The sequence below is a fragment of the Lacerta agilis genome, chromosome 12 (genome assembly GCF_009819535.1).
Source record: "Lacerta agilis isolate rLacAgi1 chromosome 12, rLacAgi1.pri, whole genome shotgun sequence".
In the NCBI taxonomy this organism is placed as follows: Eukaryota; Metazoa; Chordata; class Lepidosauria; order Squamata; family Lacertidae; genus Lacerta; species Lacerta agilis.
In genome coordinates this window covers 12,389,746-12,519,186 of record NC_046323.1, presented here as the reverse complement: position 1 = coordinate 12,519,186, position 129,441 = coordinate 12,389,746, and the positions used below count along the sequence as shown (strand labels likewise).

At 42.8% G+C, this 129,441-nt stretch overlaps 2 protein-coding genes across 3 annotated transcripts; one reads left to right on the top strand and one right to left on the bottom strand.

Moving 5' to 3' along the window:
* Positions 1-34,785: 34,785 nt before the first annotated feature.
* LOC117055954 (collagen alpha-6(VI) chain-like) lies at positions 34,786-90,453 on the top strand. Its single transcript, XM_033165922.1, has 38 exons — positions 34,786-34,842; positions 38,827-38,926; positions 40,518-41,147; positions 45,213-45,815; positions 46,295-46,858; positions 47,809-48,366; positions 50,117-50,692; positions 52,392-52,955; positions 55,667-56,016; positions 56,941-57,019; positions 59,408-59,553; positions 60,113-60,205; positions 61,303-61,356; positions 61,437-61,508; positions 61,614-61,640; positions 62,181-62,225; positions 62,305-62,358; positions 64,239-64,301; positions 64,828-64,893; positions 65,861-65,914; positions 67,178-67,213; positions 69,231-69,293; positions 70,230-70,292; positions 71,998-72,060; positions 74,234-74,296; positions 74,665-74,715; positions 75,506-75,541; positions 75,783-75,845; positions 77,334-77,396; positions 78,724-78,759; positions 80,290-80,326; positions 81,766-81,777; positions 82,706-83,199; positions 84,274-84,370; positions 84,480-85,151; positions 87,550-87,640; positions 88,430-88,556; positions 89,420-90,453. Exons 1-38 carry the CDS (start codon positions 34,786-34,788, stop codon positions 89,432-89,434), a joined length of 6,837 nt encoding a protein of 2,278 aa, XP_033021813.1. The 3' UTR covers positions 89,435-90,453.
* Positions 90,454-92,705: 2,252 nt separating this feature from the next.
* Positions 92,706-120,099, bottom strand: PIK3R4 (phosphoinositide-3-kinase regulatory subunit 4). Of its 2 annotated transcripts, none has more exons than XM_033164886.1 (20): positions 119,942-120,099; positions 117,191-117,952; positions 114,433-114,566; positions 113,744-114,326; positions 112,869-113,003; positions 110,417-110,638; positions 108,695-108,868; positions 107,475-107,620; positions 106,197-106,400; positions 105,223-105,424; positions 103,560-103,759; positions 101,954-102,164; positions 99,161-99,326; positions 97,378-97,542; positions 96,639-96,850; positions 96,008-96,139; positions 95,542-95,642; positions 94,181-94,269; positions 93,599-93,707; positions 92,706-93,311 (listed from the first exon to the last, which is right to left on the bottom strand). In XM_033164886.1, exons 2-20 carry the CDS (start codon positions 117,918-117,920, stop codon positions 93,141-93,143), a joined length of 4,086 nt encoding a protein of 1,361 aa, XP_033020777.1. In that variant the 5' UTR covers positions 117,921-117,952; positions 119,942-120,099; the 3' UTR covers positions 92,706-93,140. The 2 variants fall into 2 exon arrangements, with proteins under 2 accessions (XP_033020777.1, XP_033020778.1); XM_033164887.1 differs by having other exon boundaries at positions 119,859-119,946.
* Between the last annotated feature and the right edge of the window lie 9,342 nt (positions 120,100-129,441).

Below are 129,441 nucleotides of genomic sequence, written 5' to 3'. Positions count from 1 at the left end.
ACTTAAGCATACTCTTAGGGAAGAGGCTAGAGTTGTCGATCCATTTCATGGGAGGAGGAAGAATCCAATCATTCAGATCTGAACTGTTTATAGCTAATGGTTGTGACATTATGGCTGGGATGCAGGTGGCACTGTGGTCTAAACCCCTGAGCCTCTTGGGCTTGCCGATTGGAAGGTCGGTGGTTCAAATCCCCACAAAGGGGTGAGCTCCTGTTTCATCTCTCCCCATCCCAGGGCTTCCCTTCTCATGCCTAGGAAGGGAAAGCCATGTGGCTTTCTGCAACATCTAAGGTCACATGATCTACCTGTGGTCTTCCATTCGTACTCTCCCTTCCGCCATCCCTTTTGCCATATGATGTTGCATGTACCCCAGTTTCCAAACTCTAGGACATTCCCAGAGTACCAGTGCTTAGCTCAGATCTGGTTTCCTTAGAAGGAAAGGTCACTTGGGACTGTGGTGTTTTGTGGTTTAATTTAAAACCTGAGCATAAGATGGAAGGGCTCACAGCATTAATTCTCCAATAGATATTGGTTCCCCGTTAAGTTTCCAGGGAGGCCACCAAAGACACCAGCTTTGGAGACAGTACTAAGTCTTGGCTAACTTTTCTCACTTCAAGGATGATGTGGCCTCCAGTCACATGAGAGGTGAAAGACTAACTTCTCCCTCTGGAGATATCATTTGTTGTTGTTTTTGTGGCAAGAAGGCCAACTCTTTAGTCACATAAAAAGGATGCTTAGCAGGCTTAGCTAAGCCCAGGGGTTCCCAAACTAAGGCCCGTGGGCCGGATAAGGCCCGAGGGACTTGTTTATCCGGCCCGTGGCAACCCCCGCTGCCTGCTGCTGCTGCCCGCTCTTACCGGCGCTGTGCTGCTTGGCTGCCCACTTCCGGGTCGGAGGAGCACCGGAAATAGCTTGTGTGCATGCACAAGCGTTATTTCCGGTGCACATCTGTGTCGGAGGAGGCCCGTGCACATGCGCACAAGCTATTTCCAGTGCTCCTCCAACCCGGAAGTGCGCCGGAAATAGCGTGTGCGCACGTGTATGGGCGCGCACTCCCCCGCCCTCCAGCCCTCTGCACAATCGGTGCTGGAGACACCGGCCCGAGGTACAGTAAGTTTGCTGACCCTGGCTAAGCCCATTAACTCAACAAAGGGACTGGTTTGACCACTGCAGCAGTTCCTTCTGCAACAGACTCCCATCTTACAGATACAAAGCCGCAGGCTTGGACAGGATCCAAAAACACCATCCAAACCAAAGGCTATCCAGTTCATTTTCCCGTAATGTCTGATTTCGATATTTTTCAGATGACTGAAAGAGGACAACCTGGCATTGAAAAGAAAACAGACTTCTCATTAATCAGCTGCCATCAATTGTGATGAGTTTGGGTTTTTTGTTGCTAAATGGCTGTGTTTTCTGTAAACCAGATGTGGTGTATGAAGTTCGTGGAATGGATTCTCTTTCTCTTCTTCATATTTTTTAATATGTGGTCTTTCGTTTCCAAAGATTTAGCAAGGCCATATCTTCTGACGGACAGAACGCCTTGAAAGTTCCACTCAACTTAAAGCAGTTTTGCACACACTTTAAACGTTTTATCATTCCATGAAAAGTATAAATAACCTCCATTTTTTCCAAACACTTTGATATTTGCACTGATTCATGCCATTTTGTGCCTCTTGCGTTTTATCCTAATGCTGAAACCCATCTTCTCCTTCAGTTCCTTACTTTTATTTGCCCAGTCTCCATCTCCAGTCAGCCATTCCTCCTCCAACCTGACCCTTTCAAACCTTTATTCACCGAATATTTTCTTATTGCCCTTATTCCACACCTTGCCTGTCTCTAGTTGTCTCTTGCTCCCCCATTGCTTCATTCTTCCCACCCCACCCCCCAGCAAAGTATCTCTTCTCCTGTACTTGCCCTCCTGATGGCAATGAATGGAATGAAATCATTAAACTCAAATTTGTTGCTGGTTTGGACTTCTCTGTAGCGTCTCTTTATTCACGTAGCTGTTTCGCGCTTACTCTGGTTTGTTGCTGGCTTTCAAGCCTGAGTTACTCGAGAGGAACAAACCAGAGTCCAGACATCACTCTAAGCAATTCCGATTTTTACCCACTCATGCAAAGGGATAAGTGAAGCAACAACAAACAGGTTGAAATGTGCCAGCACACTGATCATTCACACTGTGGTTCCAGTAAGATAGGATAAGCTAGGAATCCTGGCTTATTGTTTACCTGTACTGTGGTTTGCTGCAGGCTCATGATAATAGCTTGCTTCGGAGCAACAAAGCAGAATCCATCACACTAAGCAATGTCAATTTGTTTTACCCAGCACACTGTATATTATCGTTCAAGCAGAGATGGAGATGGGATTCCTTTCAATATGCATTTAAAGCCGAACGATCAAATTCCGAAGCAATAATGAGAACCGAAACACAGTCATCTTTCAAAATTTGCCCTTAACCAAAATTTGTGGTGTAGTTCTGCAACCGTTGTTTACAGAATTTCATATATTAGAGGGAAATGTGCCTTAAAATGAATGTATTAGTTAAAAGAGGGAAGGAGGCATTGCAAGGAGTTCCTCACAACCCCCTTTTTGTTTTAACCACTCTGAATAATTTTAGTATCATCAGCAAACTTGGCTACCCAATGGCTCAAATGGGATCATTTGGGAACAAGTTAAAACAAAAACATGTCCCCCAGCTTACTGATCTGTAAGTAGTAGTAGTAGTAATAGTAATAAACAACTTATTGTCTATGTTAGCAGGCAAAAGGGTTTGCAACTTGTAACTGGTTGATTAACTACTTGTGGCTTGGCCCTCACTCTAGGGTTGCCATATTTTAAAAAAGTGAAAATCTGGTGGTAGGACAACGATGAGTGGTCGGAGGGAAAAGAGGGAGAAGAGTGGGCAGACAAGGTGTTGGAAGCTGAAGAGGTAACAGGGCTGAGTGTGCTGGGAGTGTCTGTGGCAGAAAGGGGTCTAGAATCAGAGGCAGAAGCAGGAGAGGAAGGAGGCCAAGAGGCAGAGATGAGTTTGGCTGGTGAAGAGGCACAAATGTCTCCCCTTCCTGCTGCAACAGGCTCCCCTCCCTCCATGTCTCCCAGAACTAGGAAAGGCATGAAAAGGAGCGGAGGAGAGGTTGGCTTCATGCAGGCTCAGCCTCTGATTGCTTGGAGAAAGCCCTGGAGAGAAGGGGTCTGATGCATGGGGTAAGACAGGCATCTGCAAACTCGACTACAATTCCCAACATCCCTGACCACTGGTCCTGTTAGCTAGGGATGATGGGAGTTGTAGTCCCAAAACATCTGGAGGGCCGAGTTTGGGGGTGCCTGGGGTAAGACCTACCGGAAATGAGCTGCTTTGCTCATTAGGCCTGACACTCAACCAAGTCAAGACTGTGTTTTTGCTAATAAAAAGTTAACTCCAGCTTTGAACTGTGTGATTTACTATCGGCTCTTTGGCAATACACATGAAAGAGCTGGTGGAAGAGCTGTTTGCACTAGGGAGGCAAAATTAAATTTATAGATGTCTTCTTCATGCTTTCTGTAGAGGCACACATATAGGTTCTACAACCATGTAGACATCATTCAGGCTAATATCTGCTGTTCTCCGGATGTTGCTGGATTACAATTATCACCGGTCCTAGGCAGGAAAGATTTTGGGAGTTGTAGTTCCAACAATATCCAGAGGGTTTCAGAGCGGCTCTGCCTGTGCTAGACTATTGCACAAGAAAAGTAGAGTTCAAGCCATAGAGCTTCAACACCAAAGAGGAAAATGGTTATAAAACTATAGAACCTGTTGAAAAATGCTTTTACAACCTTGAATAAATTCTTCTGTTAAGCTCTTGTGCAAGCGTTTCTGCAGCCAGTGGAAGGAACCATTTCTCTTCCATTCACTGTTTTTTTGGAATTGTGTTGCGATAAAGCTGCCTTGTTAAGCTATAACACATGGCACTGAGGATATGGCTGCTGAGCAAATGACAAGAAAACTGTAGGAGACAGATGTCTATAAGTGAATAAGGGACTAGTTAGGGCACTCAGTCAGTTTGATGAGAGCCAGCTGTTAAATACAGTCATGCAGTATTCAAAAGCTATCATAGTTCCAGTTACAGGGAGGGAAATAGCACAGAGCAAAGAACCTTGTGCTGAAAATCTATCAATTTTCAGTTTTCACAGTGGCTCTCTCTCCCCCCCCCCTTCTTTTAGGCTCAGTTCTCCACATTTCCACATCCATTTGTAATTACTTTTTAAAAATGTGCTCATTTTATTGCAAATCAACACATTTTCAAAATGTTTTTTCAAGCCCTTTGTATGTGTCATTTTTTAAACACACACTTTACCTAGGATATGCATTTTTGTGCACTGGAAAACTGCAAAATTCGGAGTTAGGACAAATTTTGAAGGGGAATTCAATTTTGGTTCTCATATTGTTTCAGAATTGTGAATCGGGTAGGTTTGCCTTTAAAAGAGAATGGAATCAAGTTTATCTCTTCTTTGACGGAGCCGAGTAAGATTGTCTTCCATGAACATGGTCTTAACAGTGAGTCCATAAGTGACTGTGGGGGCCAATTCTGGATCCACACATCCTTCCATAATGGGGGTACAGGTTCCCAGGAGGGAGTTGATCACGGGGAGGGTTTGCCAAACGTGCCTTCCTCATAGCACGTTTCTCCCTTTCGTCCTGAGTTCGAGCATCTTCAAAGTCCACGACAACTTTGGTAAAAGCTGTTCTCCAATTGGAGCGCTCGCAAGCCAGTGTTTCCCAGTTGTCAGTGTTTATACTACATTATTTTAGATTTGCCTTAAGAGAGTCTTTAAACCTCTTTTGTTGACCACCAGCATGACGCTTTCCCTTTTTAAGTTTGGAATAGAGCAGTTGGTTTGGAAGATGATCATCAGGCATCCAAACAACATGACCAGTCCAACGAAGCTGATTTTGAAGAATCATTGCTTCGACACTGGTGATCTTTGCTCCTTCCAGTACACTGGCATTAGTTTGCCTGTCTTCCCAAGTGATGTGTACATTTTTTTTGGAGACACTATTGATGGAATCTTTTGAGGAGTTGGAGATGGCGTTTATAAGTGGTCCATGTTTCACAAGCGTACAGTAAGGTTGGCAGTACAATAGGAGCGGGTGATGCTGTGGTCTAAACCACCGAGCCTCTTGAGCTTGCTGATCAGAAGCTTGGCGGTTCAAATCCCCATGACGGGGTGAGCTCCCGTTGCTCTGTCCCAGCTCCTGCCAACGTAGCAGTTCAAAAGCATGCCAGTGCAAGTAGCTAAATAGGGACCGCTGCAGCAGGAAGTTAAATGGCATTTCTGTGTGCTCTGGCTTCCATCACGGTGTCCCGTTGCACCAGAAGCGGTTTAGTACTGCTTGCCACCTTTGCCTGGATTTAACAGTCCAGAGATCCTCTACCTTTTCCCCTTTTACAATAGCTCTGTAAACAAGCAATTCAATTTCCCTGCAGACATAGAGGAGGATCAATAGCTAAATAACTAAGCACAAAATATGGGAAACTGGGGAGAGCCAGCGTGGTGTAGTGGTTAAGAGCGGTAGACTCGTAATATGGTGAACCGGGTTCGCGTCTCCACTCCTCCACATGCAGCTGCTGGGTGACCTTGGGCTAGTCACACTTCTTTGAGGTCTCTCAGCCCCACTCACCTCACAGAGTGTTTGTTGTGGGGGAGGAAAGGAAAGGAGAATGTTAGCCACTTTGAGACTCCTTCGGGTAGTGATAAAGTGGGATATCAAATCCAAACTCTTTTTCTTCTTATACGGACCCTCACAGCAGTGTGAGTTACAGTGCAGGATAAGTGGTGGTTGGTCATCATTGGAACTAGTGGAATGGAAGGCAGAAAGGCCTACAATAGGTGCTGCTGAAGGATTCATCCTAGTTGGCAGAGAAACTTAGGGAGAGTCACGGTTGGGGAAGTATCGAAGGGTGAGGGAATAGGATCCCTCACATGGGGCTCCGGTGTTTTCGGGTTAGGAGTGACCGCAACCACGCTGCGGGCTCCGTTAAAACCTCAGGAGGAGTGTCCTGAGGACCTGGGATCCAGCGGTTACTAGACGTGCTGTCCTTGCTCTTGAGTAGACCTAGTAAGGTCTGCTCAAGCGAGCGGGGCTCTGGTGCAGTACTGAGGATCAACCACTTTCCCGACTACACGAAGCAGCGGCTGCTGGCGGCTTATGAGCATTTTGCTTTTCCTCGATTTGGATTAAAAAGAAGGACTCTGTAAGTACTGAGTGCAATTTGTTTTTAAAATTTACTGGAATTTGGCTTACGGAGAGAGATCAAAAGAGGACGCCCGTCTCTCTCTGACAGCGGCAAGATCAAAGTAACAAGTAAAAGCGGCAGCCGCGAAGACTTGCTTTTAAGTGGATCGCTGATTTTGCAAACCTTTTAAAGCAGCCTTTCTCAACTTTGGATCCCCAAGTGTTGCTGGACTACAACTCCCATCATCCCAAACTAGCAGGACCAGTGGTCAGAGATAGGAATAGGAATAGGAATAATTTATTATTGGCCAAGTACATTTCCCAACATACTTGGAATTTGTTTCAGCTACATTGCAATGTAAACATACGGACACTGTTCCTCTCACAGTACAAAGAAGCAAAGAAACCCCACCCATAATTTACCTTCCCTTCAGCTATACAACTATGAATATAACAATTTAATGGCACAAGGGGGAAAACTATTCTTGTGCCTGGCCAATTTTGTATATGAAGTCCTGTAGCGACTTCCAGATGGAAGTAAATCAAGCAGTTGATGACCAGGATGTAAAGGATCTGCTACAATTCTCTCTGTTCTCTTCCTAACTCGGATAGCATAAATTGTCTCTATTTGATGATGGAACTAGTAGTCCCAAGGTTGAGAAAGACTGCTTTATATTATCATAATCTCCTTTCTTTCCCTTTTCTCACTATTGGTGCCTCCAGACAAAGACTTAATATTATAATCGGGCCACTCAGACATCACAAATGGACCACTGGGCTGCATTGTCGTTTGTTTTTTATTTTCCCGGATCAGGTGCATCCAGATTAAATGACAGGAGGAAATATGGGCTGGTGTTCTGACGACAGTGTAAGGACACTGGGGGGAAACCAACTGTATGTGCATGAGGAGCACCAAATTGTACAATAAGTACTTGTCTGGAAGCACCTTGTTTTCTACTGCTGCAAGAAATGTAGTTTTGAGTGACTACCCTCATGTAGCCTGGCTCCGTATGTGTTCCAGTCACAACACAGAGGTAAAAATTCTAGATAGCCTGAAGTTTCTAGATATCCTTCATCTTTATGGTCTAGGGCATCAGGGACTTAGGCAAATACGAAACGTAAAATGTAAGAGAAGTCAGCTGGAACACGCCATTGGCTCATCTAGTCCAACATCCCGTTCTCACAGTGGCCAATTTATGTGAAACCCGCAGGCAGGATTTGAGCACAAGAGCCCCCACCCCTGCTCTGGTTTCCAGCAACTGGAATTACTGCAAGCGTTTGTGGCTCCAACTGTGGAAGCAGAGCATAGCCATCTCCTTCATGAATTTGCCTACTCCTCTTTAAAACCATCTAGGTTTCCTGTGGGAGCAGGTTCCATAGTTTAACTAATGTTTAATATAGTTTTTAAAAAGCTTTAGCTGAGATGTGGGAGGTGAAGAAACCACCCACTCACATAATAATTGCTCCCTATGGGATGCGGGTGGCGCTGTGGTCTAAACCACAGAGTCTAGGGCTTGCCGAGCAGAAGGTCGGTGGTTCGAATCCCCGCAACAGGGTGAGCTCCCATTGTTCAGTCCCAGCTCTCTGCCCACCTAGCAGTTCAAAAGCACATCAAAGTGCAAGTAGATAAATAGGTACAGCTCAGGCGGGAAGGTAAACGGCATTTCCGTGCGCTGCTCTGGTTCAGCAGAAGCGGCTTAGTCATGCTAGCCACATGACCCGGAAGCTGTATGCTGGCTCCCTCGGCCAGTAATGCGAGATGAGCACCGCAACCCCAGAGTCGTTCACGACTGGACCTAACGGTCAGGGGTCCCTTTACCTTTACCCTTGTGTACAAAGGAAATGGTCGCATTCATTACTCTGCACACTTTTGCCTCCGGCTCTTCCTTCTACTGGCATATGGATGCCAAGATGCCAAGAAAAGGAATTGACCTGGCAGCCGAGAAAGATCCCCCACCCCTGGCTTATCAATTAACAGTTGCCAGCATTTTCTCTGGATGCAAAGCCCGATGTAGGAAATCAATTGAATACATTTTACTGTACTGGTCTTTCCTGTCACTGTCTATTAAGAGTATCACAAACGACAAGAATCTAAACAAAGATGAGGTCATTAGGGCAGGAGAGTGAATATTTCAACAATATTGTTTGTTGATTGCCATTATAAAGGACTAGAAATGCAGTAAAAGCACATCTGTGTTATCAATTTATTTGAGGGTTTTAAAGGAGGCACCTATAACTGTTTCATCCCTTTAATAGTGTCTTTTGTAAGTGGGGTGCGGGGGGCAGGGGTTATTGCAACCTCGGTCCTGCCAGTGGATTCCAGTTGTCCCCAAGTAACACAGCCACATGCGAAAATATTGCTATTCTAGAAAGTAGACGACTAGATCCATGTCACACCAGCATCAGGCCAAACATGTGGGCGATTTACATAGTACCAAATAAAAAGAATATTTGCAGTGCAGACACCAGATTAACAGGCGTACGTACTGTTTCTTGTAAACAAGGAACAGAGAAGCCCTGACACTGGATTCAACAGCAACATTTCATTTCAGATTTTGTTTTCGTCTTCCTTTTAATGCCTTCCAGGTGATAAATGAAGTCCAGAACACTTAGGAGAAGAAGCAAGTAGACTCTTAAGCTGCAGCTATTGCCATTTCTAGTCTAAACAAGAGTCTTTCAGAACTCTGGCCATGTTTTAAAGATGTTCACAGAATTTGCCCTCTTGGGACCTGGTCACTCTCGTGTGACGGTGTCACATGAGTTCCTGTTGATGAGATTTACTTTAATCTTGAGAAAGCCATCACTTTTCCTATTTTCTGCCAGATATATGGAAATGCAGTTAGTGGGTGGGGGTGGGTGGGTGCGTAAAAGAGAAATAGAGGGAGACAACACAAGAGAGAGCATTAATATAATGTCTGGCTCTCCCTCCTGCAGTTTTTAGGATTTTGTGGAACCCTCAAATGTTCTTTACCGGTTTTAGCACATCATTTATTTAAAAAAAACAACACCAAAATATGTTGCTTTCAGGGGTGCCAACTTGAATAAAATATTGGAGAGGGCTCAGGTAAGCCCTGCCTTGCATAATTGGTCACATGATGGGGCCCAGACACACCATTTTGAATGGCAATGCCATTTACTGGGAGGAACCCCACAAATATTTTATTTTGGGGGCTGAAGAGGCCCCTAGAAGTTGGGTCCTATATTGCTACTGTTAGACAGCCGAAAGGCAGGATATAAATGAAGTGAATTAATTTAATAATCTGCTGTAACCACATGGATGGCTTTTGCAGAGGTTCCCTGGAACCTCCTTGAAAATTTTTGGGGAGGCCTTGTTCCCCTGGCCCCCCAACAGATGGCACCCTTGGCACCTTGCCAGGTAACTGTGAGCCTGAGGGTGAGCATGAGAAGTTGGCACGGTCTCCCAAGGTGCATACATTGACAGTGGGTTCTCTGCCCACCAGCTCTTTCCCTGGCACTGGAAGAACTAGAACGGGTCATTCCTTGACCCAATAACTGCGCCACACTTTCAGGAATTCCTCATAAGCGGCCAAGTCTACATTATGGCACTTGTCTCTCCACTTTAAGCCAGCCTTCGCTGTGCTGGCTAGAGCTGTTGGCAGTTGTCGTTCAGAACATCTGGAGAGCCTCCGTTAACCTATCATAGCAAGAGTCTGTTCGCCGTACGGCTTGCATCGCTCCTTAAGCATCAATGTGGTTTTGATTTTATCATATATAAAAAGTTATGTGTAGGCTGAAGGAACTGTCAGCACCTCGAAATATTATTATGGCCTTAGCAAAGCTAAGATGACATCATTGCTCAGCACCCTCCCACTCCCAAAAAAGGACAGATTATGCCATAGTTGCAAATATGAACTTTAAATAAATATCTTGGACATATTGGGTGGTAGTTTTATGTCACATCCCAAGGAGTTTGATCACTAGCTGTGGTAGGGAGCTTTCAAACTGCTAGGTTGGCAGGTGCTGGGACAGAGCAACAGGAACTCACCCTGTTGCGGGGATTCGAACCGCTGACCTTCCGATCGGCAAGCGCAAGAGGCTCAGTGGTTTAGAGCAGTCTTTTTCAACCTTTTTTGGGCAAAGGTACACTTGTTTCATGAAAAAAATCACGAGGCACACCACCATTAGAAAATGTTAAAAAAATTAACTCTGTGCCTATATTGACTATATATAAAGTAATTGTTCAATTTTTCCCACGGCACACCAGGCAACAGCTCGCGGCACATTAGTGTGCCGCGGAACAGTGGTTGAAAAACACTGGTTTAGAGCACAGTGCCACCCGGGTGCCTTTATCTTAACCTTAAGGATTGTCTGAGGACCCCCTTTAGTTGGTGATGTGTATTATTTCAAATGGTCCTATGGGATTGTGCATTATGACTAGTATATGTAATACTTCACCTCTTTTGAAATGTGGTAAGCTAGCTCGGCTGTGTTTGCAGGGCCCTCCTGCTTATTCTGCTGAGTGGGCCCTGGAATTCCACCCTAAAGTCCTGTCCGAACATCATCTTTGATGTATGTACATAAGGGATGGAGAACCTGCAGTCCTCCAGGTGTTGTTGGACTACAGCTGCCATCAGTATGGCCAGCTGGCAGGAATGATGGAAGTTGGAGTCCAGCAATATCCAGAGTCTCAGTTTTTCCACTCCTCATGTAGTGAATCCCACCTCTACTGAGGTTTTGGCAGCCTCCTTAAAACTCACATATTCACCCGGGCATTTGCTAGCTGTTAACTCCCAGTTTGGAAGACAATGTATATTTTTGTCACAGTGGGTGGAGTTTTACTGTTGCTTTAATATTTGGATTTTTCTATGACACTTATATATTGTGAACCGCTCTGGGACCATCCAAACCAAGAGTGGAATAGAAACATTTTAACTGAATTGAAAGTACACCATGATCTGCTTATCGTTTGCTCTTTATTACATTCTTCTGTGAAGTTAAAATGTCTCTGGAGTTCAGTATAATGTTTTGGGGGCAGGAGCTGGTGTCCTTTTAAAAGGAGGATGTTTCTCAGGAAATCCATGACTCACACAAAGCCAATTCAAGGAGAAATTTTAAGGATCAACCAGGGAAATGCCTTTTTGCCAACTTCTTTCTGACAAAAAGCACCTCTTCAGAGACTATATGGCAAAATAGCTAAAGTGACCACATGTTTCATAGGAAGAGGTGACAATGGGGAGTAATCGGTGAAGTTAGTAAGAAAAGTGGCAGCAATATTTGGCTCAAGAAAGTATTTTAATCAGAAGTGATTTTCTGTAGAAGATTCCTGAACTTGGCCTGAGTACTGTTGACTTAATTTGAGCCTGGTGCAAGATTTATGATCACTGCTCCTGCACTTATCATGAGCCAGCCTCTGTTTATGAAGGAGTCAGTCCTGCTCAGGAACACGGCACTGTTGCCCTATTTAAGGGCATTAGGGGTGAACCTGGCAGCATCTGAAACAGAGATGGGTATCATACCCCCCCAACTGCCCCGATTCTGCTGAGATGGTAAAGCCTTCGTGGCTTCTGACTTCAAATCAAGGTGTCTCCCGCTCACAGCACTTCCCCAGCAACAGATCCTGGACTCAGCTACACAGCGGCAAATAAAATGTTTTTAATGTGAGAGCTGGGCCATAAAGAAGGCTCATCGCCGAAGAATTGATGCTTTTGAATTATGGTGCTGGATGAGACTCTTGAGAGTCCCATGGACTGCAAGGAGATCAAACCTATCCATTCTGAAGGAAATCAGCCCTGAGCGCTCACTAGAAGGACAGATCCTGAAGCTGAGGCTCCAGCACTTTGGCCACTCCCTGGAAAAATACCCTGATGTTGGGAAAGATGGGGGGCACAAGTAGAAGGGGACGACAGAGGACAAGATAGTTGGACAGTGTTCTCAAAGCTACCAACATGAGTCTGACCAAACTGTGGGAGGCAGTGGAAGACAGGAGTGCCTGTCGTGCTCTGGTCCATGGGGTCATGAAGAGTCAGACACGACTAAACGACTAAACAACAACAACGTGTTGCAAAGTGCAATATACGGTACCCTATATACCCTATACCCAATATATGTGACCCTAGATGGCAACAGTGAGCTATGCAAAATTCAATTATTTTTCAAAATATTTTTTTAAAGAAAACATTTTCACAGCATTGTTTTTTTATGTGTGTAAATTCCACCCCTGCTTCTCTGCCCCTGGCAACATGGTGGCTGGTTCTGAGCTTGGCAGCATGGCTTGGTGTCATTCGCCAGGGTGCCACTGGGAGCCAGAAGCAGAGAGACCGGGGGGGGGGCATGGGCTTAAAAGGGCCATGGTGCAGATCCTGAGTGGCTAGAAGGATGGGGGACAGAGAGTGGAAAAGGGAAGGAGGGCTTGTGCCCAGTGCTAGGGTCCCATCTGGTAATGTGCAAGGTAAGGAAGAAGAAGAAGAAGAAAGAAGAAGAGGAGGAGGAGTTTGGATTTGATATCCCACCTTTCAGTCCCCTTATGGAGTCTCAAAGCGGCTAACATTCTCCTTTCCCTTCCTCCCCCACAACAAACATTCTGTGAGGTGAATGGGGCTGAGAGACTTCAGAGAAGTGTGACTAGCCCAAGATCACCCAGCAGCTGCACGTGGAGGAGCGGGGAAGCGAACCCGGTTCACCAGATTACGAGTCCACCACTCTTAACCACTACACCACATTGGCAGTAGCATCTCTGAGCATGTACAGAATGCACACACGTCCGCCCTTCTCCTCGGCTAGAAACACCTTGCATTTATAATCCACCTTTCCTCCGAGGGTTTCCCTGGACTGAATAAACACACAACAGCAAGTGCAAAGCTACTGGAGTGACATGTTGGGGTTTGGTGGTATTTTCCAGGAGAAAGTCTTCGCAAAAGCCTGCTCTTGGATGTACTGTATTAATTATTTTTTTGCAGTGGGGAGAATGAGTTTAATTGAGGAGGGTATTTTAAGAGCATCTGAAGTGGTTATCTCATAATTGCCAGAGAGATATATGTGTTCTTGATGAAAAATAATCACATGTCGACAGGACGGCGGGACAATCGCCCCCTCTCCGTGGCGCCCATACAAAGCAAATGTTGCCTTTCGTTCCATCAGACGTTGAGCGCGCTCCAGAATGCAATGTTTCTGTGCTCTCAGCTTTCTATGATTCTTTCTGCAAGATTAGAGATGAAAGGGGACGAATCACTGGAAAGATATCTAAAGGAACGCTAAAGCCTTGCAACACCTATTTCCAAATTTTGCACATTTTGTTTCTAAAACAGCAGATGTGGGTCCACACCGATACCATAGCTGTCAAGTTCCACTGGCAGAACGTGAAACAAATTTTTACCGGATCGGCTCTCAACAAACCTACACACATTTCAAATGCTGCGCTGAACTCTGCTCTCTGATTTCTTTGAAGTTTCATTTCCCTGTGAAAGGGGCTTCCCTATTTTTCTGCCTCATTGTCAGGGAACTTCAGATTTTCTTTTGAATTTCTGTGTGGACAGGGTTTTGAATACTCATGTGCATTTTAAGGCAGCAGAGTGTGCTGAATCTCCCCCGTTTTCCAGGAAACATTTCTTCCATACTCTGTAGGCTCCCCGGCTGCCCAAATTGTAAAACCTCATGATGTCTCCCCCCCCCCCAAATCCCTCATTTTTAGTGGTAAAGGTACCCAGAAAAGCAGCAGGTGCAGACCACTTGGAAGAGGTTTTGTCGAATGAAAGAGAGGACACCAGCAGACACACCTCAGCTACCTCAAAACTAAGGTGAGGAGAGAACATTTCGTTTCATTTTCATTTCACTTTTAATTTGTATACCGCCTTTTAATATTTATTTATTTATTCATTCATTCATTCATTCATTCATTCATTCCCTGTCCATCTGGCTGGGTTTACCCATCCACTCTGGGTGGCTTCCAACAAAATATTTTAAAAAACAATAAAACATCAAACATTAAAAACTTCCCTAAACAGGGCTGCCTTCAGATGCCTTCTAAAAGTCAGATAGTTGTATATTTCCTTGACATCTGGTGGGAGGGTGTTCCACAGGGTGGGCGCCACTACCGAGAAGGCCCTCTGCCTGGTTCCCTGTAACTAAGCTTCTCGCAGTGAGGGAACCGCCAGAAGGCCCTCGGAGTTGGACCTCAGTGTCCGGGCTGAACGATGGGGGGTGGAGACGCTCTCTCAGGTATACTATATTGCTATGTACAAGGTGCTATACAGCAACAAAATACACAACCTTATAATCATAACACATCCCTTATAATAATCTGATCCAATACAATACAGTACAGCTGGTTTAAATTGGTTCTCTTACCTCTTCTGTCAAGGTCATGCTGACTATAAAAGTAAGAACAGAAGGTGCCTGGGTTTCACTTTCTCTTTCTATCTCTCTTCCTTCTGGTGAAGTGTTCTGTACATAGTATGCTTAGTGTTACGGTTTAGACTTACTATAAATTATTTTAAGTTTAAGTTAAGTCTGCTGCAATTGGATTTCTTATGGACAGTGCCAATCCTGAGTGTATTGGATTTGTAACCATTGTGCTCATTTGCCTTCAGTAGCAGTAAAGCTCTGCTGGATGAAATTCAATTGCCTCTGGTCTGTTTTGGAGGAATCCTGCAATGTGTTTAAGTTTTTACTCTGCTAAATATATGTCGGAGTTCTGCTCTGGATCATATTGAGTAGAATCTCAGTGACAAACAGAACAACTCTTCTTTTGTTATCTCCGTGGATGTGATCTCCTGGGTGACATGGATGCCATGAGGTAATTGAATGTGCATGCGTACTCTGTCCGTTTCCCTCCCACCCTCCTACCTTTGTGTCACCCTGGGCACTGGCAACCCATGCTATGCCACTGCCTGCCAGTGTAGTAGCCAATTCTGAGCTAGCTAGACCAATGGTCTTACATGGTATAAGGCAGCTTTCTATGTTCCTAACATGCATTTATAGCACACCACTTGCACCTCAGAATCCTGGGAACTACAGTTTACCCTCCACAAAGCTACAATTCACAGCACCCTTAACAAGCCACGGTATCCATGATTTCTGAAGGGAGCGATGTGATTTTAATGTTATGGTGCAGTAGTTGTGACCAGAGATGATAGAAGCCTTCAAGCATGCTTTTCCTTCATTTGAACCTTAAATCTCTGCAGCCTGTTACTAGTCTGCTGATTTTATTTTTGTGAAGCTTGCAATAAAACTGTAGGATTTGGCAGGCATAAATACAGCAGTTTGAAGAGCTTCAGGATTAATTGGGTACTAAAAGTTGTTGACACAGTAGGGCTGTTGCTTTCATGCACAGAACACTTTAGAAATCTGCTGCAAAGTAAGAAATGAATCAAATCTGCAATGTGGATTTTAAATATCCAGTGACATTAAACCTTGAAGGTTTAGAAGTGGTGTAACTATTTTTTAAAATAACCCTGACAGTTACAGCTTTCCATTTTGAAAAGAGTTGATAAAAGGGGGTTGGGTTTTTTAAAATGTTATTATAATCTATCATTAGTCACATAATACATACTTGCAAATTGCATATTACAAATCAATACATCTTATACTAGTGGCGAGTGCTTAGCACTTCCTGAGAAGTTGAAGTAACCAAAAAATATTGAGATTTTTAGATGGGTATTATAATTTGTGATTTAGGACAGATGCAAGGCTGAGCGCATCTGATAGCATCCAAACTTAAGTGAAAACCACGTCCTCTGCCTCAGGAAACCACATTTGTAACTGTCACAAGAAATGGGAAAAAGTCGTACCAAAGTCATGATTTGGTCTGCCATCTTGTTTCAAAATGGCCCCTGGTTTCCCAACATAGATGAAGACTGTCACCTCCCACTCGAGAACTCTCACTGCCAAGTTGGGCAATGATATTTCCAGAGGCATCCAAATTCACACTGGTTGGACGCGTCAGGCCAAACTGGGCAAAATCTGGTGAAGTTATGCCAATGGCATGTTTCAGTCTGCCATCTTAATTCAAAATGGAAGCCAGTGTCCCAGCATCAATGGAGACCGCCACCCTATCTTGGGAAATCTTGTGCCCAGTTTGGTGGTCTTGAGGGGCATCTGAATGCTTAGAGAACAGAACTGAACAGAACAGCCGGCAGACAGAGAAACCTTCCAAATTATATAACAGATTATCTTGTAATTTTTGAATTTCATTTTGTTCACAGCAGCAGTTGATTTCATCATATATTTAATATTTCCAGTTCTCTTTTAGTATGTGTTATTGAACGTGACCAATTAATCGCTTTCTTTGATTAGGTTGCCAGATCATTGCAGTTACCGGTAATTATTTCCAATTGCTCCTAGATTTTCCTAACGACTTCCAATTTCTTTGGCTTTCTGTACTCTTTTCATGTTTTGGTACAGAGTATACTGTCTATGGTCATTATGTATAAAAGTTGGAGTCCCAGTAAAGGAAGAATGGATACAAAAACTTATGGAATATGCAGAAATGGTGAAACTTACTGAAAGAATAAGAAATCAAGATAACATTTTTAAAAATAAAAGAATGGAAATGGTTTGTTGAATATTTACAGATAAATTATAAACAGATTAAAAACATTGGCAGGGTTATTGTAACAACCTGCAGTTTTATAAGAGTATATATTTAAAGAAGATGAATAAATGAGTAAATTGAGTTAATTTGGATATGCAGAAGATATTAAAAACAAATTTAAGGAACCGCAGAAAGAGGGGGAAGGAAGTTGAGTTTTGAAAGGTCATCTGTGCCCCAATTCCCCCCCCCCCTTTGGCTACCTCGGACTTATTTCTATTTGTAGATTCAATATAAATCGGTTTAATCAGATCCTAATGCTGCGACAAACAACTCATCACGGTATTGAGATAAGTGATCTCCTTCTTTGAGCTGAAAAGGGTACTAAATATGGAAACTTGCATGCAGCTATTCTTTACCTATGCAGAAACCATTAAACATCTGCCACAGATAAATTATGCCATAGTGATATGGGGGTGGGGGGAGTCACTCAGTCTGGAAATATACAAGTTGTTTTGTGTCATCAGTTTTTTATGACTCTGAAATATAAACCAAGCAATGTGCAGTTGTACCCTCCTGTTCCCAGTTTAATTGTTTCATATGTTGTGCTAAATGCAATAATAACCAAAGTCTACAAGGTTTTGTTAACATCTGTCGCAGCATGTTAAAAACCAAAAGTTTCTCTATGATCCTTCCAAATTATTCTGAAAGCACCACAGTTTATACAAAACTGTTTGTAATTAATTCTGGCCAGCCCCAGCTAAACTTTCCCATAACTTCATGAGCCCAAAAGTTTAATAGCAACTCATCTTCCCTCTTAACTGGGTGCTGTAGCTTCTTTCCAACATATTGGCTGCCCAGGGGCATACCCAGGATCAAAACGGGGGGGGGGGGGGGAGCCATGGTCGTTCAGGTTCAAAAACAAAAACAGCTTCAAAAAACAAAAACAGCTTCGGAATACAGAAAAACTCCCCCCCCCCAAACAGAAAGCCCCAAATGGCTGAAACTCGGTTTCCCAGGATCCTCAGTCCTCGCAAAGGAACTACGCACCATGCAAGGGAACTCAGTTTGCCAAGCTCCCTTGCAACGATGAATCCTGGCAACGATGAATTCGCCCCCTGACTCAGCCTGCAACCCCATTTGACCAAGCAGGGTGCAGGCTAGGATCCGGTCTCTGATAGGCACGCCAGCTCTTTGTCGGCATGAGGGAGGGGGAAACAGCCAGCGCAACACACAGACACACACACAGACACACACACAAACACACACACACACACACAGGCCAACTGCCTCCGCAAGAGTGGAAGAGCTCAATTGTTGAGATTTTGGGAGGGGGAGAAAGGCCAGTCTTGAGCTTTTTTTTTTCCTTTTAGGCTGCCGATAACCATTTAATTTTTTTTTGCTTTGGGGGGAGCAGCTTCCCCCTGGCCCCCCCGGGTACGCCCATGTGCTGCCCGTAATAAATGCAGGTCTTACTCAATCCTCATCGTAAGATTGCAGAAATGAAAATCCATCTTTAACAAATAAGATTTGTAGAATCTCCCCCCAAATATTCTCCATTTGTATATACCCCTACCAAGAATGTAAGCTTAGCTTCACTGCCATCTCAAGATTCCGCCCCTTTTGGTTTTCAAAAATGTTTCATTCAATCTCCACGAAGATAAGAAAACATCGATCGGATTTTATAACAAGCCTGTTTTGCAATTGTGCATAGAGGAAGAAAACAAGACACACACCCCAGCCCTCTCAGTCATTGGTGGTTAAGCTGTGTACCTCTAGATGTTGTTGGTCTCTCATTCCCATCAGCAGAGGCCAGCATGACCAATGGTCAGGGATGACAGAGACTGTAGTCAGACATAATTTGAAGCACCATAGGTTACTCACACCTGTTCCAGAGCTTTTGTCAGATAATACTGGGGAATTCATTAGAAAACTTCCTTCCACTGTTTAATATACATAATTTGTTTCTTTTCAATTTCAAGAATAATATTTTAATAATAATAATAATTTTATAGGTTGCTGAAATTTTCCCTGTTTCACCAATTTTGCAATCTATTTCTCAAGACTTTTGCACAAGACTTCACAGCCACTTGTGACTTACATGACTAGATAACCGCATGGCTGGCATCAAAATATGACTTTATTTGGAGAGATCACATATTTTATTTATTTTGTATAATGCATGATCTCTGTTATGTGATCGCTAACCATACGCCATGAGCACCTCCTTCTCTCTACCTGAAAATATCTTCTTTTATATCTGGATGCTTGGCTAGAGAAACAGAAATATTATAGTTTTCCCAATTTAATCCAGGACTTCAGAGCAACTGGCGTTGAAATCTTCATCAGCTGTTTCAGGGAACTGTTTCAGAAATGCTGTGCTGCCTGGTGTGACCAGAGCAGGGACTCAGCTACATTGGTCAAGAAAAAGCGGTTACATTTTTTAAATTAAATATTCCAAAAGATTACAAAGGTAATTTCTGGATTATTTCAAATAAATATAGAAGTGAATAGGGATTTACTATTTTCGGGAATACTGGGAAATAACAAAGTAAAAAGTAATATGCAAGAGCTGTATAAGATTATGATTCTAGCCGGAATGGCAGTTATTGCACTGGGATGGAAAGAAAAGGCTAAATGGGAAATGGGAAAATGGAATGATTATGTTTTTGAATACGTACAATCTGAAATATTTGCACAGATAGCGGCAGAGGATAGTTGGGAAAATAAATGCCAAAGAATTACAAATAAATGGGCAATTTATAGGAATTGGATAGAAAGGGGTGAAGCCAACCCAAACATACAAGCTCGAATGAACAGACTGTGTACATGGATAAAGATCAGAAGAACGAAGGTCTGTCCAGAGGGGAGGGTGGGAGGGGAGGGGGAGGGGAAAAAAAGGTCTATTGGAGATGCTTGAGAGTGCTACCTTGTTTAGTGGCTGTTTTAAATGACGCATTCGAAATGTATTAATTGTATTCTGAACTTTGTGCATATCTTATTGTACGATGATTCTTTTTTCTGTAAATCAGCTGCAGATTTTTGTTAAGAGGTATTTATATCTTCTGAATAAATAGTTCATTTAAAAAAAAACATTTTTTAAATTAAATTTTCAATTTTGCATCTTAAAATAACCCTTTTACACACCGTTAAATACCCAGTGACTTCCCTCCTTCTCTTTCCTTGGTTCATTTTGTTAATCTTTCATTCCTGCATATTTTCCTATAACCATATTAGTTCTCCACTTTTACATCACTCAGACATTAATTACACTGTTGATTTTATCTTAGTGCTGCCAGCATTTTCAGCTGTGTACAGTTATTTTCCATATACCCAATAAATATTTCCCACTCTTCTTTGAATGTGTGTTCTTCTTGCTCTCTTATACTATATGTTAAACCTGAAAGCTCTGCATATTCTACCACCTTATGTTACCAGTCCTCTTGGCCTGGGACCCCTCTCTCGATTTCCATTTTTGGACTAACAAAACTCGGGCCACCGCTGTTGCATACATAAACAAATTTTGTTGACACTTGGAGATTTCAGTCTGGATTATTCCCAACAGAAAGGTCTCCGGTCTTTTTGGGAAAGTTATTTTAAACATTTTTTTCAACTCATTATAGATCATTTCCCCATATTCTTTTACCTTTTTACATGTCCACCACATATGAAAATAGTTCCCTTCATTTCTTTACATTTCCAACACATATCTGATTCTGCTTTATACAGTGATACCTCAGTTCTCGAATGCAGTGCTTTATTCCTGGAGGTATGCAGGGGTACGCACACCCCTAAACATTTTGTGAATCTAAGTTTGGCCTCATTGAGGGACAGCATTTCAATATGAGTAGGAAATTGAGAGTACCCCTAAACATTTTTTAGAAGAAAAAGCACTGCTCAAATGTATAATAATAATAATAATAATAATAATAATAATAATAATAATAATAATCCGTTCCAGAAGACAGTTCGACGTCTGAGGTGCGTTCGAAATCGGAAGCATTTACTTCTGGGTTTTTGGTGTTCAGGTTCCGAAACGTTCGTCAATGGAGACATTCGAGAACTGAGGGACCACTGTAAATCTTAGCCAACCTACTCAGAATCAAATACCATCTGTGAATCAATTTCATGTAATTCTCTTTCGGTGAGTAACATGCAGTAAATTTCAAATTATTCTTCCCAAGTTTCTCTCAGAGCTTTAAATCTATGTTGTGTCCTATATCCATTGCCCAGTGTGTCACTGAAGCTTTGGCTAGCTCATCTTTTGTTTCCCATTCTAATAAAAAGTTATACATTTTGGACAATAGCTTGTCCTTATTCTGTAATATTTGTCTTTCAAATTGTGAGCTTTTCCCCTTCCGTCCTCTCCTGCCCTTCGTAAAAGACACTGCCTCTATTAATAGCAGCATGACTGTAGCGTAGCACCCGCCATCTTTCTCTCTGAATTATAGTAGCAGAGGAATGCTGTTATAATTTAAGGGTCATTTGGGGAAAGGAAACATGTCAGAGACTGCAGGAGATCTGCTCTGGCCACCCACTGCTGGTGCAGTTTGTAGTTTATATACAGTAATAAAAAGAAGGGAGGTGCTGCTGACATTATCTATTTTGCCAAACCTTTACTAGGCCTTTCAAATATAGACCATCATAAAACATCTATATATAAAATTTAAAAAACATATACAAATAAACAGCCATGTAAAAATATGTATTAATGAGGATTTTCATTGGAGTTTCGCCACTCTGAGAGAAACTATTGATAAAAACTCAGCCTCCCTTGCAGTTACTTCCGGGTTAATGTCAGACAGATGGAATCTGATATTTTCATTTTGCCGTGGTGTTAGACTACCCCCCCCCCAAAAAAGGGGATAGCACATGTTTACATAGCTGGTTGTACAACGGACAGTAGAAAAGGATATGTTCTACGGTGTCCAGCACATTCAAAAAACATCCACAATGTCTATCGTTTCTGGAGATGTTTAAATATTTGCCCTTGACAAAAGCTGAGGGAGAAACGTTCAGTTGGGCTAACATAAAGTCTGGGATTATTAGTTTTGAAATATAAGCGCCCCTGTTGTGTGTTGCATTTAAACCAATTAACTTGGGGGAGCAGATTTTAACCACAGCTGACTCGATGTTTTGTTTTTCAATGACCCTTAATCTGATTTGAATATTGCAATAAATATAATTGCTCACTTGAATTATACTAGAGTTCCAAGTCAATACCCATAGAGTCCCATGGACTGCAAGAAGATCAAACCTATCCATTCTCAAGGAAATCGGCCCTGAGTGCTCACTAGAAGGACAGATCCTGAAGTTGAGGCTCCAGTACTTTGGCCACCTCATGAGAAGAGAAGACTCCCTGGAAAAGACCCTGATGTTGGGAAAGATGGAGGGCACAAGGAGAAGGGGACGACAGAGGATGAGATGGTTGGACAGTGTTCTCGAAGCTACTAACATGAGTTTGGCCAAACTGCGGGAGGCAGTGAAGGATAGGCGTGCCTGGCGTGCTCTGGTCCATGGGGTCACGAAGAGTCGGACACGACTGAACGACTGAACAACAACAACCCAGAGATCTGATTTTGCTATGTAAGAGTTGAAACCGTTTGAATTTATAAGAGTCCTTTAAAAAGGCTGGCATTATCACCATAGTAAGTGATGGTTTTAAGGGGGGGGACAGGGAGCCACCACCACTATTGCCACCAGAAACTGCCCCTATGTCCCAAACAGTTTGTAATGGAAGCTCTGGGAGAGTGTTTCTCAGCTGGCAAATAGCCTATGGCGTCCTGTGGGAGCAATATTTTATCCCCAACTCCCTCAAATAACTATATGAAGCTTTCAGACCTACTGCATACATCTAGGACTGCCTTTTACCACCTTCGGCAACAGTTCCTGAATCAGGATAGCTTGACCTCAGGAGTCTAGGCAATGTTAACTTAAAAAGTAGATTACCTCCATGCACTCTGTGTGCTGCAGCACTATTGCTAACAGGCATAAACAATGGAACCGTAAAGTTAGGGCTCCCATATGTCCAGAATTTCCCGGACATGGGCAGGATTCATCCATCAAAATGGCATCTGGGCCGAATTCTTGAAAAGAGGTTAAAATGTTCGGGGAACCCGAAATGTTGTTTTTCTGGTGATTTCCCAAAAAATAGGTTTTTTAAAAAAAGCTCAATAACTTTTGTGTCCAGAAATATGAAATATGGCAATCCTAGTCAAGGGTGGGGTGAATCTTAAAGAGGAATACTATCATATATTATTGAATCAACCAAATTCGCTGATAGAGCTGACGGACTGTGTTCTTCCTTATTGTCATATGTAATTGTCAGGCTTCGGGGAATCGGCTTCCTCCCCCTGTGGCAGTAGATAAGCAGAGCAAAGGAAAAGGAGTCTTCCTACCAGTTAGAAACTTAAATAATCACAGCAAGAGAACAAAGAACCCATCTCCTAGAATGGCGTTGCTCCCAATTAAGGATTCCACCCCCTTATATCCCTATGAGTCCATGTCACTCCTATGTTTTGTGGCACAGCTTGTCCCCTCTGTGCTTTGTGTGCTTTCCTGTTCTGCCACTTTCTGAGCTCTTCTTGACCTTGGGCTGAGCGGAAAAATGCTGTCCAGAGACTGTGAATCTGTTAACCCTCTCTCTTCCAGTACTTCTTCTCCTAGCTGTTCCCCATCAAGTATTTCCCAGCTTCTGGCTTCTGAACTATGCCCCTCTGCAAACCACTGTTCCAAATCTATGCTGTCCTCCTGCTCCTGGAAAGATTCAGGATCAGGGTCAGGGGGAGGGGGTGGCTTCCACCATTCTTCCTCAGTGCAGCCCTCCTCAGCACAGTCCCTGACAGTAATCTCTGCAAACCTATCTTTTTTACATTGCCTCCACAAGGGTTTTTAATTCAATTAGGCACACCCTCCTTCTGACAATGCAAGCTTAATGTTAAAAGGCAGGGACTTACAAAGCCCAGGTGCTGCCCAGGGATGTAGCGGGAGGGGGAGGACATGCTGGGGCAAAGGCCCCAAGTAAAGTTTTTGGGGTGCCGCTGCTCATTCCGCCCTTCCAGCATTGCACAGCCCTGCATCCTTCAATTCCAGCCTCACCCTCGCTTTGAACCATCAAGACACTCTTGGTGGCTGGCACGCTACCCAATTGACTCCTCCCAAGCTCCACCGATCAAAGCAGTCCAAGAAGAACATATGAGACAAAGAGGCCCTTCAAGTAAACTGGTCCCAATGAAGAGTGTTATATTAATAGTAAAACCTTCAACTTGGCCCAGTTAAAAACCAGTAGCCAGTGCAGACCCATTGAGTGGATTCTAGTGCTGCTAGGATCTCTGATTCGAGCCCTACACTGGGCAAAAGATTCCTGTATGGAACGGGGTTGAGATGGACAACCCTGGAGGTCCCTTCCAACTCTCCTAGAGTTGCCATATTTATAACAGATGTCCTTTCTGTATCCTGGACAGGAACGGCCAACATCTTTTTATTTTGCGTTGATAGGGACTTCCAAACTGTTCAGGAAGTGATTTCTTTTTCTTTGGTTCAGATTTACGGAGGAAAAATATAAAACAACACCAACTCTGACAATGTTTCATCATGCATATCACTCCTTCTGCCTGGAGGGATAGTTCTAGATTTCTCTTTGTGAGAAATCCGTTAAGGTAAAAAAAAAAAAATCCTCTGGCTTTTCCAAAAATAACAAAGCTTGCTCGATTTTAAAAGCCTCGTGTATAGGTGTGTTCTAAACATTACACACTCTTTCCAAAGTTTATCTTGCTTTATCTCTTGGACGTTTCTTAAGCTTTCCTCTTTTCCATTTCCATGTTTTTATATATATGCAGACAAGCTTATGAAGTAACTCCTTAATACTGTTTTTCCTGTGTCCAGTGTTGTATCAAGATCCAGACAGCTTGACTCAACTTATAATTGTTTCCTGAGACAGATGGATGCCAACAATAATTGAAAGTCTCTTGTGATCTTGTTTCAGTGCCTGCATGTTGTCCTGATAGTTCATTTGTTCCCCCACCCCCTTTACATTAATTTACATTGAATTCATGAAAGTAATTCAACACAGTGTGAAATGTCACTCAGACCAACATCTTATCTTCTCAATCATTTGAGGCAAAGTGGAGTCATAGCCTGCAAAACTGAGTTGTGGAGGAATGAGTAAACCAGGATTTTAAAACACCTCGAATCCCACAACAAATATTTTGGATAGCAATGAAGAATCTCTGTGGGGCATACATAGTAAAATTCGCAACAGCATCAAAACATTTACCTATTAGAACCGGGGTCAGCAAACTTTTTCAGCAGGGGGGTGGTCCACTGTCCCTCAGACCTTGTGGGGGGCCGGACTATATTTTGAGAAAAAAGTATGAACAAATTCCTATGCCCCACAAATAACCCAGAAATTCATTTTATACAAAAGGGCACATTCTACTCATGTAAAAACACGCTGGTTCCCGGACCGTCCGCGTGCCAGGTTTAGAAGGTGATTGGGCCGGATCAGGCCCCCAGGCCTGTTTGCCTACCCATGTATTAGATTTTCATGCAGTAGAAAATCCTTAGTGTACTCCTGAAAAAGAATCAGAGTTTAATTAAGCGTATGTAACCCAAGGTACCACTGTACATACACTTCAGGTTACAGACTCCGCTAACCCAGAAATAACGCTTCAGGTTAAGAACTTTGCTTCAGGATAAGAACAGAAATCGTGCTCTGGCGGCGCAGCGGCAGCGGGAGGTCCCATTAGCTAAAGTGGTGCTTCAGGTTAAGAACAGTTTCAGGTTAAGAACGGTCCTCCGGAACGAATTAAGTACTTAACCCGAGGTACCACTGTATAGATATTGGGTGGTATCCGGTATAAGGTGGAATATAAGTACAATTAATAATAATAATGATGATGATGATGATGTAAAAACAAAGTACCCCTGGACGGTTAAGTCCTGTCAAAGGCGACTCTGGTGTTGCAGCGCTCATCTCGCTTTTCAGGCCAGGGATCCGGTGTTTGTCCACAGGGAGCTTTCCAGTTCATGTGGCCAGCATGACTAAACCACTTCTGGTGCAATGGGACACTGCGTCGGAAACCAGAGCTCATGGAAATGGTGTTTAAAGGTAAAGGGACCCTAGTCGTGGACGACTCTGGGGTTGCGGCGCTCATCTCGCTTTACTGGCCGAGGGAGCCGTTGTACGGATTCCGGGTCATTTGGCCAGCATGACTAAGCCGCTTCTGGCGAACCAGAGCAGCGCACGGAAACGCTGTTTACCTTCCCACCAGAGCGGTACCTATTTATCTACTTGCACTTTGACGTGCTTTCGAACTGCTAGGTGGGCAGGAGCTGGGACCGAGCAACGGGAGCTTACCCCGTCACAGGGATTTGAACCGCCGACCTTGTGATCGGAAAGCCCTAGGCTCAGTGGTTTAACCCACAGTGCTACCCGCATCGGAAACCAGAGCTCACACACGGAAACGCCATTTATCTACTTGCACTGGCATGCTTTCGAACTGCTAGCTTGACAAGTCGTAATCAACAATATGCCGTTCCCTCGACAGAAGCACAGCTTCGGGGCAAGCTGTGCAGGCTCTGTCCATCGGAGAAAGTCACGCGCAAATGAACTGCACAGAAAGGTTCTCCGTTCTGTGTCCATGTCTCCTGAAATGCTACCCAACAATGTTTTGACTTGGGGCTTTTCTTTTGGCTGCCGCCTTATTTAATATGGTGGGCTGCCAGATACTCCTCTGGAAATAACCACTGCCAGTAGTTTTGCTGTCTTATTTGGCTAGCAAAGTTGAGCTTGTGATAAGAGGTGGGGGGGGGAGACTAACGTATGTGAGAGAGGGGGAACGAAAGAGAGGGGACTTCAGCATTCTGACCAGCATCTTTTAAATAAAAAAAATTCACAAGGAACCAAGTTCTTTTCTATCCAGCAATTTGCAGTCCAGTTGCACAGGGTGGAAGAGAGGAAATCCCCTCTGAAAATGCGGCTGCGGCCTTTGACTGTGAATTCAGAGTTAATGATGCAGTGACCAATATCAAGGGTGGGTGGTGCTGGTCACTTTTCCAGGGAATTTTTTTCCAATTTGCTGCCTTGGGAGAGGATTTATGGGATGTTGCTGACAATGCTGCTCATAAAAGGGGCCAGTCTTTCCTGAGCAACTTTTCAGTTGACGAAGTTATGCAGTTACCTTGTTAATTGGTAAGTGTCTTCATTCATTGCTTATCAGAGGTTGCTGTAAAATGTTCTTAGAAGCTCTGGATGTTTTTAATTGTTCTTATAATTATTTATTCAGTTTATATCCTGTCGTTCCTCCCCAAGGAGCCCAGGGTGTTTTACAATTTTTAAAATAAGTTTGAATTGTGTTTAAAATTATACTGTCTAAATGTTTTGATGTCGTCTCTCCCCCCACTCCAGGCTCCTTAGAAAAGAAAAATGGAAATTTAATACTCTCTCTTTCTCTCTCAAAACTTAAGCTATCGCATTCTGATATTGGAAACCTTTGTTTTAAGTACGCATAACTATCTCTTCGGGATGCGGGTGGCACTGTGGGTTAAACCACAGAGCCTAGGGCTTGCCCATCAGAAGGTCGGCGGTTCAAATCCCCGCGACAGGGTGAGCTCCCGTTGCTCGGTCCCTGCTCCTGCCAACCTAGCAGTTTTGAAAGCACATCAAAGTGCAAGTAGATAAATAGGTACCGCTCTGGTGGGAAGGTAAACGGCATTTCCGTGCGCTGCTCTGGTTCACCAGAAGCAGCTTTGTCATGCTGGCCACATGACCCAGAAGCTGTATGCTGGCTCCCTCGGCCAGTAACGCGAGATGAGTGCCGCAACCCCAGAGTCGGACATGACTGGACCTAATGGTCAGGGGTCCCTTTACCTTTTAACTACAGTATCTCTTGTGCCCTAAACCTGCATTCAGTATTTCACTCTGATTTTAAACAACAACAAAAAATGTGCATAGTGTACGCTTTTGAATTTGAATCTTAACTCTTAGTTTGTGATGCTGGCAATATTTGCTTTGTGGATAAATACACCCTTCTTTTCCAAGTGTAGCATCATTCTGATACCATGCTCTATCCATTCCTTTTCTTCCTGCACAGTTCTTGAATATTTCACTGGCTTTCAGAATTGCAGGGAAAAAGGATAAAGAAAATATATATCCCCCATGGATGCAATCCATCTACCACTAAGCACTTTTTAAAGTCCTACTGATTTCCTAGGAGATTTAAGCACCTGTTTAATTTTCCCTGAATGACTCTGCTCAATGCAACACTAACCGCTGCTTTGTGATTCTTTTATTCTGCAAAATCTTGAGGAGGGGGGAAATGAGGTTATTGTTGGAACACAATATGGCTGCTGACATCCATGGTTTGTTTCGGTACGAATTTTCTTCTAGTACTGAGCATTTCATTACAGATTTGTCCATCGGTTGGTGCATACTGTCGATTTTCCTCCTTATAACATTGCAATTCTGTGTGCGTCTACTCAAAATTAAGTCCCACTGAGCTTATTAGGAGCTACTCCCAAGCAGAGGATGCAATTCTGTGCCTCCTTAACCTGAACTAGCCCCACTGAAATCAGTGGGACTTCTGCGTAGATTGTGCTGCTAGCGCAATTTCTTTTTAAGTAAAAAGCGAGCAAACTAAGCGCACAGCAAAACTTCTTCAACGGCACATTTCCCCCACTCATTCTGAAAGTTTGTTTGGACAAGGTATTCCAACAAAATTCACAATTAAAAATACAGATTCCGGACATATAAGGAATAATGCAGTAGGAAGCAGTATCTGGGAGAAAACCACAAACAATGTCCATGAAAATCCGGACATAGGGCAACCCATCTCTGCAATGCCGTTTTTGGCGATTTTCCTTAAAAAGCTTTATTTTGTGTGTGTGAAATTACCCCAAAATTGGCAACCCTAATTTAGTAGATCACATCACAATTCATTTCTCTCCCCCCCCCCCCGTGCAATGATTGCTGTCACTGTGTAATAGAAGCAGAACTTTCAAATACATGCAAGAGGGAGAGAATATTTCCTCCACATCATGTACAATTTCATAAATCGTTATCATGTCATCCTTTTTAAAATTAAAAAAAAAATCCCCAGACCCTTGTTTGAAGGGAATGTGCTAAACCTGTTTGATTTTTTTTAAAAGTATTATTATTTCCTGCATGTTTTCCAGCTCTGTGATGTGCTTTTGGAGTTGGGGTGACCCAAAATATACAGGTAAGTCTCCCTCTTCCAGCTGTTTTCTAGCTCTATGAAATCATTGATGGGGTGGAATAACGAGTAATATATAGGCACCTCTTCTTCATCATTATCTGATGCTTCGTTTGGAAATTGGGTCGAATTTTTCTGTTTAAGACTCCTACTTTATTTATTTAAAGTAATAAATATACCCTGCAGCCAGATGTTGCAGCCAGATGTTCTACCTCTACTACCTCCCAGGTTTCCCTCTCTTTTTTCCCAACTGATATTTAACATGTTCAGTGTTTGTTGGGCTGCTTGGTTATTGGGCTTAGTTCTGTCCTTATTGAACTGGGTTTTTTGCGGGGGTGTAGATAAAATAATAATGAGGGAAATGTGTTTGAGTGGAGAACTTCAGGAGATTCATGCCTTGTGTCACTGAAGCCTCCTTTGCAAGGAGAGACTTTGCCCTCCCGTTTCAAGTGGCTGCCTGCCATCACTAACGAAAAATAAATGTACTTGCAAGTAGTCACACATGTCTACTGTCAAAAGCCTGGCTCGGTGCCTAACTGCGGGCAGACGTTCTAGGTGAGCCAAGACAGTGTTTATTGGGATGTAGCCCAGGCAATATCCAGGAGGACAAGGCGTGAACTTCTGTAACAAAGTTCTGGCTCTGCAGTACGAAGCCCAGAGGATATAGCTTGATCAGGTATATCTCCAGCTGTCTAAAGCCCTCCTTGGGGAAGTTGCCTCATGAGGAGAGGCAGAGATCATGAGGGCACTAGCTGTGATGTGTCTCCATCCCTATGCTTGTCACCTAACACGTGGAAGGTGATTGCCTTGAGGAGCCTCTATGAAGGCTCCTCATCATCTTTAGAACTTTATTATTATTATTAATACCCCACCCATCTGGCTGGGTTTCCCCAGCCACTCTGGCTTGGCTCCCTACAGAATATTAGTAATAATAATTAAAAAGCAATAAAACATCAAACATTAAAAACTTCCCTAAACAGGGCTGCCTTCAGGTGACTTCTAAAAGTCAGATAGTTGTTTATTTCCTTGACTTCTGATGGGAGGGCATTCCACAGGGCGGGCGCCACTACCAAGAAGGCCCTCTGCCTGGTTCCCTGTAACCTCACTTCTTGCAGTGAGGGAACCGCCAGAAGGCCCTCGGAGCTGGACCTCAGTGTCCGGTCTGAACGAAGGGGGTGGAGATGCTCCTTCAGGTATACTGGGCTGAAGCCGTTTAGGGCTTGAAATGTCAGCACCAAGACTTTGAATTGTGCTTGGAAATGTACTGGGAGCCAATGTAGGCTTTTCAGGAACGGTGTTATATGGTCTCGGTGGCCGCTCCCAGTCACCAATCTAGCTGCCACATTCTGGATGACTTGTAGTTTCCGGGTCACCTTCAAAGGTAGCCCCACGTAGAGTGCTTTGCAGTAGTCCAAGTGGGAGACAACCAGAGCATGCACCACTCTGGTGAGACAGTCCGCGGGCAGGTAGGGTCTCAGCCTGCGTACCAGATGGAGCTGGTAGCCACCTGCCCTGGACACAGAATAGTCCAGCATCTCCATGGACAGCTGTGAGTTCAGAATGACTTGGATTTCCCAGGGTTCCAGAATGGACAGGGAACCTCATTGGAGGCTGAAGACCCCTGCTGGAGACAGACACTTCCCATTAGTTGGAAGGTGATGGAAATGGGAGCAGAGAGAGGCGAGAGCTAGTCCTCTCCTCCCCATTACCTCCTCCCAGATGGTAGTTTCCCCTGCTACGCAATTCCTGACAAGGGCTTAAGTGATCTGACTGTTGGCTTCAGGATATGATACAGTGCCAAACACTATGGGTAATATTCCTTGGGAAAACAGCCAACGCAGATGTAAACTTAACACCACGATTCTTAAACCCACAGGGGAAGGTTGAGACAATGGGATGTGCGTGCATGCACAGGCCGGTAATTTGCAGCAGTCTTTTCCCCCAGTTTGCTGCTGGTTATAAGGATTTTCAGTCCCCTCCTGTTTTGCTCAAAGGGAGTTGCAACAAAAGCAGTGCTGCAATTAGTAGACCCTTGTCTTACCTCACCCCCTGTTAGATGGCAAATACACTGTGATAATTCAGTCTGGTTGCCTTGGGGAAGACGAATGTTCATTCTGCTGAGTGGGTGTCATGGACCCCAATGTCCTACTCTGATGGCACCACTGAATGGAATATTTATACATACATACATACATACATACATACATACATACATACATACATACCCCATCCATCTGGCTGGGTTTCCCCTGCCACTCTGGGCAGCTCCCAACAGAATACTAAAAACACGTTAAAACATCAAACATTAAAGACTTTCCTACACAGGGCTGCCTTCAAATGTCTTCTAAAAGTCAGATAGTTGTTTATTTCCTTGACATCTGGTGGGAGGGCATTCCACAGAGTGGGCACCACTGCTGAGAAGGCCCTCTGCCTGGTTCCCTGTAACCTCACTTCTTGCAATGAGGGAACCACCAGAAGGCCCTTGGAGCTGGACCTCAGTGTCCGGGCTGAACGATGGAGGTGGAGACACTCCTTCGGGTATACTGGGCTGAGGCCATTTAGGGCTTGAAAGGTCAGCACCAAGACTTTGAATTGTGCTTGGAAATGTACTGGGAGCCAATGTAGGTTTTTCAGGAACAGTGTTATGTGGTCTCGGCGGCCACTTCCACTCTCCAGTCTAGCAGATGCAGCTATTAGCACAATTCCAGGCAGGCTGTTTATTCACGCAAAAGTTTCTTGTTATCCATCACCTTCTGCAGTTGTCCCATCACTTTCCTGACCTCGGAAAGTCAGGCAAGAGAAATTCGTGGGAGACAACCACGAATAGCTGGCAGCGCTGCATAATCTCAGCGTGAGCTTATTGGGATGAACGACCGATAAACAGAGAACATCGTATAAACCCCTTGCAAGTTCAGTACGAACGTGTTAGCTATAAATGCTAAAAAATAAATAAAAACTGGTCTGCACGCTCCTTTAGGTAGCAGCTGCATGACTTTTCACAGGAGGTCTTCATTCTCTCCTGCCAACTTTGCAAACAGCCTATATATCAGTGCCACAGGCCCTTAGAAATTGGAAGAAAGCTGAGGTTCTCCCCCCCCTCCCCGGGTCTTTGCCTCTCCTTTTCCTGCTAACTCTTGTGACACGGTCACTGGCTTCTGGCCAGCTAGTCAGTCCTTCACAGGGTTCAGGGGTGAGTTGGACTTGGGATGAGTGCAAAAATAATAAGAAGAAAAGTAAGGGAAAGGACAGAGCACATCCAATTTAATATCCCCTTTCCAGTCTACAGATTCTCATGTATAGCACAGTGACTTCCTTGAGCACGGCTGCCCCCCTAGGATCTTTGCAATTAAATGGCTTGAGATGGGTTAATGGGGCACTGAAAGACGGAGGAAGTTTAAAAGAAAGGCTGGGTTTATAAAGATTCGGAAATTCAGAAGGGCAGTATATTTGCATGCAAAAGTGCCCAGGTCATCCCTGGCATCTCCAGATAGGGCCGAAAACCTGGAGACACTGCCAGTCAGTGTAGACAATATGGAGCTAGATGGATGCAATGGTTGGACTCATCACAATTAGTGTATACAAGTTACTAGAACCTATAATGAAAAGTATGCATCTGTGGGAACATTTGCTTGTTCTGCAGAGGACTGAGAATTGGCTCTCGCTTGTGGCTTTTGGTTTCAAAGAAATCTAATTACCATTTGGCAAAGGACATGATCCCTCACATCTGATAAAACTCCATATTTCAAAACGGATGGACAAATAACTGCACGGAATGAAATGTTTGTGGATGGATTTCAAATGGGGGGGGGTGTATGAAACAGCCGTTGGATTTTGAAGGGCGGGGGGAAGAGTGGGACTGATTAGCCACACCAGAAGAATGTTAGAGTAAATAAAGATCAAGTCTAACAAGGGTGAATAAAATAGAGGGCAAGTTTCAATGTGCCGAATTGTGAGAGGAACTCTTGTTTCTTCCATCCTGCCCTAATGACCTCATCTTTGTTTAGATTCTTGTCTTTTGTGATACTCTTAATAGACAGTGACGGGAAAGACCAGTACAGTAAAATGTATTCGATTGATTTCCTACATCGGGCTTTGCATCCAGAGAAAATGCTGGCAACTGTTAACTGATAAGCCAGGGTTGGGGGAACTTCCTCGGCTGCCAGGTCAATTCCTTTTCTTGGCATCTTGGCGTCCACATGCCAGTAGAAGGAAGAGCCGGAGGCAAAAGTGTGCAGAGTAATGAATGCGACCATTTCCTTTGTACACAAGGGTAAAGGTAAAGGGACCCCTGACCATTAGGTCCAGTCGCAGACGACTCTGGGGTTGCGGTGCTCATCTCGCTTTATTGGCCGAGGGAGCTGGCGTACAGCATCCAGGTCATGTGGCCAGCATGACTACGCCACTTCTGGCAAACCAGAGCAGCGCACAGAAACACTGTTTACCTTCCCACTGCAGCAGTACCTATTTATCTACTTGCACTTTGAGGTGCTTTCAAACTGCTAGGTGGGCAGGGTACACGAGGGTAGTTTCTACATAATCAAATGCCACATTTTCAGTCCTCTACCCAGGCAAGCCAGAAGCATTATCTGAATTCAAAGACACACTCAGTGACAGCCCGAGATGTTCTGGCACCTGAGGGGGAAAGTCCTGCTGCCACCCCAGTGGTGAGGGTGGGGAGGGGAGTGAGGCTCGGCAAGGGCTGTTAAGGATAATGGTTTAATTCCCTGAAATGGGAATGTTTGCTTATGTTGAATTGCTGTGTACAGTGGTACCTCGGGTTACATACGCTTCAGGTTACAGACGCTTCAGGTTACATACTCCGCTAACCCAGTAATAACGCTTCAGGTTAAGAACTTTGCTTCAGGATAAGAACAGAAATCGTGCTCTGGTGGTGCAGCGCCAGTGGGAGTTCTCATTAGCTAAAGTGGTGCTTCAGGTTAAGAACAGTTTCAAGTTAAGAATGGACCACTGGAACGAATTAAGTATGTAACCAGTGGTACCACTGTATTTTTAGCATGGAGTTTTTCCTTTGGCAGTAGCTCTCTCATGTGATTGGCTGACTGTGAGTCACATGAGAGAGGCATTCCATTCTGTTGTGATTGTTATTCAAGTAACTGTTGTTTTTAACTGTTTTCTGTTCTTCTGTCTCTCTGTTTGTGTGTGAGAGAGAGGTGGTATCTAGACACATGAAAAAGAAATGTCGTGAAAAGGCTTTTTGAAAAAACATTTTGAAAAATATATATTGAATTTGCTGTAGCTCACCATCGCCATCTAGTGTCATATTTGTATAATGAACTTTACAACACACTTAAAACATTTTATTTGCAGCTATATAGCTGAGTCCAGAGAGAGAATGGCTGCTGAGAGAGGTTTCTCTGGATGCTGCTGAGGACAGTGTATGTCGGTGTGGTCGGTTTGGGTTGAAGCAGACAGAGGGAGACCCCTAAATGTTAATAGAGAGAAACCTGTGCTCTCAATAAGGAACAAAGTGAATAAGCATGAGATTGTAGATATGTTCTTCTCAGTTATATATGTTTATGAAAGTCAAGTTCTTTTGAATATAAAGGGTCTGGACATTGCACATCATCAAAATTCATTTACACACACACACACACACACACAGGCTTTCCCTCAAGACCTTGCAAAACCTCAAGAAGGAGCCATTCTCATACCCACCAACGTTCTTACCTATTTATCCGGGGACATCAAAGGGGTGGAAGCCACAGAGAGAAAGAACATCTCTCCTCCACTGGTCTACGGCGCACCAGAGAGCTGTGGGGGCTGCTTCCTCAGTACTGACCCAGCAATGCCAGGCTGGAGAAGAGGAGCAATGGCGACATCATCACTGCACCTCTCCTACGCTGGGCTCCAGCATGCGAGGGTGGCAAGGACAGCCCCTGTGGGGAGATGATCCCCGCAGCGTCAGCAATGTCAGTGACTCCTGCAGCAGGAGGGCCAGATCTGCTGGTTCCAGCACGTCTTTGGGGACTGGGCTTTTGGGGTGGCAACCTCTCCTCTTCTGCCTGCTCTCCAGCTGCCACTACAAGCTGCAAAAATGGAGGAGGCCGGCAGCAGCAGCATCCCTGGAAACGTTTGGCTAGCTCACCTTCCTCCTCCCAGAGCTCAGTGGCAGTTCTGGAAGGGGAAAGGGGAACATTCCCAGATTCAAACGGAAGTCGGGAATGCTTCTGTGAATCCAGGATTTCCCAATAAAATTGGGGCGGTTGTGGGGGTCTGCATTCTGTAGAGGCTTTGCCACTGGTCTCTCTCTCTCTGCCCCATAGTTAAACTCTTGGACCCAGCTGGCCACAGATGCTAAACCTTGAGAAGGAAGTTTTCTCTGATTGCCACCATCATATCCTCAACTTTCATCCTTCTCATCAGTCAGTTGGAAAAAAAAAATAGGTTCATTGCGCGGTCAGGCGAAGTCCCCCCGCACCCCGGGGCAGCCCCTGAGGGAAATAAAGACTCATGACAACGTTCTATGGGATTAAATTGGCCACAACTTTATTAATATTTCAGATGTAGGAAGACCTTGGCTCAGGCATTGGGCGTTTATCCTTCCCAGCCCCCCAGCCGGGGTTCTGGGTACCTTCAGGGTTATCCAGCATGATTGGGAAGTGGGCTAGTCTGGAGAACATATGTTCAAGCAGATAGCCCACCCCCTTATGTTCGCTGCCGCTGGAAGGGGAGGGCATTGACGACCCTGGGCGTTTGGTCAATGCCTCCCCCTGAGACCCCTTTAACGGGAACCCTGTTATCGCCGCCACAGTGGGGGCTGGGGTCACTGCCCCACGCCCCCCCAATCCTGTAAATGACTAAAGGATTCCGCCCAAGGCCTGCAACCGCCAAAGTTGTGACGAATTGCTACGGGAAAGGCGAAACCTGCCAATGCAGGAAAATTCCTTTCCGGCCCTTCAACAGCGACCTTGTCATAGCAGCGCCTGCGTGCCTGTGTGGCTGTGGAAAAAAGGTGGTTAAACCTGCAAAGTAAGCATCAGTTGAGGGAGTGGGGGGTGGGGAAGCTCTGATTCCAACGGCTGCTTCCCAGGTATGACTCAAAATCTATTGTGTGTAGTGCATAATCCCTCCCTCTACCTGGCCAATCCCCCTTTGGCAACACCTCCCAGCCGGGATTGGGCGGCTGCTAGCATAGGTGGAGTCCACAGGTATCCCAACCTGGGAAGGTGAAGCCAATCCAACTGCCAGGAGCTGCCTCCGTGATTCAAAGGGACCCCTCGCAACCCCGCAACAGGCGCACCCCGTTTTGATGTGGGGAACGCTCATTCTGCCTTTCCTTTCATGAATGCAATGAAGAAATTGCAGGTTGTATGTAATTGGACTCCTGAATTGCAGAGGATTAGACCAGATGACCCTCAGGGTCCCTTCCAACTCCATGATTCTGTGACTCCGCTGGGCTTTTTATTGTTTCTTTTTCTCTGCCTGATTTAGTTCATAAAGCCAGAGAGCGAAACAGAGAGGTTAAAAAAGGCCAGATATTTCTCTGGATCAACGAGTTCTTCTCATGTTTCTCAGCCCATGCCATATGGCAGATTGCTTTTGAATCAGAGGGGAGCTTCAGAAACAGCTTCTGATATGCATGGAGGACTAATGTTCGGAGGAAACATTTTTTAAGAAATCCCTCTGGTCAAGCTCACGCCCCTTAGACTGCCTAAAGTTGCTCTTTGGATCTCAGTTATGACGCCTGAGTCACATTAATGGGAACTGGCTTGCATGCTTGGATGTGTATATTTTTAGTTCCCGAGTTCTCATAAAAATTTTTTGTGGCTGAAGGCAGCTCATCCCGTTGAATAGGGGGTGGGATGCTAAAAGCACCCCATCCTCATTTCAGAGGGAGGCCCAGGTACTGTATGTGCCCTCTTTTGCTTTGAAGGTGTTTGAGTTGACAGCCGGATGCTACCCGGGGCAGTGAGCTGGAGTCAACTGGTTTTCTAAGGCAAGAGAACAAATTGTATTTTAATGCATAAAAGTGGTACCATTGAGCCAGCATGTGGTGTAATGGTTGTAGAAGAAGAAAAAGAGTTTAGATTTCATATCCCGCTTTATCACTAGCCTAAGGAGTCCCAAAGTGGCTAACGTTTTCCTTTCCCTTCCTTCCCCACAACAAACACTCTGTGAGGTGAGTGGGGCTGAGAGACTTCAAAGAAGTGTGACTAGCCCAAGGTCACCCAGCAGCTGCATGTGGAGGAGCGGAGACACGAACCCAGTGCGACGAACGTCCACTTCAGACTCTCCCCTCGTTACTAAGTGAATTTTTAATCAGGTGTTCTGGGTCAAATTACAAGGCACCCCACCTGTCCCTCTGAGGTCCGCCTGTTATTTCACTTCCCTGTTATTAATAATCTGGGAATTTCTTAGTAACGGGAGTTTTCCTGTCCAGCGGCCGTGGCCGGTTATATCTAATAAAGAGAGACCCCGAACTGTAGGCAAAGGAGAGGTTAACCCCTGAAGCCCAGAGCAGGGGCTTCAGGGGTTAACCTCTCCTTTGCCTACAGTTCGGGGTCTCTCTTTATTAGATCCCCTCACTATATCAGTTAGCTAAGCCCTCTTAGCAACTCTGTGGCAATACCAGGGTTTCTGCCCGCTAGCCCCTCCTGAGGGAACTCCAAGACACAAACTATCACCCTTCAGTTTAGTTTTGTCCTTTCCCTGAGTTCACCTCCTCAAGAGCCTATATAACTCACTGGACCAAATGAACGACAATATTTTCTTAGCTCAACTATAAGAGGTCTTTATTTCTTATAGAACATAGCGGTTTCAGTGATGGTTCATAAGCTTCGTTTCATAACAGTGTAAACTCTTTCTTTCAGCAACATAAACACATCTTCAACGATCCTAACCTAACCTAACCTAAACCTAACCTGGCCCCACACCCTCCTTCTTCCAGTCACCACTCTCCCCTCACTAACGGCTCCTCCCTCCTTTTAAAGAGCAGAATGTCCCGCCTCCCAAGGGGTATCTGCCACTCAAACTGGGGTGCCCATTAACTCCTAAAACACCGTGGTTTCTGAACATCCCCTAACTTAGATCTGATTCATTACACCCGGTTCACCAGATTGTGAGTCCACTTCTCTTAACCACTACACCACACTGGCTCTTGTAGTGTTGGACTTTGACCTGGGAGATCAAGGTTCGAATCCCCACTCTGCCACAAAACTGCCTGGTTGTTACGAGGTAGCTGACAGGCGAACACCTGAGAGAAACCAGGCACGCAGTGAGTTTCTTAATCGGTCCATTTATTAGTATAAAACATAAACACACAGAGATCCATAAAGTGTACTCCCACAAGGCTTGAGCTGTTGCACAGGGTGCCCGCTCCTTCCCCCGCCAATGCATTTTGTATGTGCCAGACCCCCTCCTGCTGCCAAGGGACTCTTTCTGTCTCTGGTTTTTTGCTCTGTGACATGGATGAAACGACTGGCTTTAGGGGAATGAAGGGGATCTTGCAGGCTCTTAAGTGACATGCTATTGACTGTCTCCGGTACTGTCTCTATCACACCAGGAGCACCTGCTGGCTTTATCCTGTTCCTCACCCTCCAATTTTTCCTAGCTCTTTTCTTCTTCTTCTTCTTCTTGTCAGGGACTGGACTGAAGAGGGGAAGAATGGTGGAGATCACCCCCCCCCCGCCACCACCCTTCTCCCAAAAGCTCAAGCCTTGTGTGGGAGTCCTTTAAAATTGTCTCTGCAGGGAATCTACAGATGGAGAATGAATGATGGTTTGTTGAGGAACCAGCAGATGATAAACAAGGCACCTTTGCAGGATTGTTGTGAGGATGCAGTGAGGAGGAGGAGAACCATGTACAACACCTAGAACACCTTGAAGAAAAAAATTGGTATCAATGAAATGAAATGAATGTGATTTTTTCCCCCTGGCTTTTTTCAGATTTTTCAGTGGTTTTTTTTTCCTGGCTCGTTTGTGCACAGAATGAAGATGTTTCTAATTTTGCTTCTGGTTACTCTTGGAGCACAGACTTCTGCAGTACAGAGACCTGGTAATTCAGTATCCTTTTAGAAACGTAGCATGTCATATTTCGTGTTAAGTTCTTTGTTTCTAAAATAAACACAATTTTCACAATTTTCCATTGTGTTTATTTAAAGACGCTGGAAGAATTGAGATAAATTCAACAGTGTAAATAAGTTTTGATGGGTGTAACAGTGGATTATTGAATGGTTTAGTTCATGTAAAATATGCAGGGATGTATGGTTTGCAAAATGAACCACGGAAAGAGAAGAATGGAAGTAATTGATTTAAGGTTGTCTAAATGGATATTCTGAAATGTAATTTAGATAGATAGATAGATATAAATGTATATAGATATATAATTTTCAGTGGTTCTTACAGTCTGGTGGCAATTTAGATCATAAGCTCCTTTCAAATAGACATTTGGTAGTAGGTTTGCAGCGGCGAGGGGGGGGGGAGAGAGAGAGACGGAGTTCAGGGCCAGTTCACCCATGTGGCAAGGTGAGGTGGCTCAGGCGGCAGGATTCGAAGGGGCAGCAGCAGATCTGGCCTCCAAGAAATGCATCGTCCGCTGCTGCTGCCACCATGGCGGCAATGGCCAGATCGTTTGTCTCCTTGGCAGCCCTCCCTCGATGCCCTCTCTACAATAAGAGAGGATGCTGGTCTCCTCACACTCTTAGGGAGGAAACGATCGGGTCTGTTGTTCCCTGGGCACTGCACCCGCCTTTTTGTTTGTTTGCCTCGGGTGCCAAAATATATTGGGCCAGATTTGGGATAGATGCATGTGAAACTTTAAAAAACTGCACATGAATAGATGGCATTATCATTGTTATCCTTAATATTAAATTGTTTTTAATGAGACAAGGTTTCAGGGGCAGACAACAGCAAGCCAGTTTTGTTTGCGCGTTGTGTAAATTAGGAGGATAGAGTGTGGCCGCAGGGAAATGTGATACATGTTATAACATTTGATGCACTTATTTCCTCAGGATATTTTTACATTGCCCTTCAATCATTTCTCTAGAGCAATTTACAACAAAGACGAAAGCAATTTCCATGTAAATACAAAATACAATAAATTGAGGATGCAAGTTCACAAGAGCAATAGATATATTAGTATATTTCTGACATCAGAGGATATTAACAAATAAAAGAGAATTCATAATAAACTGTATAATGTTCACATATTTGGGTTCCACTTCTTTTTATTTTTTTTTATTCATTCATTCATACCCTGCAAGTGTCCCAGAAAAACCAGGACATCCTATTTTTTCTCACGAGAGAAAAAAATGGTGGCCATTTTGGGCGCCAGGATCTCACACAATTTTATGCTGTGATTTCCCACAAGAAAAGCACTTTGGGGGCCACGATGCGTGGTGCCCCAAAAGGCATGTTTTGGGGCACTATGTCCCCCCAAAATTTCCGTGTAAATACAAAGTACTTGGGGGGGGGAGTCATGAGAGATCACGGCACCCAAAATGGTCTCCATCCTCTCACAAGAAAGAAAAAATGAGAAGATGGGGTCCTCGAAGATGGGGACCCATTTTTTAACCTTCAGTTTGTTGGAGGGTATGTTTATTGCCTGATAAGCTTATGCAATGAGTTTTTATTTTCTGCTTTCTCAGCCCCTGAATCTGCAGATATCGTCCTTTTGATCGACAGCTCTGACGCCCTTGGGAGAAGGGCTTTTCCAGTTGTGAAATCCTTCGTTAACAGAATCATCAACAGTCTCCCAATTGGCCCAAACAGGTATCGAATTGCGCTTGTGCAATACAGCGATGACGTGAAGGTTGAATTCCACCTGGATGACTATAAAGCAAAGAACCCCATGCTGAACCAACTCAAAAAGGTTTCGTTCAAAGGTGGACCTTTAAGGACCGGGAATGCCATACGAAGGGTCCACGAGACTTTTTTCAGAAGCCCGAGAAAAGACAGGAGCCAGATTCTGGTGGTCACGACTTCAGCGGCGTCGGTTGATCCCGTGGAAGAAGCAGCAAGCCGATTGAGATGGGAAGGGGTAAAAATAATAGCGTTAGGAATCCAGGAGGCGGTGCCTCAAGAGCTGCAGTCAGTAGCTACCCCTCCGTTCCACTATAAGTTTGATACACCGAGGGATCTCCTAGCGTTTTCTCAAAACATGCCTGAAGTTATTGGAAAGGCTGTACAAATTGAGATTCTCACGGTCACGCTAACGCCTGCACCTCCAATTGTGACAGGAAATGTAACAGGAACCGTTGGTCCTGTATCTCCAGAAGGTAAAGAAAACAATGCAGCAGAATTTCAGAAACATGAAAATCCCAAACTTGGACCACATTCGCATCAAACTTAGGAAGCACTATGATACCACTGTAAACGGCCGTGGCTTCTCCCCCAAAGAATTATGGGAGCGGTAGTTTGCTAAGGGCGCTGAGAGTTGTTGGGCGACCCCTGTTCTCCTCACAAAGTCAAAAGTCCCAGGAATTGTAGCTCTGTGGTGGAGAATAAGCGTCACCTAACGACTCTCTGCACCTTAACAAACCACACTTCCCAGAGTTCTTGGAGGCGGGGGAACCATGACTGTTGAAAGTGGTGTCATAGTGCTTGAAATGTATGATGTGAATGTTTCCTAGATGATACATTAACTTCATGTACATATCTAATGTGTCATGTTAGTATTTTAAAAAATGACACTGGGGCTGCAGTGTGTGGGGAGGAGGGATTAACTATTTCTCCCAGTACCATGTTCACCATGAAAATTGCCCCCAAGCTGTTTCCCCTGGGAGAAAAACTGTCATTATCACCAATGGAAACTTGTCTCCTGAGGTGAATGTAGCAGCTCTGCTTAAGCCTGTGGTTTGGGCGCATAGCTGTCAACTTTCCCCTTTTCTTGCGAGGAATCCTATTCGGAATAAGGGAATTTCCCTTAAAAAAGGGGGAAAGTTGACAGCTATGGGTTGGGGTGGGTGGGTAAATGAAACACCTCCTCCCAAAATGATATTCATGCATTTATTTAACTTTCATCTAGTTTCGTTGTCACATCTGTCCAATCTGCGGTTGGTGGTTTATTTATTTTATTTTATTTTATTTTATTTTATTTTATTTTATTTTATTTTATTTTATTTTATTTTATTTTATTTTATTTTGTTAGGGCGGTTTATTATTTTATCTCAGGGCGGTTCACAGAATAAAATCAAAATATAAAACTGCAAAATACAGAATCAAAATAAAAACAGCAACCCAATAATGCCCCCCCCAAAATACCCTCACCTTTTAAAAGAGCATATGGATGTCAGTCAATCAAATCAATAAGGTTGCCAACCTTACTGGACCCGTGGCCACGTTCAGAATTTTTGTCAGTGAGTGTTGTGGGCACTAGTCACAAAATGGCTGCCCTGGGAGCACGACAGATAGCTGCTGCGGGGGACGTGGCACGGCACAAAATGGCTGCCATTGGCACGTGGCATAAGGCTGCCGCATCTAAAACAGCAGGAGACCAGACAGAGCCATGCCATTTGTGTGGGCAAGTCCCACATCAGCACCAGCCACTGCCATGTTGGCTCAAAGAGATGCTCTTTGCACCTCTCCTTTGTCCAGAACAGGTGAGAGGGTGGCATCCAAAGAACTGGGGACGTATTTGAAGGGGTGTCTCAATGTAGGATAGTTTGAGCCCATGCCTACGGGAACAGAACAGGGAAAAGGAAACAGTAGGACAGGCCCTGTGGTTTTCTGAAGGGATGTTTACTGAGACTTTTCACAAGCACCATAGATGTTACTGCACTGATGGGTACATTGGCACCTGCAGATGCCACACCGGCACCCTCTGCATTACAATGTGTGATAGTGTACATGTGTCTGTTGAGTGCATGGCAATAGTAGGCAGCTGGTAGATTTGGTCAAATTATTGGCAACCCTGTTGTGAACTGAATGTGGAAAAGTTAACATACTCTTTTGTCTGTGGGAAACCAGAGATGTTATCCGACTGCATTTTACTCAGAGTACAGTGGTACCTTGGTTCTCAAACTTAATCCGTTCCGCAAGTCCGTTCCAAAACCAAAGCGTTCTAAAACCAAGGCGCGCTTTCCCATAGAAAGCAATGCAAAACAAATTAAGCCGTTCCGGGCTTTTAAAAACAACCCCTAAAACAGCAATTTAAAATGAATCTTACTATCTAACGAGACTGTTGATCCATAAAATGAAAACAATAATCAAGGTACTTGTGCTATAAAATAAATAAGACAGTATTGTAGATGATAAAAATAATAAATAAGAAATAATTTCTTATCTGCACTGATGGGTCACAAAAACAAATGAACCAAAAAAGCCTCAAAAACAAAAATGCACAATAAATAGCAAAAACAAAAGCGATCAGCTTAATCCATTCCGGAAGTCCGTTTGACTTCCAAAATGTTCGAAGACCAAGGCACAGCTTCTGGTTGGTGCAGGCGCCCCGGAAACAATAGCTGACAGCCGCATCGGATGTTCGGCTTCCCAAAAGTGTTCAAAAACCAGAACACTTATTTCTGGGTTTTCAGCGTTTGAGAACCAAGGTACCACTGTAGTTCCATTTCAATAAATGAGCATAGCTAAGTTAGGTCCATTCATTTCGATGGGTCTGCTCTTGATTGAAATTCAGCTGGATATCACCCCAGATGGAAACTCAACAACTATTTACTCAAAGCTACAGGGCAGAGATCTCTGGCTTCTAAGAAGAGCAGAAAGAAAGCTTGGAGGAATAACGTCCCGATTGCTGATTGTCTTGGCTTGAATCGCCGGGACTTTTTGCCAGCACAGCATATCTAACCCTCCTCTCTCAGATTTTGCATCCAACAGTGAAAACATTTTCTTCTGCATCCTCTCACACTTCCCTTAACATTTGTCCCTTAAAGAGGCAGTGCACAACTCCCCTGGCTCTTTCTGAAACATAGCTGTCAACTTTTTCCCTTTTCTTGCGAAGAATCCTATTCGGAATAAGGGAATTTCCCTTTAAAAAAAAAAAAGGAAAATAGTCTTTCTTAGGAGACCAGAAATGATACTGGCCTCCCTGATAACAAACATGAAAGGTAACTCGGGGGGATTTGAACCTTTCAGACATATGGTGAAAAGCAGATTCACAATTCTCCTATTAGCTTGAAAAACAGTGTGCAACTGTTTGTTGCCATCAGAATGCTAGCAGAGGTGGTGGGCAGCGGTGGGGGGGTGGAAGCAGAGGCTGGGCACCCACAGCTAAATTTTTTGTGGGTCCCTGAGTCCCCAGGACCCCCTGGTGCCAGTGGGGCTGGCTACCCATTTTCTGATATCTTGCTGACCCCTTTCCCCCCAAGGGAGAGCAACTCGATTCTCTTCCTGGTGGAGGGAGGGGGGGTTCAGCAAGTCTCTCCCCACTGATGGCAGGAATGGCTTTGCTAAGCAAATTCCCAAAGCGGTTCAGGAGACGGTGAGGAGTGCCTAGGACTGCAGAGCATTCCTTGTGCACTTAAAAAACTTTGCGCGGCAATGTCCCGACCCCCCCGTTGATAAAATAATGACACAAAACACAATATATCAGGTTAACAGGCAGAAAAAGGCCACAACTTTACTGGTTACAGATGATGAGCGTTATTGGCTTAGGCATTGGACCTAACCGACTATATCTGACTCCAGCCCATCCGCTGGGAGTCCGGGAAGGGTTAACCACCAGTAGGGGGAGTCCTGCCAATGCGCATCAACTAGGAGCTCCCCTTGGGGTCCCCGATAGGGGACCTGCCTTAGGCCCTAACCTCCCTAGGCTTTGGACAGAGCCACGCCCCCCGGAATCATTTAATGGAATACCCTTCAATATGTGGGGCTGGTGATGGCGCTACCTCCCCTCTTCACTTCTACAGAAATATTCCAATGGCTAACCGCCAAAACCAAGAGTTGTGACGAATTGCTATGAGGTAGGTGAAAAACAAATGGCTGGTGCCAATTTGCCAAGTGGAAAAATTCCTACCAGGCCCCTCAACGGCGACCAACCGAAGTCCATAGCAAGGTCAAGGAAAAAAAAAACCTTGAAGGGTGGGTGGGCAGGAAAACAGGAGCAGCTGGAAGCCGGGAACAGAAATATCTCCCGGTTGCGCCCTGCCTTTAAGGGGCATGCCACATCCCTAGGCCGGCCAGATTGGTCGGCCTGGCGAGTGACGCACCCGGGATACCCCCTTTTGCGCAAGGGCTGGGCACCCACCCACCCCCACCCCCGCACGTGGGGAGATTGTGAGCGCCCACAGCACCACCTACTCCTTAAGGCGGAAGTGGCTTTAGCAGACAAACTGTGTGGTGGGGAGCTGGATTACTAATGCTGTGCTATTCCCCCCCCCCTCCCCCAGCTCTGACGTGCCGTGAGGACTCGGTTGCAGACATCGCATTTATTGTGGATGAGGCTGTTTCACAGGCGGATGCTGGACATATCAGAGAATTCTTGCAGAACACAGTAAACTCTCTCGACGTGAAAGAAGCCTGCATAAGGATGGGCATCGTGGCGTACAGCACGGAGGCCAAAGTATTAACTTCTCTGAGAGACGAAACGAAGAAAACGGACATTCTTCAGAAAATTAGGAGCTTTTCCGCTAAAGAAGGGAAATCTCATTTGGGTGCTGCCATTAATATTACCACAAAACGTGTTTTTGCCGCAATGAGGAGTGCACAGCGAGTAGCCACCATTATCACCCACAGGCCCTCGGATGATGATATAAGAGACGCAGCTTCTCTCATTAGCAGGGCTGGTGTGACTGTCTTTGCCATCGGCCTTGAAGGATCGGATGCCGCTCAGTTAGCTCAGATTGTGTCATCTCCGCCAGAATCGAATATTATCAAGCTGAAACAATTTTCCGAACTGCCCGAAGAGCACAAGACATTTCACAAGAAACTCTTCAACCAAATAAAAGACAAACTCTATATCCAACCTCAAAGGAAAATACAGCTCAAATCAGGTAAAGACATTGATGCAATCTGGTAAGCATAGTCCTAGCTTCAGTCTGTCAGCTCTTTGTTTTGATGTTTCAAAGACCACTGAACTGTGAGAAACTAAAAAAAAACTAACCTGTATAAATGTTTTCTCCTTTCTCCTTTTTTTAAAAAAAAACAACAACATTCTGCCTACATTTTTTTAACATTTTGCTTACCATATTTTTGATACCACAAACTCTGTCTGCATTTGGCCCTCTGCCTACATGGCTTTGAATACTATCATGCAAGTCCAATGCTTATCTTTCGGGTCCAACGTGAGGATGGGGAACTTGTGGCTCTCCGGATATTGCCTAACTACAACTCCCATCATCCTCGTCCATTCACCATGTTGGCTGAGGCTTATGAGACTTGGAGTCCAGCAACACTGGAGGGCTGCAGGTCCCCAACCCAGACTGTGTTGAATTGACCTCTACTGACATATAATCTCTCTATATTCTTGTAGGATGCATGGAGACAGAAAGGGCTGATATTTATTTTCTCCTTGATGACTCTTCAAGCATTCATGTCAATGAGTTCGATAAAATGAAGACTTTTCTGAAGGAAGCTATTAAGATGTTTACTATAGGACCTGATAGTGTTCGATTTGGAGTTGTGCAATATTCAGAAAATACTATCTTACCAATTAGACTTGGTCAGCACACCACCCGCATCAGCTTGGAAAAAGAAATGAATAATATCAGACATAGAGCACTACCAGAAACAAATACAGGAGCAGCTATAAATTTCACACGGCCATTGTTTAAGGACGCGAGACAACAGTGTCGCGGGAACGTTCCCTGCTATCTCATTGTGCTGACGGATGGAGAAGCACGTGATGACGTGAAGGTAGCTGCTCAGCTGCTGAGAAATGCAAATGTCAGCGTTTACGCCATTGGAGTGAAAGATGCCAACGAAGAAGAGTTGTTTCATATTGCGGGCTCAATATCAAGGGTTTACTTTGTGCAACAGTTCGAAGCCTTGGAAGAAATAAAAAATCTTGTTGTTCGGGACATATGCAATGAAAAGGGTAAAGAGAAATTCCCTTGCTAATTCTCTCCGTAAACAGAATAGTAATAATTTAATATTTATATTTAAATTATTTAAATTTAATTAAAGGGTTTCCCCAGCCACTCTGGGCAGCTCCCAACAGCATATTAAAAATACAATAAAACATCAAACATTTTAAAAGTCCCTAAACAGGGCTGCCTTCAGGTGTCTTCTCAAAGTCAGATAGTTGTTTGTTTCCTTGACATCTGATGGGAGGGCGTTCCACAGGGCGGGTGCCACTACCGAGAAGGCCCTCTGCCTGGTTCCCTGTAACCACACTTCTCGCAGTGAGGGAACCAGCAGAAGGCCCTCGGCGCTGGACCTCAGTGTCCAAGCTGAACGATGGGGATGGAGATGCTCCTTCAGGTATACTGGGCCAAGACTGTTTAGGGTTTTAAAGGTCAACACCAACACTTTGAATTTTGGTCGGAAACATACTGGGAGTCAATGTAGGTCTTTCAGGACTGGTGTTATGTGGTCTCGGCGGCCACTCCCAGTCACCAGTCTAGCTGCTGCAAGGACAGGGAGCCACTACAGAAAAGTCCCATTCCCATGTTGCCATTCTGGATTAGTTGCAGTTTCTGAGTCAATGCTGTTGAGCAAACCCAAGTCCTTGCATCAATATTTCCATGAACATTTATTGCTTCCAGAACCTATTTTCTGGTTGAAACTACTAGGCACTTCAGGGTATGCAACTTGCAGGCTGCAGGCTGTGAAGCAGATTATTATTATTTGTAAAATAAATTTGAAAAATAAACTCAATTTGGGGAAAGGGGTGCATTTTCCTGCTCCACCTCAAGCAACAAAATGTCCTCTATCTGCCCTGCTTTTAGCATGTTCCGTTTCTGCTGAAACCACATAAGCAATAAATTTTGCCTAATTTAAATGTGTTTCTTTTAACCTGAGCAATCCTTGCTTTTCTTTCCACAGCCTGTGAGGAGAGGAAGGTTGATGTCATGTTCCTAGTGGACAGCTCTGGTAGCATAAGCCCTGATGACTTTGCAAAAATGCAGAACTTCATGACAGATTTTGTGAATAAATCTAACATTGGCCCAGAACAAATGTGCGTTGGTGCTGTGCAGTTCAGCGGCACAACCAAAGAAAAGTTCCCCCTCAATAGGTACTTGACAAAGAATGATATCATTGATGCTATTGGGAGTATGTCTCTTATTGGAGCTAACACACTCACTGGAGAAGCACTGGTATTTATTTCCGAATATTTTGAGGCTGCCAAAGGGGCACGGCCTGGCGTCCACAAAGTTCTCATCCTGATCACCGATGGGGAAGCACAAGATGAGGTGAAAACTCCAGCCACAGCCCTGAGAGATAAAGGCATCACAATCTACTCAGTTGGCGTTTTCAATGCCAATAAAACTCAGCTCGAAGAGATCAGTGGGAAACCGGAAAGGGTGTTTTACGTGGAGAACTTTGACGTTTTGAATAAGGTACAGGATGAGCTCAGGTTTGGTGTGTGCAATCCTGAAGAGGGTAAGTACTGTTTCTATTACTCTTGGGTACTTATGCACAGTGTGTGTGTGTGTGTGTGTGTGTGTGTGTGTGTGAGAGAGAGAGAGAGAGAGAGAGAGAGAGAGAGAGAGAGAGAGAGAGAGAGAGAGAGAGAGAGATTTCTGCAGCAGCAAAATTGAAGTCCTTCAAATGCTATCTTCCAGTAGAAAGATAATCTAAAACTCAGTTTTAGGGCATATAAGTCAAATTACATTATGCCCCCATCCCATATTTCTGTGGCAGTTCTGCTAGAGAGGTAGGGGAAGCGAGTGACGCTGTGGTCTAAACCACTGAGGTCTAAACCAGTCTTTTTCAACCTTTTTTGGGCAAAGGTACACTTGTTTCATGAAAAAAATCACGAGGCACACCACCATTAGAAAATGTTAAAAAATTTAACTCTGTGCCTATATTGACTATATATAAAGTAATTTTTCAATTTTTCCCACGGCACACCAGGCAACAGCTCGCGGTACACTAGTGTGCCGCGGAACAGTGGTTGAAAAACACTGGTCTAAACCACTCGCTTCCCCTACCGACGCTGTGGTCTAAACCACTGAGCCTCTTGGGCTTACTGATCATAAGGTCAACGGTCTGAATCCCTGCAACAAGGTGAGCTCCTGTTGGTCTGTCCCAGTTTCTGCCAGCCTAGCATGCCAGCGCAAGTAGATAAATAGCTACTGCTGCAGCAGGAAGGTAAACGCGTTTCCATGCACTCTGGTTTATGTCACAGTGTCCCGTTGCACCAGAAGCGGGTTAGCCATGCTGGCCACATGACCCGGAAAACTGTCTGCAGACAAACACCGGCTCCCTTGGCCTGAAAGTGAGATGAGCACCGCAACCCCATAGTTGCCTTTGACTGGATTTAACCGTCCAGGAGTCCTTTACCTCCCCCCCCCCCTTTTCTTTTTTGCCAGAGAGGTGTGCCTCTTTCAATATTTTCCCATCTTCAGCTGTTTTGCCTTATGCTGTCTTTTTTAATGTCTTGGATGAAACACAACGTCAATTTAGCCTTTTCATCCTGACCATAACTTTGTAAAGTAGATTGCTTGTATTTCACTTTTACTGCTGAGGCTGTTTGATACAGGAAACTGGCTCAAATCACACAAAATGTCTGTGTTGAGCTTTCACCGATTCAGCTATAACACATTTCTAACTGCATTGTGTTTATTCACTTGTCACACGAGGATCCTCCATCCATCATTTACTCCACTGAAATGATGGATATACAAGTAGACTTAATGCTATCGTGTACCACTTCAATGATTCTTAAATATTGGTCTTGAATCTTCTCTATAATGGGTCTTTAAGAAATACAGATATTTTATGGCTAAAGATAGAATTATTATGTACACAGCAATTTTCTAAAGTTGCAGATATTGAGGTGCAATGTTGCTAAGACACTGTGCTACAAATTGGAACGCTCCTATTGTGGCTTTTCGTTGCCACAAATTCGCTTGGTGGTTTTGGCAAGTGTGTCTTTCCATCTCAGGCGACCCATCTGCTTTCACGCACACATCCAACTTATCTCACAATGTTGCACACTTCATGCACTCTGGGTAAATACAGAATATAACATTGGCACCATCGCGATGAACTCATTCACAATTGCAATAATGAGAAATATTGCATTCTTTACTTTGTCATGTGCAATGAACTTGCATTTCTAAGAGTAACAAGGTGTTTGAATATGACTAATGAATATTGATGGTATCTTCTCTCATTTGATTTCCAGAGTGCAAAAGGCTAGAGCGTTTGGATATAGTATTCGTAATTGATAGTTCTGGCAGCATTGGTTGGGAAAACTATAATCTCATGAAGAATTTCATGATTGGCATCGTGAATAAATCTGATGTTGGCAAGGAGCTTGTTCAGTTCGGAGCTCTCAAATATTCAGATGATCCACACGTGCTGTTTGATCTCGGTAACCACAGTACACAATCAGCAGTCATTGAAGCAATCAAGAATGACACACATTTAGGAGGCAATACATACACAGCTGAGGCTCTTGAATATTCAAAAGATCTTTTCACTGAGGCACGGGGCAGCCGCAAACACAGGGGCGTTTCCCAAATTCTCATGGTCATAACCGATGGTAAATCCCACGATACAGAAAGACTTGATGAAGTGTCTAAAAAACTCAGGGGTGATAAAATTACTATCATGGCCATTGGGATAAAAGAGGCCAATCCTGCTGAACTTCTGACTATGGCTGGATCAAAAGAAAACATGTATTTTGTGGACACATTCGAAGGACTGCAAAACATATCCTCGAAATTATCAGATAATCTATGCAACAATTCAAAGCCAGGTAAAGTACAGACTTACTCTTTTGTTGTGTTTACGTGTTGTTGCTTTTCAGTAGTAGGTGTGAAACAGCCTGTCCTCATATATGTAGTGTGGTTAAAGTTGGTGTTTCCAGAGACATTTGGGAAACGGAAAAGTTTTCCATGGCAAGTTCCCCAGATGCCCATTTTCTTTCAAAAGGTTGTTGTGTCAGTTATAAGATAATGGACTTGTGACAATTTCACTACACCCATTTGTAATTACATTAGATTTTAGTCCTTCCTTTAGACATTATTATTATTATTATTATTATTATTATTATTATTATTATTATTATTTTAAATGTACACGCTGCCCATGATCTGTAGATTTCAGGGAAGTTCACGAGCCTTGAGCTTTTGTCATCAGGACCTCAACCATTTAGTCATGTCCTGTTCTACTCTGTTAAAATAACCTTTAGAAAGCATGACTTTCCTACATTAGATTTCATACTGAATATTCTTTTTCTCACCTTTTACTCCCAGTCAGCTTTGAAAGAAGGACTGTACATGATGTGGGTGGGTGGGTAAAGTCTAAATCTGTGAATTCCTTTGAAGCCCAGGAAATGCAACCCAATCACAGAATAATGAAAACAACGACTGAGCACAGCACTCATCTGAACGCATGCAAAGTAAAACCATAGAACACCTCTTTTACCGAACTAGGAAATAATTCCCCGCTAGCCTTCCTGTGCCATCTTCATCAAGACCCATTGAAATGCAATAAAGCTCTATTTTTGTCTGCCGGTTTGCCTCAGAAAGCTCCCATAATACCACCAAACAAGATATTGTATGGAGGTTACCTGCATCAACTTCTTCTTCTTCTTCTTCTTCTTCTTCTTCTTCTTCTTCTTCTTCTTCTTCTTCTTCTTCTTCTTCTAAAAAAGGTTGAAAGAGCAGCTCAGAGATGTGTCAAGTTTTCAGCTGGAAAACAGCAGAGGTTTCAAACCTTAAGGGTTTCCCCCCCTTACCTTCACTTCTTCTATTCGGACTAGAAACTTGTCGTGGTTGGTTCTGTTGTTGTTCCTTAAATGAGGGAGGGCAGGAATAGCATTTAGTTTGGTTTTCAGTATACAACAGAAGGTGGCGCCATTCATTCTAAACCCCCAACCTTTTGGGGGGCTGAACAAGCACTATTCTTATATCTGTGTACCCAAATAGGAAGCAAGGAGAGGGAGAGCAGGTTTGGACTGTGGTGCTGCAGATTACAGGTGGGGAATCCCATGTTATTAATAATCATAATCATAATAAACCTTCTTCACATAGAAGATGCCGAGAAGACTAACATAGAATCCACCACTCTTAAGACTTTGTATACCCCATGCATTTAAAGCACATTTATCCCAGAGACTCCTTCTGTGAATCTGTGATTTCAACTGGGTGGACTGAAATTGGGATTTCAGCCTGTTTCAGGAACACTGCTGTACTGCATGATGTCTCTCAACTCAAGTGTGTGGTTTCCTTTTTCCGTAATGCTAAGGGATTCACATAAACCAAGACAATGCAGTTGTGCTGTACGGTTTTAATGTCTGACTGCGGCCATTGACATCTCCTTTTAATAGATGGCTTTTGGCGGACTGGAGTTGATAACCTTCATGGAATAAGTTATTCCATGTGACTGTTATTTTCACCTTTTTTGCAATACTAATACATAAATCTTGCTTTGCATTGTTTTTCCCCTTGCAGAATGTGAAATCCAAGCTGATCTTGTTTTCCTGATTGATGGTTCCAAAAGTATACACCAAGATAACTTTGAGAAGATGAAGGTCTTCCTGAAAAAGCTGCTTGATTTAATTGATTATAATGACAATGTGCGAGTTGGTATGGCCCAATTTGGTGACCGATATAAAGAAGAATTTGGTCTGGGCGCTTATCAGAACAAACCAGAACTTCAAGAAAAAATCATTAATGTTACAATGATGAAAAGTGATAGTACATACATTGGAGAGGCTCTCAAAGAAGTGAAGGCCTTCTTCAACTCCACAAGACGCAGAATACGTAGACACGTCATGCCCAAGTTGCTGCTAATCACAGATGGAAAATCACGTGACCCTGTTGCTGACAATGCAAGAGCCCTGACTGCCGATGGTGTCGAGATTCACACTATTGGAGTGGGAAAGGTTGACCGGGCAAGACTAATGGAGATCACTGATGACTCAGACAGGATATACTCTGTGAAGAATTTCACAGATCTGCCAAATATTCTAACTCGCGTAACTAAGGAAATGTGTAAAGATAAAAGTGAAACAAGTAAGCTCTGTTCAAAAACAACATTTTAGACCTTCTTTCATTAGACCTTCTTTCATTTCAACATTTTAGACCTTCTTTGTACCTTGGGTTACAAACACCTCGGGTTACAAACACTTCGGGTTACAGGCTCCGCTAACCCAGAAGTAGTACCTTGGGTTAAGAACTTTGACCCAGGATGAGAACAGAAGTTGCGCGCTGGTGGCAGCAGGAGGCCCCATTAGCCAAAGTGGTACCTCAGGTTAAGAACGGTTTCAGGTTAAGAACGGACCTCTGGAACGAATTAAGTTCGTAACCAGAGGTAGCACTGTGTTTATGTAAAAATAGATTTATGTTTTTATAAAGGGCCACGGTTTTTTTCAGCAGGAACTCACTGGAACTCATTTCCGACCCCTCTCAGGTGGGCGCCATTGCCATTATAAGAGAGCAAAGGCAGCATTCATAGTGAGTTCCGGCACCTCTTTTTTCTAAAAAAAATAGCATTGCATATGGCTAATGCAATATAAAAAGAAATTGTGCGTGTGTAAATTAATTCCCCCAAGAGTTTGTTTGTTTATTTGTTTGTTTGTTTGTTTGTTTGTTTCATTTTGTCCTCCTTATTTCCTGTCACACTTGGAGGCCCTTCATTACTTCATTCTTGGCACTTGAAGCCCATTGGCGATAATCCACAAAATAATGTGAAAATTAATTGACATTAGCAATCCAACAATATTTGATATTAGAGGTGGAATTTTACACCAGGTATGTGTTTTGAATATTTTGAATAATAATTTTGTATAAGAAATATTCAAAATATTGGAAGTGTGAGCTTTTGAGTCACTTCCACTTCTAGCATTTGAATATTCTAAGAGGACATCTACTGTACATGCACCAGAGTGAGATATCAGGCACCTTTCCTTGAACTTTACTGTTCCAAAATGCTGGTGTGGGTTTCATATGTGAATGCTCCGTTTAAAAACAAGCAACCCGACACCTTCCCTGTGTTGGCTTTGGTGAAAGAAAAGATTTAAATATAGGCTGTTAGACCTTTAAAATATGTCTGCCCTCTAAAGTGAGTTGCAAAATGTCCCCTTAAAAAGTTTCTTTCCAAAGTTTCCCTCTTCTCCCAACATAGGAAAAGTATGTTTTTTTAAAAAAATGGTTTACTTACAAATTCTCTAAAGCCAAATTCATGTGCTTCAGAAACTTGTGCAGGCAGTAAAACTTGGCTTAGTTACAACGTGGCTAAAGTGCCTCAATTATTGGTATAGGAACTCGCGTGGCTTGTAAGAGCCATGCGGCCTGAGCTGGAGCAACCATCTCAAGCCTCTTCACACATTGAGCTTCTCAGGTAGACTGGGGAAGAACAAAGGCTTGATAACCTAGTTTCTCCCAAAGTGCATGGAAGTGGGTATAGCTAAGCCAAGGAAGACAGTCTGCTCTGTGGTATTAACCCCTTCATGGATTAATTAGACTTGAGCATGTTGATTATATGAGGCTGGTTCTCCCACACCCTGCATATTGAAGATTAACACATAAACTAGAAGGGTTATAGCATACCCTTCTCCGTTAATCATTTTTATGTGAGGGTGATTAGCTGCAGTCTACACAGGTATAGTCCAGGAAGAGTACCCCGCTTGCACTGTGCAGAAAAAAGCTACACTACATGATTCTGCTGTATGTATACAATCAGCTCAAAGTATCACTTTTTCTGTTGCTGAAATTTGCTAAGTATCATTTTATGTAGTCCATTTCAATGTATGTATGGTTGGCCAGTGGGAAACCTTTTTGTTTTTTGCCAAATTGCTTTTATTGATTTTCCAATTTTTTCCCCAAATCAACCATAAATTAAAGCAAATTTAATACAATTTTTCCAAAAATTGGTTTCCCACACTCCATTGTTGATGTGTCCATAGTTTCCCCCTGTTGCTGCATTATTTTCCTAGTTATTTCTAGTTCACATCCCATTCCTTGCAATTAACCTTATATTACATTTTTTTTGTTTTTAACTTATTATCCTTAGCCATCAGCTATCCACTTGCCAATTCCTGCATGTGCAATATATTAACATTTCCGATATCTACAAGTGAGGTTACTCAACAAACTATCAATCCACGCTAAATCAATAATGTTTATTTCTAAAATAAATTCCTTTCCTTCCTTCTGTGTGTATTAAAACCTAATAGTTCACTTTCACTAGATGTTTTCCTATTACTACTTATCTGCTCAGTCCACTTGGTCCAAGATTCCACCTGTCAAAATCCTCTTTCATTTCCAGTTCAAATATCTCCTCTTGTCACTTATAATCTGTTGACCATTTTAAAATAGGAATTTCAAGGACGACCATCCAGCTCAAGGTATTTTCCAACAGGCATCTTCATAAAAAACCAGCCCATAATGTCAGGGGAAGGCAGGCCATATTTCCTTGAGAACTTTGACAGTTCAAACTTTGGTCACCCTCCCCTTAAACCATGCAAACCCAAGTCAATGTATCCTTCCATTAAATTTCCAAGTTTGCCTCTATATGGATATATCCACTTCTTCCTTTGCCAGTAAAAAATCTTAAGGCAGATATTTATCCAGATATCACCTGAGATACCTAGAAGTAACCAATCTCAAAGGATAAATGGTTCAAGTTTGTTAGAATACAGTGCTGTGCTGCTCTTTCTGTTATCTATCTACTTTTTAAATTAATTTGTGGTGTTTTTTTAAATCTTTGTGTTTCCCTAAAACAGTATGTTTTATGGATGTCGTTATTGGATTCGATATCTCATCTCAGAAAGCAGGAGATCATATTTTCAATGAGCAGCGCCTTTTGGAGACTTATCTCCCTGATATTTTAAAAGACTTTACATCTTATGGGGCTGTGAGTTGTAACAAAGGAACGAAAACACAGTTCAGTGTGGCAAATCTAATAGAAAATACAGACACACCTTTCCTGCGGACTCTCCAAGTTGACCATGAAAAAATCCTAGAGGATCTCCGGAAAGTCAGGCTGAATGGCCCATCGTATCTCAATGTCAAATTCCTAGACAGCCTTTGGAATGTATTTGAAAATGTATCTGGTAATCACATGCGAAGCCAGGTAATTTATTCTCATGCTCAACAGTTGGTACTTAAAATACTGCGTAAGCAGAATTTTTTATCTCATACCTGCCAGCTAACCATTCAGAATAATCCGAATCTCCATCACTGTATCTGCTTTGTAGTCACCTGTCAGTCTTAACTAAGGAACAAATCTTCAACTTCAACTTCTCTTAGTTTCTCATTTTTCCTATCTTAAATTCAGTTGATCATATTTTTGCATCACTTCAAAAAAAATTCAAAAGATCTGGATGAAAGTTTGTAATTTAGAGCACATTCTCCTAACAATATTTTTGGATGCAGTTCTTCCTAAAATATGCATTTTTGAATCATTTTCCCCTAATGAATGTTGGCATATTATTTTCACTAATATATGCATTATATATATATGGCATGTATACATTTTGTACCATATTTTGATTGGGGAAGCAAATCACAAAATTCAGAAAAGTGCAGATTTCAAAAGAGAGCTGCCATTTGGATTGTGTATTTAAATACACACTGAGTGAAATTTCTCCTCCATCCCTAGTTTTACTTTATCTAAAAAGATTTCCATTCCCCAGATGTGCAGTTATTCTTTCAGTCTAGCTACCGGTAGCCGTTAGACTATTTGATGAATGAAGTTGTACCATACTTTCATATATCTTGTTGCTCTTGGGGTATATACAGTTGCTGTTTTTTTTTTGTTTTGTTTTTTTATTAAAGATTTTCTTGGTTTACAAAATGTCTCACGCATTTTTCCATGTAACATTTTTACAGATCAATTTTAGTTGTTGAGACATTAGGCAGAGAAGGGGGGAAGGAGGTGGGTGGGGTGGGGGGAGGGTGGGGTGATGTTTCTATTTTCCTTAGTGCGAGCAACAAACGACGCTGACACCAAATTCTACAGTTGCTGTTTTAAGCTTTCCTTTCTAATACTTTTTAGGTTTTGCTTGTTTTCTCCGATGGCTTGGATGCTGACAAAGAAGTACTTAAAAAGAAATCGGAAGAACTTCGGGGGAAAGGTATGTTACATAAAATCAGAATATAATTGTTTTAGCGCAGATACGTTATAGCTATAACAATAAGGTGTTATGCAAGGTGACCTATGTAAGGCACTAAGAACATACTAGGAGCCTATTGGATGAGGTCAATGGTCCATCTAGTCTAGCATACTCTTCTCACTAGTGGGAAGTGCACCAGCAGGACTCGCTCGGGAAGTCTGCTGTCCTGGCACTAACCAAACTCAACCCCACGTAGCTTCAGCAAGATTTCTGTGTCATGTGCCTTCAGTTCATCCCCAGAGTAGCAGAACTATTCAGTTCAAAAGAATGGAGGGAGGAATTCCTTGACATTCAAGGGATAGAAAATGGAGATTCTTCAAGGTAATAAATGACCGAGTGGTATATACATACATTTTGTTACATAAATCTATAATGACATTCTCATTCAGTGTCAGGGGCTGCTGGTCTGAATCGGAAGATTGGGGGATGCAATCACAGGAAGATCAGATCCTAACAGAAGAGGAGGGGGAATATTCGCGCGCCCCCCTGCTTCCAGCATCTCCAGAAGCAGGGAAACACAGAAGCTGCACAGTTGATAGAGGAGCTGCCCTACTATGATATAGTAGCTAAGCAACCAGAAGGGAGGGAGCAGCTGGGTGATACATCAAGCGAGACTGGGGGGGGATCCCCTCCCTTCCCAAGAACTTGGAGGTCTAAGCATGTCAGAGAACAAATGAGACACTAGGGGAGAGGAACTTCCATTTGGCACACTCCTTGCTGCAGAAATCGCAAGGAGGAGTCAGAATAGGCAACTAATATCCTTGCGGAGAGTTGCCTGTTTGTGCTCACAACAGAATGCTATAATAAAAAGACTATAAATCTACCAAATGCTCATCAATTCTTATCGGTGAGCCACCGGAAGGGAGAGGGGGAACTCCCGTACATGACATTCAGGATGTGCGCAGCACATCTCAAGCATGGGTTCAGCATTGGACTACTCTGGTTCAGTGTTGCAGTTATGTATCTCTGCAATATACAACTAGCACTGTAGTCCATGTGTTTGTAGCCTTGAGGCTGGATTACTGCAATGTGCTCGATGTGGGGCTGCCTTTGCGCCTGGTTCGGAAACTCCAACCAGTCCAACATGTGACGCCACATTCTGCCCATACACTATCGAGCTAGGATCAAGTTCCTTGTGTTAATTCGCAAAGCCCTAAACAACTTAGGTCCAGGGTGCCTCAGGAGCCATTTGTACCCTTATATCCCAGCTTGATCACTGAGCTCATCTGCAGGAGTGTTGCTGGTTGTTCCCTGTGTTGGAAAGCCTCAGTTGACAAAAAAAGAAGAAGAAGTAAGCCTTAGGGCAGGGGTCAGCAAGGTTTACCTTGCTTGGGCCAGTTCACTCCAGTGAAGATCCCTCTGTGAGCTAGATTGCGGCCACGTTTTCTGGCATCTGCGTCTGCGCAGATGCGATTTCCAGTGCCACAAAAGCGAGTCCCCATGGCGCACTGCGCCGCTTTAGCGCAGCACACGGGGACTCACCAAGTGGGCGGCTTGGTTTGGGGGGCAACTCATGGGGCAGTTAACCGACCCCTTTGGGCTGCTTGTGGCCCATGAGCCTTAGGTTGCCGACCCCTGCCTTAGGGTCAGCAGCCCAGTATTGTGTGCCTTCTTGTTTAACTTTTAAATACCTGCTGAAAACTTTTCTATTCCGTCAGGCAATTAAGAATGCATCTTTCCATTATAGATGATTTCTGATTTTAACATTTTTATATGTTTTTATTGTATAGTTTCATATATAATTGTTAGAAACTGCTCTGATGTTGTTTATGAATACAGTCGTACCTTGGTTTTTTAACAGCTTAGTTTTCGAACGTTTTGGGTCCTGAACGTTGCAAACCCAGAAGTGACTGTTCCGTTTTGCAAACTATTTTTGGAAGCCAAACGTCCGATGGGGCTTCCGCGGCTTCCAGTTGGCTGTAGGAGCTTCCTGCAGCCAATCAGAAGCCAGGCTTGGGTTTCCAAAAGTTTTGGAAGTTGAACTGACTTCCGGAACTGATTGAGTTCGATTTCCAAGGTACGACTGTAGCTGTATATAATTATAGATCCCATTTGTTGCTTCCATGAGAACTATTTTGGGTGCTAAGATGTTCAAAGAAATTCATAAAGTTTGAGGATTATTTTGCTTCTTTGATCTGCTGCTAGGTGGGGTCCAGCTACTCCCAGCCAGAGTTGTAAAAAAGAAATGTGAAAAATGATATACTCTTCACTCTCCTCATTCTAGTTACCATATCATACACAGCATGCGAGTTAATCCTTCAGGATAAGGAAGTGAAAAATAAGAGGTCAAATTATAGTTTGGGGAATAGATATGTGCAACATATTTGTAACCACCAATGTTTCAAATAGGACTGGATGGAATAATAACAGTGGCTCTGGAAGGAGTTACCAACTTTCCTGATCTTCTGGATATTGAATTTGGAAAGGGATTTGGATATAACAAGCAATTAAGTATGGGTACACAAAATATTGCCAACAGGCTGTTTGCCTTTGTGGTAAGTTTATAAGACATTTCAAGGCTTAAAGGTCCATTCCTTTATGCTCCTCGTACCAGAAAATAAACAGGGGTGTGGGCGGCGCTGTGGTGAGCTTCTTGGGCTTGCCGATCAGAAGGTGGGCAGTTCGAATCCCTGCGATGGGGCGAGCTCCCGTTGCTCTGTCCCAGCTCCTGCCAACCTGACAGTTCGAAAGCACACCAATGCAAGTAGATAAATAGGTACCGCTGTGGCGGGAAGGTAAATGGCATTTCTGTGCACTCTGGTTTCCATCACGGAGTTCCGTTGTGCCAGAAACTGTTTAGTCATGCTGGCCACATGACCCAGAAAGCTGTCTGAGGACAAACGCCGGCTCCCTCGGCCTAAAGCAAGATGAGCGCCACAACCCCATAGTCGCCTTTGGCTGGACTTAACTGTCCAGGGGTCCTTTACCTTTTACCTTTGACCAGAAAGTAAGTGATTGGTATGGGGTGCAATGATTTCAATTCTCATCACGTTTAAAGCTACGGAAATACTCCAAGAATATATGTTTCATTTGTGGCAATTTCCTCTTTTCAAGATGCAAATTGCTGAAAGAACATGCTGCTGCAAATTCTGTTCGTGTATGCAAGAGGAAGGGCCCCGTGGACCAAAAGGGAAAATTGGATCACAGGTTTGGATATTTGTGCATAATTTAATTTACTACAACCATCTATGTATGTTGACTCCTTTCCACATGCAGTATCTTTCATGTGGAAGAAGCCTTTACCAGTTTCATAATTTGAACATTCAAGGAGTTAATATGCCACTGATAAAATAACTTACATTTTTAATCTAATATTTAGCTTGTAGAAACTTGCCAAATGCTAATCAAGGAGAACAGAAATGCTTGGATTTTATTGTTTATTAATTCTGCAAGTTAACATTAGATATTTCAAACTATAGTCGTACCTTGGATCTCGAACGCCTTGGCTCCCGAACAAATGGGCTCCCGAACAATCGGAACCCAGAAGTGAGTGTTCCGGTTTTCGAACGTCCTTTTGGAAGCTGAATGTCTGACGGGGCTTCTGCGGCTTCCTATTGGCTGAAGGAACTTCCTGCAGTCAATCAGAAGCCACACTTTGGTTTCTGAATGTTTCAGAGGTCGAACAGACTTCCGGAATGTATTCCGTTCAACTTCAAAGGTACGACTGTATAGGAAATGAAGGCAGCCTTCCATGCAGTGGTAATGTTTTGGTGAACTCTTTATCTGGGATGCACAAACACTTGTAATGCACGAGGTCCCTTCAATTGTAGAAAAAGTAAAACAGCTTCCAACTTGCATGCAAATATTCTATACTCTAGAATACATACATACATATCCTTTATTCAACCGATAGTCAGAAAGAAAAACATTTCTCAATACAAAATTATAAAACTAAAAACATCAGAGGGGTACACAAATAAAATAGGACAGCACTACTGAACCTCATACAGATAACCCACATCGAGGCATTCGATTTTACGCTTCTGACACTTGAGCGCCAGGAAGAGGAATTTAGCCACCAATAAGGTTGTTTTCCCAGTGGGCTTATTTAGCAGATCAGAGAACCTGCCATTGTGCTTTGGGAGAGGTGGAATCCACAGAACACATTCTACTCTAGAATACTGAAGTTGTATTTATCAGACTGCACCTTTTACTAAATACCAACCCACTCTTAGAGAAAGCACTTCACCTGAATGCTTCCCAAATTTCAGTATTGACCTTCTTTATTAAAATTTTATTTTCAGGGATTAACTGGTTTGCCCGGCCATCGGGGATATATAGGAGAGGATGGAGAGCCAGTAAGTTATATCAACATTGAAATAATTTTCCAGTTCTTAGTAGGATTCTTGTTTCCACTGATGTCGTCTTTCTCTTTTAGGGTTCCAGAGGATTCCCTGGGCTGGAGGGACCCCAAGGCTATAGGGGAGACCCAGGCAGTCGAGGAATGAAGGTAGGAATACACTTAAGCAATTAAAGTAATAATCAAAAAGACGGATTTTGTAATGTTTTGTTTTGTCATTAAATGAACACCTGTTTGTTTGTTTTAATATTTCAGGGGCTACAAGGCCGAACTGGAAGAAAGGTGGAGTAAGAAAATGTTGTCTGTGCTGTCTTATGTCTGCAAAAACATATGATAGTTTGGTGAATGTGAAAGATTTATAAACCTGTTCCTGGAATAATAATTATAGTTTTTTATGACTAGTGCTTAACAAAACAGAATTCTTACTGTTGTGGGCAAAGTAAACTAATGTAAACACCTGGCTCAGTTGCATATTTTATATTTCTTAGTTCTGGGCTGAGGTCAAGTCTTTAGAAAAGGTGGGAAAGGGTGGGAAACTAGAGACAGATAACCATAGCTGACAACTTTTCCCTTTTCTTGCGAGGTATCCTATTTGGAATAAGGAAATTTCCCTTTCCCTTTAAAAAAAAAAGAAGAAGAAAGTTGACAGCTATGCAGATAACATTGCAGATTTTGGAGTGGATCATAGAGAGACACTAAAAATCCTTATTAGGCTTCGGTCAGGTGCTGGAGTTGACAAAGACTCTACTTTTCTTGGACTGTTTATGCAGGGTGATTATTCTGAGTAGCAGTGTAACTCATTGCCTGGTTTTGTTCCCTTAGGGAGAGAAAGGGGATGATGGACTTGATGGAATTCTAGGAGAAGAGGTATGTTATTTTCCATCTTCTTGTGTCGCACTCTTTTTTAAAATGTTAAAATAATTAAATTTTTTAAATCTTCTTCAAGGGATCACTTGGACTCCCAGGACACAAAGGAGAGAAAGGGGATGCAGGCCTGCAGGTATCATTTCAAATTCTATCATTGCTTCCAAGTTTGACTTTGAGCAGAGTTGGTAAGCCAGTGAACCGTATAAGAAGAAGAAGAAAAGTTTGGATTTGCTATCCCACTTTATCACTACCCAAAGGAGTCTCAAAGCGGCTCACATTCTCCTTTCCCTTCCTCCCCCACAACAAACACTCTGTGAGGTGAGTGAGGCTGAGAGATTTCAGAGAAGTGTGACTAGCCCAAGGTCACCCAGCAGCTGCATGTGGAGGAGCAGGGAAGCGAACCCGGTTCACCAGATTACAAGTCTGCTGTTCTTAACCACTACACCACACTGAGGAACTTTTACATAATTCTCAAAGAAAAGGAATAAGTGTGAGTACACACAGACTAGTTAAAAGTTTGGGATAGCTGGGCTTCCTAAGGTATTGAAAAAATGTCTATGTCTCATGCATGGGAAGATTGCAATTTCATCCATAAAATGTTGGTTCTAAATTTTGACAGGGACACGTTGTAGACATTGTGAGCTTTGCATTTTGCTTGGTGGGCTTCCCAGTTTAAGCATATGATAATCTGGGGAAAATATATATGGCTTTCCTTTTCAGGGGAAAGTTTCTGAACTGCCTATATTGAGTGACATCTCCCATCGGGAAGGCTGCCATACTTTTTGTGACCTTGCAAATATCACAAAATCTATCAGGTGCCCAAGCTATCTCTTGCCAAACCAAGCTATTCCACACCAGTTTGATGGCACCTGAAGGCACAAAAACCACAAATGACATTTACAACAAAACAACAACAAAGAAAAATGCGTTCCACGTGGTTTAAAATGGCTTAATCGAGAACTGGATATAATTGTATTAGTTAGCATGTCCCAGCCACCACTGAAAATCATGGCATCCCATAGATAAGAATCAATCAGCCAAATGTCACCTGAAATAAATGGCTTTGATAGTCCCAACAACAGGCTGAAATAGAAGAATCTCTGACCTCCACCAGCAATTCATTCCACGGCCTTGAGGGACACTTCAGGGAATGCCCAGCTCCTTACCATTGATATCTATTTCATGTAATGAATGTATATAGAACAGAGTATTGCTAGTAGAACACAGAGATATAGATGTTCATGCAGGAAAAGGAGGTCCCTCGTGCATAAAGGCCTTTAACGGTAAACATCAGCCTCCTGAATTGGGTCCAGAGGCTAGCAGGCACTCACTGCAGCTGTTGCAAAAGAAGTTGGTTTTGCCCTCACTTCCCAATATTCATTGGCTGTAGCATTTTGTACCACCCGCAGATTCCGGGTCATATTTCAGTGCAGACATATATCAAGTACATAGTTGTTCTTTAGTTGTTTAGTCGTGTCCGACTCTTCATGACCCCATGGACCAGAGCACCCCAGGCACTCCTGTCTTCCACTGCTTCCCGCAGTTTGGTCAGACTCATGTTGGTAACTTCAAGAACATTGTCCAACTATCTTGTCCTCTGTCGTCCCCTTCTCCTTGTGTCTCCATCTTTCCCAACATCAGGGTCATTTCCAGGGAGTCTTCTCTTCTCATGAGGTGGCCAAAGTATTGGAGCCTCAGCTTCAGGATCTGTCCTTCCAGTGAGCACTCAGGGCTGATTTCCTTCAGAATGGATAGGTTTGATCTTCTTGAAGTCCATGGGACTATCAAGAGTCTCCTCCAGCACCATAATTCAAAAGCATCAATTCTTTGGCGATCAGCCTTCTTTATGGTCCAGCTCTCAAGCACATTAGAAAAGTCAATTGTGAAGGTTACAAAGGGCAGCCACACTGTACAGGAAAGGGTAGCGAGGTCTCAGCTCTCTCGGTTTTAAAACAGCCACAGATTCAAACAGACAATCTGGGAGGTTTTCACAGAATTATTTTACATCTCCAGGGCAGCCCAGGACCAAATGGACTTCCTGGTGATGATGGTCAGAAAGGCTTCCAGGGAGATCCTGTAAGTATTCTCCACACTCCATGAACATACTACTACACCATACATCTGGTTGCAGTTTCTGATTGTATTTATAATGCACTAAAATATATATCAACAGCCTCTCTTAGGGCTCACCCAGTCTTGTGTTTGTCCTCTGCCTAGAAACCAAGGGTCCAAGCAGTTTTCTGCTTGTCCCATGTTTTCCAGGCATGGGTCCAACTCAAGTGGTTTTGCCCTTGCTCTGCCGCTTTCTTCTGGAAAATCTGCTCTTTTGCGATAAATCAGAACAAAGGTCAATCCAGAAAAATACCTGATTGACATTTGCTCCAATTCAGCAGTAATATGAAAGGGCGCTATAATGTTCTTGTTATATTTAAAGAAAATGCATGCTTCTCAACTAATTAAAAACCTTAAGGGTGGATATATCTCAGATATTGATTACACAGTGAACGGCAACTTTTGTGTTACTGTGTATTATTCAACAATTTGGTTTTATCTTCATGAAAGTAAACCTCAGCTTATTTTATTTATTTATTTATTTATTTAGGGAGATTCTGGAGTGGACGATGATGTAAAAGGAGCAAAAGGTTACAAAGGTTTACAAGGGAGCAGGGTAACTATTGATAATTATAGCTTAGCTTATATCATTTTTGCTTTTGAACATTTGAAAGTTCAATCCTTACTATAAGGTATTGATGAAGAAATAAAGCTGACTACAAACAAAATGGATAAAATCCTTGATGAATAATTTGATTCATTAATCACAGCTTTAGATAAGAATTTTCAAATAATTTAATTGGAAGAATTTAATTGGTAGCACCACTGTTTCTCTTCTGCTACAGTTCACCTTCTGCCAAAAACTATTGTATTTGTCTCACTATCCACCATGGCAATATTGCATAACTTACATAACTTAGGTAATTTACAAAATTAATTGAGTAAATTACAAAAAAGTGTTGTGATTATATTACTTCACCCCATAAATTAAGATGCAAAGGAAGTGAAATGTAAATGGGGGCAGGAAATAATCAGTTACTTCTCATTTGCGTACTGAATGCAACAGCAATCACAAATGGATTGATTTTTGTACTGGACATGGGACAAATAAGCAAAAATAAGCAATTACTGCTCCTGTTTCTGTTTTCATCAGAATTCTCTGACAACCCTAGTGGTAAATAATAATATTTTATTTTTTGTACCCCGCCCACCTGACTGGGTTGCCCCGGCCATTCTGTGTGGTTTCCAACAGAATATACAAAAATGCAACAGAGCATCACACATTAAAAGCTTCCCGGTAATCTTCATATATATCAATTGTTCAACCATTGGTACAATAACCAGCAGACAGTGTCACTTTACATGTATTCTGGGTAGGGGGCTTGTGGGGGTGAGATGAGAAATCCACAAACGAAGACCAATGGATTAAATTGCATGCAATCAGCTGGAGATGTTTTTATCAAGTAGCAAGCTTGACACAGTTGGAACATTAGGGGTATAAGTGTAGCGATTGTTCCATCAGTGACCATTTGATAGTAATTGCTGCAGAAACCATGATGTAAAGTTACATTCTCTATCCGCAGGGAGAAAAAGGATCACAAGGTTTTACAGGCGAGAATGGATCTCCAGGAAGCGGTGTAAGGACTAATGTAGCTCAAGCTGGGTTTTAATAAAAGATTAAGCAGATTCCAAACTAGACCACAGCTTCGGTATCCAAAACTTAAGTCTTACAATGAAGAACTTATTTTACGGTTCCCTGTTCGTGAAATGTCACATAAATCCTGTCTGAGCATTTATAACAAGCCAACCTCAAAAGGGGCACACAGTGGCCTGACTCACTCCCCACCCCATGGCTGGGTCCCCAACCAGAAGCATTTTAGGAGTGAGGGTAAAGGTCTTCCAAATATTTTGGGTGAGGTGGCCACAAGACTGCCTGCACTGCTGCTGTGGTTTGCCATAGCAGCTGGAAAGGTTTTTTTAAAAAACCTTTTATAGTTTATAAAAATAAAAAATGAACGCAGAATGCCTGACTTGGGGGGAAATGGCCTCCTTGGCTCTTTCTCAAAGCCCATGCAAGGTGAGGCAGAGAGGAGATGTGGGCCTAGGACCCTCGTACTTACAGGACTGCCTCTCCTGGTATGTCCCACGGGGGACCTTACAGTCTTCAAATAAAAACATTTTGGAGATCCCGGGCCACAGGGAGTTTAGGCTGGCCTTGACCAGAGCCAGGGCTTTTTCGGCCATGGCCCCGATCTGGTGGAACGCTCTGTCACAAGAGACTAGGGGCCTGCGGGACTTGACATCTTTCCGCAGGGCCTGCAAGATGGAGCTGTTCCACCAGGCCTTTGGCCAAGGCCCAGTCTGACCCTCTCTCTCCTTCTGTAATCCTCATAGAACTCTAGCCCAATGGTTGCCATTAATTTGATTCTGAATTGATTTTAGAATGTATTTTAATTAATTGACTGTGTGATTTTATGTACACTGTGCTATTTTTACTTGTTGTTAGCTGCTCTGAGCCCGGCTTTGGCCGGGGAGGGAAGGATATAAATAAAATTTTATTACTATTATTATTCATTATTCTTATTATTAGAGAAGTCACAGCTATTGCAATGATAAGAAATGTTACCAAAAGGGGGGTGGGTGGGAAGAGAACTGTATGAGGAAGAAGAGGAGAAATGGGGAGGTATGGGGGAGATGGATGGTGGGCCTGCAAAGATGGAGGAAGGGGTGGTGGAGGGAAGAAAAGGATGCTGGTGTTGCCATGCCTACGTTATTTGGTAGCAGCAGCACAGAGCAGGGCAAGGGCTCCATGAGCTGCTCACTCGTCAAAAAGCAGGCCTGCGAATGTTTGTAGCATCAAGTTAGGACCTTTAAAGTAACAAATATTCCTTTTGTCGTAGGGACCAGAGGGAAAAAGAGGACTTCCAGGCCCACCGGTATGTCTTTCTTAATTTTACCAGTTTCAGTAAGTATGCTATGAGACATAACAACAGGAACTCCTGACTGCCCAGGTGTGTAAGGAGAAACTGGTTAGAGAGAGAAGAGTAGAGTAATGGGAGATGGAGCTACCTGGCATTTTCATGCCACCACAATCGTGTCTGAAAGTGTAGAAATGAGGAATTATATTTTGTTCACATTAGAAGGCAAACCTCCCCAATTCGCACTTGGGGACCAAAACACAGCCATCTTATGAAATTAGCAATTCTCTGAATTTTGCAATGCAGTTGTGCAGCCAAGTAATGTTCACCAAAAAATGCATTTTTAATAAAAAGAAACATACAAAAATGCATTATATTGGGGGGAAGTGCTTTGCAGAAATGTGCATGTTGAACAACATTGCACAGGCAACAGTGTATATTAGAAGACGGCCACACTAAAATGTTGCTGAATTTTCATGTTGACTTTAAAAAAATAATAATGCAGCTTTATATGGAAATGTGGAGCACTGAAATTAAGACCGGAAAAGTAAGAAACCGAGAGAAATTGAAATTAACAGTTACGCCCAACCTGAGATGGGCTCAGAGATGGCGAGTCCAATGAAGGAAGTGTGGGTTTCTGCCTTCTGGATGGAGTCAAAGAGAAGAAATTCAAAGGACGCTTGTACAAACAAAACAAGAGAAGCTTTTTAATCTCTCTTCTACATTTTTCACTGGTTGTAAGAAGCCTAATCTTCTCCCTGCTGGTTAACAGGCAGCATGATGAGGTGTTGGGGAGAATAATGGACAAAGTGGACATTTACTAGATATGTAGCATGTTGCTGCAAGTCAAGACTTTTTCTTCTCACTTAATCACAGGCATCGGGGTGGGTGATCCTTGTACAAAAAGCAGCACACAGGGCTCCAGCCACATTTGGAATGGAGATCTTCCCTGCACACTCCCCACCCCTAACGTATCTACTTATCTAGCAAACATCTAGTCTGACACTTGGAAGCCTGTGTGCATTTCCCTTATCTCCATCTTGTGGGAATGTTCAGGGTGGCAGGAGGGGATATATTGTTTATTAATATCCTTCCTAACTTGCGCTAGCATGTTCCTTTACTTAGCAGAGTTTACATCCCCCTTTACACAGCAGAAAACTAGTTGCAAACTCATGTGAGTTTCTTAAGACAATGCGCGATTCGATCTGGCTTGTTCAGATTGAAATGTGTTCTAATCTTTTCCTGGTAAGACCCCCTTGGATCCCTCCTAAAAGAATAAGGACACCACAGCCTTATTCATAAGTAACAAAAAAAGAATGTTTACTCACGATCAGGCAGAGCACAGTGTGAACCCTGAAGGCAGGTGTTAGACTTAAGGTTCAAACCTATACAAACAGGTTTACCCCATAAGGGAGATTTACCCAGTGACTGCAGGCAAGCAGTCCAGCAGTTCACAGGACAAAAGGAAGATGGAAAAGAGAGAGAGTGGCAGCATGCCTTGGCCTTTTACCAGGTCTGGAAAGGTCATGGCCACCCACTAGTCACATGCAAGGAAGGATGCTCCAGGCCAGGAGGAACAGGAAGTTTCGACTGGCTGGACCAAACATTCCCTTGCATGTCTACTCTGGGAAAACAAGGAATGTTGTATTTGACTGCTCCCAGTGGGTTACACCCCACACATCTAGCCCTTCCTTCTGCATGTTTTTAATGAGCACAAATAGATGGAAAGCATGCACTGGATGGAAACATGGAAGGCACAGACTCTCCACTTTTGCTAATATCAAGGCCTGTGAACATGCCAGTGTGCCAATGTACGCACACGAGAGGGAGGAAAGCACGGTTCTGTGGGGCCCTGTTAAAATCCCCCGCATGAGATTTGCGACCAACATTATTTAATTTAAATGACATTACTGTAGCATGAAAAATTGTCATGGTTTTTTTTTAAGTTATAGAAACTAAGATGGGGAGGAAGTAAGATCATTCTCATACTCACTGGGGAAAACCAATGCCAACAAGAATCTTCTTCTTCTTTCAGGGGACAAAAGGAAACCCTGGTCCTAGAGGTTTAGAAGGAAGACAAGGCTTTGAAGGTCAACGGGTGGGTATTAGCACTATTCAATGTATGTGTGTGTTAAAGGAAAGGGTGTAAATAAATGGAAAATCACATAGTTTGAATGCAGATGATCCCAGGTTCAATCGTTCCCATTAAATGGATCAGGTAGCATATAATATGAAAGACTATGTGAGATCTCATAAGTTTCTGTGGGTGACATTTGCGATATATCAGTTTGCACTCTACCTTCTCTGTCTGTGTGTGTAAAAAAAATGTGCCTGCAATTGTCAGGGATTCTACTTGTCTCATAAATCAACAATATATTAAAAACACACAAAGAATAACATTGCACAAAGCTCACAGAATAATTGCCCAGCTAAATACACAGGTGTGTAGAACATGATACAGAGAAACCTTGAGAATTTGGCATGAGAGCTTTTTAAATGGCAAGTGGTACCAGGTGTATACTGTTCCTAAGATATCCACTCTTTAATTAAATCTATATCCTGCCTTTCCTCACAAAGACGCTGAGAGCAGCAAGCACTTAATCAAACATTTAAAATGTCTAAACACATTCAAAAACTTCTTTAAAAATAGTGTCCCCATGCCAAATCACCAGATTGCTTTAAAACTTGGGCCAGAGAGAACTTAAAGAACATCATCTATGTGTGTGCAAGGATAAGTGTATTTGGAAAGACTTAAGTTTGAGATAAATTTGATTGTGTACCCATCTGCCTGGACTGTGTCAAAAACAACATATAATAGATTCTGGAACTAGCATGGAGATTATATATATATATATGAAATACAAATCTGTCTGCTTATGCTTATTGCAAAAAAGCCTTTCCATCCTGGCTTCCCACATGTTTTCCAGTTTTCAAATTCATATATGTTTCTGTTTAGTAGCATAAAGTTAATAAGCTTTCAGGTATACATTTGGGTGAATTTACCAGACTTCTTAGATGTAATATTTTTTTCCAGGGGACAAGTGGCATTCCTGGTGAGAAAGGAGAGAAAGGACATTCAGGAAACAAAGGTCTTCCGGTAAAATGGCCTCATGCATATTTCAATGAGATTCATTTTTCTTAATGCAGTGCTTTTCAAGCATTCTGAAGTGAGACCCGTCTGTGATTTCGAAAACTCAGCCATTTGGGATGCACTTATAAACAAACTCTTCCTTTAGAGGCTGGCCTTTTTTCTCTACAACAAAAAGAATATTGCATCAGTAGTTAACACTGAATAAATTTTGTATTGTATTTTTCACTATTCATGTTAATATCTCTTTATATAATAAAAACGTAAGGATGTCACCGCACAGCCCCGATTGAGGGATTTGCATGAAGCCAGGGTGGGGGCAGGGAAGCAAAATTGAAAGTAGGTTGCCAATACCATGGCCAAGGCATGGAAGTGAGAAGGGGGTGATTCTGCCATTGTTTAAAATTGCCACTTCTTTCCTGGAGGAGGAGTGGCAGGGTTTTGGTGAATGAGGCAAGCAGTGGCACCGCCCCTTGTAAATCTATATAGGAAGTATGTACATGAGTAGACTTTTAACTGTGACATATATGGAGAGAGGTGTCTCTTAAAAGAGTCGGCAATTGTGTATGGTTGGCCTGATGGAACAAAAAATTCCCTGAGAATGGGGTGTGGGGTGGGGAGGCCTTTTTGTGTGCTATTTACTCAGGAACATATCAGACTGGCTTGAGACATTTTGCCCCTTATAGCAAAGGACAAGATGGAGCCTCCTGTTCCATGGATTGAATCTGACTAGACTTGCAATTGAATCTGATTTCAGCACTGGCAATGGAATATTCTCCGCTGTGCCTGAAGCCAGCAGGCTCCCTCAGGAGCAGCAGAGCAGACTAGTTTTAGGGAATAGGGGTACTGCTGCGAATCCCTGGCATCGCCACCTGACTCACTCTGCCTAATGGTAGGGCTGGCCCTGGCCAGGATGCATTTGTGGGTTGTAATGTGGGTTGTAATGAACGTGGGTGGTGCTGTGGTCTAAACCACTGAGCCTCTTGGGCTTGCCAATCAGAAGGTCGGTGGTTCAAATCCCCGCGCCGGGGTGAGCTCCCGTTGCTCGGTCCCTGCTCCTGCCAACCTAGCGATTCGAAAGCACGTCAAAGTGCAAGTAGATAAATAGGTACCACTCCGGCGGAAAGGTAAACGGTGTTTCCCTGCGCTGCTCTGGTTTCACCAGAAGTGGCTTAATCATGCTGGCCACATGAGTTGGAAAACTGTCTGCGGACAAACATCGGCTCCCTAGGCCAGAAAAGCAAGATGAGCGCACAACCCCAGAGTCATTCACAACTGGACTTGACAGTCAGGAGTCCCTTTACTTTTAATGCACAGTATGGGAGGCACTGTCTTCATAACCAATGGCAATGGGTGTTACAGAGATAAAGTACAGCAATGAGTATTATTGCAAGGTTCCACACATTACAGAAGAGAAGAGTTTCTTTCTTTCTTTCTTTCTTTCTTTCTTTCTTTCTTTCTTTCTTTCTTTCTTTCTTTCTTTCTTTTCTTTTCTTTTCTTTTCTTTCCTTTTCTCTCTCTCTTTCTTTCTTTCTTTCTTTCTTTCTCTTTCTTTCCTTCCTTCCTTCCTTCCTTCCTTCCTTCCTTCCTTCCTTCCTTCCTTCCTTCCTTCCTCTTCCTCTTTTTCTTTCTTTCTTTCTTTTTCCTTTTCTCTTTCTTTCTTTCTTTTTGGTCAAACTTAAAAAGCTTGATATAATGTTTGTTTTGTTTTCAGGGAAACTTGGGGATCCCAGGCCCTAAAGGAAATCAAGGGAAACCTGGACTAAGAGGAAATGAGGTATGTTTTCAAATGTCTGTTATTAATTTTTCTACACAAAGTGTAAAGTCTGCCCATACAGTCTATACATCAGGAGTGACTAGTGCAGCCCTCCAAATGCTGTTGGATTATAACTCCCATCATCTCTAAACATTGGTTGTATTGACTGGGCCTGATGGGAGTTGGAGTCCAACAACAGCCCAAGGACCACATGTTAGCCACCCTGCTATAAACGATAAGGAGAAAATTTCCCAGTGCAGATTCTCCAAAATCTTTTTTCTCTCTGTGGAAAAAACAACAACTACTTAGCATTTAAGTTAGGGTTGCTAACTACTACTACTTTTTTGACAGGAGCCTTTTGCCATTATGTGTTGCTTGACAGACAACAAGCAGGCATTGTTTTTTCCTGTCATCAGGAAAAATTGTACCTGTCAATGCTTTCCTTCTGTGCTGCTGTAGAAGGCACAGAGCTTCTGCTCCTAAAACACAATATTTAATTTGCCTTTATTCAAATAAATAGTCAAAACAGACTTTGCATAGACAGTGGCTGAGCCAGTCTCTGTTCAAGGCAAAGTTTGTGCAAATATGTGTATTTCATAGTTCACATATTTTTAATTAGGTGACTCATGAACTGAACCAACCAACCAACCAACAAACAAACATTTGATAACAGTGAAAGAATGTCTGTGAATTTGAGTCTCTAATAATTGATAAATCCCAAATTACTTTAACTAAGGAAAGGTTAATCCCACTCTGGCTGAAGTACACAGTTTGTCTTTTTTGGGGGGATTGTGGTCAAACACAAATTATGTTGCCAGTAACTTGGGCTGCCACACGTCCTGATTTTCCAGGACATGTCCTGGAATTCACCTCTGAAAATGGTGTCCTCAGAGGCGTAGGAAGGCCAGGTGGTACCTGGTGCAGAAAATTTATTGTCACACACCCCACACACACATTGTTTGGTTTTTGTTTGTTTGTTTGTTTTTGCCTGCAAAAATGGTTTTACATTATTTCATATTTTCGTACAAAGGAATGTGGATTCTGGGCACTATGGGCACATACTTTTTAGGGAAGCTTTTAATGCATGATATTTTTGTATTTGATTTTTGTTGGAAGCCGCCCAGAGTGGCTGGGGAAATCCAGCCAGATGGGCGGGGTACAAATTATTATTATTATTATTATTATTATTATTATTATTATTATTATTATTATTTAAATCTACAGGATGCATTGTGTTTTGGCTTGTGTTATTTTATTTATATTTATTGTTTATTTATTTAATAAAACTTATTTTAAAAAACCTGCAAAGTGGTTTACCAAAACAAAAAACAAAAAAACACCACAGCAGTAAAATCAAGAAAAATTGGCTGTGTGCAGGGGGCAGGGCAAAGGCAAGGCAAGGCCTAATCTACTTGGCCTAGTCTCATTTTCTTCACATAGGCTGACTTTCCAGGACCCGGGAAGCCCAGCAGGGGGTAAGGCAGAAGGGTGGTTCATAAAAAACATGGTTTTTTTTAATCCCTGCTCCAAAGGTCTTATCTTACTAAACTAGGGATTATATAGCTATATCTGAAATTTCATGTATATCAGTTAATATCTTGACCCTGCTCCACTGAATTGAAATTTCAGCCTTCACGACATAGGAAAACGGCCAAGTAAACAGCTATTTTTGTGGAGGAGGGTCAATATATTAACTGATATGCATGAAATTTCATACATAGCTATATAATCCCTAGTGTAGTAAGATAAGACCTTCGAAGCAGGCATTTTCAAAAAAACAAAAGTTTTTAATGAACTGCCCTAGAAGGGCAGTAATTGTTCCTTGATAATTTGTCACCCCCCTCCATGATGTCACCTGGGCCAATCCACCCCGGCCCCCCTTTCCTACACCCCTGGGCGTCTTGGATTGTTTTTTTGGAAATCAGGCAAATGTCCTGGGAAACCGTCAACAGGGATTAAATCGTGCCAAACATTCCTTAAAAAAAGCTTTGGTTCCCCTAAAAAAAAAGAGAAAAGCTAAACAACTCTGTCCTGATTTTCACTTTTGGAGATAGTGTAACCCTACCAGTAACTATTTCTCAGGGAATGTTTGCTACATATCTCGTTCTCTGTTCTGATTTTGATTCAGCAACTTTCCATTTTGGTTCACTCCTTTGGTTCTCATATATGATGTTGTACTCAATTTGCCCGACAGGGAGAACCTGGGGATCCTGGAACGAAAGGACCAGCCGGCCCCCGTGGTCCACAAGGAATGAGGGTTTGTAATTTATCTTCATCTTACTCAAAGGGCCTGACTGAAAACCAAAAATGTCTTGGGCTCGAAGGGTGATGTGAATTGACGGTAGCCAACATGGTGCCTTTGTTGACCTCTGACTGCCATTAGCGTCAGCCAACATGGCCAAAGGTCAGGGGTGAAGGAAATTTGTAATCCAGAAACATCTGTCCCTGGTGTGTACAATGCAACAATTAAAATACCTTACCACAGAAAGCCAAATTTGGTGACTTCCGCAACAGCCCTGCCCCGAGTTCGCGATAAAACAAATATGTTTCATATACACTTTTTAATATATTCCCTCAAGAATTGACTAGGAACTTTTAAACATATCTCTTGCTTGTCTGCCCTAGGGGGATGAGGGAATTCCTGGATATGGTGCAGAAGGAAAGAAAGGATCAAAGGTAATTACATTAAAAAAAAACAAAAACCTGTGGATGAAATTTTGAGCTTGTTTTTATGCAGTTTGGAATTACTCCCAATTAATTACTGCAGATTTCCTTAAATGAGTGAAAAAGGCCATTATTATCATCGATAGAACCTACAGAGTGCATAGCATTGGGAAAGGAATACTGCCTGGAGATAACTTGCTGCATTAAATTCCTGTTTTGATATGACTGAGGAATCCTAATCCAAAGGGGTACAGTTCTGAGTCCCAGGGTTTTCAAAATGAGCATATAAGGGTCAGATATTTACTTGGCTGAAATCTAAAGGGGTTCTTTAAATGCAAGAAAAGGAAACACATACGCAATTTTAATAGATGTTTTTTTCTTGTGCAGTTTTCATTATTAAGAGAGAGATGCTGTTTTTCAAACCAAACTGTGCTTCTTCGTGAGTGGGTGGATGGTTTTAACACTATTTATATATATTAAGTTGGGAGCTAATTTTTACTTTGTGAATGTTGAATGTTAAACTATGATCTACAAAGGTAGTGTATGAATGAACTATGCTTGCTTGGGATGGACTAGAATCTCTTTGTCACTACAAAAACCACTTCTTATTTTTTAGCTTCTTGCTCGTATCTCAAAGTGATAACATTTTCCTGTTACGTTTCGTGATCGTTTCCTTCTATGCCTTGAGTTTATGCCTATATCCTCGGTTTTGTTGACGTTTTCTTGATTAAAAAATAGCAAAAGAAACATCCGTCTAGGAATTTTTACAGTGTTAATTATAAAATATATGCTTAAATTATAGGGAGAAGAAGGCTTCCCAGGAGAAATTGGAATGCAGGTACCCGTGTACATATATTCTGAGGGCCAAATCCCAACAAGGGATTCAATCCTGATGCAGTCATTATTAGCATTTCTGGTAATAAATTGAACTGACAGTATGCACTCTGCTTCCCAGTTCAGTGGCCACTGTGATGTCTATCATGGGAAGCCGAATAAGCAGGATATCTTACATTTTGGTTTTTTCTTTCTTTGCTAGGACAGTCATTTTTATCTTCTTTGTTTTCTATTCAATTCAACAGGGTGAATGTGGAAACCCAGGACCTCCTGGGGAACCAGGACCAAAAGGCATTAGGGGAAGAATGGTATGGTGAACAGCAATTTGAGGGTGTTGTTTTAAATGGTATTGTTGGTTAGTTTAGTTCTTACATGCCCTTCCTGTAGTACTTATTTTTCAGCTTCTGAGAAGACAGGATTGACAGACCCTCCAAGTGTCCCTATTTTCCAGGGACGTCCCTGATTTAGAGAAGCCATCCTGGTTTCTGATTTGATCCTGGAAAGTCCAACTTTCCCTTAGAATGTCCCTATTTTTATTGGAGGATATGGTAGGATGTCCCTATTTTCATGGGAGAAATGTTGGAGGGTATGGAGTTATCCGACCCCCCTCCCCCGAGCCATCTGAAGGCAATCCTTTATAGGGAAGGCCTTTTAATGTTTAATGTTTTTATATCTATTGGAAGCTTCCCAGAGCGGCTGGGGCAACCCAGTAAGATGTGTGGGGTATAAATAGCAAAATTATCATTATGGAATAGGACGTCCCTGTTCTCATCGGAGAAAAGTTGGAGGGTATGGATTAATCGTTATTTTCCCCTTTATGCTCTCCTTCCTTGAGGAGAAGGGGAACTGCAGGGGAACATGGCTCCTCAACCATTAGGTTTCTAAAGCCAATGGTGTTTTTGTGAGTTGTATTTGATGGCTCAACGCGGCTTATTTAAAAATGGCAGCATGAAATAATAAAGCTATCAAAAGCCAAGTACAAATACAGAATAACTGGACTCAGAATGCAAACACCTTGGTCATCCTGCAGCTTATTAAAAAAGTGCTCTTGGAGAAGAAAACTTTTGCTCCGCTTTCAGAAAGTTGGAGGGTTTGGATAGAATAGAATAGAATAGAATAGAATTTTATTTACGGCCATAGGCCCATAGGTTGGAGGGTTTGGATAGAGAGTCCCACCCGCCCCAAGAAGCATGTTCCATGAGCCTTTGAAAACTCTGTGCCACCGCAGATCTGAGACCTTTCAGCAGTGATTTCACTGGATCTGAAGACAGGTATGGAGGCTCAAAACTAGCACGGCCTTCAGGAACGCAGGTGCTCATGTTGAAACCACTGCTACAGAAAACAGCACTGGGACGTATAAACCAAAATGCATCATGTGGGAACTGCTCCTCGGTGTTGGGGCTGAAAGGTGGTATGAAAATGTGTTTATAAAATCAAATAAATAACCTCAGGGCCAGCTTTACCTGTGCTGCTGTAAGTGCCATGTGTAGAAACATCTAAAATTCCCCCACTATTCAGCCCTAGCAAAGAGCTATGACCAAGGGAAGCATCCAGATTTAGTATTTGTTTCCAAAAGAGATGGCGAGCTGTGACACAATGGCTCTGTCTCTGTACAGTATATATTAGTACTTGTTCAGCTGCTTTTCTGACAAGCTTTCACTCCTTAATATAATACTAATTGGGTGTCATTTCTGATGCCGGGAGGATCCTCGTCATCTGATATTTCTGGTGAATATTCAAATGTACCGTCTTTTTGATGTTGTACTTGAAACAGATTATCTATGTAACGTTTCTAGGGTACTCCAGGATTAAAAGGTGAGCCGGGTGGCCCAGGAGCATGGGGTCCTCCAGGACGTCCGGTATGTTTCGTTCTATAAACATTTGCTGCTTTATCTGCATCAGAAACAAGTCTAATTCTCCGAGTTGCTAGATTTCTAATGCGCTCGTCTTCTCAGGCCTATGAAGTGATCTGAGTTTTAGTAAAGTCATGCTCCCCATAGCTGTCAAGTTTTGGATTTGAAAATAAGGGATCAGCAGTCTCACCTACCCCGGGGACAGTCACATGTCAGTGGTGGGCGGAGCCAGAAGCAAAAGTGGGCAGAGCAGCAATGTAAACTCCAAGCGGGTTCGGGCAAAGAGGAGGGCAGCCAGCAAAGAGGAGGGCAGCCATGTGCTCTGCGCAATGGAGCCCCATCGTCTTCTTGTCTGATCCCATCAAAACAGGACAGGAAGCAGCAGCTTCTCAAAGGCAGCCAGGCTCCGCCCGCCAGCTAACCCTATTGGCTGGCTGAGGGGCTCGGCGGCAACGGATAAGGGCTGATGCAGGGGGAGGAATACACCCCCCTGTCAGCACGGGAAATAGCTCCCACTTGCTTTAAGGGCTAAGGCTTTTCTCGCCAAGTAGGCGAGGTCTTCCCACCCAGTCCCTGGCCAGCAGGGGAGGAGCTGCTTCCATTAAAAACAGGAAATTTAAGAGGAATAAAAAATAAGGGAGAGCAGCGGGAAACTGCTCAAAATAAGGGAGAATCCTGGGGAAAACGGGATACTTGACAGCACTGCCATCTGCAACCAACTGGGGCTTCTTAATGCAACAATTCCCATGATGCTGGTGAACCGCTTAGCAACTTTGATTCATCGGTTCTAGAGGACCACCTGTGCACTTTCGGAATTGGCGGCATTCTTGTCTAATAGCTCTTTTCTCAACTGTTGTACCAGTTTCAATTGCCGCTCACTCCTGCTACTTAACATTAATATGAAAGCAACAGCAGGAGTTGGGGAGAGAGCATTTTTACACCAGCCAAATGGTTTAAAACATTTTATATCAGTCAGTCAAGTAAACGCAGCAGCTGTTGCTTTAAACCAGGGTTAGAAGGCATTAAAACAAACCATGGCTAATGTTCACCTTAGGGTAGGCATAAAGTTACGTTGTGGCAAATGCTGTAGAAGGAAAGGAGAGATTTGCATTGGTTAGAGGAGGTGGAAAAATGCAAGGTGGGTATGGCTGAGCAGTTAACCATGGTTAAGAGATCAGAAAATGTTGCACCTGCTCTTGGCTTATAACATAGATGGCATGGGTTCATATGTTACGGCACCAACAAGACTCTTCTATCAGACAAATACCACCGGCTGACCAAATTAACCTTCGGTTCAACTTACAGTTCTCTGATCTCAACCTTATTCTTCTAGGGTCCAAAAGGCGAGAAGGGTCTGTCCTCATTTTCGGTACGTATACCTGGAATGCAGTATTTATGACGTGTGGGTGTTCCCCCCTTCCAGCCTTGAAGTGTAAGTCTCTTTGCAACCGTAAGGGATTGCAGGATCCACTTTTGTTTCTCATCCGTCACTCCTCACACCGCAGGGATATGATTTCAAAGTGAAGAAACGTGCATAAATATTAAAGACTATTCCAAAAGAAAGTTAATGTGAGCAATAATTAAGAACCTAAGAGCCTGCTGGATCAGGCCAATGGCTCATTTAGTCCAGCTGGTCAGCCATCGTGGTTAAGTAGCTTTGCTAGCCTTATCCTCCATGAATTTGTCAAATTCCTCTTTTAAATCTATTCAAGTTGATGCCCCTCACCTCCTGTAAAAGGAGTGAATCCAATAGGTTAGTTGTGTGAAGAAATGCTTTCGTTTATCTGTCCTGAATCTTCCAAAATTCAGCCTCCTTGAATTTCCCAAAGCTCCAGCCAGGGCTGGATTTAGGTTTGATGAGGCCCTAAGCTACTGAAGGGAATGGGCCCCTTTATATGCCAAGCTGTCCTTTGTCAACAACAAATTGTCACTGTTTTCTGTGTTGAATATATGCTATATGGTAATTTATGGACTTAATAGGTATCTAAAGCCATTTGCACATAACAAAATATGTGTTTTATCATATTTGTGTTTTTTTTAATCTTATATTTTGGAAATGTACATCCAAGGTTTTTTCCTTTAATTTTTTTTTGGGGGGGCAAGAGAGTGGGGCCCTAAGCTATAGCTTGTTTAGCTTATACAGTGGTACCTCGGGTTAAGAACTTAATTCGTTCTGGAGGTCCCTTCTTAACCTGAAACTGTTCTTAACCTGAAGCACCACTTTAGCTTAATGGGGCCTCCTGCTGCCGCTGCGCCGCCAGAGCACGATTTCTGTTCTTATCCTGAAGCAAAGTTCTTAACCTGGAGCGTTATTTCTGGGTTAGAGGAGTCTGTAACCTGAAGCGTCTGTAACCTGAGGTACCACTGTACGTTTAGCTTATACGTGGCTCTAGCATTGTGAGAAAGGCAGAAAAACCTTTCCCCTGCCGACTTTCCCAATGCCATGCATAAACAATTTATTCAATATACGGCCAACCCCTTTTAGATCAAATCTCAGATCAATTTTAAATTGCATTTATTATTGATTCTGTATGTGTCTTTTGTGTGTGTGTGCTGGTCGTTGACCGTAATAAAGTACTTACTTACTTTAAAAAAAAAAAATTATTCAATTTGCGACCAGAAAGAACACTCCACAGGGTACATCCACATAATGTGCCTTAAATAGGCATTATCAGCATCGCAGCACCAGAGGTATGCGATATGATAGCCTGAGTGTTGATAGCTACATTACGCAACGAGCATCATTAATGGGAGGGATTTAAACTTGGGTCTTCCCAGACCTGATTCAGCACCCTAATAATTACATTTTGGCTCTCAACATGCACTTCCTGCTTAGAAATCAGACATGTCTTCCGCTAACAACGTATCTGTTTTCATTTTCATTCCCGTGCCACCCCAGCCTTGTGAGCTCACTGAGTATCTGCGTGAACACAGCCGTAAGTTACTGCCCTCTTTTGAATTTTGATACCGAAAGGAGGAAGAACATCCTCGACAGAGCCCGGTTAAGATATTGACCACTTGCCTGCAATTACAATAAATAGTGGGGCTGAAAACTCTGGTTGGTTCAGTTAACAGTTTACAAAGGGCGATCTTCAGGCTACCGTTAGCACAATGCAATCTCATGTTGAGCTATGTATCCCAGGCAGTCATGGCGCATGCAAGTCATTCCTGTTCAAGAGAGCCTATACCACACAACTTCCTGTGCAGCCAAAACCACCCAGTCCAGGGTGGGCTGATGGGTAGTAGTAGCATGGCAGGGTGTGCTGGTCCAAGGGTAATCCAAGAAGCGAGGTCTGGGTCCGGTCCGAAGTCTAGGGAGTCAATGAGGGGTCAGTCCGATGAAGCTGTGGCAGGGTGCAGAGCAGGAAACTAGGCGAGAGCAGGAACAGGAACACAGGCAGGATGTGGCAAGCAGCAATGTTGCTCCCGCAACCTGGTGTGGGGTCTGACCGCCCTTTTATCTCTGCCGAGGTAATGGCCGGTCCCGATCCCGCGATGACTCACCACCCTGCCTCGCCTGAAGGCGAGCACTCCTCCTGCGAGTACTCAGGTCTCTCCTCCTTTCAGCCCTGAGTCTCTGCAGCTCAGGAGACGCCGGAGGGTTACTGGACCCAGGGGCTGCTTCAGCCTCTCCTCAGCCTCAGCCGGTAGTGGACCAGCTGTCAGCAGTGAGGTATCCTCAGCGCCTGGAGCCAGGATAGGCTCATGCCCCCGATTCGGCCCAGCTGGTGCTTGTTGCAGGGGAACCTGAGCAGACTGAGGCTCTTCAGGATCAGGCCCCAGAATAGGTTCAGCTGATGTCCACGGCACAAGAATCGGTGCGGACTGAGCCCCCTCTGATTCCGAGTCCGAGCCAGAGTCCCAGGCCATCACACAGGGTTAGATCTGGGAAGGTGGGCTCCTGAGAGATTCTCTTGGGCCTTTGGAACTGCATAAAACTGCGTAGTATGTAAATCAATTGACAGCCCCAATAAACAGCTTTGTAGTGTACATTTGAGACTCCGCCCACCAAAGGTCCCCTTTTTATACCATGGAGTCTTTGCATGGGATACAATTTGATGTGCGAAAGTTGGCAGGGGGAGGGCTCTGATCATCAAGATATCACATAAAAGCAAATGCACATTAATTTAATAATTGAATCTATTTGTTCTTTTGAATTATAATTTCTCCTGTATATTTCTATTCTGCAATCTTTACCTACTGTTGAAAATTAGGGATTAATTTATTTTATGATTTAAATTAACCTTATTATCCAAATACGTAGCCCTCCTGATTAGGGAAAGTGTGCCATTAATAACTGTGCTTTTCTCTCTTTTAAAGTTTTCAAGGGAATCTAATTTGGAACCATATCTTTTTCTTTCCTCTTTCTGTTTAGCTTGTTGGAGGGGTGAGTATCGCACCAATTGTTGTTGTTGTTGTTGCTCCACTTCCAAACCAGTGCTTTTTAAGCATTGCTCCGCATGGCAGTATTTGCAGTGGCACAATTAACTTGTTATCATTTCTAGGTAGTAATAATGGGCAGCTCCCAAGAGAATACAGTATTAACAACACAATCAAACTCTAAAAATGTCCCTAAACAAGGCTGGCTTCATATGTCTTCTAAAAGTCAGGTAGTTGCTTATTTCCTTGACATCTGATGGGAGGGCGTTCCACAGGGCAGGTGCCACCACCTAGAAGGCCCTCTGCATGGTTCCCTGTGACCTCACTTCTCACAGTAAGGGAACCGCCAGAAGGCCCTCAGCACTGGAGCTCCGAGGCTGAACAATGGGGTGGAGAAGCTCCTGTTTAGAGCTTTAAAGGTCAGCACCAACACTTTTAATTGTGCTTGGAAACGTACGTAGTATGTGATCCAGGCTGAATTAAGCCCATTTTAATCCCTAACGATTTTAATAGAACAGGCAAATTCTTGCTTACATCTCTCTCATTAAAACAAATGGCATTTCTCAAAAGTGTTGATATTTGATTGGATGGTGCCCTGTTGTTGTTGTTCAGTCATTCAGTCGTGCCAGGCACGCCTATTCTTCACTGCCTCCTGCAGTTTGGCCAAACTCATGTTAGTAGCTTCGAGAACACTGTCCAACCATCTCATCCTCTGTCGTCCCCTTCTCCTTGTGCCCTCCATCTTTCCCAACATCAGGGTCTTTTCCAGGGAGTCTTCTCTTCTCATGAGGTGGCCAAAGTACTGGAGCCTCAACTTCAGGATCTGTCCTTCCAGTGAGCACTCAGGGCTGATTTCTTTAAGAATGGATAGGTTTGATCTTCTTGCAGTCCAATTATTTTAAACATGCTACTCAAAACCTTATTTTGCATTCTAGGAACATTGGAGTGCCCGGTATATCCGACAGACTTAGTATTTGCCTTGGATGTATCTCAAGATACGACACCCCAGATATTTGAGCAGATGAGAGAGATGGTCATAGCAGTTGTGAACAAAACCCAAATAAGGGAAAGCAACTGCCCAGTGGGAGCCAGAGTCGCCGTTGTGTCCTACAGCTCTGATACCCACTATCTGATCCGCTTCTCGGACTTCCACAACAAGCAACGTTTGCTGCAGGAGCTAACTCAGCTTTCTTACCGGAGGTCAACGAGCAGGCGTGACACTGGCGCGTCCATGAGGTTCGTTGCCAGGAATGTTTTCAAGAGAACTCTCCCAGGTGCTAACATGAGAAAAGTTGCTGTCTTCTTCAGCAACGGCCAATCTGACAATGGAGATTCTCTCAGCACAGCAGTCCTGGAGTTCAGTGCGTTCAACATCCACCCAGTGGTCATTGCTTTTAAAAATATCCCTAGCATCAATCGTGCTTTTTTGGTAAGAAACTATTGCCTCTTTCTTCCTTGCATTCGGAACTGTCTCAAGGGCTCGTTGGACCTTTTAAACATCGAGGAAGTTTTACATGTTGGACCGTTGCAATTAGTGCTGGCTGAAAGTCGCCCTTTATTTCTTGTAAAACTCCCCACCTGGCACCTCCATACAAGCGCTCATTTGTTTTCTCGCTCTTTGACTGGTGCGAGAAAATCTCTGTGAAATTTCTTGGGAGGATGCTGGGGTTTAAAAGGCACGTTTGTTTTCTCGCTCTTTGACTGGTGCGAGAAAATCTCTGTGAAATTTCTTGGGAGGATGCTGGGGTTTAAAAGGCACGTTTCTCAGCTACCTGTGCCATCCAATAAGCCCATGAGATGATATCACCATGACGTTACTGTCATTGAATTCTACTCAGTATTGATCCAGAGTAGATTCCAATGTATAGTTAGCAGAGTAAAAACTTAAACACGCTGCAGGATTCCCCCAAAATAGACCAGAGGCAATTGTATTTCATCCAGCAGAGATTTACTGCTACTGAAGGCAAATGAGCATAATGGTCACAAATCCAATATATTCAGGGTTGGCACTGTCCATAAGAAACCCAGTTGCAGTATACTTAAGTTAAACTTACAATAACTTATAATAAGGCTAAAACTTAACACTAAACATACTATGTACAGAACACCACACCAGAAGGAAGAGAGATAGAGCAAGTGAAACCCAGGCTCCTTCTCGCCTTATTATTATAGTCAGCATGACCTTGACAGAAGACATAAGAGGACCAGTTTAAGCCAGCTGTACTCTGCTTCTATGAAGGAATAACTCAAATATCATGAACCATCTGCTTGTTTCTTTCATGCAGAGAAGCTTCCATAACCCTCTTGAATTAATTAGAATAGGAAAGATCTCTACACATCAGATCAATACTTTCTGCACTAAGAAATGCAAACTGGCAGTTGCATCCTCCTGGGAGCTTTCTGGGAAGCATGGGCGAGGAAGGCGGACTGATGTGGACAGGATCACAACTCTTACCCTCTGCTTGATAAGTTATACACCTATTTAAATCTCATATTCTTTCAGATAGATGACACAAGACTGTTTCAAGTTATCAATATTCAACCTGAGAGCGATTATACTCCGGCCTTAAAAAAACTTCAGTCGTGTGTACTTTGCTATGGTGAGAGCACATGAAAACAGCATGCGAACCAGCATGCGAACTTCCATTCACAGTTTCTCTTCTCCCTGCACATATTGTATTATTAAAACGTCTGTGTTTCCCTTTCCAGACAAATGCAAACCAGATAACTCTTGCATCCGCGCCGAAACCCTCCGTCCTAGGGGCTACGTGGACGCCGCTTTCCTTTTGGAAAATTCAAGGAAAATAAGCCCGGTTGAATTTCAGAAACTGAAAGATTTTCTAAGCGCAGCGCTCGACAGCTTTGACATCTCTGCGGAACCAGAGACCTCTTTGACAGGGGACAGGGTGGCTGTGTTGAGCCATGCTCCTCCAGAATTCAGGCCCAAAACCCAGAGGAGCCCAGTAGAGATCGAGTTTGACTTTTTGACTTATGGCAGTAAAATACGAATGAAGAGACACATCCAGGAGTCTATCCAGCAGCTAAATGGAGCGGCTGCTGTTGGCCATGCCATACAGTGGACCGTTAGCAACATCTTTACTGAAGCACCCAACCAGAGAAAATACAAGGCTATCTTTGTTGTTTCTGTTGGAGGAACAAGTCAATGGGACAAGGAAGTGCTGAGGGATGCAGCTCTGAGAGCCAAGTGCCTGGGCTACGCACTCTTTGTGCTTTCATTGGGGGATGAATATGACGATGTGGAAATTGAAGAACTAGCAAGCCCGCCCCTGGAACATCACTTGGTGCAGCTTGGACGAATTCACAAGGCTGAACTTGGATATGCAGTGAAGTTTCTGAAGCCATTTGTACGCCTCCTTAAGAGTAAGTCATTCTACTGTTGCTGACTTTGCTTTATATAGAGAAACAGCTTTGTATTTAGAAGGGAAATCCCCTAAATGCTTCCAGATGACAAGGAACCAATTCAGTCCAGCATTTATCCCTAGTGTTTACTGAGGCATCTGGAAGAAAAATACATTCCTAGAAATAAAAATTGTGTCATTGAATATTGGGCGAATGATTGATCTGACGCTGAATTATAGTTGGCTTTTCAGACCTTTGGGTTAAAGTTAGCTTTCATAGTGACGACACCTATTATTTAAGGTTGTTACAGCCTGAATGGTTTGTCTGAATATGATTCCCAGGCCAAACAATGCTGAGCAGTGGACTTTCAAATTTTGCCAACAGCATTTCTGCCAGTCCCAGTGGAGTCAGAGCTGTGCTGTTCGCGAAACCCTTCAGTGAATGAGCCCATTTTTATTTTTTAAAAAATAAGAGCTAAATTTAAAGCCCCTAATATTTGAACTTGTTTCCTCCCATCTTGCACCAGAATGACAGTGAAAAAGAGAAATATAAAGTATCCAGGTCACAAGCTAGCTTGAGTTTGGCAGGCCTCGAGATTGTGCTTGCCAAATTTTGGTAAGCCTGTGATCAAAACACATTATAGATTACACAGGCTGTTGCATGCCCCCATCTTTGTGAGCATTTATTATGCCAAAGGAAAAGAAATTGTGCAAGTCCCCAACAGATGGTCCATTTCAACTTGGTTCCAGATGCTGTGTAATCATTTGGAATATTATTACGGTTAGACATAGCAGTTAGTGGTACAGAACATGCACATTCAGTCTCTTGCATCTCCATTGAAAGGATCTCCGTTAAGGATCTCAGGCAGCAAAGGCTGGGGAAAACCTGTACTGTACTAGAGACCTTGGAGAATCACTAAACCAAAACAAACCACCACAAACTGGCTAATAAATGTAAAAAGGAATTTACTAGGATAATAGCTGAATAAAGGTTAACTAATGACCATTCACACAACCAAAAACATATTACAATGCCATGTGTAGATCAATACTGGTTCTGCCAAACACATGGAATAGATTATATCCTCAGTGAACGTTCCAATGTCTGAATAACTGAACCATTCAACAAGTGGCTAAGGTCTAAGCATAGAACAGTACCCTGATGCCAACAGAAAAATGTAAAGAGGGTTCAAAACAGTTTATAACAGATTAACTAAATGGAGAGTTCTTCATTAGGTCTAAGGTTGACACCGCCCTGATGAAATTAACATGGGTGGTTGAAGGAAGGAGCTGGATGAAATGTTCCTCCGTAGGTCTTATATAACTACCACCATGACGAAGTCAACACAGGTGGGCGAGTAAAAGAAGACCTGTCCTCCAGATTAGCAACAGGTTTCACCACAAAGCTTCATCAGTTTGAGGCTAATCAGACAGAACTGTTAACACAAAATAAGAAAATATTCACAGGCACAGCCCACCTGTGTTGACTTCGTCATGGTGGTGTCAACCTTAGACCTACTGAAGAACTCTCCATTTAGTTCATCTTATATAAACTGTTTTGAACCTTCAGGTATACAGGACCGAGGCCGTTTGTAACATGTTTTTGGTTGTGTGAATGGTCATTAGTTAACCTTTATTCAGCTATTATCCTAGTAAATTCCTTTTTACATTTATTAGCCAGTTTGTGGTGGTTAGTTTTGGTTTATTGTTACATTATTATCACCACTTTGATACTTTGTTTAGTTTGTCTTGGAGAATCACTGCCTTTTGGAGCCAATAGTGCTCAGTGAGATAATCCAGTACAAAAAAAGATGCTTATATCTAAGCAGGGGCTGAAACAATGAAGTCTGCTTCACACAACTCAACTGTCCTGAATTAAGCAGGACATCATGGATTCGCAGAAGCTGCCACAGCTTCTGTTTGAAATATGTGATGTCAGCCTCTGCCATAGGCTACACTGCCGTTGTGGCCAACCACCACCACCGCCATATTCCCGGAAACGGGTGCAACGCAACTGGAAGAACACTTATGGTGCCTGCGGCAAGGCCAAGTAGGTTGCAGAAATGGGCAGCAAGTAGGCTGAGGCCTAGCTGTGGCAGTGGCAGAGGAGGAGCAGGAGGAGCTGGTGAAGGGAAGGCTGCGGCAGGAGGGGGCAGCTGGGGCACAAAGATTAGGAAGGGTTGGTGGGAGAAAGAGTGCAAGAATTGGGGGGGTGGGTTGCAAAAAGAGTGCACAGACCGGGTGGGGTGTGGCAGAAAGCATGCACCGATGTCCCAAAATGTTGGACGGTTTGCTGCAGAGGATGGAAGACTTCACCCAACCTTGTCTGCTAAGTGTTTGCGTGAAAAGGACTGCAGTTCATTGCTCGCATCGTAGCTCTGCTTATCACTTCCCACCTATTGTGCCATATGTCTTGACAGGTGAAATGAACAAGTATCCGCAAGCACAGCTCAAGAGAAAATGTACAAGCATTAGCGAACAAAGGCCTCTGTATGGTCCACCCAAGCGCATGTGAGTTTGTTTCCAGACATTATTTTCCACTTTGATATATATCCACTCGTACAGTCATACCTCGGGTTACGGCCGCTTCAGGTTGCGTTTTTTCATGTTAGGAACGTGGCAAACCCAGAAGTGTTTACTTACGGGTTTTGCTGCGCACACACGTGCAGAAGCTTTCTGCGCTGTTCGCGCATGCGCAGAAGCGCTGTGTCAGTGCTTCGCGCATGCACAAAAGAGCCGCTCTGGTTGTGGGCTTTTCGGGGTGCGAATGGCACCCCGGAACGGATCGTGTACGCAACCAGAGGTACCACTGTATGTCCATGACCTATACTCTTATGGGAGCTGGGCTGGCCTTCAACTAAGTCTAAATGAGTTGCAAGTCTGACTCACATTTGCTTTGTGCGTATTGTTACTCCAGGAAACAATGGCTGATCATGGCTGCTAGTTTTGCTACAGACTTCACTGAAATGGCCCCTCTCCACATTGCCATCTCTTGCCAATCGTGCAGGAGAAACAGAGAAGCATCAATATAGCAGCACTGGCAGCTGATCTGCAGGGCTTGGAGATGAGCTTCAGCTCTCATGCAACAGCTCAGATCCTGCACCTGTCAGCACCTTACCCTTTATATATGCTCCATAGAAAAAGAAGGGGGATATAACAATTGGCCGCTAGTAAAACGCTGGATGGAGACAGGGAAAGAGTAGCTTTACTTCAAAGCAATTCTGTGCTAATCCTCTGCATTGCATTAGAACCCTTGCAAACACATTGATCCCAGACTCTATTTTGTTGTTGCATACCTAGTTTTGCTGTTGACAACACTATGTCAAACGGAGCTATGCTTCTAGATGCCGAATCTGCTTTTTTGGAGCCCACACCATATGATTTCGTAACCCCTGGAAATCCCTTCAGCAGTGGACAGCAGATCATTGTAAGTAGAATTTCTTTGTCCCATAATGATGCTTGAAAACCCCCAAAACAAATAAAATTATTCTTGCCGTTCCATGTAGCATTGACTGATGACTTGCCCTTTTTGTCAGTCCCTATTCCATGTGTAGAGAGCTTTTTTAAAAAAAAATACAATTTTGATTTTTACAAATTCATTCACAGAAGTAGTATGATTACAATTAATAAATTTTACACAAGATTCTTCTGAACCTCAACACTCCCCTCCTCCCCTCCGTGGGTTCTTTAAATAACTTTTTTGTTTTAATTGCGTATGATAAGTCCATCTAATTTACACTCCTCCATTGTATCCAAAATCTATGTATCATTGCAAGAGTTATGTAAGCCTGCAAAAGAGTTCAAGTGTTAACAGTGGTCTTTCAAATACAATATATATTTGTCCTATTCCTTGTTGCAGTTCTGATCCTCCTGATTTCTGATTTTCCCGGTTAATCTTGCCATCTCTGCATAGTCCAATAGTTTCATCTCCCAGTCTGCCGTAGTAGGTATCTTTCCAACCCTGGGCAAGAAGCATCCTTGCAGCTGTTGTAGCGTACGCAGACAGTCTTTTCAGTTCTTTTCGTATCTCTGCACCTACAATTCCTAACAAAAGGGCTTCTGGTTTTTTGTTTTTTTTACAAAAGCTGTTTTATTTTTTTTAATTCATTGCATATCATTTCCCAGAATTCCTTTATCACTTTACAGTTCCACCACATATGATAGAAGGTGCCTTCCTTTTCCTTACATTTCCAACAAACATTTCCATGGGTAGAGAGCTTTACCTGCTGAGCATCATCTGCATCATGCCCTAAAGTTCAGCAGGTAACATTATTCTCCTTCCCTTTTCAGGTACCTGGAAATTAGCAACGTGTTTGGGTTGGAAACTATGCCTCTGCAGCAACTTGTGAAGTACTGCACTCCCATTTCTATTGCCGTCGTTGCTAATGACTTTGCTCATTGATTCATTTGTTCAGGAACTGATAACAAATCTCTATTAAAAACAAAGACAAATTGAAGACAATTTTGGGAGGGTGCAAAGTGATGGTTCTGACAAGACAGGCTGAAGAATGAAGTACGGTATGTTTTCATGTACATTAGAAGGTTTTCATCTGTGAATCCACCTCCTGCTTGTTTTGAATTTCCTTTAGAAGAGTGAAAATAACGGAGCGTAGAAGCCACAGTTACTTTGTTGTTTCCAGAGGTTTTCTGGCTTTTAGCCTAATAAATGCACAAACTGATGTGCTGTATTTTGTAGTTGGGAGCTTGCTAACCTATTCAGCACTGTTGAGTTTGCTATATGGAATATGTCCATACTTGCAAGTGTCTCTTAGCTATGACGTCATCAGTGATAGTTCCCTCTTTCCCACTTGCGGAGACCTGAACCATTTGTAATAACTCTTCTTAAAAGTTTGTTTTGTTTCCTAATTGAGTTTCTTAGTGTCCTTGGATAGCTGTGCTCTCTGATGACAGTCCAGCCCCAAACCTTTTTTTGAATGCTAATCTGATGTTGTGATGCAATAGCAGTGAAAGGTTGCATTTTTGTACGGCAGGTTCTTTAATTTTGTGCTAATTTTGTACATGGGATGGTATGATGTTGTGTGGCATCTCAGCAATAATCTCTGGAGATTTGCTCATTTCACTGTGACACTCGTTTCTAATCTGCACTTTGGACTTGAGGTAGCAGGGGGAACGCATGCCATCTCTGTGTGCCGTGCAAGTGTCCAACTGGCTGAGTCAGCAGACTGAAACCTTGTCCCCCATCAGGGATCCCCCTTTCGTTCTATCCCAGATAGCTCAGTGGTTGTGGGTTGTAAAGGGGCTACAAATCGATGCAAGAATGTGTGCAAATAAAGTTGATCTCGGAATCAAAACGGGTGAAATTATGCTACGTGTATCTGAGCCATTTCTGTGTCTTCAGTCCTATAAGAAGGTACAGCTTGATAGTTATAACTACCAGCCACAGAAAGTACTTCCAGGTGGGCTTTGTGGTGGGATGAGTGTTCCTCATGGTGCTATGTGATAATAACACTTATCTATTATCTTGTTTTAAAAGGAGAAATAAAACACAGCCCAAATACAAAGAGAGAAGCTCTTCTTGCAATTCATTGGGAACCCCTGTGCCAATACAAACTGCACTGTCTGAAGGACCGTAGCTTCCCCATCCCAAAATAAGAGAACACCATAAATATTTTTTTTTTTCCTCACCACTGCCAATGCCATATTTTGTGACAGTGGACTTGGGTGGCTGGGGAAGGGGGCAAAGGCGACCTTTTGGGAATTTGGCTGAGAAAGGGCAGGGGATGGTGAAAGGAAGGCAAATCAGGGGGAGATATTCATGGGCAGCAGGGTTTATCAGAAAGGATAAACGTTTCCTTAAATTTAATTGCTCTGTTTCCATGTGTGGTAATGGAGCTGCAACAATGACCGGCCCAGTGGGCCTCTAGGTTTCTCCATCTCATGATGTGCCAGTTACAGGTAGGTAGCCGTGTTGGTCTGCCATGGTCAAAACAAAATAAAAAATAAAAAATTCCTTCCAGTAGCACCTTAGAGACCAACTAAGTTTGTTCTTGGTATGAGCTTTCGTGTGAACCAAGGAGATAAGTAATTATACAGCCTTCAGGTGGCATCTGAAGGTATCTTCCCTGTATAGGGAAGTGTTTTTTTAATGTTTTTTAATGGTTTTTATATATGTTGGAATGTGCTCAGAATAGCTGGGGCAACCCAGTCAGATGGGTGGTGTATAAATAATAAAATTATTGTAATTATGGAATAGGACGTCCCTATATTCATCAGGTAAGTGTTGGGAGAGTATGCAATCTGCGCCTCAACATAACAAACAAAATTGACATCAGGTGCTAAACACAGGCTTGGAATCCTGCTCTCCAGATCTGGGGAAGATTGGTCAGCCCAAAGGTCACATCTCACTTCCCGGGGGGCTATGTGGCAGTGGTGGGCAGGGCCAGAGACAAAAGTGGGCGGGGCTACTGAAGTGAATCTTAACTTTGTACAGTAGGCTCATTTCTTCACTCTCACACACTTTCATCTACCTTCCAGTAACGCAAGAAGCATTATCGCATCTCAAGGGCATATTCCAGTGAGGCAGAAAACTCAAGGGCCGTGTAAAGCAGGGTTTCCCATCCCTCAGTTGCAGCAACACATTTTCAGGCATTCCTTCATTCACTCTTGAGCAGCTTGAGGTGATCAGATGACTAAATACTGAGGCTAGAACAAAGCTGTTATCTCCCCTTGAGGGGGAAAACCGCCACTTAGAATAGTGCTTCAGCTTAGAGAGAAATCAGTTCTGCACCATGGATATTAAAAACAATTGTCAAACAAGTGGATTTATTGTCTTTTTTTAAAAAAAAAAACACTAATTCTGGAATTTAAACAAGACCATGTGGCTATAAACATGACAACATTCCCCAGGGCCTCCTCCCTCCCCACCATCCTACATGATTTTATTAGATGCGAAATGTTAAACACATCTGTTAACATGTCAAACTGGGATATATTTGCTTAAGGGCTCCGCCTTGGGATTATTTTTAAACTAAAGGATGAGTAAAAATCCCTTAAACCAAATAAATCACTGTATCATTCTGAAGCGTAAAAAAAAAAGTTGAGCGGAAGAAGGACGTTTAATTCCAAAGATATTCACACAAAAGATTTTTTTGCTTCAAACGGCCCAACCATTACAGCTCACCCAACTCATCCAAAAGTTTTATTGGAAACCCTCCACCCCTCAATCCTACATCCTCCAGTTGATAAACATCCTGATGTATGTCATTGTGCCATAGCAAGTCATGTTTTATGTGGGTTGGATTTCCATGCCACATTATAATGTTTGTAGACAGAAACCTCACGGATCCTGCTGGTTACTGTACGAAGGCACTATCAATGCGGTGTGCGCCTCAGCTACAGGGCTACAGTGACTAAGATGTGCCTCTGGTGTGTGCAATCTGGTCTGAAGCATAGGGGGAAATGTAGAAAACTAGGTTTGCATCTCTCTTTTTTTTTAATGGGGTGCAATTGTGAGGAGTACATGGGATTTAAAATATGCTAGGGTTGGTATACTGTCAATGAATGTTTCAGAGAGGATGCTGTTTGTGCAGTCTGCCACACAGCTTTGGCACACAGGAATGATCCAAACTCTTTATTTTTTCATTATTAGGTATACAGGGATTTGAATATACATGAACAAAAGTGCAACAATTTTATCCTTTCTCATTCGCTCAGTAAATAAAAAAACAGAGTCAGTTTACATAAATATTGTTGATGTAACAGCTTTCTTCATGTTATTATAAACCATATTTTAGACTTCCAAAGAAAAACATGGTCAGAAGTTAAGCGTGATGTCTTCATTTTAAACTGTATTCACTTGGTTGTTTCAGAAAAATGCTGGATGAGTCACTCTACTTTAATACAATGGCAGGTTCTGAAAGGACCGCTGGTCACCGTCATGAGCTTTACAATCCATCAATTTATGTTCTCGAGGCAATTCTTCAAAAGAGACTCAATCCCGCCCTGTTTCTCTTTATTACCTGTATTTAGTTCCTATAGGTCAGTGCAACTTTTACTTCCACACTTTGACAATGCCATCTCGTGATGCAGTAACTATAAATCCTTGAGTTGTCTGAAAAGTAGCAATGTCTGTGATGATGTCATGATGCCCAACTGGCAAAGACTCGGGACCCCTTCGAGGGGTTTCATCCGTGGGACCCACCTTCTGCTTGTTTTGAATTTCCTGTTGGAAAGGGGAAATGGTGAAACACTGATGACTAAATCCTTTCGGTTTCAGGTGCTTTCCTGTTTTGCGTTGTATTTAACTGTTTTTATTGAAAGGTGCTTTCCTGTTTTAAGCCCGGATACACTCTTTATTTTGTTACATGCAAAACTGACAGTGAATCCAGAGCTGTTGGGTTTGCTATGCAGAATATGAATGTGCTCACAGATACCTACTGCTTGCAGCAGTGACAGTGGAACAATTCCCACTTTCCCAGATCTGGGAATGAGACTTGCGAGCAACTATACCTGAACAACTTCTGTGCCTTCAATGATCTTCCTATAATAAGACACAGATGGGCTGCTTGAACTTCCAGCAACAATGTAGGACCTCTCAGGGTATGCTAAATCCCAGAACCTGCAAAGAACAAAGGCGACAACATAAAACCTAAAATCTTTGACTAGAATCCTTCCAGCCTTTAAAACAACATTGCAGGTATCATAAGGAGAGCAGTATAGGGTCACATATCACAGGCCTGTCTAGCCTGACATCAGGTGACTAGTGGCTAGATCTCAACACTTTGGAAAATTTTATTTTATAAGGTACTTGAGGTATATTTCTGTTTCAAAGCCTTACAGTTTGGTGTTAAGCAGGTTTACACAAAAGTGAGAAGTTTATGTCCCATCTACAGAATGGTTGAACACACACTAAATCTGGTAGGTTCCCTCCTCCCACCAAACAGTTTGAATCAATATGTTAGTCAAAGAAATTCTGAACCTCACAGGATTGGTTTTTTTTTTTAAAAAAAATAACTTCATATGGGATTTTTATGCAGAAAAATAAACTCTAGCTTCTGTGGTGGTGAGATATAATCATTTTTTAGATTTTACCTTATCTTCATGTCTGAACCTGCTGTCAGTAATATAGGATTTCCATCTGCTGGGCTGCAGTATATTCCATGAACACTATGAGGTGAAGGCTAAAGGGTGGGAAAATATGGTTTTTTTCAACACTTGGTGTTAAAATATGCTAACTTTTAAAAAACCGAGTTATCTTATAATTAATTGTTATTTAGGCACTAATCCTGAACACCTTCACATAGCTGTAGCTTCTAATGAAAGACACTGAACTTCGAAATACAACTATAAACAATTGTGTGGTTTTTTATTTTTAAAAAAATCAAATTAATCATTTTAAATTTTGTATCCACACATTTACATTTGATTACTTACTTAATACCAAAGGCAGTTAACAAGTTATGAAATAAATTGAAACCTCAGGATAGAACACAATACAGGGAGAATAAAAACAGCTGTTGAGCATTTAGCAAAAGAAAAATATTGCAACAGTAGTAGATAAAAACACTAAGGCTGCAATCCTGCACTTATTCAAAAGTATGTAAGTCCCATTGGTCTCCATAGGTCTTACTCCTGAGTAGACGTGTATAGGCTTGAATGGTTGCAGTCTTATGCACACTTTCTCAAGAGTAAGCCCCAATGAGGACAGTGGTACTTACTTCCAAGGAAGCTAGGGTTGCTGCCATATGTCAGGATTTTCCCATACATTTAGCTGATTTCCCCCTGGACACTGCTTGTGACTGCAGTATTCCAGATATGTCTGGGAAATTCCGGACATATCGGCAAGCCTAAAGTAAGCAAATATGGGCTAAAACAGAGACAGGTCAGAGTGATAGCCAGGCTTTTATGTTTCGAAATGGGGCTCAGCAACTGCCTCTTCATCCAATAATCCTATGTGTAATTCAGAGCCTGCAAGCATATAATTCAGCCTGCAATCTAAATTATTTAGTCTGTAATCTACAGCTTCAGACCGAGTCTGAATGCAAACCTTAAGGTTATTTTTTTTTAATCCCCTCTGCATCATCTCCCCAACTTCTGCTTCGTGTATTATCTCACCTAATGAAGAGTTCTGAGAAACTGAAAGCTTACATAGTATTTCACATCATTTTGTTTGGTACCACTATCTGGATTTAGTACACTTGCCCCAAGCTATGCAGGGCTTTATAAGTTAACATCGGTGCTTTGAATTGCACCCAGAAATACACAGGAATCCAATGAAGCGCTTTCAAAATTGGCGAAATGTATTTTGCTTAACCCAGTATACACATAATGCATCTCTTCTCAACTGAAAACATAAAACTTTGGCATGGTGGGCATTTAATATCCACCAAAAGGCTGAAAACTACATAGGCCTGCTTTATTCTGCTCAAAACTTTACAATCACAAAGCCAAACCTGCAATTCTGAAAGAGGTGGGGCATTGCTGGCCCATAACGTGAAGCGCCTGTCACCTGTTTCCATATCCCACATGGAGACTTCATTATTGCCTTGAACAGCTACAGAAAAGCCATGGACAACAGTTATAAACCAAAAGTGCAGGAATGGGGGCAGACTTACATCTTAGGGTTTATTTCTTGCATTATAGTCTAGCAATATAAAAGGGATGAGGAAAACGAGTTACTTGGCTGCTGGCAGCACTCATTAAAATTAATGCTTGTGAAGACTGACCCTTAGCAACCCCTGGAGAATGCCCTCACTTATTCCGACTAAACCTAAGGAAGAACTTTCTGACAGTACAGTGGAATGGAATCCCGTAAGAGGTGGCAGACTCTCCTTCCTTGGAGGTTTTTAAGCAGAGGTTGGATGGCCATCTGCCATTTTGCTAGTGCTCTGATAAAGAGAGAAAGAGAGTGAGCTCTACCTGCAATCACCCATGACTGGGAGAGGGGATGCATAAGCAGGCGTCTGATCCGTGCTCTGGAAGGATGGGAATGGCTAGAGATGGGTAACTGAAATCTCATGTCCCAGCATGCCATGGTACCACTGCTTGTACCTTGTAAAGAAAAAGAGACTATCAGCTGCAATCCTAGCCCTACTAACCAAGGAGTAAGCCCTTTAATTCAATATTTACTTCTGAGTAGACATGGTTAAGACTGCAGTTAATGACATTTTAAGCAATGTCCACTGGCCCTGATTATACATATACCAGTATGCCTAAGGTTGAAAGACATCTTTGCTTTCTGCTAATCACTTACACTTTTTATCTTTTGCAAAGAGATTTTGTGCACTTGCCCACTGTAACAGCACTGCATAGCAACTCACTGGGAAACCAAGAACGAGAGGACATGATTTTCCCAGATTAAATCCGTAACAGAAAATATAGTTGAAGTCAAATCCACCCATCTCTCCGGCAACCTAACTAAACTGCCCCTCTTGAAATCAAGCATGTTGCAGTCATTCCCCACAAGACCTGCACAAAGAGCAATTCAATTTATACGGTGATTCTAAATACATATAATTATTTAATGGGGGAAACACAAAATGCACCTTACCAATACAAAGCCAGCATTGGTGTATGTCTACAGCAAATGAGGTTATAAGTCCCAACCGTAAATCATGCTTTAATGTCCAGGCATTATTAGAAGATCTCAGGTCCCATCCCACTAAGGAACCATTCACAGTGGCATAAGCCAACACCGACTGGGCTCCTGAATTGAAGTGATGCATGTCGACTACACAGCCATCGTCCTTCTGATCTAAAAACCTGAGTAAATAAGATGACAAGATGGGCATCATTCACTGAAATGCCACATGACTTCAAATTGTCCACACCCTTGAGGATTGCATCTCTTGCCTATAGTCTTCCACTGTGCTCTCTTTTTGGTGATGCATATTTGGCTGGAACTACTAATTCTGGATCTGAATGGAGATTCTGTACCTAGTTATAGCAGAAACTTGTTTTATCATTCATGCCCCAAGTTTTCATTCAGCCCCTCACAAATCTTGGAAAAGAATGACCTCCCTGGCAGGAAAAATGAGAGGGCAGTGTAACATGAGCAAAATGTTCTCTGTATGTCTCCATCTTCCTCAATGCCCACAATAAACTCAATATCTGAATGAAGGAACTCAGGTGTAGCAGAGGTGTAGCAGTAAAGCTACCAGTTACACCTCTACACACATTCAGGAGAAAGAGGTGGCAAGAGTAGACTATACCACTTCAGGCTTCTAATATGAGCCTGCTAGTGAGCACAGCAGATACCCAATGCAATGCATCAAAGGACTGATAAAAACCTGCTTTGTATTGGATGGATCTTAGGAGACTTGGGTAGTTTTGAAGCTTCAATCCCAAGAAGTTGAATAGCTCCGTTATCTGACGCTACAGCCAAGTAATGAGAACCCTGGCAAAACGTAAGTGTCATCACACGCCCTCCAATCCGGGAATATGTCAAGATTGACCTGTCGTAGGAAGCAGAAAGGACATAGTTCAAAGACTGTTAGATTCTAAAAATCTACACAAATTGAACAGTAAGGCCCAATGAAATATCAAACAACTAAATTTAAAACATCTCTCCTCTCATGGCTTGTTCTACAGAATCCTGGGAATTCGCAGTTTTGTTAGGAAAATGATTATTTTCTGTTAAGAGATCCCCTTTTCCATCACCTTGGGAGAGAAATTACAAGTTGGGTCACTTGATATAATATCAGCTGAGTTATGATTGGATAGGAATATATTTATTATTTGAATGGGGGGCACTCACTAACAGTGATACAGCAAGTACATTTTACATAGTAAGCAATCAAAGAGTTGTATCTTCCATTCAGTGAAGTTGGTCCCTGCATGTGTTCAGTAGTCCTTCATTTGGTTAGGAGAATAAGTGACTACTATTTTCTGGAATTTTTGTTTCGTTTTTCTTTTTAATCTGGAAGGGATGGATATGTGAAATAACAGCTACAGAGTCCCTATATCTGCACATCCCACTCTGCAGCTCCTTAATTTATGCTGATGCTGGAGAGGAGCAGCATTCCAAAGCCTGGGAGTGAAGATTCACCTACTTCCTGGGCAAGATTGTGATCCATCCCACTTAACTCTTCAGCACCTCTTTAACAATAGACATTTAGCATGTCTGCAGAAAGCATTGCCCTTTGATTTTTTTTTAATGGTTGCTTTGGCTGTGGTATGAACAGTTCACTTTTAAAAAACAGTTTTTGTTTTGCCCCCACTCAGCCTATCTCTCAGACCATTTAATTCCAGAGATTGTGAAACCTTAGGGAACAGAGCTACTTATCTTGCTCTATCTCTATCCACTTAGACTCTTCAGTATTTAAATAGTGAATGAAGAGCTGAACACTGAAGAGTCTAAGTGGATAGAGATAGAGCAAGGGTAGGCAAACTAAGGCCCGGGGGCTGGATGCGGCCCATTCGCCTTCTCAATCCGGCCCGCAGACGGTCCAGGAATCAGCGTGTTTTTACATGAGTAGAATGTGTCCTTTTATTTAAAATGCATCTCTGGGTTATTTGTGGGGCCTGTCTGGTGTTTTTACATGAGTAGAATGTGTGCTTTTATTTAAAATACATCTCTGGGTTATTTGTGGGGCATAGGAATTCGTTCATATTTTTTTTCAAAATATAGTCTGGCCCCCCACAAGGTCTGAGGGACGGTGGACCGGCCTCCTGCTGAAAAAGTTTGTAATAATTATAGTTTGCTAAAGTATGTAATAAAAAGTTTGCTGGCCCCTGAGATATATTTAATAATTATAGTCTGCTAAAGTATGTAATAAAAAGTTTGCTGGCCCCTGAAATATATGTAATAACTATAAATGAATAAAGGGATGGTGTAAGTCAAAGGAAATGTAATTTTAAAATGCTGGACTCTGTTATTTTAGTAACACATCTGAACAGTAACATCCAAGAGGATTTCAAACACCATTGTCAATGAATAAAAAACAAAAAATAGTGAGCATGTGTTCTTAACCTGATATGCCAGATGATAGCAAAATACTTGTGTTGACGCAAAAGTTTTTATTTTATTTATTATTTATGATTATCCTGCCATCCTGTGGTGTTATGCATTACCTAGTAGTAGTCGTCTTGCCCTCCATTTTCTGACTGTTCCATATTTTCACTGTTCCATCATTTGAACATGTGGCAAAAATTGAATGTTCATCAGAAACTCTAATGCGGTTCACGGCAGACTTATGCTCATGAAGGTGAGCAACCAGAAGCCCTTTAGGATGCCATCCTAAGGAAAGCAACAAAAAATTTCCCATTAATTTAAGTGGTGAAGCAAACACATGCAGGAGTTTCTTTTGCAAAATGCCTCAAACAAGGGACTCCAGACTGTGACAGCTGTATATATCAGCAATTACTAGATCAGGATAAACATGCAATATATTTGAAAGTGAACAGGAAATGCAAGATTTAATTTCCAAATTGTTTTACAATGCTTTGTCTTTTTGATGAAGTTAGCATCATTACTTTTGAATGGAGAGGAGCTTGTTTAAATATTTCAGATATGTGAAAAGAATTAGAATGCATTTGGCCAAGAAATTTAACTAGACTCTCAACTTGGTAAACATCTTGCATGTTGTTTGCTTCTAGGAATGTCAGATGCTACATGGAGACCAATGAGATATAGGATTAGGATTATGTATCATATATCAGTTACAAAGTACATGAAGGATAAATGTTGCCATGTTTCTGGCTCTCTTTCCTCACAGATGGGAAACTAAAATAAATCTTAGCAAAGTTTTACAATGTGGTTGCACTTCAATTCCAAATTCATCACTGAGTAGAGACAAATATTCAAAGGCCTTATTTTATATACTGGGCAACATGCAGAAATATTAATTTAGCATGTTCTTGTTTGGCTGTCAGGTGGCAATGAAAAACAGCTGCTTCCACAAGCTTCTGGTGATTGCACTGTCTGCTGTTTTATGAGAATATTTAAGTTTTGTAAACGGGCGTGGAACCCCATTATGATGGAAAGGTATGGTGTGAATATTTTAAGCAAATTAATACAAAACTAATTGTGTGTAAAGTAATTCAAAAGTGTCCACACATCATTTTGTACCTGCAAAGGACCAGGACACACACTTGTATATATATTACTATGTTACATGGCATGTTCTGTTTTAAACAAGATTGCATGTTTCCTGCTTGGCTCTGCCTGCTGTGGTTGATAGAGCTACCTTAAATTTTGTTTTTTTGTTACTTCACATGCCACCTAACAAAGCTAAGTCCCAAGCTACATTCAGACAGCACTGGTTCAGCAGCTCTGTAGCAACAACATGCAAGTGATGTTTGACAAATAAATAAATAAATAAATAAATAAATAAATAAATAAATAAAAATAATAATAATTTATTTATTTATACCCTGCCCATCTGGCCAGGTTTCTCCAGCCACTCTGGGTGGCTTCCAACAAAATATTAAAATACAATAGTGCATCAAACATTAAAAGCTTCCCTAAACCAGGCTGCCTTCAGATGTCTTCTATAAGTCTGGTAGTTGTTTTTCTCTTTGACATCTGGTGGGAGGGCGTTCCACAGGGTGGATGCCACTACCGAGAAGGCCCTGTGCCTGGCTCCCTGTAACTTGGCTTCTTGCAGCAAGGGAACTGCCAGAAGGCCCTTGGCGCTGGACCTCAGTGTCTGGGCAGAACGATGGGGGTGGAGACGCTCCTTCAGGTATACTGGGCCGAGGCCGTTTAGGGCTTAAAAGGTCACCACCAACACTTTGAATTGTGCTCGGAAACACACTGGGAGCCAATGTAGGTCTTTCAAGACTAGTGTCATGTGGTCTTGGTGGCTGCTCCCAATCACCAGTCTAGCTACCGCATTCTGGATTAGTTGTAGTTTCCAGGTCTCCTTCAAAGGTAGCCCTGCATAGAGCACATTGCAGTAATCCAAGCGAGAGATAACTAGAGCATGCACCACTCTGGTGAGACAGTCCGCGGGCAGATAGGGTCTCAGCCTGCGAACCAGATGGAGCTGGTAAACAGCTGCCCTGGACGCAGAAATGACCTGCGCTTCCATGGACAGCTGTGAGTCCAAAATGACTCCCAGGCTGCGCACCTGGTCCTTCAGGGGCACAGTTACCCCATTCAGGACCAGGGAATCCTCCACACCTGCCTGCCTCCTGTCCCCCAAAAACAGTACTTCTGTCTTGTCAGGATTCAGCCTCAATCTGTTAGCCGCCATCCATCCTCCAACTGCCTCCACACACTCACACAGGACCTTCACCGCCTTCACTGGTTCTGATTTGAAAGATAGGTAGAGCTGGGTATCATCCACATACTGATGAACACCCAGCCCAAACCCCTTGATGATCTCTCCCAGCAGCTGCATGTACATGTTAAAAAGCATAGGGGAGAGGACAGAACCCTGAGGCACCCCACAAGTGAGAGCCCAGGGGTCTGAACACTCAAACCCCCCCCCCACTTTCTGAACACGGCCCAGGAGGAAGGAGCAGAACCACTGTACAACAGTGCCCCCAGCTCCCAGCCCCTCAAACTATAAGCCACTAAAACCCCATTCAGGCATTACACTCATAAGTAGAGCAGAACAGCAGGAACAAGTGCACTACCTCCACTCCCAACAAGCTGGAGGCTCACCTGCCCGCAAGCAGGGAGCCTCCTCCACTTGTGAAGTCTCCCCCTGTAATACAGAGCCCTGGTTTCCTGCTAACATTTTCTATTTCTTTGCAAGCAGACCAGCCAAATTGGACTTCAGGGGACACAATAAATAGAAATACAACCCGCCCGCCCCCATGCCAGTAGACCTTGGTGTTTGCAGGGCTAAAAGGGGACAGTTTGGTGCTACCCTCATAGCAGCTCTGGCCGTATGTCAAAAGTATAGCAAGTATTACCTGGAGGTGGTGGCTTGCTCTCCCATTCTGCATTCTCCATCATCTGCTTGGCAATTCTTTCCGCGTTGCACTGTTCACGTTTCTGCTGTATCAGCTGCTGAAGTTCCGTTTTACAAGTAGTAATGCGCAGCTGGTACGTGGAAGGCGAAGCTATATTGCTTAACACTTGTATGGTTGGTTTTCTGGCTTGGACAACAGTTCCATCTGCTGCCTGAAAGGAATAAGGCCAGTTGTGTATTCACATTTAGAAAACGCAATCCGTGTTTTATGTTTCAAAGGAAAGGGCGAAATCCTCTCTTCTATAATTCAAAACCAACTTCTGCATCAGAAATCAGCTTTACAGCCATTTTGCACGGGGCTTCCATTCCCAATTCCCATACATGTCGGCAGAGCATGCGCAAGCCCACCCCGCCCCATATTTGGGCCACTTCCAGGTGGGCAGCAACAAGGGTGTGCGTGATCACATGTCAACCAGATGCATGTGAAACGGCTGCTGCCTGTACTCCAAACTACCATTTTACTAATTTATTGCTTGTTTCATTTCATTTATTTATATCCTGGCTTTTGCTCATTCAGATCCCAAGCAACCTACAAGCCCAGGTAAACAAGACAGATTTTGCCTGACTCCTTAAAGAAAGAAAAGCTGGTGCAAAGTAAGGCACAGGTGAACCACAACCATAGAAAGCCACCTCTCCAGTAGGCAAATCTCCAGTAGGTGCTGAGGGTGCCCTGAAAAAGGCCTTCAAGGATGACCTCAAATATAACTTCCAGAAGGATAGCTGTGTCAATCTGCTGTAGAAAAACCAGCAGAGTGTATTTGTGGTACCTTAAATGCCAACACATTTATCATGGCAAAAGCTTTTGTGAACTAATTTATCAGATGCATGAAATGTGTATATGTATATGTGTATGTTTATACACACACACACACATTGCCAATTCAGCGTTACATGGGGTAGGGGGAACAACAACAAAAAGAAGTGCATTCAGGGGGAAATTAAACATAAAAACAACAGATGTCAATGATAACCTAATGCAAAAATATTTTGACTGTTTCAGCAGACTCTGAGCTGCTCTATGGAGCCGTAAACTTCACCAAGCAGGGGTTAGACCACTGATCCCACTCAGGTTCATTTACCCCAAGACACAGGTCAGTCAAGAGTTCTGTATCTTACTAATGGGCTGTTGGCTTCCCAATTCGCTTCAACATCTTATTCACCCCACAACATCCAAATCAAAAGCTGATCTGAATTCAGAAGTCTTGTTTAAAAATATTATTTATTCATTATTAATTAAATTTATATAGTCGCATAAATTTATTCAGTCGCATGAGTTTGGCCAAACTGCGAGAGGCAGTGAAGGATAGGCGTGCCTGGCGTGCTCTGGTCCATGGGGTCACGAAGAGTCGGACACGACTGAACGACTGAACAACAACAACTGCCTTTCAGCTGGAGATCACAGGGCAGTTTATAGTATTAAAAAATGTTTTGTTCTAAGAAATGATTGAGTGTTGAGGGTAAAAATAAATTCCTCTATGTTAAAAACTATTGGCAGCTCTTCTAATTCTATGGTTAAAACACTCTAATTTAAAAATCCCCAGAAGTACCTGTGGTGAGGATGACAAAGGAGCACAAATGCCAGCAGAAGACTCTGACCGAAGAGATTTCCCACTCTGAATGGCTTCTTGATCTGTGGCTTGGCTGTGGCCTTTGCTAATTGGCTGAGGCATGTTAGAAGGTTCCAGAGAGCCAAACATACTCTTCCATTCCTCATTTACATTTGAATCTTGTTTTACGTGTTTTCTAGCTAAAGTCAGCAAGACCCAAAAGAAGGATCACCATTAAGATTTTGTTTGTAACAAAACAACCAAAATGTACAGGATTCTAGCCGTGTAAGCAGAATTTTGAGTTACTGAACCTGATTTATTGTGGCATAATGTTAAGGGGGGGGCACTTGAGTGCTGGATCATATAAATCAGCAGCTACATGACTTGGGCAGAGGTTTCAATCCATCACCAGATGAAATAAACTTGGAATGCTTAGCCTAATTTCTGCAGATGACCCATGTCATCTTTATTTATACAGATCAGTGAATGAACCTTGCGGTTTTTGCAAGGCCTTAGCATTCAGGAAGTAATTGTTCTAGAATGCCAAGTTTGGAGTGGTGGTAGTAGGGAAAGAATCATGTATCTTCAAGATTGTTTTTCAGGCTGTTAGGTAAACACATCTAAAAGTTAGAACAGACACAGCCAATTATATCCAAAAAGGCAAGTTGGACAAATAGGCCAAAATACACAGAAACTTCATTTCAATATATTGTGCCCACCTAGCTGGAAAATAAGTTTCCTTATTATGACACTTTCAATTCACACAATTTTTACTTTTTTACAACAAACTACAGCTTCATATATGGGACGCGGGTGGCGCTGTGGTCTAAACCACAGAGCCTAGGGCTTGCTGATCAGAAGGTTGGTGGTTCGAATCCCTGCGATGGGGTGAGCTCCTGTTGCTTGGTCCCTGCTCCTGCCAACCTAGCAGTTTGAAAGCACGTCAAAGTGCAAGTAGATAAATAGGGACCGCTCCGGCGGGAAGGTAAATGGTGTTTCCATGCGCTGCTCTGGTTTGCCAGAAGCGACTTAGTCATGCTGGCCACATGACCCGAAAGCCGTCTGCGGACAAACGCCGCCTGCCTCAGCCTATAAAGCGAGATGAGCAGCGCAACCCCAGAGTCGTCCGCAACCGGACCTAACAGTCAGGGGTACCTTTACCTTTTTACAGCTTCATATATTGTTGCGAAAGTCTATAAAGGCCTGTCCATTTTCCTATTTTACATATATTTGAGCAGTTTAGCAGGAAACTGGATTGACAATTGGAGAAACATGACTGGAGGCCGTGAGAGAATATCTTGTAGTCATGCTTGGTACAGAACCTCCATCCTAATATATCATACTAATTCACACAAGCCAGCACAATCACTTGTTGTATGTGAATTGCTTCCATTAAGAAAAAAGTTGAGTTAACATGAAAACTTGATGGCCCATTCAAATCTGCAATGTTTCACCCGATGTTGCAATCACTAAACAATAAAGACTTATGTGAACTCAAGATGTTAAATTTCCCTTCAGTCTGAAAAGTTCAATGTCAGCAGATATTCTAGATGTGGATGGAATGTTTTGATAGTGGACTCTTCCACGTCTACTATAAGCATTTTAAATCCTCCAATATAAAATTGTAAAAAAGCAACAATGCAAATTACAAGACCATACTAACCACGTTTATCATCAGACTCCTGCTTAGTTTTAACAAGATCAACTTGTCTCCCGGTTATACCCAGAGCTGCTAAGTCTATCACTCCTTTCTGGGTGCTGTCATGAAGGTGGCTCTGGTCCACTATGTTGGCCTTCGCTTTGTTGGACTTCAGCATGAAGTCTCTTAAGGCTAACAGCTTGTCTTCTTCTTCCTCAGTCATTCCCTATCCCAAAAGAAAACCAAAAATAGACAGTTCATCAAGACAGAGCAAAGATTTTCAGTCTTTAACAATTGGGCTCAAGAGGGTTCAGGATATAAAAGTTAGATTTACACTGTAACTAAAGAAAAGTGTGGCTTTGGCTGCCACAATATAACAGGGCACCTTTTTTAAATAGGGACATTGGAAACTGCCTTATACAGAGCCAGGCCATTGGTCCATCTAGCTAAGTAGTCTTTTACTGGCTGGCGCTGGCTCTGCAGGTGCCTCTTTAGACAAGAGGCACTCCAAGGCCTATGTAAAGATCCCAGGAACTGAATGTGGGGCATGCAAAACAGATACTGTGGCACTGAGCTATGACCCTTCCCCAAATAATGGTCAGGATGTTGGATAGTCTGTTGTGGGCTGCCCAGATACGAAAACATTTGGGAAATCAAGCCAATTTGAGTTCTATGCAAGTTCTTATGCTGAAAGAGCTCTTAACTCAATTGGAATCAATAATAAAACAGAATAATCTGGGGCGAAGACCAACCACATAGTTGTGGTGACTATCTGATAAGCTTCCTACAGCCATGGGTTCCTAAACAGAACTTCCATTTAAGCACAAGCCCCACTAAAATGTTTCATAACTCAGATTCATTTCAATGGGGCTTGTGCAGGAGAAATTGCCAACGCTGCTGGCAAAGTACTACTTTGATGTAGTACAGATGCTGAAAGAATACATGTCCCTGCTTTATTGTGGATTCTCAGCACTACCATCATAGCAGTAAGAATATACTTGAGAAAGTAGCTTCTTCAACAGCTGCACAATTGCTGGATCTTCAGGGGGAGGGCAGTCGGGAAGAGCTCCATTCCTTTTCTTCTGACGAAGTTGCAGAGTTCTGAAAAGGCTTCCTATGTCCTTGGAACGCAGAGCATAATCAAATATAGAACGGCTTACAGGCTCTTTGAGGACGCTCAGTAGGACTATTTCTTTATCTATCTGTAATTCAGGACAGGGAACAAGGAAGTAATCAGATGGCCATAGAAAGGCAACCGAGGAACTTTTCTTCTTGAGGGAATGAGCGGGAGGTCAGGCCCAGTCACTGACCTCAGTGGTAGGTTTTGAAAGAAAGGGGACTGGCTGGTAAGAGTACTTTAAAAAAAAAAACTTTGCAAATATCTACGTACTTCTTTTATATCAGGCTATTTTGAGCTAGCTATTTTGGATAATATTAAACTACTTTTTGTTATTTGTGCAGCACTTTTTAACATGTAAAGGGCTGCACAATTCACACTGTGATGTCCTTTGCAACAATCATCTGAGGAATGAAAACGACACTTTGCATTTAATACAGGAAAGAGGAATCTGTGGCCCTCCATATGTTGTTGGACTCTCGCTCCCATCAGCCTCAGCCAGCATGGTCCGCGAAAAAGGATGGTGGGAGCTGAAGTCCCACAACAACTGGAGGGTCACAGGTGCCTTATCCCTGAAATGAAAGCTGAGAGCTAATCAGGATTTGCCCAGGGCCTGTTTGAACTATCTGGGCTATTTTATTAAAATGCTCCTCAGACCTGGCATGCATTTTGGCATGGCTTTGTTTGTTCCCTGCTAACAGTTTGTTACAAAACTGAACCTAGGTAGGATGGGTTTGTACACATGGTGAGCAAGAGCTGGGTCACACATTGCACTGGCTGGTGTTTTGCATGAGTGGGGGGAAGCATCCATGTCACAAATCCCCCCCGTCCCTACAAAAATAATATCTTTGAATACTGAAAATCCATTAGGGATCACCATATTCCAGGTTTTCTCACCTCCACCAGCAGTAGCCAATGAAACTGGGCTGGGATAGCAAAATTCACATGATGCTGTTGCATCATGTGGCAAGTCATTGCAGCAGAGGTAGGAAGGGTTCATCACTGAGATGCTGGCATTGGCAGCACCTTCTTGATCAGCCTAATATCTAACGAAGCTTTCAGAGTCAAGGCATGAAGATATTAAGCTAAATTATTTCCAAGCCCTTCATATGCTGCAGTTCCAAATGAAGGAAAGGTGCTTATCCAGTTGATTCCTTACCTGTATTATTGGCTGAGTGATAAAAGGATGCAGGTAAGGCATGAGTTTGCAATAAACATCAGCAATATTCAAATGTTGTGCTACAACAGTTATAAATCCTACTGCTCCATAGCGTATCCAAAGATTAGGGTGGCATAGGAATGGTGCTAGAGAAGGAAATGAACAAAAAGGGAGGAACCAATTTTAATTGATATAAGTCATGCAATTAAAATTCTAAAAACAGGAACATGTTCACACACGTACACGTACTTCAGAATAAATTCCAAAGGCGATCCAACATAAAATAATACAAAATCAAGTTCACATTATGATCTTGTTCCATTCCGACCTGTTAAATTAAATCAAATGCCCTTTTTGCATTTCCTGAAAACTCCTAAACTCACTTCTTTCAGCAAAGGCATGAGCACATTTTCAAATGACATGACACTCAATAAGTTTGACTCAGGTGGTCCCAGGAAATTCACCATCCATGAATTTTTTTGTGTAATGGCCCATTATGTGGGCTAGTTTTCAATATCTTTTTCCACCTAAATGTGTCCTTAACAGAATAATCCATTGTCTCATAGACCACTTCCTCCAGGAAACCCTGTTCCTACAACTGGCACCTGTCAATGCCCTGATTTGTTCAGTCTCTCTCCCATGGGGCTGCTCCATGCTTTTCTTCTCCAAGCTTGTTCATCTTCATGGATGCCCATGAGAGCAGACCTCTTCAGCCTTGCAGTAACTAACCATTTTGCTAGTCTGTGACATTCCATTTGGCACTTCAAGCCAAAAAGCCATTTTTAGTTGCCTTGCCAACCAGCATTTGGGCACTGTAAATAAATGTTATTCTGTTCAAACTTGAGACTCAGTTGTCTTTGTTAATTTCCTCAGGTCATTGAAGTGTGGATAAGTCCTTCATGTGGCATTTAATGGAATCAGGATCTCTATGGTTTGTGTAACGTGAACTAGAACATGTGTGGAACTGACGACAAAGACTTCTCCGCTTTCTAAGGCTGCAATCCTAAACACAGTCACTTTGAAATAAGCCCTAACATTCCAGAGTAAAAATTTGTAAGGTAAGGCCAAGAAACTGAATGACAACTGCTTAAATGTCATTCTGGTTAGGAGTTCACAACTAAGTGATGTCATATTCTGGATAATGAAGTTGGCAATATAAACTACATGCTATACAAAAGATTGTTAAAAGTAGGAAATTGCTGCCAGGGAAGCAGGCTTACCAATATCACAGGCAAACTCATAGATATGTGGTTTCTGCAAAAGTCCTAATTGGCACATACAGGTAAGGGCATTGAGGGCCTTATATATGACAAATTCTTCTGCATCACTGAGCCCTTGCTGGAGCAGAGGCTTTAGAATTGAAGAGCTCTGCCAGCCAACATAAGCAGCGACACCTGTAACCAAGGCAGAATAAAACACAAATTACAATTCCTTAAGGCTAACACAAGTAGAAATATCACATGCAAGCAGGGTTAACCCATGCAATCCTGAAGAAGGGAAAAACCCAAATAAGTAGGGTTCAATTTGAGCTACCCATGAGCTTCAATGCTTTTAATCATCAGGTCTCATCTTAAAATTATTTTCCACTATTAAATACAGTGGTATCTTGGTTCTCGAACTCAATCCGTTCTGGAAGTCCGTTCGACTTACAAAACATTCACAAACCAAGGCTGATTGGCCCCGGAAACAATGCCAACAGCCGAAACAGATGTTCGGCTTCCGAAAAACGTTCACAAACCAGAATACTGACTTCCAGGTTTTTGGCATTCAGAAGCCGATTTGTTTGTCAACTAAGCCATTTGGGAACCAATGTACCACTCTAATGGATTCTATTGCCACAAGATAACATTATGGCCACTAGCATAGATGACTTTAAGATTACCATATAGTCATGCTGGATAGATCTATGAGTTGTAAGAGTGAAGAATGGAACTTAATATACCTCTGATTAAAACATGTGAGAGATAAACATCAAGAGATGGCATGTGACTATATTATCTCCCTTGTGAGCTGCTAGGGAACATCTAGCTGGGTACAGAGAACCGCACCAGATACACTGTTGGTCATATCCACCAGGGTAATTCATATGTATTTATTATTGTTACTCAAACATAAGATGATTCAGATGATTCAGCTGCTATTGCCACACCTCAGGCTTAGTCCTTAGTCAACCCTTCCTCAACCTGTGTCCCAATTAAAAACAGTAAGACCCTCATTTCATACACTGAAAATCTGTTTATAAAAAGCAAAAGGTAGCTGTGCTAGTCCCCAAGAAAAAAACTATGAATTCCACAGTTGAAAAATACATTTATGAGGATCATCCAATAAGTTTACAAAAATGTGGCAAATTTTCAAATTCTCTGGCAGTTTTCAGCAGGCAAGGTATTATACAAAGCAGGGAATGCTTTGTATAGCCAATCCAGAGCTGTGTGGGAAGATAGGGAAGATAGATATCTGTAAAGACAATTCCTACGCAAGGGGTCTAAACCAAGGTCACCACTGTGCCCAAAACACAGTATAAAACATGTCTGCCTCCTTCACCGTACATGTTGCTTCTACACTTGGGGTGACCTTACCTGCGAGCAACAGGCTAATGCAACTACTCTTCCATAGATTAACTAGGTTTATTTACTTAAAATACCACCCTGTCTCTTAATAAAAATTCTCCTAAATGTTGGCTTTGAGGTTAAAGTGTCTTCTGTGACGGGCTTGAGGAACTGTGTTCCTTCCTTGTGCTTAGACTAATTCATTCTGTCAATCTGCACATAAAATGAATCCTGCACCCACTACCCCTTGCTTTGTATAACATCTCATCTGATGAACAGTTCTGGAAAACTTGAAAGCTTACTACATTTCTGTGACTTTTGGGTTGGTCCTAATAAAGCTATCAGCCCAACTGTGACCTCGGGATAAAAAGCTGGTATTTGTTGTCAAGCACATACCCACTATGCTGTCAAAAAATGCTCCTCGTAAATGCCAGTCATTCTTATCGTTGAGAAAGGTGATCATATGGGAGAGGAGAACATCATTGGCTTTTTGACGACCAAAAAAGACACAAAGGCGAGTTATTCCATTTTCCATCAGCGTCTGCTTCACAATGTTTTCTGGGTCGCTCAGCAAAGTGACAACTTTCTGTTGGACCATTTCATGCAAGGCCTGAAGCTCTACAAAGAAGGACCATACAAAAGGGTTAAGGGAAAACCAGATGTGACTGTGTTATCATCCTTGTGATGTATTATTTGCACTCAGGAATCCCTCCTTTTGTTGGCCATTATTTTTGTATTACTTAATATATATTTTTAAAGCACACACACACTCATATATGTAACAGCAATAGGTCATGGGTGGTCAAACCATGGCACGGGTACCCAAGTGGACTCAGCCTGCCTCTTCAGTGTTGCATGTGAGATTCCTGTATCGAGGCACTGGGGGTGTATATATACTTTAACAGTTCTCTGTCTCATAATTTCAACTTGACCTGTAGCACATTTGCTAAAAATACTGGCCACCACAGCAATAAGTAAGCTGTCAGAGCATATGAAATCCAAGACCAAGTCTCCTAAACATTTGGGCCCACAGCATACACATCAGGGCGCAGTCACAGCCCCACATGAACTGCAACACTCACATGGAGTTTCTATGCTTCCTTGTTCTAAACTGGTTGAGGTTATGGTGAACAATTTGCTGCACTGACAATGTCACTGCTTCTAAAGGAATCATGTATGTGGTTACATGTGTAAGTAGATCAGCAAATATTCAGAAAAAGCACTATGTTAACAATGCCTAAGAAATTCAATTTTCTGGCCATTCCTATAACTTCAAAGGTTGCTCTAGGCCTGCTGCAGATTGTGGAGCACAAAGATAAAAGACTGCCTTTCAGATGGCAGGGGAAGGGATGGTGGACTGAACAGAGAAAGAACAGAGAGAATGAGCAGAAGCAGGACCAGCATGCAATTGTGGATGTAAAACATTTAGATAAGGAGAGGAACCTCTTGTGAGTAGCTTTGTGTAGCCTTGGAGTGAGAGGTTTAGAGTAGATGTACAACATTGAAACTGAAGGAACAACTAAAAGTCTCCCTGACTATTTGCTCAATGAAATACCTTAGATTTTAGAAACTAGGAAGCAACTCTTCTTTAAAGGTGCTTGCTGCACAGAACCTAAATTTCACTCTGCAAACATTACTTTCCTCATGCACTTCAGTGTTGATGATATACCTGTGCACTTACACCCATTGGAGTGATCTCCTTAACGCTACAGGGAATATGGAAGGCTCTACTTTAGGGATGAGGAACTTCTTTCAGCCAGAAGGCTACATTACCTCATCAGCAACCTTCCATGGATGCATGCCAGTGGTGGATGAGGCCAGAGGCAAAGGTTGATGGAAAATCTGATATGACTTAACTTTGTACAGTAGGCTATATTCCAGACACACAACTGCTGGAGATTTCTACCTCCCCAAACCAACACACATCTAGCCATCCAAGCAAACAATCAATCGGGATTATCACAGATAAAGGTCACTCTGCAACTCTGAGCAAGCAAAAGAGCTTGATAATGACACAAAGCAGGGCAATGGGAGTGGTGTGGCCTGGGGAGAGTCCCAAAGGCCAGTTAGAGAGGCCTGGGTGACTGAATCTGCCCCCTGTGCCTCATGTTCCCTACTTTTGCTTTACTTGCAAAACTCTATTTAAAATATTTTATCTTCTTTGAGCAGCTATTTTTAGGCTGCCTTGTAGGACAATGTTTTCTCTGTGCTTTGTCAAGTTCCACAGAGCTTTAAATACCAAGATGGGGGATGGCTATCCTTAAGTCATAATTTTTTCCTAGGATGATCACCATTTCCTGAAGGACTGGATAAAGGTATCCCGACTTGACTGTGGCACTGGTCTTTTGGTGCCTCTTTCTCATTAAGAATTGGGAGATTATCTTAAATCCCTACTGTAGCTCTCAAGAAGCAAAAGTTCTCAACAGTCTTCTGGAATCTGAACCATAAAGATGAAAAAAATAATCTCTTGAGCCTATGCATGTTTATTTGGACACAACAACCACTACATCCAATTGGGCTTACTCCCAAATAAGTATTCATATGAGCATGCCAGCTCCTGCCCACCTCGCAGTTTGAAAGCACGTCAAAGCGCAAGTAGATAAATAGGGACCTCTCCAGCGGGAAGTTAAACGGCGTTTCCGTGCGCTGCTCTGGTTTGCCAGAAAGCGGCTTTGTCATGCTGGCCACATGACCCGGAAGCTGTCTGCGGACAAACGCCGGCTCCCTTGGCCTATAGAGCGAGATGAGCGCCGCAACCCCAGAGTCGGACACGACTGGACCTAATGGTCAGGAGTCTCTTTACCTTTATTAGCATGCTCTAAGTAAAGGAAAGTGAAAGATACATTACCAGTATCATAATTTTCACTTGGATGTGTTGCATCATCCATTTCTTCACTATTTGGTTCATTCTCCATGTTCAAGTTTTTTAATTGGACAAGTTCTAGGAATCTCAGAGCAGTTTCTGCCAACAGTGCTATGTTTTCTGCAAATATCAGAGTGGGATGTGAGAGACAGATAATCCAAGATTTTTTAAAAAAGATTAACAACAACAGAAACAGTGGCAATAGTTAAGCACAGGGGATATGTGATTAAAATGTGAAATGTCTCAGAATAACAGCATCTTACACTGGCTTACCCCTAGACATAGAAAGCCAAGCTTGAACTTTGCGAAATTGCTTCCTTTAACAGTTTTTTTTTTTTTTTGAGGGGGTGGAGGCAGGGCATGGGCAAGAGCCACCAATGATGCCCATTTCATGTCTGTGCCATATGGACCTCGGCACTACCATCACATTCTGTGTGTGAGCTCCAAGAGACCCCTCACTGACTATTGGCAAAAACAGAATGCAGGACCAGACAAACTTGTTTCAGATCCAAAACACCAATGATCATTCTGGCATTCTTGTGTCAGAAGCACAAGTAACAGGGCACACTCATGGTTGGTTTGTTATTTTTAGAGCAGTGAGACAGGCAGATGGTAGGACCCAAACATGTTTTTGCCATTGACATTCTGGCCTATTTATTTAATTTAGATACAATTGGTCATTCTGAGGAATTTTTTTTAATCCCTCAAATTCTCATACAAGGAAAAATTAATTCAGCACTAAATAAAAATCTACATTTGCAGACACTTCCCTCTTTATTCCAGTTCTGTGATTTTTTTAAAAAAGAAATGCAATGAAATCAAAGAAATCCTTCCCCAATGCCCCCCATCTCCCCTCTTACCAGCATAAGCCAGTCGGACAATAGTGGCTTCATCTTGGGCCAAATGTGCAATACCTGGCAAGATGTATTCTGGGTAGATATTGATATCATTACGTGGTACTTCTTTGACCAGAGCAAGAACTTTAGTGAGTGTCCTAACGGCTTCTGCCCTCACTCTGGGCACAGAGTCATTGCTGAAATGCAAGAGATAAGGCGTGATACGGTCCAGCAGAATTTCCACACTTAATCTGGGTGCCAACTGGAGAATCAGTTCCAAAGCAGCCAGCTTTGAATCACAGTATTTGAGGGTCTGAAGGCATGATGTTATCACCGACACCAAAATGACCAGCCCATTTTCCTTTGTCTCTCCTTCAGCTTTTTCAGTTTGGTCATGCCCACAGAGATTATGAATAATATTATCCAGATCTTTACGTATAACGAGGATGCGCTCATCTGCAGATACAAAGGTTTCCTTGGCAAACTGTGCCATGTAAGGCTGGAGGAAAGTATAAAATATTTCAGGAAATGCGTTGTTACGTTGTTGTTTCAAGTAGTCTTCAGCTGCTAAACGCTTTTCTGGTTCACAGTGGATCATCTGGGTAACCTTCAGATAAAAGAGAGCAAAAAGAGCAAGGTGAAGGCAATGCTTTATTATTAAAGTAGGTATGGAAAATGCATTAAGCCACTGTAAATAGAGTGGAATTATTTACCAGTTCTCTGATACTCCGGTCTTCAATTTTATTCAGGACTTGTTCAGGGGAAAAGAGGCCATTTCTATACGCCAAAAGCTGTGACAAGTCAAACAGAGGTACACCTTCTGTAAAGAGCTCAGCTATTACGCAACCTGGAAAATACAGAACAGCTTCCTGAGAATTATTCAGTAGACATCTCTTGTTTTGCCTGCTCATAACCAAAGACTATAAAAGATGGAGATGATATCACTTTCCAATTGGCTACACTTTCCTTCTCAAGTTCCAGCATTTAAGAATACATCACTTTTCTTCACCTCTATAGTTCAAACTCCAGTCCTCAGTGCTCTAGTTACCAATATAGAACCATAATCCTGCACCCCAAAAACTGACATCAGGAGGCTGATGAAGACTTCAGCTTGCAGCACAGGAACTTGCTTTTCCTAACCCTATTGCTTTTAACAGAAATACAAACCCCATCAAATTGGGTGGGTGGGAAAGGAGTATCAACCACATCCTTTTCCCCTCTGGTGTTCAAATGATCTTGGAAACCATTACTGAGAACTAGTAAGAATACGTGCAGGCCTGAAGATGTTTTACACACCCACAAACCTACAAGGGATGATCAGTGGCCCAAAACAATATGACTTGGGCTGCAATGTAGACAGAACCCTACGTGGAGTTCAAAATTGTAGATTAGCCTTTACAGCCTGGAGAAAAGAAGCATCCAGCACCTGTTGGCATCCATATTTCCTGCTACTGAATGAGCGAGTTGACTGTATTCAGAACACAATATGAACCCAAATCATACACTGACAGCTAGGCAGAAAAGGTCCCACCAAATACTGCTTATTGAAAAAGGAAAGAAAGTATGAAAATAAGCTGTTCTTCTCTAGATGTGCCTGGAGTTAGTTTCTCTGTTCTTCGGTTGACTGTAGAATTTCTCAACCAAGGTAACTAACATTGTTTCCCAAAGCAGAAACAATCAAGGGTTGCCCAACACGATAAAGCCCCCAAACCTGCATATAGATTCACATCACTTAGGAAGAATGACAAAAGTGCAAATAACTGTCAGCACCAGGGCAAGGTGTCCAGCCATAGTAAGAAGACATTGACGCCAACAAAAAAAATATTGTGGATCATGAAATTATAAGGTTTCTTGTAAGCATGTTTTACAATTTAGCTAATGTATCTGGGGCTAACTCATGTGACCAATCCTCCCACTACAGCGCACAGGCTTAATGAGGAGACCCCAGTAGCCATATGGATCTGACACCAGGAAGTGCTTTCAGATTGCTTCCAGACAGGTGTTTATTGGGGAATGGTGTTCATTATGCATGCAATACAATGCTATTGACATCAAAATACTGCTCCATATTTCCTCCCCCCACCTTTAATCAGGATTTTCCAGAAAAGGGAAAATCCAGCAAGTTACAATGACCTATTTGCAATGTCTCAATAGCCTTTTGTAATATTAAGCCCACATCTGGAAGCACCCTCAGAGGCATAGAAATTAGCCCAGTATGAATCACCATTAAAATACAGAGATGCTACTGTTATTCAGTGTACTTCACAACTACAGAAATTAGAGTAAGTCTCCTGGGACAGTACCATTTCAGAATGCAGATGAGAGAATGGCATGCTTGTTTGTTTGTTTGTTTGTTTGTTTTTAAAAATACAAGGAAGCAATAACACCATTCTAAATGGGAAAAACTAGCATACTGGGGAGAAGGCTAAGCTAGGACCCTTCATACTTACTTGCTAGTTTTCTATGTGCAATGATTTTATTATGATTTTTACACGGAGAAGCTTTCAATTATGCATTTCCCCATTACATTCTGAAGTGGTATGATTACAGGAGAGATGTACTATATATTTTTTTATATATATACTTTGGCTGGACACATGTGGAGCTTAATTTTTTGCAAGCCTCCTGCTAAACATTCTACTTTGTTTATCACAGGAAGACTTGAGAATTCACAAGGAATGCTAAGAATTATCATGCAGACTAATGTGACTGTGAAGTAAAACTTGTACAGTGGTACCTTGGTTCTCAAACACCTTGGTATTCAAACAAATTGGAACCCAAACACTGAAAACCTGGAAGTAAGTGTTCCGGTTTGCAAACATTTTTCGGAAGCTGAATGTGCTCCGTTTTTAGTGTTATGCATCCAATCTGTGTGCCACAATTCGGTTTTGAGTGCCACACTTCTGTTTTGAGTGTTACACTTCCGATTTGAGTGCCACTTCCCTTTTGAGTGCCACACTTCCGTTTTGAGTGTTACGGTGAGGTCTGCCTGTTTTTGCTATTTATTTTGCATTTTTGTGGCTCTTTTTGTTTGTTTTTGTGACTGTGTGGAACCCAGTTCAGCTACTGATTGATGGATTGTGTGACTGCAGTACATTGTGTATTGCTTTCATTTTATGGATCAATGGTCTCGTTAGATAGTGAAATGCTTGTTAAATTGCTGTTTTAGGGGTTGTTTTTAAAAGTCTGGAATGGATTGATCCATTTTGCATTACTTTCTATGGGAAAGCACGCCTTGGTTTTGGAACGCTTTGGTTTTGGGACGGACTGCCGGAACAGATTAAGTTTGAGAACCAAGGTACCACTGTAGTTCTATACTGTATCTCATACATTATATCTGGAAAAGGTTGATGGTTTTAGTTCATCACAAGATTGCACTAAGTTCCCCACTCCTCCCCCAGAAATCAGAAAGCAACACTTTCTATGAAGGCACAACTTATGCACAACATTTACTTGATCCCTTTAAAGTACCTGCAGAAAATATGTCCATTGCACGCTTTAGTTCCCCCCTGCTTCGTTGATTACTGTTAGCCAAGTCCACCAGGGGAGTGGAAGGATCTCTCATATTCTCCAGTTCCGATGCAAATATGCTGCCATCAACAAAGCGCTCTGGAGCAATGTAGCAAGTCCTCCTTCTTGACGTATCAAAGAAATAATTGAAATCAGCAGGGTTGTCTTCAGGAAGGTAGGTTGGTTTAAAACTAGCAAAATCTGTTAGAAGAACCCAGTTCCAGCTGGTCACCATGACATTTTCAGTTTTGATGTCTCCGTGACGGACCCCAGACCTGTGTGCTTGGTCCACTGCAGTCAAGATCTGGAAGGCTATCCACCGTTTCTCAATGTTGTTTAGGAACGGACGAGTACTAATACGGTCATAGAGATTATCTCGTACGTACTGCCTGAAAAGCATGGCTGCTTTTTCAGATAATGTGGCCTTCTGGAAGGGAAGACAGTTTTGTGCAGAATTCAACCTTATTTTCAGCTCCTCCAGCTCCTGCTTGTAACTAGTTAACGGTAAAGTTGGATCTTGAATGGCAAACACCTTGACAACCACCAAACCTTCTCTGTGCTTGGCTCGGGCAACTTTAAAAAACCGAGTACTGCCCAAGCTTTTGTCATATTCAAAGTCGTGGATGTCTGAGAAATAGCTGTCAACTGAGAGGATCTGAGAAGGGGCAATACCAGCCAGCTGGTTCCCCATGGCAGACCTTTAGTTCTTCGTCACAACTCTGCCTAAAAAGGAAAAGAGAGTGATTTGTTCATCTCAACCACATTGCTCTTCACAAACGACACACAATACATAATTTCACTTTGAAACACACCAATTACTATTAAGTGGCTCTATTTTAAATATTTTACAAATACAGTGGTACCTCGGGTTACAGACACTTCAGGTTACAGACTCTGCTAACCCAGAAAAAGTACCTCAGGTTAAGAACTTTGCTTCAGGATGAGAACAGAAATCGTGCGGCGGCAGCATGAGGCCCCATTAGCTAGAGTGGGACCTCAGGTTAAGAAGTTTCAGGTTAAGAACGGACCTCCAGAACAAATTAAGTTCTTAACGCGAGGTACCACTGTAATAATTTGTTTGCTAATGTCTTGTTTTATTAATGTTATTAAACTGAGTCCACATATGTACCAATTTGATTTAAAATATCAATTAGAAAGTGTAGAATAGGACGGCAAGTCGATATAGAGCCCAGTTGCTGGAAATCACAAGTGGGAATAGTGCTATTGCACTCAGATCCTGCTTTTGGGCTTCTTATAGGACTCTGGTTGGCTACTGAAAGAACAGGATGCTGGACTAGGTGGGCCATAGGACTGCAGAGTTGGAAGGGACCCTGAGGGTCATCTAGTCCAACCCCCTGCAATGCAGGAATCCTGCTTGCAGTCATCCCTGGATGGGCTCAAAACACCAACCTCAAAACGCCCGAAGCACTGGCCCATCGAGTCACCCGAGGCTGTTATGTCCCCTTATGTTCCCATTTTTCACAATGTGTCTGAGATCACAGCATTTAATAACCCAAAGGTTCCCACTTCCCTTAACACAGAATATTTAATAGGGCAGCCTTTTCCGAGCCGGTGCCCGCCAAGACGCTGCTGGACTACAACTCCCATCGCGCCTGACCATGAGGCCATGTTCGCTGGGGCTGATGGGAATTGTAGTCGGTCTAAAAATATTTGGAAGGACCATGCTGTGCAAAGGCACCGGTTTCCCAAGCAGCCTCCTAGAAACATTCCCACGGCAAGCCATGGCCAATTTCTACCACAGCATTTTGCACCTCTCCCGCCTTTTAACTTTACACCTCTTCCCTCAGTTTCCTTCTAAGATTCATCTTGGAAGATTTTATTATACACACACACACACAGTGTTTTCTGGGGGGACGCATACCCCTAAACATTTTGTGAATCTTTGTACAGTACTTTTGTCCATTTACTGTATTTATTTTTCACAATTTGAACTATAAAATTGTGATTTTCTCAAGTCAAAATTAGAGTACCCCTAAACATTTTTTAAGGGGGGGAATCACTGTATACACATACTGTACACATATATGTGTATACACTCTCTCTTCTGGAGCAGTTACAGGTGGGTAGCCGTGTTGGTCTGCCATAGTCGAAACAAAATAGGAAACAAAATAGGAAATCCTTTCCAGTAGCACCTTAGAGACCAACTCAGTTGGTCTCTAAGGTGCTACTGGAAAGAATTTCCTATTTTGTTTCTAATGGAGCAGTTTCCCAAACTCTTTTTGGACTACAACTCCCATCATCCTTAGCTAGCAGGACCAGTAGTTCAGGGATGATGGGAGTTGTAGTCCTAAAAAAAACAGCTGGCGACCCAAGTTTGGGAAACCCCGCTCTGTGGAGTCTCAGATTCAGTCGACGAAGCCAACGCACCATCACGCTGGTCAACATTTCTATTTGTCGGTCGGCCTCATATGAGCCCGCCAGTCTGTCCGTTCTCCCTCCCTCAGAAAACACACTTCCTGCTCCTTAACATCCCTTTGCAGTATTCGGAGGAGAGAAAGGAAGGGCTTCACGAAGGGTCCCCCAATAAAAGGGGGCCCGTCATGGCGCTGGGGACCCCTCAAAACCGAAGTCCCAACAGGGACGGCGTGTGTGTCCTCGCGCCGTTTACCTCAGGCGCTTTCCCGCCGCCTGAGGCGAGGCGTGAGGGAGAGAGCGCGAGACGGCCGGCCCGCCGCGCCAACGGCGACTCACCGCCTCTCCTCAGCTAGCCCCGGGGAGTCCCGCCGGGGAGTGGGGGGAGGCCAGGGCCGCGCTTGCCCCCAGCGCTCTCGGCTCCGCCGCCGCCGCCGCCACCGCACGGGAAACCGGTAAGCATTACACAAGAGGAAGGAGGCGGCGCGGCCGCTGAGCTCACATCCTGGAAGGGAGGGAAAAGGAGGAGCCGGAGGCCGGTGCTTGGACGCTGCTGGCCCTCCCGCGGCCTCGTCGAGAAGCGAGGCCCTTGCTGCTCCCAGACTGCCTCTCTCAGGGGCGGAGAACAAATTATTATTATTATTATTATTATTATTATTATTATTATTATTATTATTATTATTATTTGCTGCTCCTAGACGGCCTCTCATAGAACATGAAGAAACGAAGCTGGGGGAAAATAATCATAATCATAATTGCTGTTATTATTATTTGCTGCTCCCAGACGGCCTCTGTCAGAACACGAAGAAACAGGGGGCGGGGAACAAAATAATAATAATAATAATAATAATAATAATAATAATAGTTATTTGCCTCATGAAGAAACGGAGCGAGGAACGTAATAATAATAATAATAGTTGCTGTTATTATTATTTGCTGCATGTAGAAACGGGAGGAGGAACGATAGAAGAAGAGGAATTGTTTTCTGCATGAAGAAACAGGCGAGAAACGCTAATAATAATTATTATTATTTTCTGCATGAAGAAATGGGTTGAGGAACTCTAGAAGAAGAAGAAGTTATTATTATTATTTGCTGCTTCCAGGCGGCCTCTCAGCACAAAGAAACGTGGCGGGGAATGATAATGATAATAATTACATTATCATAAGAGTCATGGAGATGGAAGGTACCCTGAAGATCATCTAGTCCAACCCCCTGCAATACAGTAATATGCAGGTGCCTACCGTCCAATGCAAATAGGGGCCTCCTATTCCATGATGATGATGATAATTTTATCATTTGTACCATGCCCATCTGACTGGGTTGTCCTAGCCACTCTGGGTGGCTTCTAGCATATACAAAAACATAATAAAACATTGAACATTAAAAAGCTTCCCTATACAGAGCTGCTTTCAGATGTCTTCTAAAGGTTGTAGAGTTACTTATCTCCTTGGCTTAAGGGGGTTGCATAATTCCACACCCTCCAACGTTTCTCCGAAGAAAATCGGGACATCCTACCATACCTTCCAACATTTCTGCAACGAAAAGAAGGTCATCCTAAGGAAAAGCGGGACATTCCAGGATCAAATCAGAAATCGGGACAGCTTCCGTAAATCCGAGACTGTCCCTGAAGAATGGGGTCTGCAGCTGCCCCTTATGGGAATCAAACCTGCGACCTTGGTGTTATCAACACGAGGCTAACCAACTGAGCTATCCAGCACTAGGGATATCATAATCATTATTGTTATTATGTTTTTATTTAATTAATAATAACTGGGCATGGGCCACTGACAGGAGAGACAGGAGTCTGCCCCAGTCCCTATTACATTTATACAGTGGTACCTCTGGATACGAATGGGATCCATTCCGGAGCCCCGTTTGCATCCTGAGAAGTCCACAACCCGCAGCGCTGCTTCTGCGCACGCGCGGGTTGCAATTTGGCACACCTGCGCATGCATGTGACATCACCGCGCATCTGCGTATGCGGGACCCACCGAACCCGGAAGTAATCCATTCTGTTACTTCTGGGTTCGCCGCGTTCGTAACCCGTGCCGTTCACAACCTGCAGCGAACGCAACACGAGGTACAACTGTATTGTTACAGGATTTGGATTGGGGTTTATAGTATGGATGTCATCTCCCAGGCCACTTTGAGGCTATGGTTTTCCATGAGATTCTGTAGTAGGAAATGAGACTTTGAAAGAAGTTGTGCTAGTCTCTTTGTTAAATTTTACTTGTTTATTTGTTTATTATATTACATTTGTATGGCGTCTTGGCTATTTGTGGTAAAAATATATGCCTTGCACAGATAGTTGAAGATAAATTTTTCCTTGTTAGGTTGGCAACAGTTGAACAACAAGTATTACTTACGTATACTTTAATGAATGCAAGCAAAATTGGGGCTGGCTCCTGCAAATGAAGTCATCTGCTGTTGTTCGGTTTAAAAAAAAGAGGGCCTGTCCTTCCTTCCTTCCTTCCTTCCTTTAGTTTTTTCACAACTGGGAGGCACTCTGGATCTCCAAAAAATTTGGCTGTCCCTTTCTGCCCCCTTTCCAGTTCTATAGTACCCTTTTTTTAAGATACTGCAACCAGAGCTGTACACTGTATTCCAGGTGTGGTTGCACCATAGATTTGTGATAGCAACAGCTTTGTTTTCAAGCCCTTTCCTAATAGTCCCCAACAATTCCTCTTTTTGCTGCATGCTGGGTCAACATTTCAATTGTGCTATCTGCCATAACCCAAACATCCATTTCAAGGATACCTTCTAGCAGGCAAAAAACAGGGCTTGTCCACACTTCTCCTATGCTTTCTAGGCATGCGCCCAAGCCATTTTGCACACACACACACACACACACACACACCCCGCAGCTTTCCCCTGTATGCCACTGAATCGGAACTTTAATTTTGGCCACAAGATGGCTGTATTTTCCTAAAATGCGGAAGTACCTATGCTCTGTATAATATGTCTCTGTTCCATCAGGTGTTAAAAAATTAAGCCACTCAGAAATCCTTATCAAAGGATTTTGGGTGTTGCATCTAGCTAACGTCAGGACAGATGTCTGAAGGGATTATTATTATTTCCAAGTAGGGTAATACAAATTTCAAAATGAGGGCTGTAGATGGGTGTCTGTCATGAGGGACCTGACAGGCAAGCACACAAGAGTGTGTTTGATATATGCAAGCGGCTTGTATAGGTGAATCAGTAACTTTAAGAAAAATAATAATCTAATTTAAGCATCTAGCCAAAAACAAATAATCTGGCAACTACATTTTCATTTCTCTCTTACCCCACCACAAAGTGCATGATTCACTTGTTCTTATTAGTGGTGCTAATTTACAACACCTGGGATTAAAATGGTGGGCATTTTAAGTTGTTTCTACATTCCTATAAATTGCCAGTTAATGTAGGCTGGAGGTGACATTTGTTTATTCAGTTATTTTGTATTATCCATGGCTGGCATGCACAGCTCGTATCCAGCAGCAGCTGTGCATTCAGTATTGCATTTAGCTGTGCATTCAATATAATATACCACTTCCTCTTGAACTTCTGGTGCCTACTGTTTATTCCAGCCAGTATTTTAACTGAATTCTGATGTCATAGTTTTAACTCAGTCTTATTCTCATTGTATTGAGTTTCATGTACACTGTTTAGAGACAACTGTAATTTAGCGGAAGATAAAAATCAATATGTCACTGCCAATTGATTAGTCAAGTTGTCCTCCCATCTTTCTAAAGACCAGGTTTGTGGCAATTATTGTGATTTAAACAAAATTGCAGCATCAGCCTAACCTGTATGTATTGGCAGAAGAATGGTCCATGAGGGAGCTGGTGTTGTGATGGGTGTTGACTCAGATTTCTGATTTGCTTTTCCTTTGTTTGCTGGTTGCATTGTTATTCCATGTCCTGTTTTGTACATCCCCCATTGCTTTTCAACACCTGGGATTAAAAAAACACCAAAATCAGATTTTATGCAAATATAGCAGTACACACACATACACAATTGTATTTTCATTGCTATATTTGGGTTTCATGCATATCCACTAACATCAAACTACCTACAATACTTTTGACTGAGTACCGGGTATATCCAACACTGCAATGCAGGATCCAGTGTGCCACCCATAGCTCTGGCTTTGATGCCACCAGTACTGACTCTAGAAGCACCAACAGTGGCTGCACAAATGATATTTCCTCTTGGATTCCAGGTACTTATTTTCAGCAGACTTGCAAATTAGCTAGGGCGGCGGCGGCGATATAGACTGTAATAGCCCCTTTGCTCTTGGGACCACCTTCCTCTGTACACCTTTTAATCATTGCCTCCTCTTTTCTTGCTACATTCTTTCCTGCACCTTTTGCCTCTTCTTACTCTCCTGCATTCATCACATTTCTTTGGAAAATAAAAACTTTAAAATAATTATTAAGTTTCTGCAATTGTGCTTAACTCCCCAATTCCACACCCCCCCCCCAAAAAAAAGACAACTAGGAAACAGTGTGATTTGAGTTTCGGAAATGAATAATTTGCAGACCAAGAGCCTAGGGCTTGCTGATCAGAAGGTTGGCGGTTCAAATCCCTGCGGCGGGGTGAGCTCCCGTTGCTCGATCCCAGCTCCTGCCAACCTAGCAGTTCGAAAGCACATCAAAGTGCAAGTAGATAAATAGGTACCGCTCCGGAAGGAAGGTAAACGGTGTTTCCGTGCACGGCTCTGGTTTGCCAGAAGCGGCTTAGTCATGCTGGCCACATGACTCGGAACCTGTATGCCGGCTCCCTCTGCCAATAAAGCAAGATGAGCGCCGCAACCCTAGAGTCGTCCATGGCTGGACCTAATGGTCAGAGGTCCCTTTACGTTTACCTTTAAGAGGAAACTACCTTAGGAAATGTTTAATTAAAAAGACACTTTCATATTGGGAGAAGCAGGAGCTTTTTTAAAGCACAACAAATAGGGAAGCCTTCATTAATGGAAGTCTACAATTCTCAGCACATTTTGACCAGAAGCGGATTCACATCTCAATTGTGGGATTGTAATATGGAATGTAATACTACAGTATATGAAATACTGTGTGGTACCACACAGTATTTCATTTTGATTCGAGCTGGCTGCAGAAGAGCAATGCTTCAGCATAGGTACCAAAGGACCCTAATGCATATACTGTAAGGCCATTCTCAAATGAATTTTGCTCCATTAGATTCTAAAAGCTAGATACAAACTAACTGGACCTACATACACATTTTGAGATTCCTGAACTGGCTGATGTGGAGGACAATATTAAGGGCCATGCTTAATGAGTAATTTGCCAGGGATGGTTTAGAAAGCATCCGTTCTCATAGAAAAATAGGCTCATATGTTTTGGACATAGGCATGCTTTTAGATGTGATGGTTATTCCTGGTCTGGTGAGCAGAAATACAGGTTAATATATTTTGCTCCTGGTCTCTTTCACCTGACACCAATCTGTCTTTTAAACAGAAAATTTGCATTTCCTCCCACACCACTCCTCTCCTACTTTTATCTTTTGCAGTAATGAATAAAAGAGCAGCTGTCACAGCTATTGAAGCAGCCTAACAAGGAACAGCACTTCTGATTTTAAGGAGTGTCTTGCGGAAGATATTAGTCAATGTTTCTCAAACACATAAATCATAGACTATAGGGGGGAAACCACCACCACTCTTTCACTGGTTTCCCAGCAGTGAATCTGGGCACTGACACCAGGAAACAGCTGGCAATCTTGGTTTCTCTCACTCCTCGGATTTCAAATAGCACCTGAGTTCCCTAGAGATATGTACTGTATATATAATTGTAAAATAAAAATTATCATGAGTATACAGCTGTGCTTTGCCTCTGGCTTATAAAATGGTGTTAAATGTGTTTGTTCTGAATAGTTAGGGTTTTTGGATAGGTGTTCATTGTTTGTAACCATAAATCACTGGGCTGCAGCAGAACTAGATGTGGGAATTGGAGGGACGACTTGCCTCACTGAGACAGGAAGCAACTCACCAATCCAGCGTTTGATTTGGTGGTTGGTCTGCCCTAACACAAACTATTACCCTTAGTATGCTACATCTGACTTCAGAAGTAGTCAAGTAGTGTTTATTCCTCTGGCCTAATTATAAGCAAGGGTGTTTTCACAATTGATGCTAACATCTTGGGATTCCCCCATATTACCACAATTGGTGTTACTGTAGTAAGGAGAGCAGGAGAAAACAGTTTAAAAATGAAATTAAAATCTAGATTAAGCTGTTTTGTTTTCATTTGATCCGCAAATCTGGGAAATTCAAATCCTGACACCCTTATTGGTGTCCCATGTGAAAATGTTTGATGTTTTATGATAATCAAAACTGGAAGGAATTAGCAAGTGGCCTTAACCAAATACAAAATTTATTATGCCCTATGTATACTTGGAGTGGGCAACCTGTGACCCTCCCAACTCCCATCCAAGAAAGCCAGTGGTCAGGGATGATGTTCAAGAACATCTGAAGGGCTGCAGATTCCCCACCTTGATTTACAAGGTAGGTTAAGGTGTCCACCTAGCTTCTGTTTGTCCCAAGAGGCTGCCCCCTTTGCATCTGGTTTCTTAACTCAGAAAAGTGAAGTACTCTTAAAGGACAGGCACATGGTTCAACTAAAACCTGTAATCTGTGAACCTGAAGTATGGCAGCTTCAAAGTGAGAATTATTTGTAGGAAAGTTTACTGTTATTCAGTTAAAGCAGAGGCAGAATGTCATCTGCTATTTCCATGCAGTCTAAGGACTCCACTAATATCTTCCATTACAGCTATATGTTTTGATATAAGAAAAAAACTGCTCCTGTTCCTGTTATGGGGTACCCAAGAGCCCATACAGAGTCCTTTTGCAGGTTTTCTATCGGTAGGAGAAAATAACAAAGACCAACCAGAGTATGTTGTTGTTGTTGTTCAGTCATTCAGTCGTGTCCGACTCTTCGTGACCCCATGGACCAGAGCACGCCAGGCACCTCTATCCTCCACTGCCTCCCGCAGTTTGGCCAAACCAGAGTATATTGAGAAGCAAAGCAGCTAGTAAGCCTGATCTTTATTAACTGTTGCAACAGGGTGCTCCCCAACATGCAGGAGAGAGGAGGAGGACCCAGAACAAAGATGTGCCCACAAAAAGTATCAGGTGTAATGACAATTATTATACAACAAACCAACAACACCAAAACTGGCTTATGAATGTAAAGGACAGTTTTACTAGAATAGGTATATAAACATAGAATGAACTAATGTCTCTCTCTTTACTATACTATAGTATAGTAAAGAGAGAGACATTAGTTCATTCTATGTTTATGAGTATCTCCAGGCTTGGTTATGCACATTGCACTTTAGTTTGCTCATTGTTTAGTAGGTTTATGAGTTTATATACCTATTCTAGTAAAATTGTCCCACCCTTATATAGACATTCTAAATTGCCCGCCCTGGAGTCCAAGACCACCCCCAGAAACATCGTACATACATCACATAAGGGGTGCAGCCCAAGACTCCCCCCCCCCGATACATCATACCTACATCACAGAAAAGGCAGTCTACAACAGAAATCTGAATGCGTTGTTTGTCTCATGTGTGGCAAGTTACCTGATTGTATTATCTGTTTTTTTGCCACTCTTTTGTTATTGTAACTACTTAATTCCTGAATCTAGGTCACAAGTCACAGGCTCACAACCTGTTCATATCTTGAATGTGCCCTTAATACAGGATTTGTGAGGAAAGAGAAAATGGGGAGGTTTCGCACTTTGACCTTGCAGAAAAATATTTGAGCTCAATTTGTTCAGGACCTTTTCTGTGGGGTTTCAGACGTGTGGTTTATATATACAGTTATGAACATTTATTTATTTCTATATGACCTTAAAATTCTTATAACAGTTTAATATGCTTGTCTGTGTTACTGGCTATTGTGTCAAGAGGCTAATACATGCACGTAGGGTCTGATGCTGTGGCAATTCATCATTCATCTTGATGGTATACATGCCTGTAACACATTGCAAAGAGTGCACTGCTGTGAACTAAGCCATAGTTTTACTTAGTGTGTTGCCCAAATCCAGACTCATGGTTTGTCTGGAGAAGTCAAATCATGAGCCCAGGTCAGACAGCACATTAAGCCAGGGCCGTCTTACACATAGGCGCTAGGGGTGTGGGGGGCCTGGGCACCAGGCTGAGAGTCCAGGGCCTGAGAGTTGAGTCTGGGGAAGAGCCCGCCTGTTGGTCGGAGCGCCGCAGCAGGCTCTTCTGCGGGCGGCTCTGCGCCGTGAGTTTTGATGACCAAGCCAGCAAGACACTGAGGCGGGCAAGCAGCTCCGCCCTCCTGTGCGCCTGGGACTGGGCAACCTGGGGGAGGCGCCGGGCGGATCTTTGCACCCCTGCGCCGCATATGCTTAAGACAGCCCTGCACTAAGCCAAATCATGGCTTAGTGCAGCGCAATAGTATCACAAGCAGAGGTGGAGCAAAACAGACAGTCTTTTCCAGGAGCCCACACACTTGCATATTCAAATAAACGTATGGTTTGGCTTAGCATTAAGTGCAAACTGAGCCAATCTGTGCACCATACGTTTATCAGGGTATAGAGAAAAGGGCAACATAAACAATTTCAGATATCTAATGATTGAGGGAGTTGTCATTGATTTAAAGCAAGATGGGGTTTATGGGTCACTGCAATTCCAAGCAATCAAGATAGCTTTGTGTACACTTCTCTTTAAAAGGGTCTCTTGAGGTTTGAACTGAACATGCATTAACAATTCAAAGGATTATTTGAAAACAATTTTCCATGTCTGTCAGAGTACCTCTTAATAGTCCTTAATTACTTATCATTTGATTTGTCTCCCATCTCATTTCCAGAGACTCGTGTTGACAGCAAGCTTGATTGCTTATGCATATAAGAAGAGGATGAAGAGAGACTGCCATGATTATCCAGAAATGTCAAATTTTCGCTCCTAGTGACAGGAGATATTTTAATTCTTAATTTTATTAACAACATTTCACTTCAAAGAAAATATTGAAGTATTTACTTATTTTTACTTTTAGTCTGCTATGCATCTAAGGCTAATTGATCCAGCAGTATAAGAGAAAATACCGTATTTTTCCCAGCACGGTTGGGTCAATTAACCTTAGGTGCGTAGCAGACTAAACGTAAAAATAAAAGCTAAATAAAATAGCTGGCATCCAATGAGCTAACTTAAGGTAGGGATGGGGGATAAATTTTGGTTTGTTTTCATTTCAAAGATAAACTACTTAACTCCTACTTCTTGAGCAAATATGCAAACTCAGTTATTCTTTGAAATTCATCCTGCTCAGACTTTTATGACGCAATTCTCTAATCAACTAATGTGTACAAAAATACATATATTGGGAAGTGTATATAAAAACATGTACATTAGTAAAAATAACAATGCATTCTATCAAGGAAATTGCTTGCAAACATGATATTAGTAAAAACTGAACAAATATGTTTAAATTAGGGGAAATTTGCACTTAAATAGCTAATTAATTTTAAGAAGGAATGTAAAAAAGCAGACCACCCAAACCCAAATTGCTACAGAAATGTGGAGAACTGGATTTAAGACTGGAAAAATGAGAATGTGAGAGAGAGAGACCATAACTGACAGATTTGCCCCTCCCCACTTTAAGATTGAACCCCTATGCATACTAACAGGGGGATATGTTCTACTGAACACACAGGAACACAGTGCTTATGGAACCAGTTGGAATTCTGGCTTTTTAACCTTTGTCCCTCTGGCCTTTAAAAAACTTTTTTCTTGAAAAGGAGACTCCCATCCAAAAACATAAACTACCTTTGAAACTTATGTGTGATGGATGGAAATGGGAGCAGGACCTGCTGTT

What these genes read in the sequence shown, in the direction of transcription:
- LOC117055954 (XM_033165922.1), top strand. Translation starts at nt 34,786, where the DNA reads ATGCGAGGGTGGCAAGGACAGCCCCTGTGGGGAGATGATCCCCGCAGC. An exon ending in TTCTGCAGTACAGAGACCTG is followed by an intron (nt 38,927 to 40,517) that starts GTAATTCAGTAT and finishes CTGCTTTCTCAG; the next exon opens with CCCCTGAATCTGCAGATATC. An exon ending in CAGGAAACAAAGGTCTTCCG is followed by an intron (nt 70,293 to 71,997) that starts GTAAAATGGCCT and finishes TTTTGTTTTCAG; the next exon opens with GGAAACTTGGGGATCCCAGG.
- PIK3R4 (XM_033164886.1), bottom strand. Translation starts at nt 117,920, where the DNA reads ATGGGGAACCAGCTGGCTGGTATTGCCCCTTCTCAGATCCTCTCAGTT. An exon ending in AAGTGAAAATTATGATACTG is followed by an intron (nt 110,639 to 112,868) that starts GTAATGTATCTT and finishes CCTTCTTTGTAG; the next exon opens with AGCTTCAGGCCTTGCATGAA. An exon ending in AAGGCACAGAAGTTGTTCAG is followed by an intron (nt 93,312 to 93,598) that starts GTATAGTTGCTC and finishes CCTTTCCAACAG; the next exon opens with GAAATTCAAAACAAGCAGAA.